General features: G+C 46.1%; 1 protein-coding gene across 1 annotated transcript; it reads left to right on the top strand.

The window, feature by feature from the left end:
• The first annotated feature begins 61162 nt into the window (after window positions 1-61162).
• On the top strand, window positions 61163-111702 carry LOC125547812 (indole-2-monooxygenase-like). Its single transcript, XM_048711576.1, has 4 exons — window positions 61163-61654; window positions 61938-62252; window positions 62322-62366; window positions 111079-111702. The coding sequence occupies exons 1-4, from the start codon at window positions 61163-61165 to the stop codon at window positions 111700-111702; spliced, it is 1476 nt and encodes a 491-aa protein (XP_048567533.1).
• The last annotated feature ends 32477 nt before the right edge of the window (window positions 111703-144179 follow it).

The following is a 144179-nucleotide window of genomic DNA, read 5'->3' as shown; positions in this document are numbered from 1 at the left end:
TGTTACTGTCTTGTGCATATTTGGTTTCCCTTATATATTAGTCAAGGTTATAGTAATGTAATTGATGAGTTATGCATGCGTGTGCAGTTTCCACTATATTCTCCTAGAGATTAAGCTTGAGCAGGGACTAGTAACCGTCTAAGACTCGAGACGAAAAGATCCCCAGGACTATGCGTACATGACTCAAATGCTCGAGAAGTAAGTTAAATCGATCATTATCAACCATATCAGCAACTTTGTTCATTTCCTAATATATCGAGTAATTGTTTTCTTTGTCTGGCAGGATTTGGAGAAAATTCAGCAAAAAAGCTCCGGGACTGCCGAAGAAGCTGCAATTTAGACACCCGAACATAAGTACTATAGTAGCATGCTCCGCGCATCTCCTAGTGATTCAAGCGCTAGTTTCATCAATACCATTTGGCATTCTTGCTTATCAGTTTGATTGACCTCTATTTCTTGTAAAGTGGTGGTGGCAGGAACAAGGGAATGATTTCTGTGGATACTACATTTGCGAGTCCATCCGCCACACGACCTGTGAGCGGGGCTACTCTGAAGAACAATATGAAGTGCGTAAATAACAACATTCACAATTTTATTTTATTACAATTATTTGTGTTGAGTTCAATTCATTCATATATATATGTATTGACCCCCTTCTTCAAATTAGATGTTTCGGAAGCGGGATGAACTCCTAGCACCAGCTCGCATGCGAGCAATTCAAGAGGAATTGGCGGCATTCTTTCTTCACCACGTGATCGCGGAAGACGGAGAATACTATGTGGACCATGCGTCTGTATGTTAGGAGATTATATTTGTAAGAGATAATTATTGTATATATGTAGCCGGTAGTGTCGGATAGATATACGAGAACTTGTTGTTCGACTATTCTCTCGGAGAAGGAGAGGTGGTCGATATCACTTCTCTCTGTATGCATATATGTTCATGACAATCTTCTGTTTCCTTCGTTTGCTTACTAGCTAGCTAGCGTGTCTAGTCCTCTCTATACGTATGTATAGTGCGTAGCGTTGACCAAGCACGGACATAAGAGAGGACACTTCTCTCTATTAATTATAGCTAGCTAACACAATATATGAAACACCTAAATTAACCCCCCAAAACCCCCAAACCCCCCCCCCCTTCAAAAAAAAACAAAAACCCCAGCCAAAGAAATGCTGACGCGTGGATGCCTATTGGTCCCGGTTGGTGCCACCAACCAGGACCAAAGGCCCTCCAGCTTGGGCTCCGCGCACAGGCCACGTGGAGGCCCATCTATCCCGGTTCTGGATTTAACCGGGACTAAAGGGACAGGGCATTAGTACCGACCCTTTAGTCCCGGTTCAGGAACCGGGACGAAAGGCCCTTACGAACCGGGACAATAGGCCCTTTTTCTACTAGTGCTCCCATCTAGGGAGGAGGTCAAGGAAGAAGAATAAGAAGGAGGGGGGCTCTCTCCCCCTCTCTTCCGGTGGCACCGGAGTGCCACCGGGGGCCATCATCATCACCGCGATCTACACCAACACCTCCGCCATCTTCACCAACATCTCCATCACCTTCCCCCCTCTATCTACAGCGGTCCACTCTCCCGCAACCCACTGTACACTCTACTTGAACAAGGTGCTTTATGCTTCATATTATTATCCAATGATGTGTTGCCATCCTATGATGTCTGAGTAGATTTTCATTGTCCTATCGGTGGTTGATGAATTGCTATGATTGATTTAATTTGCTTGTGGTTATGTTGCTGTCCTTTGGTGCCCATCATATGATTGCGCGCGTGGATCACACCCTAGGGTTAGTTGTATGTTGATAGGACTATGTATTGGAGGGCAAGAGTGATAGAAGCTTCAACCTAGCATAGAAATTGATGCAAACGGGATTGAAGGGGGACCAATATACCATAATGCTATGGTTGGGTTTTACCTTAATGAACATTAGTAGTTGCAAATGCTTGCTAATAGTTCCAATCATAAGTGCATAGAATTCCAAGTCAGGGATGACATACTAGCAGTGGCCTCTCCCACATAATACTTGCTATCAGTCTAGTAAAGTAGTCAATTGCTTAGGGGCAATTTCGCAACTCCTACCACCACTTTTCCACACTCGCTATATTTACTTTATTGCTTCTTTACTTACAACAGCCCCTACTTTTTATTTACTTGCTCTTTATTATCTTGCAAACCTATCCAACAACACCTACAAAGTACTTCTAGTTTCATACTTGTTCTAGGTAAAGCGAACGTCAAGCGTGCGTAGAGTTGTATTGGTGGTCGATAGCACTTGAGGGAATATTTGTTCTACCTTTAGCTCCTCGTTGGGTTCGACACTCTTACTTATCGAAAACTATTGCGATCCCCTATACTTGTGGGTTATCACCGCCTGCGGCATCTCCCCGGCCGCTATCCGCCTGGCCAGCCAGACGCCTTCACCGCCATCTTGCAATATTAAGATATCCATAATGAAGGTTTGTTGGGCAGCTCGGATCATGTGATTAAAAGGAAATTTCAAAACTAGCAATGCACAAGAAGATTAATGATTAGTCAATTACCATTCCCTTTTCTCCCACAGTCTTTGCTTAATGGGATGGCTCCATGTTTGCTTGCTCTACGCCACTCTCCATGTCGTGAAGTAGCTGACCAAGACCAACAGTACAAACAAAACCACACAAGAATGAATAGACTAAAGCGTGGTGCCATGTCTTATTGCGTAGACCAGCGACTCTGCCTGAAGCGTTCTGCTCCGGTGCTCTGCCCTGGGCTGAAAGCGAGTGGGAAAAACACAAGGACGGTCCAGATGCGTCGATGGCGGTTCGTAACGAGAGGCACGATGGTCATTTCATGTGGGTATAGAGCGCGCGTAGACCAGTCGTAGAGCACTGTATGAGCCCGCACCGCCCCGTGTATTATTGTACGCCGGGCGTGTACATGTATTATACGCTGGTGGTTGCATTTCCCCGCGGTCGTGCGCGTGCACGTGTGCGTGTATAGTTTCCAAAAAAGGCCCCTAGTATAAGAGGAGGGGAACGGGCACCGGCCGCATTGCCCACCCCATTTCCCCCAAATCGCCTCCCTCTCCCTCCTCTCTGCTCTACCTCATCGTCTCCCTCACCAGCCACCCCACCTGCTCGCTCACCACCGCCGCCTCCCTCTCTTCTCCTGCTTGCTTCTGGCTCGGATGTAGCAAGGCTGTGGCGAAGCCACCGTCGCGGACAGAGATCTGTAGAAGACGGGTGCGGAGACCGTGGCAGATGCCGTGCAGACCGTCGTCGGCGGCGCGGGTGAAGGAGGTGCTGCATCCCCACGCACTGGATCGGTCACTGCGGCGGCGGATCTGGATGAGAAGAAGGTGGCCGTGGCGGACTCAGCCGTGCCAGAGCTTGGCGTGACGGCGTCAAGCGGCCCGTCTGATGGACCCGCGGAGGCTGGTGGCGAGCACGTGGACCTGCAGGTAATCCTGGCCAGCAGTCCCCTCCATTGCTAGTTACCCCGTTAAGCAGTAGATTTAGGTGTTAGGGTTTTTTGTTGTTGCTAGTTGCTGCATCCCCTTCTGATAGTTAGGGTGTTTATATGTTTGATTGATTTATAGTGAAGGTTAAGTTTGGATTCTGTGATTGAATCATCCAATAGATCTAGATGTTAGGGTTTTTTTTAATGAGATATTAAGTTGGGGATTTTTTTATATTGGATTCAATTAAAGCCACTAATATATTGTCTCTGTGATTGAATCACATCCCGTAGATGTAGTATTAGGGTTTCTTAATTAGATGTTTAGTTAGGGTTTTTTGTATTAGATTCATTTATAGCCTCTGATATGTAGAATGTGTGATTAAATCACATCCAGTAGATGTAGTAGTTTGCGTTTTTTTAATTAGATGTTTAGTTGGGGATTTTTTGTATTGGATTCAATTAGAGCCACTGATAAGTAGAATTTGTGATTGAATCACATCCAGTAGATGTGGTAGTTATGGTTTTTTAATTAGTTAATTAGTTAAGGTTTGAATCATCCAGTAGATGTAGTAGTTAGGGTTTTTAGTTGGGGATTTTTTGTATTGGATTCATTTATAGACAGTTATATATAGAATCTGTGTTTGAATCATCCAGTAGATGTAGTAGTTAGGGTTTTTAATTAGATGTTTAGTTTGGGTTTTCTTGTATTGGATTCATTTATAGCCAGTTATATGTAGGATCTATGATGGAATCATCCAGTAGATGTAGTAGTTATGGTTTTTAAATTAGTTGATTAGTTAAGGTTTATTTGTATTATTCATTTATACAGTTATATAGAATCTGTGATTGAATGATGTAGTAGATGTACTAGTTAGTGTTTCTTAAGTAGATGTTTAGTTAGGTTTCTTTTGTATTGGATTCATTTATAGGCATAGATAAATGTAATTAAATGGTGTGACTGAATGATGCAGTAGAAGTAAGAGTTATGATATTTTAATTAGATGTATGAGTTAGTGTTATTTTTACTAGATTCATTTATGTCCAATGATATATGTAAGTAAACTTAGTGATTCAGTGTTCCAGTGGATCTAGGAGTTAGTGTTTTTTAATTAGATGCTGGAGTTAGGGTATTTTAATTAGATGTAGGAGTTAGGCTTCACCATTTCACTTATTCTGACATATGAGTGCTCATTGAGAACTGCTCTGAACTGAATATTTATTAATATTTACAAATGAAATGAAAACCTGACATGTTTGTGAAGTTATATATAAAGGTCCTATTTGCATTGTCTGTCAAAAACTGCTATTTCATTGGTTAGTAAGAGAGGAATGATATTCATTTATACCTTCATATGCATGTTCAAAAGCAAAATCTGAATTTGTATGTCCATATGAATGAACTTGTATGTTCATAACCCTATTGTTTAGTATCTATATTGCTTCATATATAGTCTATGAATTAGTTGTTGAAATGTACATACCATGTGTAACCTCTGCACCTTTTCAATATAGTTAGGAGCTTTCCATCATTATGCAAAATCAACTTGTTTGTAATGACATTATTTGAACTGCAATTCAATTCCTTGTAAATGACTAGCTTGGTTGACAATATAGCAGAAGGAGGATCTTGTTGGCAACAAGAGGAAGTGGGATGCAACTGGGTACGTTCGAACAGTGATGAAGATGAGCCGTACGAGGTAAGGCCTAGATGAAATGTTATTTGTGCATTGAGTTAATGTTGTATGTTTATAGTATTTGAATGCATAATGTATTAATGTCAGTCATTAATGTGTGCAGTATCAATCTGGAGATGATGTGGTCGAGGGGAACGTCGAGTCCTTTGAAGAGAAGGAGGTGTTGAAAATCAGGGCCCAAGGATCTGCTATGTACTACAACTGGAGGACGGACAAGTACCGCTGCCCCTACTACAGTAGGCCCAAGCCCAGGTCTGGGATGCCGGAGCATCTGATGGAACATTATCGGGCTAATTCCATCAGCAGTCATGAGTACAAGATCTGGGATCAGCATTCTGCCCTCCACAAGGTCCTGAGAAACCCTAACATGTAGTTGCCCTAGACCCAGGTTGTCGTATGATGGAGGAAGCCCCAGTTCTTTTGGTGAACTTTATGTAGTAGTCTAATGGTGGAAACTTTTAGTGGTAATGTAGTATGAACTTTATCTAAGTGTAGTACTATGATGTGTGGTCTAAACTTATCTAATATGCTAGTGGTCTGAACTTGGAGGTGTCTGCATCAGCAAGTGTGTTGTGTGGATGCTGCTATCTATGGTAGTAATATATATTGCTATCTATATTTGTGTCCCTTAAATTTGCCATTATGGTTCCTTAGATGTATGATTTGCTTCAATTTACCTGCTGCATTGATCAGAAATGCCGCATCAGTATTGCTTCACTGATCAGGCATGCTGCAAACACTTCCCATGTTGTGGCCATGTGGAACATGCTGTGGCAATGGTGCAATAAATTCCCAAGTTGTGGCCATGTGCAACATGCTCTGCCCATAAGCAAATCGGACCAAATGTAAAACTTTGCATTAAGTTAATTAATGTTGTTTAGTGAACTAAGTGGAAATTGTTCATCGACACATATGACATCTTTCCATAATTTGAGTAAGCCAGTTTTTGAACAAATGTGATTTTTCCTCTAGACTAACTTAAGCCAGTTTTTGAACAAATGTGATTTTTCCCACCACCTCCAAATCACCCAAACTTTCTTGCACATGGTGACCCACATGTGCCAATCATGCCTATGAAAGAAAATTTGGAAAAAGAATATTTTATAATGCCCCCCTGAGGTATAGACCGATGTTTTGACCAGTCAGTCTAGAGGGCATTATAAATTAAAAAAATTTCAAAAAATATAAAACCTTGGAAACCTAGCTGTGTTTGTGAAAGAGATCATGTGTGCCAAAGTTGAGGTCATTTGGAGGTGGTCTAAAAAATGACCGCATTCCGAAGGGGCCATTTGGTCTAACTTAAGACAGTTTTTGAACAAATGTGATTTTTCCCACCACCTCCAAATCACCCAAACTTTCTTGCACATGTGGTATAGACCGATGTTTTGACCAGTCAGTCTAGATGGCATTATAAATTAATAAAAAATTCCAAAAAATATGAAACTTGAAAACCTAGCTTTGTTTGTGCAAGAGATCATGTGTGCCAAATTTGAGTTGGTTTGGAGGTAGTCAAAAAAATCATTGCATTCCGGAGGGCCCATTTGGTCTAACTTACGCTAGTTTTAGAACAAATGTGATTTTTCCCACCACCTCAAAATCACCCAAATTTTCTTGCACATGGTGACCCACATGTGCCAAACATGCCTCTGAAAGAAAATTTGGAAAAAGAATATTTTTACAATGCCCCCCTGAGGTATAGACCGATGTTTTGACCAGTTAGTCTAGAGGGCATTATAAATTAATAAAAAAATTAAAAAAATATAAAACCTTGGAAACCTAGCTTTGTTTGTGCAAGAGATCATGTGTGCCAAAATTGAGGTGATTTGGAGGTGATCAAAAAAATGACCGCATCCGGAGGGGTCATTTGGTCTAACTTAAGCCAGTTTTTGAACAAATGTGATTTTTCCCACCACCTCCAAATCACCCAAACTTTCTTGCACATGGTGACCCACATGTGCCAATCATGCCTATGAAAGAAAATTTGGAAAAAGCATATTTTACAATGCCCCCCTGAGGTGTAGACCGATGTTTTGACCAGTCAGTCTAGAGGGCATTATAAATTAATAAAAAATTAAAAAAATATATAAAACCTTGGAAACCTAGCTTTGTTTGTGCAAGAGATCATGTGTGCCGAAGTTGAGGTCATTTGGAGGTGATCGAAAAAATGACCGCATTCCGGAGGGGCCATTTGGTCACTTAAGCCAGTTTTTGAACAAATGTGATTTCTCCCACCACCTCCAAATCACCCAAACTTTCTTGCACATGGTGACCCACATGTGCCAATCATGCCTATGAAAGAAAATTTGGAAATAGAATATTTTACAATGCCCCCCTGAGGTATAGACCGATGTTTTGACTAGTCAGTCTAGAGGGCATTATAAATTATTAAAAAAATTAAAAAATATAAAACCTTGGAAACCTAGCTTTGTTTATGCAAGAGATCATGTGTGCGAAAGTTGAGGTCATTTAGGAGGGGCTATTTAGTCTAACTTAAGCCAGTTTTTGAACAGTGCCCCGACGTGACGCAACGTGCGTCTTGTGTCCGAATTCGTGCACACCTTGCCTGGGGGCTACATTGGCCATGCTCACGTGCTCCCAAAAAGTTGGGGTCATCTCATGCATGCCTCCACATGAACCATTTACAAGCCGGACCATTCGGGTCTGCCGGAGGGCAAGTTTGAAACAGGTTTTCCTTGCCGGACCCACCAAATGATCCCAAACTTTTTGCATACCCTACCATGACCATGTCATGCATGTGGCAGGAGAATTCATACACCACGGCCTCATTTTTGTTGAAATCCCATTAATATCCATGTGTATTACATGTAAGTGAGCATGTGTAAAATTTATTAGATGACTTGAAGGTCAAAACATTAACTTGTAATATATGCAAACAAATGTGTATTGAATGCAAGTGAGCATGTGTATAATTTAGTGTGTGTTTTGAAGATCAATACACATGGCAATATGCAAAAAAATGTGCCCACCTACCAGAGCAGGATAATTCATACTCCGCAGCCTGCATACGACTAGGAACCCTGCCGTGCATGGGCCAGGATGCAAGCCCGTGGTGCAAAATATCTCTGCTGCTAGTAGGCCCCATGGGGCAGAGGGGGCGAGAGTTAGGCAATGTACTTCCTGCAATTGAAAGGAGCTTGGGAGGGGAGTCGCAGCCGGGTATATAAACCGGTGCGGCGCTCTCTCGCTTGGCGAGGTGGGACTAAACTCCCACCACCCAACGGTTGTGCGCTGCGATGTGCCCTGCGCGGCTCCGCCTTGGGCCCAATTCGGGCGGGCTGGCCCAGGGCAGCCTTACCCGCGCGCTGCTCTGTTTGATATTTTCTTTGTTTTCCACTTCTTAACTCCAAAATTTATTTTCTTGTTTATATTTCTGATATTTAAAATCAAATTTGTTTTTTTCTATATTATTTCTAACAGTGTTTACTAAAATTTAAAAAAGATGCCAAGTTCTGTTGTGTTTTATTTCATTTGTTTGTTCTCTTTTATATATTGATAATATTTATGAAATATAAACTAAAATGGTGTGTTTTGTTTCAATTATTCATTCTAATATTTCTTATCTTTATTATTATTGTAATATTTTTAGTTTCTAAGATAAAATGTTCTGTTTTATTTCACTTCTTCATTCTAATATTTGTTCTCTTCTTTATATTTGAAATATTTTGAAAATGTAAGATAATATGTTATCTTTTATTTCACTTCTTCATTCTAATAGATCTTATCTTTTTTATATTTGAATTATTTTTTAAATGTAAGATAATATGTTGTCTTTTATTGCACTTATTCATTCAAACTTTTCTTCTGTTTTCTATATTCTCCTCTTTTCTTTGTTCTGGCAGTTATAAATTTAAATAATGTATGATATAATGTTGTCTTTTATTTTACTTTTCATGTTTCTCTTTCCTAATTATAAATTTTCTTTTCTGTTTCATATTTGAAATATTATTAAATCAAATCTAGTTGGGACAATCGCATGCATGCCTCCACATGCACCATGTAATAGAAGCAGGTTTATCTTCTCAGTCTCACGAATTGAGACCAAACTGTATGCACACCCTAGGATGACCATGGCAAGCATGCATGGCAAGTATCGTTCATTTCCGTCACTCGATGCATTTTCTAAGCGTTTTCCGGCGACAAAACCCTACAACACTCCCCCCACGTGACGCAACGTGCGTTTTGTGTCCGAATTCGTGCACACCTTGCCTAGGGGACCACATTGGCCAAGTCCACATGGTCCCAAAAGTTGGGGTCATCTCATGCATGCTTCCACATGCACCATGTACAAGCAGGACCATTCGGGTCTGTCGGAGGGCAGGTCTGAAAGTGGTTTTCCTCGACGGCCCCACCAAATGATCCCAAACTTTATGCATACTGTAGGATGACCATGGCATGCGTGCATGACAAGTATCGTTCATTTCTGACACTTGATGCATTTTCTAGGGTTTCTCCGGTGACATAACCCTACAACACTGCCCCCACGTGACGTAACATGCGTTTTGTGTCCGAATTCGTGCACACCTTTCCTGGGGGACCACATTGGCCATGTCCACATGGTCCCAAAAGTTGGGGTCATATCATGCATGCCTCCACATGCACCATGTACAAGCAGGACCATTCGGGTCTTCCGGAGGGCAGGTCTGAAAGTGGTTTTCCTTGCCGGTCCCACCAATTAGGAAGTCATAAATAGGACAACATTTAATCATAGATATTAGAAATGAAATTGAAACCAATGAGAAGAAGTGATATGGAATTATGAAACATGAACAAAAAATATGAATAAGAAGGAGAAAACATAAAATAATAGGAAAACCAAATTAAAAGGGAAGGAGGAACAATACATTTGAATGTATAATATTGTAGAAATGGTAGACATACTATAAATATTGTTGAACATATACAAATATACAATAACTAATAGGTGTCACAACGAGTTTTTTTTAGGGAAGAACCAATGATATTTATTTTGAGGGAAGAAACAATGCAGGTAGGTGGGCCGGCCCAGACCACAAATAACTGTCGGATCCATATTGTTGGGGCCCAGAACGCTGTGCTTTCCATGCACGTCGATCACACGCACGCCCATCACGTGAGTAGTTGCCGTTCTATTACACAATTCTGGGATCGTGCTAATCCATATGTTCCTAATCCCTACAATTGAGGAGCACGTTCAGCCTCGCTTCAATGGAGGAAAATATAGATCGCGAGATTGGCCACAGGGAAGTTACGACGACCTAGGAGTCGACCTCGTATATAATCTCCTCCTCCTCGCACATGTCGTCGACTAGATCGCCTCCTGCCGGCAAGTCGTCGACAGCTCCGTCCGCCGCATCCCACATGCCACAAAAACCCCGAGAAGATCAAGGTCGTCCGCACGTGCAGGCCGACCTCGACGAACTACGTCGACGACGCATTGCCAACTTATTTCATCTTCGTCGACCGATCAAGTAAATTGTCCTCCTTACCCCGCACCTTCATAGCAAGCTACTTCCTCCGTCTCGTTGCTTTGATGGACTTAGGTTTAGCACATATTTTCAACTAGTGTCAACTCAACTAGATGCGTTCTGACCAGATGGCCTAGATGAAAACAATCTTTGGTTATTTCATAGCATGGTAGAATAAGATGTTGTTTCTCGAGAAGCATGATGCAAAAGATTTTTTGTCACATGATCCAATTTTATTTTTGTCACACGATCCAATTATATTGTTGTGCACACAGAACATTAAAGAGTTATTAGCATTAGATGTTGATGAACCTCAAATAGGTACCATTGCTATAGACTCTAGTTATTTACAGGTGATCAATTTGTCACCCTGTTAATAAGAACTTGATCAGATGCAAGTAAATTCAATTACCAATTGTATTTATTTTTTTATAGCCTCATGTCAGCACACACTTGCCTGCATGTTGCAGTAAACATGGTGCTAGTTTTGTATTTGCATTAATGTTATTTTTGCATTAGTGTTAGCTACCGCCAAAAAGTTTAAATTTTTGCATGTCTATTGTTATTTTTGCTTTAGTGTTCGCTAATATCACGAATTTATATATTTTCTTTCAACAGGATGGACGAACTGAATGGAGAAATAGTATGCGCCGTTGAGAAATGGTGCAAGCTTGTTGCAGCTCTATCGAGCGGTCAATGTGCTAGAGTGGCTGATACAACATTGCGCAGCATGCTGCAGATACCATCTATTAAGATGCGTACCCTACTGATTAGGTATATGATTGAGAATTTTCAGGCCAGCACGGCCATATTCATTATACAAGAGCAGGTTGGGGAGGTGACTCTCGGTGTGGTCGACGTCGAGTGCATCTTTAACCTCGAGAACCAAGGACTGTCCGCTTTGGACATTCTGACTGAACAAGGCGAGGACATCAAGGAGTGGGTGCCGCCACAATTTCTCAGTAAGACATCAGAAAACATAGTGATAGATAATATCATTGAGGACATAATTAAAAGTAAAGCCAGCGACGACGATTTCCTTCGGAAAGTAGTTCTTGTCCTGTTATGAACAATTATTGCTCCCATGTCGAGCAAGATTGTGCCAAAGCAGTACTATGCTTTGGTCGATGATGTGAAATGTATTTCAAATATTAACTGGATGCCTTCACCATGCGTGTTCTCCTTGATTGCCTTCGCATAGTGAGCAAAGGCAAACACCTCCGCCAATGGCCGAAAGGAAATTTGGCTCTCTCGTAGGTACACATATGAGACCTGTTGCATAATGTCAATTATCATATCATTGCAATTTTATGTGATGTATTGTACTAACTCTAAATCCTTATATATTTTTTTGTAGTACTTGTACTGGGAGAAGGTGCAACTGGTCGAAGGCGAATGCACCTATAATCCCAACTTGTCCATACAACCTCTTATGAGGAACTGGACCGAAGGTGAAGCCACTAGGAGAGATAGGTTCGACTATGACAATGGGTGCGGCCGTGGTAACGTCAGGGTATGTCATTGTGTTCATTTTTATTAAATGTTTTGTAACTTAACAATATTTATTTTTTATTCATCACATGTACTTCAATATCGCATGAAGATCGAAAATAATATCACCCAGGAGTATAGGGCTCAGGAGCCCAACATCCCAAATAATGTGCCTACCATGAAGCCAAAAACCAAGCCTGCAAATGGAAACACAAAGAAGTCGACGACAGGCCCAATGTCGGAAGATTTGATGGAGCTTCTAATGAAGCGGTGCATGGACTTCATACACTCCCAGATGAGGCAAATCCCTGATCAAGTTGCATAGGTGTCACACCCAAACTTTATAGTTTACAGTATGTTTGCTGTTTTAAACCATTCTAGCATTACTAAATTTATATTTCTATTGTAGAGGTTGTTGGAGAAGTTGAACAAATCAGGTGTCATGTATAAGCCGGCTGCTGCCGTGCCATCAGCGGACAATGATGTGGATGAAGAACTGGATTCGTTCGAGAACGGTCCATATGAAAAGAAGGAATTTGTGTACCAGGATGACATAGACTCATGCGGAGAGCCTGTCATTGACATGACGCAGCCTAATGAAGTGGTTCCCAATCATAAAACCGTACCTGAGGTACTATGTATATATATTTCCGTCTATAATTTTCTCCTTTAATTTATTTACGTGCTGAAATGTTCACATGATTTTGTTTGCCAAACAGAAAACCCCACCGAAGATGAATGGACACAAGGAAGCTTCACCTATTAGGCGTAATGATGAATATGGCGCTACACCCAAAAACCCTTGGGTCGTTGGTACTTCTACTCAAGCACCTTCATCGGGCATAGACATTTGTCCATCTTCGGTCAGCAAGTTCATGGCTAAGGCAAATGGAAAAAAGGGTGCATCAATCGATAAGGATGAGGAAGTTATGTCCGGTAAGCGCAAGAGGACCGTTCCTAAGAAATTTGAATCCCCCTACGCACTTGACAAGCCCAACAGGCGTCCCAACCGTGGTCAGAAACCCTCCGGTACTTCGACTGCTACTAGAGGTATCGTAAGTAACTTTCTTATTTTGTTATATGCTACGAATGCATATGATCTCCATTGTTGATGTTCATATTATTTCATGTAGCCCTGTTTTGTGAAAATCATGAGCTGGAGGTTGTGGCAGATGAGTTGACGTCGAAAATAATTGATGCAGCTGTTTCCTTTCTCAAGTTAGCTGCTAGCACCGAGAAGAATAAGGGGAAGAAAGTTTACTATAGGGAAGGGCGTGGCATATCTCTGATATTCTATGAAGGTAATTGATGCTTATATGGGACATTTGGAGCTGCGCGTTGGTCATGATCATTACCTCTGTCCAGCGTGGAGGTCCAAATTCCTTGTAGATCGTGCTATCGCACGAGACGATCCATTGCCGTCGAGCTGCAACATGGATAGTGCTCTGTCCAAAGCTGGAGCAGTTAATAGAGTCACGAAAGAGTATACTGTGCCTGATAAGGTATGTTATGTTTGTAATTCTTCACTACATGACATTTCATCAATTATTTCGTTTGATCCACAATGATTTTTTGCATTGTAGACGTATATCAGGTTGAATATCAACAATGCCCACTAGATGACCGTGGTCATGCACTTGATCAAGCAAGAATTCCAAGTTCTCAATTCGCTCTATCCTCTGGACCTGACAGAAAAGACCATGAAAGCACTGGTAATATAACCAACATTTGTACCATTGGTCTTACACGTTATTTATGGTTATTCTTTAACACTATCCTCTTTATAGTGAATGGCTATAGCACACGATATGCACCAAGCAAATCTTATTACACCAGGGAAATATCCGGATGTAAGTAAGTGGCCTATCAAGGAGTATGACATGCCCCAGCAAGAGGATGGGTGAGTTAATATGACATCATGCACATTCAAACAACAACACACATGTTTTTATTACCCACCGCTAATGTTTGCATATGTACCAGGAACTCTTGTGGCCTTTTTGTCACATAATGTCTAGAACATTGGGATGGGGACCGAATGACCCGCGATTTTTCACAGATATGCTGTTATTTACGTTTGTAGATCTACTACTATGGTCGTGTAGCAACTTCGGTTCATGTAACCTTTATGTCATTTTTTGCAGGCCACCGTTGACGCAAGGAGAAGACGTTTCGTCGCGGAGTTGATTATGTCACGTTTGAACACGATGGAGTGTGTGAAGAACAAAATTCACGAAATTGCAAGAAAAAGGCGCGCCTGAATAATTCATGCGGCATGCAAGATTGAATGTTTAGTGGTTTGGATTTACTCCGGTCGAAGGTTTCGTCGGCATTATTATCTTAGGGGTTCTACCATTTTTATGTAATAAAGAGGGCATCTCGAATATTGTGACACATACATGTGTATGCATTTGTTAGACAATTCGCTCGTATCAGATAATTCGGTCATACAATTCGCTCGGAGAAGACAATTTGGTCGTACCAATAAAGTTTTGGCTTCACTTATCAATTGTTCTTGCTTAATATTATTCTTGTGCTCCAATTTTTTATAATTGTATTTTTCACGGCTTCACTTATCAAGTGTTCTTGCTTAATATTTTTCTCGTTCTCCAATTTTTTATAATAGTCTATTTTTCTCTTCAACTGCTCTTGTAAGTTTCATATTAAAATTTTCACAATCTTTACTTTTTAGAAGTCTACCAAGCTTAGCCTTCTGCCTTAGCTATCTGCATGTCATCATCTTGTATAATCTCCTGGTAATTCCCCCTCATCACATGATTATGAAAAGTAGTCATGGTAGATAAGTAAATATATCGAGCCAAAATGTAATATTACACTGATCAAAATTAATCATGTCAGCTCGTTGGCTCTATCGCGTGTTATCAGGCATCATTTTTTTCTATTTTGTTTTACAAACCCGTAGTTTTTTATTATATGTATAATTAACTTTTTCTGAACTCACCATGATGCCAGACACGGCCCATCTAACCACATGAGGGGCCCCATAGGCGGGCTATCGTGCCGGCAGCGCTATACCAGCCCATTTTGCCAGGTTCACTTCTATCTTTCCCCTTTTCTCGTTTCCCTTTCCAAATCCCTAGCCCTCTCACTCCATTTGCGCCTCCAAATCTCGACTACGCAAGCATGACAACGAGCTAGGCGTCGGGCAGTGGCGGCTGTGGTGAGAAGAGCGGTGGCGACCGCAAGTTAGGTCGAACCCTGCGTCCTACAAGCAGGTGTGGCGGATTCAGTGCCACAGGAGGCAGCGGCGGCAGATCGAGTGGAATAGGGGACGGGGGTTTCGTGGGCGGCTGCGGGCTGGGAGAACCCACGGCCAGGGTTTCTTCAGTGCTACACTTTGGTGGCAAAAAGGTAAGTTCTTTACCGTTGTTCTTTACATCCCAGCATTATCGCCCACAATTCATCACCTGTGGCCATGACAAGTTCCAACTATGTGGTCATCAGGAAACTCCTGGTGGCCTTGTCTACATAAATGCAGACAATTTTGGCAGCGCACTCGGGGGATGTGTGTTTGAGGTTAGTCTACTAAGCATGATCTTCAAACTAGTACTGCTATTGTGGTCAAGCTGCAAAAATGTCTAGTGTTTAACAGTTGCAATGACAAGTTCATTTATAAAATGACTTGAATTGCTCATGATTTATTTAGGATGATATCACTTCTGAGTATGTTGAATGGGTTGATGGGGAGTGGGATAGCAAAGCAAAGGCAGTCATTAAGTATCTTGCCATGAAGAACAAGAAACTGGAGACTAAGATTACAGAATATGAAGCTGGAATTAAAAGGAATGAGAAAGAAAAGAGGGCAATGGTTAAGATGCACAAGGAAATATTGCTCTATAGGGACAGGATTTTAGGATTTGGATGTCTTCTGTATCTTGGCCTGCTTGCCATTATGATTGTTTTCATAGTTAGCAAGTAGATTGTTCATAAAGTTATTGACATCATTGTAATTGACATGATGAAATGCTGGTGAATTATTTGCTATTCAGTTTATGGGCAAAGTGTAACAGAGATTGCTGCATAAATAACATGGGGCCATCATGATTGGTAGACAATGCACTTTTGGCATGTTCTATATTTGGCAGACAATGCACTTTTGGCATGTTCTATATTTGGCAGACAATGCACTTTTGGCATGTTCTATATTTGGCAGACAATGCACTTTTGGCATGTTCTATATTTGGTAAGTGATGCACATGGGGACATCACCTAGCAACACTACTAATTTATGCAGCAGCCCAGTTCATTGTGTTGTTGCAACATGTAGCAGCACCTACACCTTTGATGCAACACTGAAGCAAAGCAACAATACATATTCAAAATTCTGTAATTAAACTAAACTTGAAACTTAGGGTGAGCAGTAGATATTCAGTTCTTCAGCCATAAAGAACCCGACCAAACCATACCGATTGCATAACTTATATGCTTACATATAAAAGCATACCTAACCAACATCAAACCCAAAATAATGTTAACTTATATGATGAAACATATAAGAACATAACTAACATAAGATAACCAGCAGCTTCCTCCACCTTCAGCAACTATGCCCATCTTCACTTCTTCAGAAATTTGAGGCGGGGTGAGTGGTGCACCACACACGGAGAAGCCTTCTTCTTGACCACCGTCCTGTTCGACAGCTGCGCCACCTGATCCTAAGCCACCTCCTCTTCTTCAACCTTCACTATGTCAGGGAGGAGGGGTAGGAGCTCGACATCGATGGGCATTGTCTTGCCACCCTCGACGCCGACCGGCGCTACCATCTGCACGGCGTCCTCCTCGCCCTCATCATGGTCATTAGGGATGATCAGTACCTCCTCCACGTCGTCAGAGCCCAACGGCAGGACTGGATTCGGCACGTGGCAGACCTGGTAGTCCGGGCTGATGGGCGCAGGGAGAGCGTGCTAGAACTGGCCGCAGCGTCATGGTGGTGGAGCGGTACATCCACAACCTTGCGTGCTGAACAGGGGAGTCGCTCAGCGTGGCCTCTCGCATTGCCCACACGAGGAGGAGAGCCGGTGGGACGCCACGGCCGTAGGGGAAGGCGCACTTCTTCTCGGCGTCGGTGAGGACTTTGACGAGGCCACGCGCGTGGTTGACCAACATCTCCGTGCTGGGGAACCAGCCACGCACCTCCGTCAACTGCGCGCGCCACCCCTCATCATCGCCGGCGAGCTCCACCATAGCTCTCTGCCAGCCGAGGCTTCTCTCCATGGAGGCGGCTGCAGCGGTCGCCGGCGAGGGTTTTCTCGATCTACTTTAGGTGGGGATAAGAGGGGAGTTCGAACCGACGCCCGTGGGAGGTGGTTGAGTGCATGGTGGGGAGGAGAGTGGTACAGTTACTTATATAATGGCATTTAGGACGTGGCGAGGGGAAATGTACAATATTCTTTCTACCTCCCGCCCCGGTCATAATACAGTAAAGAATCTTTTTGATTTTTGTTTTGAGGGAAACATCTTACTTTATTTAAACAAAGTCTGGGATCTCGTCTACTAATACACTAAGGATACAATCAGGGGGCGAAAGCCTCCAAACCAAAGAAACAGAATCCCCTACAGCTACCTTAGCATGAGCCGCCCAATTAACACAGTAAATAATTGAAGCAAGTGTTCTAGTCTTCTTCCTTCTCCACTTTTCTGCACATGATAAAAGACAAGGTAAGTTAATGAATGATAAAAAAATTAATATTCCACAATGCATACAAACACTTACTTCTGATTTAGTTTGCATTTCTTGCTACGTCTAGTCTGTCCTAGCAATTTGCAAGCGCCGCACCGGGTTTTCAACTCATCAAAAGAGAGCGGTCTACCATTTTTCGAGACAGGGCGGCTTTCATCTACCTTTGTTGCACCTTTGCTTGACACTTTCATAGGATCTTTAACCGCAATCATGTTTCCTTCACCATTGTCCACATATTCAACTGCACACTTACTGATGTCATTTGTTTGCTTGATCAAATTTTCCTATAGCAGATCATACTCATGACTCTTAGCTATCACACCCTTCAAACTCTCCTGTAACTGATCCCACAAAGAAGGGTGTTTGCATGCCGCATGCATAGCTTCTGACGCTAACACACTGACCTGGCTATATTTCATTCTTTCCCCGGCCCCAGTGCAACCAAATCCCAACAGATCGCTTGTGGGCCTTGCGGGCGGTCCCAACCTTGCTTCTTTCGTGAATCGAACAAGAACTAAACACTTCGGTATTTCAGATATGTTCAAGTGCTTCAGTACATGGAATATGTACTTGCAAGGTAGACCCTTTCGAATCATTCTTCTACAACTGGAACTTATAGTTTCTGCAGAATTTTCTGGTGTATACTACACCCAAAAACGGCGCTTCCGGTTATTCTTCTAGGACACGATGTACTGCTGTGATCCGTCTCCCAGCTTAATTTCTACAATATCCATGCCAGGACACATAGAAGTTTGCTGGAGTGAAGATGTGAGAAGCAGCTATCTCAAGTTCCCTTGAGCTAGTAACTGGAACCGGTAAACTCTGTGAGGCCGTGCAGTCATCTCGCGCCTCGTTTTCATGGATACGCACAACGGCCTTCTCATAGTGCAAAATCATATCCACCAGGGTCATTTCACCGTCTAGGTGGAGGTGAAGGCATGTGTTCATGCATTCACTCCGCTGGTTGCTTTTCATGCCAAGCCAAAACCCCTCTCTTAATAAGCCGCGGCCCACAGTATCCTCTTCTTATACATCCGTCTCAACCATGTTACAGTTTTTTCCAACTGGCATCTTTTGGAAAATGCGTGCCATCTCTCCTCAAACATGGTCGTGGACGTGTTGTAGTACAGAAGAGTTCGGAACTCCTTCAAGGACTTGTGACTGAGGTGAATCTTCATATTTTTCTCTATGTGACACATACATATACGGTGCCGCACGTCTGGCAAGACTACGTGAATTGCCTTGATCATCGCAATGTCGGCGTCTGTGATAACACTCTTAGGCATCTTTTGACACATGCACCTCAAAAAAGTCTGCAGAAGCCACACGTATGTCTCCTCGGTCTCGTCCGAAACTATGGCATAACCAAAAACAGTGGTCTTCTGGTGATTCTTAAGACCAACAAAAGGTATGAATGGCATACCATAGCGGTTCATCTTGTACGTGCTGTCAAATACAAGCACGTCGCCGAAGTCCTCATAGTCATGACGAGACTGGGAGTCGCACCAGAACATCCTATTCAAATGTCCTTCCTTATCTAGCTTGTACTCAAAAAAGAAGCTAGGATCCCTCTGTTTCGTACTGGCCATGATGCCTATGGTTGTGGCAGCATCACCTTTTGAAAGCAGCTTCCTCTTCTCCTTGGCGCAAAGGTTGTATATTTCACGCCTGGTAAAACCAACACCGTCGTACCATACATGTTTGCTGATGAAGCAATCCATCATGTCATGAATTCTAACCCCTGCAGCTCCCATGGACATTATCTCATGCTTCTAGTACTCTTTGATTTTTTCTGTGTGACCATGGAAAAGGTACCTCGTCCGGTCCTGCCAACATATGGCTATGCTTGTACTCAAAACTTTCAACATACCAAACCCCACGCTTTTGTTCAAGCTTGATGGTCAGGTGCGCTTTGAAAAAGCAGCGTGTCTCGGCTCTGAGCCTACGGCCGTGTCCTTCCTCGGTTCGCAACTTGCTGTCACATTTCCCTTGTGTGGAACAAACAAACCACCTATAACGCATATGACATGACTCTGTTTTGCTATACCTGACCTTATTCTTTCTAATGCTGAAACCATTATGTCTAGCATAGCTGTTGTAGAAATCATATGCAGCATCGTGAGACGTAAAGGTCATTTCTATTATCTGCATGAACATATCCCTCTTATCATCTGCACTGGCAGTATCTTGGACATTTTTTGCCCCATCATCTTGTGTCACCTACACAATCAAACCATAGCCATGAAAATAGTTTTCTTTGGTTTAACATTACTTACTTACATAGAGTATTGATTACACACATACCTCACTTATGATGACCAACGACTAGGACTCCCTAGAATCAGGTGCATCTAATGATTCGTCGTTAAGGCCTGTCTCCGCGTCGGATTCACCATAATAATCGTACACATTATGACATTCGGAAATGAATTGAAAAAACAACACAAATACAAAATTACTTATCATATAATATTCCAGAACAAATTCAATTTGCATGCCAATTTTTTTTTTCACTTACGTACCTGACTAATGTAATCTTCATTCGAGAGCTCCGAGTTGTTATCCTGATCATCATCAAGCTTATCGATCTATAAATTGTCAACACAAAGATTTAATGTTGTCGGATGCCACCAAAAAATTACAACAAGACAATGCGACTCACATTAAAATCGTCCCATTCATTCCCATTCTCTGGCCGATCTTCACGATCTGAATTTTCATCATCTGACCAATCTTCTATCCAGTCTTTCATCAGTTCTCCAAACTCCATGTCTACCATGATATCAGTTAACTCCTCGTCCGCCATTTCCTACAACCAATAATATGTATCATCACATGTGCAAACATTATCAATGATGAAATATATAACACATAGCACATGATCACGGATGTTATGTAAACAACCGCAACCGAGGTCGTTCGGATCAGCCAAACTTAGTAAGGAAGATGGCCACGGCACCCGTCGTGATCACTTTCAATCGCGAGGAACTGCACGATCTCGAAACCTAGCTTGATCTGTGATTACCTCTACCGTCGGATACCTAGGTTAGCCGCCACATCAAATAACGATACTGATGGTGCGCACAGCCGATGGCAACCGACGCTACGTGAACCCAGATCACGAGGAGCTGCACTACCGAAAAAAGATCCACGATCGCATGCGCCGCCGGGTAGCTCGGTTACCCGCCCCGCTAGGTTAACCACTACCACTGGCGGCGGCAGTTCGTTCGATGTTGCCGCAAGCGAGACTAGAGGGGGGACGCGGGATGCGGTACCTGTGCGAGCCCTGCTCCGGTGCTCGACGTTGTCGCGCCCACTGTCCGACGAGATAGCCGCCGCTGGAGATCTACTACGTGACTTATGGAGCTATGTCAATGCTCGCGAGATTGATGGAGTTGCATGAATGATTGGATTCGGCAGGTCTTACGTGGACGTGGGGTCGTGTGATGTTTTTTTCGGACCAGGGTACTGTACGTATACGGTCTGGGTTATACAGGGCTAGACAGGGCTTGGATCTGGGCTACGGCGGGCCAGGAAAAAATCAAACTCGCGGGGACAAAAATACCCCTCCGAAATTAGATTAGGGGGAAGCACCGGAGCAGGGCTCCTGCCTGAATCGGCCTAACTCTGCCTTCCGTGTGTGGGTGCAGCGCGGCCTGTGGTAGTGTAGTGCGTGGCGATCCACACCGCTAGCTACTTCAGTTATTGCCCACCCTGCTGCCTGGTGCATGGCATGCCGTCGGCAAAGGGTGTGTGAATCAAGGTCGTGATAAGGAAGCCACACATTTAGCAACTTGCACATCAACTATGAGAGTACAAATCTAGTTAGCTACAACCATAGTCCTTCAAGTGAAAATATGAAAATACACATCAAACCATTGCAATCCCAACTCCTGTCTCTGAGCATAAGGGCAAGAACTGTAAGAAGGGACCAATTTTCGGTCACTCATGTGAGGCCTTATCCCCATTAGAAGCTAAAGCATGCTCGAAAAAGGTAACCATGGTCAGATATAGGTAAGAAACAAAATTCATGCCAAGTTTTTATGATAAGCAGGATGTGGCCTTTTTTATTTTGTTCCTAGGGGGCTCCCAGTTCTGTGTCGCGGCACCCAGCAACCATGAATCATGTTTGCACGAAAAATTCCATCATGCTCACTTGTAAACAGAGTAACAAGAGCACAACTGAAGCAAAGAAGATCAAAAGATGTAACAATAGATCAGCATTATAAACAAAAAATAAGGATGAATGAATAAAAGAACTCTTTCCCCTAAATCTAACATAGCAGAGTATGTAGGTCTAGCTACTAAAATTACTACACATGTAATGTAGTTTGTTTAAGATCCAATAAGCTAATAACCATGTTTAACACAATTTCTTACAAACCCAACTAGGATTTATATTGTAATACTAAGAGAGAACGCCCAAAGAGCTACATACTGTATAGATTTACGTGAATGTCTTCCATAAATGATTAGGTTTAGTACAAAACCAACATAAGGCAAACTGCCATTGTTCTATCCTTACCAATTGTGGTGAATTAGTAAGAAAACTGAAATATATTTTGGCATCCCCAAAGAAGTTGTTTTTTTCAAAGAACGAATTATCTGGAACGAATTCTTTTGTCATCCACAAGGAGGATGCTCTGCTCACAAAAACAAACAAAAAGAAATGAAACACCGCAATAATTAACCAAACAAAGTAGAAAGAAAGTTAGAAAGTGGAGATGATTTTACCCAAACAGGGGATCAAAATATTCAGATACATCAACCTGGCAAGACATAGGAAACGGCATGATCCTGCATTTTTACTGGCATTAACAAGCAATAATTCATGGTAAACTAATAATGTTGTGAGGGCCAGGTCATCGTAGTCCTCCTCCCCACCCATCAAGCTGTCAGTTTCATACCTCGGCCGGGAAAATCAAGATGTTCAAGTAAATGCATTGAACATCATTCAGCAAGCATACAGTTCTTACTGTGTTGAATTCCATCTGAAAAGTAATTTAAATAGGATAGAGCTTGAACACTGAACTTAGTAATGCTAAAGTGACAACATGCTCGAATTTTTAAATCTTATCACTGTCGAAAAGAAGCCAACCAAGAAAACTAAATAAACATCAAGTGTTGAAGGAAAATGGTGGAGTAGCCAAGCAATCTAGAGTAGCAGGAATCCAATAACAAGACCTTACCTTCATAAAAAGAATAAGGGAAGAACACTTCCATCACAACCTTCCTACAAGTACAGAACATACTCAATTAGCATTGTTTCAGTCTCATTGTTTTGCAAATAAAGTGTAATAATTACCACCTCTTTCTTTTGCCACTAATAATTACCATATCTGACTGACCTCCGGTAGTAGATTCAGGAAAAATAAACTCATCACTTACAATATAATAGCTGCACGCTCCAAGTCAAAGTAGAACAGATCACAAGGATCCTATGACAACCAGCCATGGTCAGATCAGTTGGCTTTCAATTTCGTTCCATCTCATAATCCATTGCCCGCTCTCTCTCAATGGAATGAAACTTACAAATGTCACAAGTTTTCATTGTTGTTAACATTCAAAAAATTAAATCAAAGGAAATCTATAATCAATTCCAATGATTGCATTAAGCTGTAAGTACATGATCTGTAAATGCTGCAAATGCAGAAGTACCACACAGCTATGACACAGCCCTAAGAAATATTGTTGTGTTATCCTTCTTCAAACTCCTGAAGAATGTATATATACTATCCCCAATTTCACTCACGTGTATTCACGAGGTATGATAAGCACGAATAATAAAGTATGGCAGTAACAAAAAATGACAGCAAATACATAAACACTAGTAGAAAAAGGGTCAAACGTGAAGCACATTAGTGCCGGTTTGAATTTGAGCCGGCACTAATGTGTGCATTAGTGCCGGTTCCAACGGCTAGCTGGCCGCTCTCATTAGTACCGGTTCGTGGCGAACCTTTAGCACCAGTTCGTGCCACCAACCGGTACTAAAGTGAGTGGTGGCAGGATGTTGTCAGTCAGGGGCCCCTCCAGCACCTTTAGTACCGGGTCGTATCACGAACCAGTACTAAAGGTTGTCCTACATAGACCCTTCGTCCACCGGAGCTCGCTCTGTTCTTGCCCTTTCTCCTCTCCTCTTTGTTCTTTTCCCTCTTCCTCTCAAGCTCATCACACATTTTGCCCAAAATTTGTCAAGATTTGAAGGCCCCCATCCATTCAAATGATCACAAAGGTTAGCAACTTTGTCCTTTCATCTCTCATTGCTAGATTAGCTCATGCAATGCTTTATATAGTGATTGATTTTTGAGTTTAGTAATTTGGGAGGAATTATATATATGTGCTGGTATTTGATTTATATGCAATTTGAGGTCAAAAATAACACTTAGTTTGCATATGTAGGTGTGCTTTACTTATTACCTTCTAAATCTCTGTCGTAACCACCGTCGATCGCTCGCAACGTCCCGTCGCCGGCACCACCTTGTGGTGAGCCTCTTGTTCATGAAGTTTTATATAAAAAATTGATGTTTGTGTGATTAGGATATATAGTTACTCGTATAATTATCTTACCCATACGTTGTTTGTTATACATAGTGCCATGGTTTTGATATCCGTCCCCATGGGCCCTCGTCCGGGTTATGATTCGGATGTGGTATATTTTCTTTTAAAACTATTCATTGCATTTCGTGTTTATGACAAATTATGCCCATCAAGTTGACATAGATATTTGTATGTAGGAGGTAGTTGAACCGGAAATTCAAACCGACCCTATTGTCGAGAGGTTAAATTTAGTTGAAAGAGAAAATGAGGATTTGAAGGAAAAATTGAAAAGAATTGTGGGGGAGAAGATGGAATTGGAGTTGCATGTTGCCGATGTCGTCCATGATCACAAGATTAAGATGGAGAAAATGCGCTTGAATATTAGAAAGATTAGAAAATATGCCATTCATAGTGAGGCTTGGTATCATTATGCTATTGGATCAATTGTTACCTTAGTTGCGATCTTGATCGCATTTGTTGTTGCATTTAAATTCTTTATCTAGAGAGTTATTTGTTTGTTGCATTTAAGTGTTGTATGATCTTTATGTATGAACTTTATGTATTGTATTAATTTGGTGTTTTCGGTGCTGTGTATTGAAGATGAGCCGGAAATGGATGTACGATGACCGATTATGTCCCGAGTTCATTAATGGCGTGCGTACTTTTCTGCTTGCGGCTGAGGCAAACAAGCGGGCGGATGGTTTTATGCCTTGTCCATGTGCTGGTTGTAAGAATGGTCACAATTACTCTACGTCAAGAACCATTCACGTCCACCTGTTTGAGTCCGGTTTCATGCCCCACTATAATGTTTGGACCAAGCATGGAGAAAGAGGGGTTATGATGGAAGACAATGAAGAAGAAGAGGACAATGACAGCTATCCTGGCCATGGGTTCCCTGAATACGATGATACAACAATGAGGGAAGAAGCTGAGCCGGTAATGCGGGAAGAAGCTGAGCCGGCAATGCTGGAAGAAGTTGAAGAAGAGGCATCGGATGAGCCCGTTGATGATCTAGGTCGGGCCATTGCCGATGCAAAGAGAAACTACGCAAGTGATTTGGAGAAGAAGAAGTTGCAGCGCATGTTAGAGGATCACAAAAAATTGTTGTACCCGAATTGCGTAGGTGACAAGAAAGAGCTGGGCACCACACTGAATTGCTACAATGGAAGGCAGAGAATGATGTATCTGACAAGGGATTTGGAAAGTTGCTGGTAATGATAAAGAATATGCTTCCAAAGGAGAACGAATTGCTCGAGAGTACGTACGAAGGAAAGAAGGCTGTCTGCCCTCTAGGGTTAGAGGTGCAGAAGATACATGCATGCCCTAATGATTGCATCCTCTACCGTGGTGAGTACGAGGATTTGAACGCTTGCCCAGTATGCGGTGCATTGTGCTATAAGATCAGCCGCGATGACCCTGGTGATGTCAAGGGCGAGCGCCCCAGGAAGAAGATTCCTGCCAAGGTGATGTGGTATGCTCTTATAATACCACGATTGGAATGTTTGTTCCAAAACAAAGAGAAGGAAATCTTCTTTGAATGCCTGCTCAGTATTAAGGTACCGTCTGGCTTCTCGTCGAATATAAAGGGAATAATAAACATGGCAGAGAAGAAGTTCCAGAACCTAAAGTCTCATGACTGCCACGTGATTATGACGCAACTACTTCCGGTTGCATTGAGGGGGCTTCTACCAGAAAACGTTCGATTAGCTATTGTGAAGCTATGTGCATTCCTCAATGCAATCTCTCAGAAGGTAATCGATCCAGAAATCATACCAAGTTAGAGAATGATTTGGTGCAATGTCTTGTCAGTTTCGAGTTGGTGTTCCCACCATCCTTCTTCAACATCATGACGCACGTCCTAGTTCACCTATGTGAAGAGATTAACATTTTGGGTCATGTATTTCTACACAATATGTTCCCCTTTGAGAGGTTCATGGGAGTCTTCAAGAAATATGTTCATAACCGTGCTAGGCTAGAAGGAAGCATCTCCAAGGGCCATGAAAATGAGGAGGTCATTGAGTTTTGTATTGAATTTATTCCTGACCTTAAGCTGATTGGTGTTCCTGAATCGCGGCATAAGGGCAGACTGGATGGAAAAGGCACGCTAGGAGGGGAACAAATAATATGTATGGACGGACATTCTCTCACTGAAGCACACTACATAGTTCTACAGAATTCCGCCTTGGTGGCTCCGTATATGGATGAGCACAATAATTTGCTACGCTCGAAACACCCGTAGCGGTCTGATGACTGGATTACACGTGAACAAACCAGGAGTTTCGCCAGCTGGTTGCAGACATGTACCATGCATGACGCCTCTATTGAAGATGACCTGTACTTGCTGTCCCAGTTACCATCTTCGAATATAATGACTTTCAAAGGGTACGAGATAAATGGTAATACATTTTACACGATCACCCAAGATAAGAAGAGCACCAACCAAAACAGTGGTGTCCACTTTGATGCAGAAACCAAGACGGGAAAGGAAACATATTATGGTTATATACAGGACATATGGGAACTTGACTATCGACGTGGTTTGAAGGTCCCTTTGTTTCGGTGCAAATGGGTCAATCTGACACGAGGCGGGGTAACGGAAGACCCGTAGTACGGAATGACAACAGTGGATCTCAACAATCTTGCGTATGCAGACGAACCGTTCATCCTAGCCAATGATGTGGCACAGGTTTTCTATGTGAAGGACATGTCTACCAAGCCGAGAAAAAGAAAAGATAAGGAAGCGAATGCATCGTATGATGAGCCAAAGCGGCACATAGTTCTTTCTGGGAAGAGAAACATCATGGGAGTGGATGACAAGACAGACATGTCAGGAGATTATGAAAAGTTTGGTGAAATTGCTCCATTCACAGTGAATATTGACCTGAGCATCCAGTTAAATGATGAAGATTTTCCATGGCTACGGCGCAAAGGGACACACGCGAAGAAAAAGTTTCACACCCAAAGATCTGGGATGTGATCGGCTTCACTATCATCACTTTCTTCTGTGTTTCACACCCAGGAGGGAATCTCTGTAATAGTTAGGGTAGCTAGTTATGTGTTTTGGCATTTGAAACGCGAAGAAATTTTATGTGCAAGCAAATTCTTTCATGCATTTACTGATTTTTTCAGCTAAATGACCCTAAAATTGAAAAGCATTTCAAAATGAAATCAGAAAAGGTTGAAGGTTGGCATGGTATCATAATTTCACCCACATAGCATGTGCAAAAAGTAGAGAGGGTTACCGCAAAAACTGGATGCACTTCGTGTACAAAATAGACAATCTCTTTCGAAGTATCAGGGTTTCGGACGAAAACTCATCCGTTACATAGGCATTTCATTTTTTAAATAACCTAAGCATTACCAAATTGAATATAATGATAAAACACACTAATATTAAACATAATAAAAAAGAATCACTAAAAAATCTATTTTCAAAGTTAAGTTATTCACAAACTAGTGATTCACACAAATTACAAATAATTCAAAATTTAAACTATTCAAATTTGTAAACTACCGGTACTAACAGAAAGTTTGTCATTTTTTGTACCTAAAGCAAAAATATTCACAAACAAACTCTAAATACAGCAAAAAACAACTCTAAAATAAATAAAACAAAAATAAATAAAGCAAAAAAATAAGAAAAAAAAGCCCACCTACTGGGCCACAACGGCCTGCATACGACTAGAAACCCAAATTCTAATTGGGCCAGGATGCAGGCCCGCTAGCCCAGTAGGCCCAACAGGGCATCGCAGAAGAGGTCGGCCCAGAAGGCCTGCTTAAGAGAGGAGCTCGAGACAGCAGCGATGGCGGGGCTTATAAGCAGGTGCGAGTGCCCCTCGGCTAGCGAGGTGGGACTAAACTTTTGCGCCCCTTGCCTGGCAGCGCACACCCTTTAGTACCGGATCGTGGCTCCAACCGGTACTAAAGGGGGGGGGGTCTTTAGTACCGGTTGGAGCCACCACCCGGTACTAAAGGGGTACCGTTCCCACCGCTTGGCCTGGCCAAAACGGACCTTCTGGGCCTACCGTCGAGGTTGTTCTATATAAGAAAACACTTCAAAAAAAGTCAGTTTCTCATCTCTCCCTCCTTCTTTCTCCTCTGCCCCATCGCCGCCGCCCCTCGTCGCCGCCCCCGTCGCCGTTGCCGTCCCCGTCCCCGTCGCCGCGCCGCGCCCCGTCGCCACGCCCCGCCCCGTCCTCCCGTCGTCCCCGCCCGGCCCATCCTCCCGTACGTCGTCCCCGCCCGGCCTGTCCCCGTCCCCGTCGTCGCCGCCCCGTCCCCGTCGTCGCCGCCCCGTCTCCATCTCCGTCCCCGTCCCCGTCGCACCCACCGTCGTCGCGCCTTGCCGGTGAGCTATGCCCCGGCCGCCAACCACACACACACACATACACATTGTTATAGAATTGTTAGCAATCTTTCTGTTTTTTAGTTATAGAATTATTAGAAATGTTAGTTTTAGTTATAGAAATGTTAGTTATATAGAAATGTTAGTTATATAGAAATATTAGAAATGTTTTTTAGTTATAGAAATATTAGAAATGTTAGTTTTAGTTATAGAAATATTGGAAATGTTAGTTTTAGTTATAAAATTTAGAATTTGCATATATGAAATCACAATCCATCATTTAAAAAAAATGTTACTTTACTTTTGCGGCATATAGTATTAGTTGTCGACGATGCCGGGCCCGCATCCTCGCCGTCGACCCGTTCGCGACGACGTCCTGCTTCAGAGGACCCATGTTCGGGACTGGGCTCCGCCGGACTGGCACTGGGAGGTGCTACCTTCAGGGGCGCGATGCTTGGTGACGAACCCGGCCCCGGGTCCCATCGTCGACCCTCATCTCCTTTGGTGGCGTTCGCGTGGGCCACTTTTGGTGCGGAGGGAGCCGGCCCCGCCGGAGGTGGTACGTCGCCGTGTCAGGGAGGAGGACGAGCATGTCCATCGCTACATGGCTGCTATGGACGTCAAGTTCTCCAATACCTGGCAGGTTCTTTTGGGAGATCACCCGAGCTATGATCCAGTGATGGTTCCTTCTCTTTGGGTGTCCACCGCCCGCTCCTCAGGAACCGCGAGTGCCCTAGATTACTCTATAGTATTCGATCTTTATTAGCTTGCTAGCTAGCTAGCTAGTGATGTATTCAATATTATATCTATTATTCGAGACGATGTATTTGAGATTATATCTATTATTCGAGACGATGTATTCGAGATTATATTAGATGATGCTTATTATGTACTATGATTGATTCAGTTTTTCCTTATTAATTGATTGCATTCATGCATTGTAATTTGAATACATTTCTTTTGGATTAGTTAAACAAAACCTATGGCGGACAATACCAGCAGAGAGGGAGAAGAGGCCATGTTCAATATCATACGCAATCCTCGCGGGACAGATGATGATCTGAATGAAGAAGATTATGACGGCTCCGAATATCTAAACAACACCGGGGAGGGTGATATGATATTCGATCGCAACGACCGAATTGATGAAGTCATGAACTATGAACATGACGAAGAAAATGTTGATCTTGAAACAACAAAGACCGGTGAGGTATATATATTTATATAAGAAGGCATCTGGTGATCATCACATGTTTTAAATGACTTGAAGATATATTAACGAATCAATCTTTCTTCTTTCAGCCATCCGGATCGAGCAAATCTTCAGGCAACAGGAAACGTGGCCCGAACAAAAAGTTGAAGGAGGGCGTAAAGTACAATATCGAGGCCATCATACCTAATGTCGAATCATTAGCGACTAAGAAGATTGCGGACAAGTTCATTCGTCAGTGCAGAGTTCTTGTGAAGGACCAACTCCCGATCTCCCTTCAAAAATGGAGAGAGCCAGCAAAGCCATGTCCAGGAGTTACTTTTGTGGACGACAGACAAAAACTTCTGCTTTGGGAAAAGCTCATGGAACATTTCACCCTACTATATCATTTCACAGATGCAGATGTGGAGAAAGTCAAGGACGCTGCTCTTAGGAAGATGGCGGTTGCATTCAAGAACCACAAGATTCGTGAATGGGCCAAGTACGTCAACGGAGGAAGGAAGACTCCAGTATTCGAGGGAACACTAGAGAAGCAAAGTGCTCACTGGGACGATTTCATAAAATTCAAGGATTTGGAATTATCTAAGGAACGGTCGAGAATAAACAAGGCCTATGCCGCAAAAAAGGATAAGTTCCATAAGCTGGGGCCAGGTGGCTATTCGGTGGGAATGCCTAAGTGGGATAAGTCTGAGAAAGACATGCTGGATGCAGGTGTCACTCCAGAAACATTGAGCTCGCCCCCCAGGTGCAGAACTTGGTTCTATGCGCATGGGGGGGAGTTGGACCCGAAGACAGGCAAAGTTTCGAAGAAGGCATGTCTGGACGGAGCCGAAGATAAGGTACTTGTTGCAATAGAAGAGGCTCGATCGGGATTGTTCGAGCCCAACAGAGAGAACGACGAGCTTACGCGTGCCCTGGGATATCCTGGACACCCGGGAAGAACACGAGGCATGGGTGCTATTCCGTGGTATGAGGGGTTTTCGGACTGGAACGCCGACTACAGAACCCGTGCGAGAAAGAAGATTGCGGAGGAGAAGAAGACGAAGATGGAGGAGGAGCAGAGGAAGCTAGACTATGAACGCCTTCAAGGCCTAGAATCAGCGCACGCGGACTTGGCAGTCAAATTCCAGCGGCAGCAGGAGCAGATCGACTCACTTAGCCAGCAAAGGGGGTCTCAGCAGCTAGCGGATGATCCACCATTGGATAGCACCGTCCCATCCATGCCGAGAAGCAGCGTGGGTTCCGCCCCGGGCGACGCATTGCTGGATAGCTACCCAGTGGATGACATCATGGAGAACACTAACTGCGAGCTACACTTCAAAATGAAGAACATATCCATGAAGGTGGCGGACGCCCTTGCTTTTACAAATCCCCCCGAGGCAACCTTCCATTGCAACCCGATTCTAGCGGGCTATGCTCGTGTCTTGGTTGATGAGGTGGTGGACCAATATTCAGGGCTAGAGCTTGACATTCCTAGAGGTGACGATGAGCACACACTAGGAGAGGCCAACCATCGTATCATCCTATGGAGAAAGGATTGCATCATCTTTAGAAGGCCACTGACACCGCGTCATCCGACTCCTCGTCGCAGTCCGTCACCGAGTCAGCAGACTCCCGCTCCTCCAAGTCCACCAACGCGTCAGGCCACTCCTCCTCCAAGTCCGGCACAGCTTCAGGCCACTCCTCCTCCTCCAATTCCGGCAAAGCGTCAGGCCACTCCTCCTCCAAGTCCGGCACAGCTTCAGGCCACTCCTCCTCCTCCAACTCAGCCACGTCAGCCGTCTTCGCCGCCTCAGCAATCACGGAACAGAGCCGGCTCATCTATGGTGCGTAGCGGTACAAGTCGAGGTAGTACTGGAGGTACAGGCGGAGGCAAGGGATTTCAATATGGTCCAAGCCTCGCGCCTCTTCCGCAGAGGCCTTACAACAAGTCCGAGGAGGAAAACATAGCCATATCGAAGGCCGAGGTGGAAGCCCATTTTGCACCGAAACCGCCACTGCCGCCAAGGGAGAAAGTGCCTGTGGAAAAGATTGACCACTTCATTCGTATGGCTAGAGCACCAGCTACCAAGCCTGTTGACACAGACTATGAGCACCACATCAAGAAGTTAAATCGAGCACGTCTACAGAAAGAGGCGAGCTTGAGCTCGAGCAAATCAGCTGGCAAAAGGAGCGGTAAAACCGTTCCCTAGCTGGGAGAACAGGCGGCGCAATCAATCCCCCCGCTTGTTGTGCCAACAACACATGAGAGTAGGCGCGCCCAATGTTATTGTGGGCAAACCGTTAACGTTCCCGGGGTGGGCGATGTGGTAATAACCGAGGAGCATATTGCGTAGGCTGAATCGATCGGGATCACTGTTGGACAACTCCTCGATATCGAGCCCATGTCTCCGACTAGAGAGGAGGAAATAAAACGGAAATATGCCCGGGGCCAACCTTTGGTTGAGCCAGAGGAGGTCCATAAGCTCCCAACGAGAATGTATGAATTGCATCAATGGTACATGGACATTACCAAGATTTCCAATCGAGAGTCCCTCATGGTGAATGTCAACAAGGATCATTACTACCATGAGAAAGCTGTGACCGTTGAGTATTCAAAACTATTTCAGCTATACAATCAAGACGCACTCGACAAATCTATCGTCAGTTGCTATTGTCTGTAAGTGATTTCTTTCTGTAATTTAAGTCTCAAGCTAGTGTAGTGATCATTTTGATCAATCATTACCTGTAATTATCCTCACTATATTTTTTTCTGTGGTATTATGCAGGATGAAGATTTATGAAATGAAAAAAGGTGGACGCTATGGCATTGGGTTCATTGACCCAAATACCATTAATGAATACACATGGAAAATAGATCCATATCATGAAAAAAGTGTAGAGGAAAGCATGCTACAGTTCTTCAAGGAACTCAAATACAATGAAGATATACTACTTCTTAACAACTTCCAGTGAGTCACACTGTCTTGTACTACAAATTCTGTTTTCCCTACTAACTAGCTACATGTTTTTGCTTACATATGCCTACTTAATTAAGACATGCAAATGTGTGTGCATGCAGATTTCACTGGATCTTGTTAATCATTAAAGTTGATGAAGGAACTGTTGAAGTACTAGACTCACTACTTAAGAAAGCAAGTGACTACACCATCGTGAAGGGGATAGTCAACAGGTAATTTCAATCATTATTAACTATATCTCGGCCTATTTAATTAGTTCATCATTTCCTGATAACAACTATTTAATAACCCATTTATTCATTTTCTTTGTCGGCGGGCAGGGCTTGGGCAAAGTTCATCAGGGTCACTCCAGGCCCATGGAAACAAAGTCTGAAATGGTATCGACCCAAGGTAAGTAATTAAGTAGTACTAGCTAGCTGCCATATCTTTAATTATCATGCTTGATTAATTATTATCTGATCAAATTCCATTCTTGTAAAGGCCCTGAAGCAGGCGCCGGGGAATGATCTATGTGCATACTACGTTTGCGAGAACATTCGCATGATGGCATCCGAAAGGAGCAAATCTCAAAGACAGGAGTGGGTACGATATCGATTGTCAGAACACTATTCACAATTTTTACACCATTATCGATATCTAGTCACACAACTAATACACATGCATATTGATTTCCTTCTTAACAGTTCAAAGAGGTGTGGGACAAGCTCCTAGCACAGGACCGCATAGAAGCAATTCAAGAGGAAATAGCGGGATTTTTTCTCGACCAGGTCATAGATCCCAAAGGAGAATACTATTACCCGCTACCGCCCCTATGAACCACTTCCAATTGTTATCATGCTCTGAAGGCACCAATTAGCTAGGCTAATGCCACTGGCTCCGAAGGCACCAATTTGGAGAAATTGTATATATGTGTGAATTAATTAATGGTGGTTGTGAGACATTCGATGATATATATATATATATATATATATATATATATATATATATATATTATGATCGGTTCTACTAGAAATTCTATTTATATATATGCATAACGTGTACAATATGTAGTATCGTAAAATACCAGCAAACGAAAAATAATTAAATGGAAAACACAAAATTAAATGAAAAAGTAATCATAAACCCAAAACCCCCCAACCTTTTAATACCGGTTGGTGACACTAACCGGTACTAAAGGGCTCCCTGCCCCCGAAGCTGGCTCGTGCCACGTTGTTGCCCTTTAGCACCGGTTCGTGCTGAACCGGTACTAAAGGGGGGGCTTTAGTGCCTACATTTTAGCACCGGTTACCAAACCGGCACTAAAGGGCCTTACGAACCAGTGCTATTGCCCGGTTCTGCACTAGTGAAAGTTTCAGAGCCCCCAAACTGAAAGCGTATCATAAATTAGTGAAGAATCCAAATCACCGCCATGACTCCAGAACGGACTAATTAAAGTTTTGACATACCAGTCATAAAGTGTTTCTTTCTCTTATACAAAAATTAAAATATATCTACAAATGATGTCAGAATCTGAACAATGGAAACTTGTTAGGAAATCAGTGACTAGAACATATCTCATTAGTGGCATGATTTCATAATGAAATGATCAATTTCATATGCATTATCAATATTTTAGATCATGTTCTTCATATACATAACAGTAGACTTGGAACAAAATACAGTAACCTTTTAAAATACTTCGAGTATCAATCCTAAAATTCAATAGTACTACGTAATATCCTGAACTTGTATTCAGAAGTGATATAAAAGTGTAGGAAGTAGTACCTAATAAATTCGAAGTAGTATACAAATTCAGCCTCTGTGCTAAGATTTTTTTCACCACATCGCTCCCGTTCACTTTCAGTTACACTCCAATGCTTAGGCCACCATCAACCGGCAACACCCGCATCTGCAGAATTAAACAAGTTGGTAGTCATTTCCGGTGAACCTGAAAGAATCTTCAGGACATAGTCCCTAAACTACCATATAATTTGCATCCACTTCACCATATAATTAGTATGTAAATTTCCTATGGGCTGAGACAACTCTCAAATGTGTCCATAGTAAGCTAGCAAGCAGGAACCAGAAGACGATCTTACCAAATTTTTGCAGTTTCGATGGGCTTGAACCTGAGATTTCTGCGGGAGACACCGTGGCAAATGCGTTCCTGTGCAACCACCTATCGACTTTCACATTGTTCAAATTATCACTATCCACCCTGATAAAGCCAATCTGGTCCGTAGTTAGTGCAGAAAGATTAGTAGCAAATCAACCACAGGGCCGAGGAGATCGACAGGGTGGCTGCACGGTTGGCGGAGTCGAAGAAGAAGGGGCTCAAGCAGATTAACGCGGAGGTCCCGCCGTTGATGAGGGGCCTTCCGGGCATCCTCGCTACTTGACACTCCATGCCATGGCCTAGCACATACAGAACAACACAGGAATCTCCTCCAGCGCGTGCCACGAACTTCCCACCATCCTCGCCCTGCTATAACCGCAACGGAAATCATTGAGTGACATTATGTTAAGTTGCAGTTTTTGCTAGAACTTAGTGTCATTATCCAAATGTAGTAGGATAGGAAGAAGCGGGTCAGGCGAACCTGCAGAAAACTATCCATCTTGAGCGGGGCGAGGTTCTGGCACTTAAGTGACACGAGCAAGTTGACAAGGCCTGCAGCTTGCAATGCAACCCAGAGCTCCCTCGGTGGCAGCATGGTTTATCTATGCAGCTAGAGGTCATGAAAACAGAGCGAAATTTCAGTTCTAGTAATAATGACAAAATTTAAGAAAGAAAACTTTTCACCTAAATTCAGAACATGGGATCCATACCAGAACATGAAAACTTTTCATTTAGTACAAGTGCTAGTATGAACTTGTCTATAGAATCAAGAAACTGTAGTACCGAAGATTACATGTGCAAATTCCAGCAGTGAACAATAGATGCTAATAAAACAGAGTCAGTCAAACTGGAATCCCAAGATTCTTTGTTAGGAAGTTGGTGCGCAAATCTGAATTCAACTCCTGCATTTGGCGTGAGCAACACTAAAATCTACTTGTGTCCAAGTCACGATTGTTACTTGTTCATTACTGTGCATCTATACAGAACCAGAACCAGAATTATAAAAGCATTTGAGAAATCTCCCTAAGGGGGTCACGGGTGATTCAGGCCAATCAACCCAGTGTCCCATAATTCTTCAGATCAATTGTTTATCTCAGATAGACGAGGTGTAACCAAGATCCAATAAAGTACCAAAATAAATTAAGAAAACAACTCTTGGTCATGATCAGGAGTTAGATTTCAGATCGATTAGGACTGGTGGGTGCTGGTTAGGTAGATAGGTATGCAGGTGTGTCTGAGGGAAAGGCGGGTGGAACAACGATGGTAGGTAACTGATGGTCAGGGCGGCGACAGTGGCTACAGAGCTATCGAGGTCGGGCTAGCTAGGGATTGACAAAGGGAGTCCACCAGTTCTGTCGCAATGGTAAAACCAGCGGACGGGAGGTGGGAGAGGGGACGAAAAAACCCAGCAAAAAACGGATGAAAATGGTGGGACGAAAATAAACCGTACTGTTTAACCAACTCAGACATTAGAAGTAGAGATTAGCATTGTGGAGATCTTTCCGTGCCGTGGATGGTCAAAACATGCAGAGACGTACGTGGTGTGGAGGTTGGACGTCTACTTCTCCCGCATGATTCAATTCCATGATCGGTGGGACGAGAATGCTGTTATGGCCTATTCATCGGTAGCTGTACGACTGAGCCAGTGACAACGTTAGCACACGTATGCTAATTGAACACGAAGAGCTCATCCATCTAGAAGATTATGTTAGAGTTATATTAGTGACGCCTTTTGACCTTTTGCATTTAGTCTTTTGGCATACTCCTATAGCCTTTTGGCATCCTCATGTATGTGTATATATGTTGGCTTTGGCCTCCTAATAATACAAGTTGTTGTTCCTAACATGGTATTAGAGCACTAGGTTTTTTTCCAGCACGCGCAACTCGTGCGTCCTCCGATCCATCTCACGTCCGCCGGTACTCCTGGCCGTCGCAGTCTTCTTCCCTGCCGGCAGCCACTGCTCCTTTCCCGTGGCTGTCCGTTGCTGCTTCACCGCACCCGCCCGCTGGACCTCTGCTACCCACACGCCTCCAGCCGATCCGCTCGCTGGATCTCCTCTTGTTAGAGTTGTGTCGAATATAGTGTACAAGGTAGGTTAAAGTTGGACTCTGAGTAGTATTGTGTTTAGATAGGATATGGAGTCGTGTCCTAGTAGGGCACTTGTATCCTAGGCCTTTTATATATAGCGGGGCTAGACACACGATGTAACCTATACCAACATAATAGCACCGGAACGCAGGGGAAGCCGGCGGCATGTACCGGTGTCTAGGGCGACCGGGTGCGGTATTGTGACGGTGTCAATGCGGAGGAGCGCCCATAGTCAGGCCCCGGAGATGTAGCCATATCGGTGAACCTCGTTAACAAATCTTGGTGTCGTGCTTGTGTGATTGCTTGACCTTGGATGATCAACAGTATGCCTCAAATTTATTCTAACAAGTGGTATCAGAGCAAGGTTTGAGATCCAAGGCCGGTCATGTTGATCTAGAGGAAGGTTTGATGTGTTGATCGGCATCATTTACGCGATTGAGATCGATTGTACAATACGTCAGGCGAAGGCAATTCGACGATTTGTGAAGATCGGATTCTGAGTTCGCAGCAGATGCAGGCGGCAACCAGGCGGCGTGGGCGCGCGTGGCTCTGAAGTCGAGCGGTGTAAGCTGGCCTATGGGGCTAGCTGGTGCACCTGTTCTGTTCGCGGACCAGGCATCGCGGACCAGGCGTGGAAAGTGGCGGCTAGGTGCTGCGTGTAAGGCTGCGGTGCAGATCTGATTGATACTTCACGAGGGATTTGTTTTTGGACAAAAAGAAGAGTACCGAGTCCTTGTATGATGCGAATAGAGGCGGTAGATCACCGGTAGAAAAAGGGCCTTTAGTCCCGGTTCTGGAACGGGGACTAAAGGGTCGGTACTAAAGCCTTCCCCTTTAGTCCCGGTTCTTACTGGAACCGGGACTAAAGGCCCTCCACGTGGCCGCTGCCTGGAGGTCCACCTTTAGTCCCGGTTGGTAACTCCAACCGGTACTAAAGGAAATTTTATGATTTTTTTTTTGAATTTCAAATTTCTGAATTATTTTAACCTCTAATCTCTAATCACCCCTCATCACTGCTCAATTTAACCTTTAATCTCTAATCACCCTCATCATTCCAAATCATCTAACTTCTTGAACGGTCACCCATCCTCTCACTACTCCAGCCTGAGCACGCTTAACTTCCGGGTTCTATTCTCCCTCGTTTCCAAGTCCGCACTTGTTGTTTTCCTGACAATAGTAAGATGTCAATCCTATTGACCCTCAGGAATTTAACTTGAGCATGAAGTCACACATTTCACTGTTTGAGTTTGAAACTATTGTTCTAAAAATCAATAATTATTTAGTAACGCTAATATTTCTTGAATAAGTAGTTTGACCACAGTTTGACCCTAGTTTGACCACAGTTTGACCACAATTTGACCATAGTTTGACCAGATTTAACCAAAAATTCAAAAAACTGAAATAATTATTTAGTAACACTAATATTTCTTGAATAAGTAGTTTGACCATTGTTTGACCACAGTTTGACCATAGTTTACCAAAATTCAAAAAAACTGAAATAATTATTTAGTAACACTAATATTCTTGAATAATTATTTAGTAAACACTAATACTTCTTGAATAAGTAGTTTGACCAGATTTAACAAAAATTCAAAAAAAAACTAAAACTTGAGCATAACTTTTTTTCCTTTTAGAATTTGAGGATTCTAAAAATTCAAAAGTTATAGTCGTTTCACATTTTCCCTACATTTTTTGCAAAACATGTCCAAATTTAAGTTTTTAAATTTTCCTAACTAGTAGATGTAGTAATATAACAACCTCTCGAAGGATTTTATTTTTTGAAGTTTTTATCATTTTCTTTTGATTTTTTCGAAACAAAAAAGGCGATCCACGGGGGGGGGGGGGGGGGGGGTGTTATTTTTTTTTTTTTTTTTTTTTTTTTTTTAAAAAAAAAAAAGGGGGACCCGGGGGGGGGGGGGGGTAGAGTTTGAAAATGGGACCGCACAAACCGCGACTAAAGGGCATTGCACCCTTTAGTCCCGGTTTGTGTCTAAAACCGGAACTAAAGGTCTAATCTTTAGTCCCGGTTTGAGACACAAACCGGGACTAAAGGGCATTGCACCCTTTAGTCCCGGTTCGTGACTCAAACCGGGACTAAAGGGCTCAGGTGAACTGGGACTAATGGCTTAGCCGCACGAACCGGGACCAATGCTTACATTAATCCCGGTTCGTGACTGAACCGGGACTAATGGGCTGACCCGGCCTGGACCTTTGCCCCATTTTCTACTAGTGGATCGATTTGGCCGAAGGAAATAAACCCATTGATTGATGTGCGTCCATTGGAAGGCAGAGGCAGGACAAAGCAAAAACTACTAATTAGCACTAGTAAGCATGTACGTGCAACGGACGTCTCCACCAATACACAGAAAATTTATGTGATTATAAATTTTAAATTTGTATTGTGAAGATTCCAAAAATAAGGCATAACCATGAAAAAAATCGATGTATACATTAAATCAAACATAAGAGGCAGAAACTGAAGTGTTGCAATACAGCCGAAGGAAGACCAAATATATTTTTTGCCCAATATATTTAAGAAGTTCTCACACAAAATAGGTTGATTTTTTAAGATTGCTCTCTTTAAACTTTGATAAGTATATCGAATACCAGCATAAATGGAAAACAAAATCGCTAAGTTTCTAGAACTGAGGGTGTGTGTGTGTTTTTAACCAATTCTGAAAACATAGTCATGGGTAAATATATAGACAAAACATGTGTCTGTCCGGCGAGCACATCATTCATCGTATTCAAGTCCATACTCTTACACCAAGTCACCAACTTAGTGCTTACTTCATCTGCATGTTCTTGGCTTGTTTTGCGTGTTGTCTGGCTTGGTTGTCGAGTGGGCCATAGTCGTAGCTGGCTGCATCGAGTCTTCTCGTTTGACAGGCCAGGGTGTTGTAGGAATGGACAATGTAGGGGCAGTTGGTCTCCTTGCTGAACTGAACCTTGGCACTGCTGTTGCCTAATTGCTTGATCAAAAAGCAATTGTTCTGTTATTCTTCTTTAGATTACACCAGGAAATTAGTAGCGCTATTTCACAATTAATTTCCATCTAGTTTCTTGGTATTTAGTTTTGTAAATGATATGTATTTTCAAATTTTAGAAAAGATATTTATTATACCATATCAAAACATAACTATATCTACTTAGGAAAGAAAAAACAGGGTTTCACCCTACCATGATAAACTGCAAACACCATGGCTACTTAGTGTCAGGTTTTCATGGGCGAAATATTTCCTTCTACAAAATTCTCAGAAGGCATTGTAAGTGTAGTTCTGCTTGAGAGCTCAACTAATTGTGCCTATGATATAATGTGAAACATATACTGATACAAAGAGAAAATTGAGAAACATTATGTCCTTCTCTTTCTTTGCACACAACTCCATAGTTCTTGTTTAGATCATAACTCCATAGGATTTTTAGATCATAGCTCCATAGTTCTCATAAAATCAGAAATACAGTTCTCATGCATAGTAGGCAGTTGAGTATTAAGATAGTAAGACTACCACTCGGTTTACCGCCAAGTCTACAGAAGGAAGCTCGAGCTGAAATAAAAAAAATACTTGGGAGTGAGACATGGGTTAGCAAAGTAGTAAATGGTTTCTGGTTGCAACAATCAACATATCTTGACATACAAATGCATGTATATTCTTCAAATTTGCGCACTGAAAGACCGAAAATAGCTTCTGTAGAAAACCTCTTCCTTGGTATTAGAAATACATAAATGGATAAAAAAATTAACCGGCACTGAAAGACAGAAAATAGCTTTTGTGAAAAAAAGACATTTGCAAGATTGTGAATGATATGATAGATTACTCTTGATTTTTCAGAAGAAGAAACAACATGGAGCAAGAAACATTAACTAACACAACTACCATATGTCAGTAGCAAACATTGATATGAAATAGATGTCTAGCACCCAAGATTGGTATATTATCAATTGATCCAAGTTCTCCATTGGCACAACAGTTTTTTCGTCATTGCAGCAACAAAAACAGAAGAATTTTAGTAAGCGGACTGAAGATGTTTTGACTACCTAGACCTAGATAACAAAATATTGGACATAATTCATATCAACTGGTTGTGTACGAAATACGTGCTGCCTAGTTAATAAAGATTGGGTATACAACAATCAATGGGTGAAGAGAATAGTACAAGGATAAAACAGTACAAGTATTGTACTTATTACCCACACACAGAAAACTCGAACTCAGTTGTAGAAACTTGGGGCCAACCATCCGTTGTGCTAAGTCATTGCGTCTGTCACCTCCATGATTTCCTACTCTGCTCCCGCCGAACTGGAGAAGAAATCGAGATAACAAAATTTTGGAGGATTTCACATGAACTCATTGTACTACCAAATACATGGTGCCTAGCCCTAGATAATAAAGATTGAGGCATTTACTAACAAGGAATACACAACAAAAAATGGTTGAAAAAAAAACAGAACAAGCTAGGATAGAACAGTACACCGTCTGTACTTAGTAGACACAGGGGCAGACGCACCAGGTAAATTTCGTGCTTATACATAGTACAGATTTTTGGGCTGGGCACCCGTAATTAATGGATCTGGACACCGGCCAGCACACCGTGCATCCACGCCTGCCTAGCAGCTATTGGTTCGATCGATTAATCGATCCCTTTTCCATGTACGTGCGCCTGTTAAAAAAACGATCGATCCATTAATCGATCACCTGTGTGGATGTACCTGCGCCTGTCCGGTTGCTCGTCCGCTCGGTTTCTCCGCCTCATTCCCTCATCTCGTCACGGCGTCCCCCACCCTTTTCCGTTGCCCCGCCAGTTGCCGGTCCGCCCAATCGCCTTGTTGGGTATGGAGAAGGGAAGGAGAGGAAGAAGGATTCCGTGGGTCGCAGGATTCGACAGTTCCTACGCCGCCCTCCATGATCTACGCAAATCCCTAGCGCTGTTGCGCGTTTGGGGAAGAGAGAGAGAGACCAGAGGTGAAACCGGGAGGGAGAGAGAGGAATTCTCGGTGTGGCAGTGGCACAATTAGCGGAGATTCGGTGGAGGTGATCAAGGTTTGGCCATCGGGCAGGACATACGGGTAGTCTGCCGGCAGAACATTCAATTTGGCGCATTGGTTTATAAGGCAGACCTCTTGATGTAATTTGGATTGTTAGATGTGATTTAGGTGGGTTGATCGGACGTTCCTGGTAATCCCGTGTACATTTATTGGTGTGGCTATGGGGTAACTTAAGTTTGCTTTTTTAGTAGTAGTGGAGATTGGGAGTTGAGCCTTGGAGCTACACCACGTGAAGCCAAAACTGTTTGGTTAAATTTCTTTCCGCACCGGAAGGTGACAACGGTTTGCTTCATGTACTATTGCATCGTGAAAAGTTCAGTTGATACAACAAGGATGCTTGAAGGTATTGCAGGAAGTCATATCAGCTAAGATGAAATTATCATGTGATGAATAGAAATTGAAGGAAGATGATTTGGGAGCCTTGAAGCGTGTCGTTGCAGTCAAACAAGTTCGGCTGGGTCGGACTGGACAGTCTGACGGATCGACACAAGTCGGTTGGTACAGAAGACGGTGGTGAGATCGGCGAAGCCTCCATAGGAGCGTGATGGTGATGGTAACCGACTTCTGGGCGTGGAAACACGTGATGCAGGCCCCGAGGGTTTGTGTGGCTTCGACAAGACTATGGCGCTGGATTGATTTAAGGTGGTGTATACATGGAGCTTGAAGTCGATGAGGCGCAGGGGTGGACTGATCATCTACCATGGAGTCATGTTGAAGGTGGAGTTGAAGTCTGACGGAAGACTTCACTCTGTGTTGATTGAGGGGCTACGGCGTAAGTGCACGAGAGTCGAAGCCTATTCAGTGGCGGGAAAAGGGAGTGACACGTAGTTTGGACTAGAGCCCAGTGTTCTGATGGAAGCATGAAACTCGTCATCGGTCGGTGATGATCGGTGGTACTCTGCAGTGGGGGTTGAGTGGTGTGGGTTCGTGATCCTTGAGACTACTGGGACAACGGAGGCTTGACGCATTAATAGCGGTGAGGCGTGCGGTACGCACGAGGCAGGGAGACGGGACAGGGCTCTGGTGGTCATACATGTGGTGAGACAACTGCGAATTTTACTCGGGATGACTACAAGTAACGGTGAAATTCCTTCAAGTTTCAGACAGGCGGTCAGGAAAGGAGCGGTGATGTTGAGTTCAGGTAACTCTTACGTGTGACACCCAATATGTGAGTTATTCACTTTCGCGCGGGTCAGTGATCAGTTTGTGATGACGTTGGACTGATGCTCTGGAAGTTGGGAGCACAAACTAGAGTAATGAGGAACTTAATTTTGCTTGAGCGTTGACTGTGGTCAACAAAAGAAGGGACTACAAGTTGCAGGTGGAGTCATATGGAGTCTTTGGAGTAGCAGCGTTACTCACGATATAAGCTCAAGTCCAATGTACATGGAAGTTTGACACATGGACAAATTTAGGGTGGTGGAGAATATTCGACAAGGTGGAGTTTGTTAGAGTTGTGTCGAATATAGTGTACAACGTAGGTTACAGTTGGACTCTGAGTAGTATTGTGTTCAGATAAGATATGGAGTCGTGTCCTAGTAGGACACTTGTATCCTATGCCTCTTATATATATCAGGGGTGGACACACGATGTAACCTATGCCAACATAATAGCACCGGAGCGCAGGGGAAGCCGGCGGCATGTGCCGGTGTCCAGGGCGACCGGGTGCGGTATTGTGACGGTGTCAATGGGGAGGAGCGCCCATAGTCAGGCCTCGGAGATGTAGCCATATCGGTGAACCTCGTTAACAAATCTAGGTGTCATTCTTGTGTGATTGCTTGACCTTGGATGATCAACGGTATGCCTCGAATTTATTCTAACACCTCTGCCGCCTTCTAAGGAGCGGCTCGAGCCGCCGCCGTTCTCCTTCTCTAGATTGAGTCTGCCTTGGTCGCACGTCTGCCGGCCGCCGCCTCCTCCCAGCTCGCGGCCTCGGACTTCTCAGCCGGCCGCCGCCTCCTCGCGGCCGCGGCCCTGCGACTTCTCCACCCGCCGCCGCCATCGAACCTTTCCTCTGGATGGAGAGAAGACGAGGGGAACTGGACCCGGTCCGACGTCCAGTTCGGGACGCCCATCTCCCGATTCGGCGCTCTCGATCGGGGCGCTCTTCGTGCTCGTCCTCTAGATCGAGCGCCATTTCCGCCGCTGCTTCTTCTGGTTTCGGGCGCTGGTGCTTGCCTCGCGTGTGAGTGCCTTTTGGACTGATTGCACGCTGGGTGCACGTCTGCCTTTTGGGCTGATTCTGTTGGTTGTCCCATAGTGCAAAAAAAGAGAGAAAAACAAACAAACTGTTATGGCGTTTACGACACGCCTGCATTTCTGTCGCTGCCTACAGACTCCCGACGGTGTTCCATATATTGATCTTGTCTCGCACTTGCACCGTTGTTCGGTGCTTGGTGCTCGTCCGTGTGTGATGCTGTCCTCTATGGTATCTTCAGCAGGCTGTGATGGTCTTTACTCATCGACTCTTCTCGCTGATTTCGCCCACGAGGTTGGTGCCTGCTCTACACCGACTCCTCTCACGGTTTTCGCGCGCGGCGGTGATCACTCTATGCCGACTCCTCTCGTGGCTTCCGCGCACGCACTGCGACCGATCTACGTTGACTCCCCATGTGGCTTCCACATGTGGCTCTACGTTGACTCGCTACTCTCGGTTAACTCTACATCCGGCTTCCATGGGTGGTGGCGACTGCTCATCTTCGTCAGATGTTTGAAGTCCATCTCTTCTACCGAAGCTTCTGTCGTGTCCCTGTCTGCGCATGAGATTGCACAGTTGCGATGCCTGCTTGATGCTTGGGACTCTTCACCGACAGTTTCTGCAGGTTCTGTGACTAACTCTTCTGGCATTCAGGTATATCCCCATGGATTCTTGATACTGGAGCATCTTTTCATATGACGTATGATTCTTCCACTTTGACCTCTATTCGACCTGTCGAGTCTCCTGTTCGTGTTCTTACGGCTGATGGCACTCCCCTCCCTGTAGCTAGTCGAGGCACTCTTTGCACTTCTTCATTTCATGTTCCCTCTATCTCTCATGTTCCTCGACTTACCATGCAACTCATATCTGGTGGTCAGATTGTTGACTTTAGTTGTAGGGTCATTCTCGACTTTGATTCGTGTTCTGTTCAAGATCGCCGCACGGGTGCTCTTCTTGGTGCTGGCCCTCGACGCTCTGATGGTCTATGGGAGCTTGACTGGCTTCGTCTTCCTTCCGTTGCCAGTGCCGCCAGTCTCGCAGCCCTGTAGCTGCACCTACCAGCTCTTTTCAGCAATGGCATCATCGTCTTGGCCATTTATGTGGTTCTCGTCTCTCGTGTTTGGTTCATCGCGGTGTTCTGGGGTCTATCTCCGGTAATGCTTCGTTGGATTGTTTGGGTTGTAGACTTGGTAATCAGATTCAGCTGCCCTACCCTCATAGTGAGTTAGTGTCCGAGCGTCCTTTTGATATCATTCACTCTGATGTTTGGGGTCCGGCTCTCTTCTCTTCGAAAGGGGGTCATTGCTACTATATTATTGTGACACCCGGGTAATTAAGCTACAGTAAACCCTTGCTAATCATGCCAGGTCATCATAATTAAACTTTTGATCAACCTCACTTGTTTCAAACTGAGATCAAATTCATATTCAAATAACAAGTCAAATTATAATTTCATAAAACAATGAATTAAAAATGTTCAAAAGGTTGTAAGTATTCACTAACCAATTAACAAACATCAAGCAACATTATTGGGAATATTAATATGCCTCTACGATATTTAAAATAGGAGCAAACAACATTTAAATTAACCATTTAAAAATAAACAAATATTTATCCTTTTCAAAATGTTTTGAAACTTTGCGTGTAGCTCCATTATATGACCCAATATTTATGTGGCAAGTTTTGTATTCAAAAAAATTTATTTGATAGCTGGGACTAAATAGAAAACAGAAAGTTAAATAAATGAAAAAGAAAATACAAAACCGAAAACAAAGAAAAGTAAAAGGCAAACCCCCTCACTGGGCTTCGGCCCAGCAGGCCACCTGCCCAACTGGGCCATGACCCACCTGGCCGGCCCACCCGCAATCCTTAACCCCCACTCCCCTCCCAGTCAACCACCGACACCCCCCACTCCCACCAAAATATCTTCCCCCCTCTCCCCCGATTGGATCGGGATCGAGGGAGGAGACCGTCAACGCCGCCGCCCGGATCGCCCGTCGCCGTCCATCATCGCCGGACCTCCTCGCCGGCCTGCCTCCCCTACGCTCGGCGTCTCCGTCCTCCTCCACGACCCCCACTGCCCCGCCCCCACAACACCCCGTGAGCCCCCCTCCTTCTTTCCCCGTGTACACCGACGCGACACTCTTCGCCTTGCCTCGCTGCAACAGCTGCGGCTGCTGCCCATGGACACTGTCGAAGCCACTCGCCGTTGCTCCCATCGTGGCCACGGCCTCGCCCTACTGCTGCTCGCGCTGCCTCGCGCTCCCTTGCACGCCCCCGCACGCGCCCGTGCCGCGCCGTACGCCGTGCTTGCTGCCGCTCCTCTCCTACTCCGCTCTGCTGCTCTGCCGTGTTGCGCGCTGCCGTCACCACCGTCGCCTCGCCCGCTGCCTGCCCGCGCGCATCCGCTCCTGCTGCTGCCGTGGCCACCCCGAACCTACCCGTCCACGCCACTGGCCGCCATTGCTCCGACCAGTCAGCGCCTATTCCGGCCACGGCCAGCGCGCCGCCCAGTTCCCCATGTCGCCCGCTCGCGACCACCACCGCCCCGCGCCGTCCCGCTGCAGTTCGCTGGACCTGTCGCTTGCCTCTGCCTCGCTTCCAGTTGCCCGCTGCGGCTCCTCGCGCGCGCACGTCGCCCCGCTCACCGAATCTACTCGAGACCGCCCGCGGCGACCCCGCCGGCCACCGCGGCCATCTGCGCCGGCCTCCCGCTCCAGTTCCACACCTTCGCCGCTTCCCCTGGCCGGCGTCATGGGCGCCGACGGCCATGCCAATGGCCTCGCCCGAACCAACGCTTGGGCCTATGTCACGAGGCCCCCACGCCCCAGAATGTTTAAAAAAAAGGAGAATGTAAAAAAAAAAATTAATTAGTTAATTAAATAATTAATTAACTTAATTAATCAATTAAAGAATTAATTAAACTAATTAATCCTGATTAGATTAACCTAATCAATTAACTAAAGCCTAATTAACCTAACAGAGTATGACAGGTGGGTCCCATTGGACCCACGCGCCAGTTTGACCGAGTCAACCCTTGTTGACTGCTGACGTCAGCATGACATCATGCTGATGTCATAAATCCTATTTCGAATTAAATTAAATAATTAATTAAATTCCAGAAATTAATAAAAGCTTTAGAAAATCATATCTTTTAATCCGTAACTCGGATTAAATTATTTTCAACATGAAAGTTGCTCAGAACGACGAGACGAATCCGGATACGCAGACCATTCGTCCGCCATGCATCCCTAGCATAGCAAACACGCAACTTTCCCCCTCCGGTTTATTTATCCGAAAACGCAAAACACCGGGAATACTTTCCCGGATGTTTCCCCCCTTCACCGGTACCACCTCGTACCGCGTTAGGGCACACCTAGCATCACGCTTTGTCATGTCATGCATCGTCATGCTTTTGTTTGCATTATATTTATTGTTTCTTCCCCCTCTTCTCTCGCTAGACACCGAGACCGACGCCACTGCTACCCAGTACGACTACGGTGTTGACGACCCCTCTCTCTTGCCAGAGCAACCAGGCAAGCCCCCCCCCCTTGATCACCAGATATTGCCTACTCTTCTCTATACTGCTTGCATTAGAGTAGTGTAGCATGTTACTGCTTTCTGTTTATCCTATCCTGATGCATAGCCTGTCCTTGCTACTACTGTTGTTACCTTTACCTGCAATCCTAATGCTTAGTATAGGATGCTACTTTATCATTAGTGGCCCTACCTAGTTTTTCGTCTGCCATGCTATACTATCGGGTCCTGATCACTCGGGAGGTGATCACGGGTATATACTATATACTTTATACATGATACATGTGGTGACTAAAGTCGGGTCGGCTCGTGGAGCACCCGCGAGTGATTCACGGATTGGGGGCTGAAAGGACCTTTGTCCCAACGGCCCTCTGTGTGGATCTTTGTGGCGAAGCGACAGGGCAGGTTGAGACCACCTAGGAGAGAGGTGGGCCTGGCCCTGGTCGGCATTCGCGGTTATTTCAAGATAACAGGTTTAACGAGATCTTGGTATTTGATCTGAGTCTGGCCACTGGCCTATACGCACTAACCATCTACGCGGGGACAGTTATGGGCACTTGACGTCATGGTATCAGCTGAAGCCTTCCTGACGTCAGCCACTGAGCGGCGCGCGCCGGGTTGGACCGCGTAACGCAACTTCCTTTGTAATGGAGGTTGCTAGGTCTACTCTCCGGCCGCCCACGTAACATGCAGGTGTGCAATGGGCAATGGGCCCAGACCCCTGCGCGCATAGGATTTAGACCGGCATGCTGACCCCTCTGTTGTGCCTAGGTAGGGCTGCGACGTGTTGATCTTCCAAGGCCGGGCATAACCCAGAAAAGTGTGTCCGGACAAAGGGGATCGAGCGTGTTGGGAAATGTGGTGCACCGCTGGATGGAAGTTTATCTATTCAAATAGCCGTGATCTTCGGTAACAGGACGACTTGGAGTTGTACCTTGACCTTATGACAACCAAAACCGGATACTTAATAAAACAGACCCTTCCAAGTGCCAGATACAACCGGTGATCGCTCTCTCATAGGGCGACGAGGAGAGGATCATCAGTTAGGTTTATGCTATGCGATGCTACTCGGTGAACTTACCATCTACTCTCTTCTGCTACTGCAAGATGGAGGTTACCAGAAGCGTAGTCTTCAACAGGATTAGCTATCCCCCTCTTATTCCGGTTTTCTGCAGTTCAGTCCACATATGATACCCTTATTCCATTTGATACCAATGCATACTTTTGTAGGGTAGCTCCTTGCTTGCGAGTACTTTGGATGAGTACTCACTGTTGCTTTGCTCCCTCTTTTCCCCCTTTCTATACTCGATTGCTGCGACCAGACGTTGGAGCCCAGGAGCCAGACGCCACCGTCAACGACGACTACTACTACTCGGGAGGTGCCTACTACTACGTGCAGCCCGCTGACGATGACCAGGAGTAGTTTAGGAGGATCTCAGGCAGGAGGCCTGTGCCTCTTTCGATCTGTATCCCAGTTTGTGCTAGCCTTCTTAAGGCAAACTTGTTTAACTTATGTCTGTACTTAGATAATGTTGCTTCCGCTGACTTGTCTATGATCGAGCTATTGTATTCGAGCCCTCGAGGCCCTTGGCTTGTAATATGATGCTTGTATGACTTATTTTATTTGTAGAGTTGTGTTGTGCTATCTTCCCGTGAGTCCCTGATCTTGATCGTACACGTGTGCGGGTATGATTAGTGTACGATTGAATCGGGGGCGTCACAATTATCTTTATAGATGATTTTTCTCGGTACACTTGGATCTATTTCATGGATTCTCGTAGTGAGGTCTTATCTATATACAAAAAATTTGCTGCCATGGTTCACACCCTGTTTTCCACTCCTATTCGTATTTTTCGCACAGATTCAGCTGGTGAGTATATCTCTCATGCACTACGAGGATTTCTTGCTGAGCAGGGTACTCTTACTCAGTTCTCTTGCCCTGGTGCTCATGCTTAGAATGGTGTGGCTGAGCGCAAGCATCGTCACCTTCTTGAGACGGCGCGTGCGATGATGATCGCTGCCTCTTTTCCTCCTCACTTTTGGGCTGAGGCTGTTACCACTTCCACCTATCTGATCAACATTCAGCCTTCTACAGCTCTACAAGGTGGTATTCCTCTCGAGTGTCTTTCTGGTCATCCTCCTGATACGGCGTGTACGTTTGTTTGGTTGCGTTTGCTATGTTTTGCTTGCCCCTCATGAACGCACCAAACTGACCGCTCAGTCTGTTTAGTGTGCCTTTCTAGGATATAGTGATGAGCATAAGGGCTATCGGTGTAGGGATCCTGTCGGTCGCCGGATGCGTATTTTCCGAGATGTGACTTTTGATGAGTCTCGCCCCTTCTACCCATGTCCATCCTCCTCAAGTTTTTCAGCGGAGGACATCTCTTTTCTTATGTTTCCAGATACACCTCCCTCTGTGCCCAGTATTCCTATTCCTCGTCCTGCTATTGCAGATCAAACGCCGTCCTCTCCTACGGTGTCTTCTCCTCCCTCATCGCATGACTCTCCACCTTCATCACCGATACCTTCCCCTTCTCCATCTTAATCACCGATACCTTCCACTTCTCCACCTTCATCACCGACACATTCTCGGTCTCCACCTCTAGTGATTCCTGTTGGGGAACGTTGCAGAAAACAAAAATTTTCCTACTCGTTTCACCAAGATCCATCTAGGAGTTCATCTAGCAACGAGTCATCAGATGCATCTACATACCTTTGTAGATCGCGTGCGGAAGCGTTCAAAGAACGGTGATGATGTAGTCGAACACGACGTGATCCAAATCACCGATGACCAAGCGCCGAACGGACGGCACCTCCGCGTTCAACACACGTACGGGACGGGAGACGTCTCCTCCTTCTTGATCCAGCAAGGGGGATGGAGAGGTTGATGAAGATCCAGCAGCACGACGGCGTGGTGGTGGATGCAGGGTGTCACAGTAGCAGGGCTTCGCCTATACTACGAGAGAGAGACGTAACGGGAAGAGAGGGAGGCGCCAAGGCTCAGGTATGAAGTCCTCCCCTCTCCTCAACTATATATAGGGGTGCCAAGGGGGGTGGCCGGCCCTAGGAGATGGGATCTCCTAGGGGGGCGGCGGCCAAGGGGTGGGGGGCTTGCCCCCCAAGCAAGGGGGCGCCCCCCTTAGGGTTCCCCCCCAACCCTAGGCGCATGGGCCCTTGGGGGGTTGGCGCCCCAGCCCACTTTGGGCTGGGTTCCCTCCCACTTCAGCCCATGGGGCCCCACGGGATAGGTGGCCCCACCCGGTGGACCCCCGGGACCCTTCCGGTGGTCCCGGTACAATACCGGTGACCCCGAAACTTGTCCCGATGGCCGAAACAGCACTTCCTATACATAATTCTTTACCTCCGGACCATTCCGGAACTCCTCGTGACGTCCGGGATCTCATCCGGGACTCCGAACAATATTTGGGTTACTGCATATACATATCTTCACAACCCTAGCGTCACCGAACCTTAAGTGTGTAGACCCTACGGGTTCGGGAGACAAACAGACATGACCGAGACGACTCTCCGGTCAATAACCAACAGCGGGATCTGGATACCCATGTTGGCTCCCACATGCTCCACGATGATCTCATCGGATGAACCACGATGTCGAGGATTCAATCAACCCCGTATACAATTCCCTTTGTCAATCGATATGTTACTTGCCCGAGATTCGATCGTCGGTATCCCAATACCTCGTTCAATCTCGTTACCGGCAAGTCACTTTACTCGTACCGTAATGCATGATCCCGTGACCAGACACTTGGTCACTTTGAGCTCATTATGATGATGCATTACCGAGTGGGCCCAGTGATACCTCTCTGTCATACGGAGTGACAAATCCCAGTCTTGATCCATGTCAACCCAACAGACAGTTTCGGAGATACCCGTAGTATACCTTCACCCAGTTACTTGTGACGTTTGGTATACCCAAAGCACTCCTACGGTATCCGGGAGTTACACGATCTCATGGTCTAAGGAAAAGATACTTGACATTGGAAAACTCTAGCAAACGAACTATACGATCTTTGTGCTATGTTTAGGATTGGGTCTTGTCCATCACATCATTCTCCTAATGATGTGATCTCGTTATCAATGACATCCAATGTCCACAGTCAGGAAACCATGACTATCTGTTGATCAACGAGCTAGTCAACTAGAGGCTTACTAGGGACATGTTGGTGTCTGTTATTCACACATGTATTACGATTTCCGGATAACACAATTATAGCATGAATAAAGACAATTATCATGAACAAGGGAAATATAATAATAATGCTTTTATTAATTGCCTCTAGGGCATATTTAACAGTCTCCCACTTGCACTAGAGTCAATAATCTAGTTACATTGTGATGAATCGAACACCCATGGAATTCTGGTGTTGATCATGTTTTGCTCTAGGGAGAGGTTTAGTCAACGGATCTGCTACATTCAGGTCCGTATGTACTTTACAAATATCTATGTCTCCATCTTGAACATTTTCACGAATGGAGTTGAAGCGACGCTTGATGTGCCTTGTCTTCTTGTGAAACCTGGGCTCCTTGGCAAGTGCAATAGCTCTAGTCTTGTCACAGAAGAGTTTGATTGGCCCCGACGCATTGGGTATGACTCCTAGGTCGGTGATGAACTCCTTCACCCATATTGCTTCATGTGCTGCCTCCGAGGCTGCCATGTACTCCGCTTCACATGTAGATCCCGCCACGACGCTCTGCTTGCAACTGCACCAGCTTACTGCCCCACCATTCAAAATATACATGTATCCGGTTTGTGACTTAGAGTCATCCAGATCTGTGTCGAAGCTAGCGTCGACGTAACCCTTTACGACGAGCTCTTCGTCACCTCCATAAACGAGAAACATTTCCTTAGTCCTTTTCAGGTACTTCAGGATATTCTTGACCGCTGTCCAGTGTTCCTTGCCGGGATTACTTTGGTACCTTCCTACCAAACTTACGGCAAGGTTCACATCAGGTCTGGTACACAGCATGGCATACATAATAGAACCTATGGCTGATGCACAGGGGATGACGCTCATCTCTTCTATATCTTCTGCCGTGGTCGGACATTGAGCTGAGCTCAATTTCATACCTTGTAACACAGGCAAGAACCCCTTCTTAGATTGTTCCATATTGAACTTCTTCAATATCTTATCAAGGTATGTGCTTTGTGAAAGACCTATGAGGCGTCTCGATCTATCTCTATAGATTTTGATGCCTAATATATAAGCAGCTTCTCCAAGGTCCTTCATTGAAAAACTCTTATTCAAGTAGGCCTTGATGCTGTCCAAGAGTTCTATATCATTTCCCATCAATAGTATATCATCTACATATAATATGAGAAATGCTACAGAGCTCCCACTCACTTTCTTGTAAACGCAGGCTTCTCCATAAGTCTGCGTAAACCCAAACGCTTTGATCATCTCATCAAAGCGAATGGTCCAACTCCGAGATGCTTGCACCAGCCCATAAATCGAGCGTTGGAGCTTGCACACCTTGTCAGCATTCTTAGGATCGACAAAACCTTCCGGCTGCATCATATACAATTCTTCCTTAAGGAAACCATTAAGGAATGCCGTTTTGACGTCCATTTGCCATATTTCATAATCGTAGAACGCGGCAATTGCTAACATGATTCGGACGGACTTTAGCTTCGCTACCGGTGAGAAAGTCTCATCGTAGTCAACCCCTTGAACTTGTCGATAACCCTTAGCGACAAGTCGAGCTTTATAGATGGTTACATTACCATCCACGTCTGTCTTCTTCTTAAAGATCCATTTATTTTCTATGGCTCGCCGTTCAATGGGCAAGTCAGTCAAAGTCCATACTTCATTTTCATACATGGATCCTATCTCGGATTTCATGGCTTCTAGCCATTTGTCGGAATCCGGGCCCGCCATCGCTTCTTCATAGTTCGAAGGTTCACCGTTGTCTAACAACATGATTTCCAAGACAGGGTTGCCGTACCACTCTGGTGCGGAACGTGTCCTTGTGGACCTTCGAATTTCAGTAGGAGCTTGATCAGAAGTATCTTGATCATTATCATTAAGTTCCTCTCTAGTCGGTGCAGGCACCTCAGGAACATTTTCTTGAGTTGCGCCATTTTCCGGTTCAAGAGATAATACTTCATCAAGCTCTACTTTCCTCCCACTTACTTCTTTCGAGAGAAACTCTTTCTCTAGAAAGGACCCATTCTTGGCAACAAAGATCTTGCCTTCTGATCTGAGGTAGAAGGTGTACCCAATAGTTTCTTTTGGGTATCCTATGAAGATGCATTTTTCCGACTTGGGTTCGAGCTTTTCAGGTTGAAGTTTCTTGACATAAGCATCGCATCCCCAAACTTTTAGAAACGACAGCTTAGGTTTCTTCCCAAACCATAATTCATACGGTGTCGTCTCAACGGATTTCGACGGAGCCCTATTTAAAGTGAATGCGGCAGTCTCTAAAGCATAGCCCCAAAAAGATAGCGGTAAATCGGTAAGAGACATCATAGATCACACCATATCTAATAGAGTGCGATTACGACGTTCGGACACACCGTTACGCTGAGGTGTTCCAGGCGGCGTGAGTTGTGAAACTATTCCACATTTTCTTAAGTGTGTGCCAAATTCGTGACTCAAGTACTCTCCTCCACGATCTGATCGTAGAAACATGATTTTCCTGTCACGTTGATTTTCAACCTCACTCTGAAATTCCTTGAACTTTTCAAAGGTGTCAGACTTGTGTTTCATTAAGTAGATATACCCATATCTACTCAAGTCATCTGTGAGGGTGAGAACATAACGATAGCCACCGCGAGCCTCAACACTCATTGGACCGCATACATCAGTATGTATGATTTCCAATAAGTTGGTTGCTCGCTCCATTGTTCCTGAGAACGGAGTCTTGGTCATCTTACCCATGAGTCATGGTTCGCACGTGTCAAATGATTCATAATCAAGGGACTCTAAAAGTCCATCTGCATGGAGCTTCTTCATGCGTTTGACACCTATGTGACCAAGGCGGCAGTGCCACAAGTATGTGGGACTATCATTATCAACCTTACATCTTTTGGTACTCACATTATGAATATGTGTAGTATCACGTTCGAGATTCATAAAGAATAAACCATTCACCATAGGAGCATGACCATAAAACATATCTCTCATATAAATGGAACAACCATTATTCTCGGATTTAAATGAGTAGCCATCTCGAATTAAATGAGATCCCGATACAATGTTCATGCTCAAAGCTGGCACTAAATAACAATTATTAAGGTTTAAAACTAATCCCGAAGGTATATATAGAGGTAGCGTGCCGACGGTGATCACATTGACCTTGGAACCATTCCCGATGCGCATCGTCACCTCGTCCTTTGCCAGTTTCCGCTTATTCCGCAGCCCCTGCTTTGAGTTACAAATGTGAGCAACTGCACCGGTATCAAATACCCAGGAGCTACTACGGACAATAGTAAGGTACACATCAATTACATGTATATCACATATACCTTTTGTTTTGCCGGCCTTCTTGTCTGCTAAGTATTTAGGGCAGTTCCGCTTCCAGTGACCGCTTCCCTTGCAATAAAAGCACTCAGTCTCGGGCTTGGGTCCATTCTTTGGCTTCTTCCCGGCAGCTTGCTTGCCGGGCGCGGCAACCTCCTTGCCGTCCTTCTTGAAGTTCTTTTTACCCTTGCCTTTCTTGAACTTAGTGGTTTTATTGACCATCAACACTTGATGTTCCTTCTTGACTTCTACCTCCGCTGATTTCAGCATTGAGAACAACTCAGGAATGGTCTTTTGCATCCCCTGCATGTTGAAGTTCATCACAAAGATCTTGTAGCTTGGTGGAAGTGACTGGAGGATTCTGTCAATGACCGCATCATCCGGGAGATTAACTCCCAGCTAAGACAAGCGGTTATGCAACCCAGACATAGTGAGTATGTGCTCACTGACAGAACTATTTTCCTCCATCTTACATCTGAAGAACTTATCGGAGACTTCATATCTCTCGATCCGGGCATGAGCTTGGAAAACCATTTTCAGCTCTTCGAACATCTCATATGCTCCATGTCTCTCAAAACGTTTTTGGAGCCCCGGCTCTAAGCTGTAAAGCATGCCGCACTGAACGAGGGAGTAGTCGTCAACACGTGTTTGCCAAGCGTTCATAACGTCTTGGTTCTGTGGGACGGGAGCTTCACCTAGCGGTGCTTGTAGAACATAATCTTTCTTGGCAGCTATGAGGATGATCCTCAGGTTCCGGACCCAGTCCGTATAGTTGCTGCCATCGTCTTTCAGCTTGGTTTTCTCTAGGAACGCGTTGAAGTTGAGGACTACATGGGCCATTTGATCTACAAGACATATTGTAAAATATTTTAGACTAAGTTCATGATAATTAAGTTCATCTAATCAAATTATTAATGAACTCCCACTTAGATTAGACATCCCTCTAGTCATCTAAGTATTACATGATCCGAGTTAACTAGGCCATGTCCGATCATCACGTGAGACGGACTAGTCAACATCGGTGAACATCTTCATGTTGATCGTATCTTCTATACGACTCATGCTCGACCTTTCAGTCTTCTGTGTTCCGAGGCCATGTCTGTACATGCTAGGCTCGTCAAGTCAACCTAAGTGTTTGCATGTGTAAATCTGTCTTACACCCGTTGTATGTGAATGTCTGAATAAAACACCCGATCATCACGTGGTGTTTTGAAACAGCGAACTGTCGCAACGGTGCACAGTTAGGGGGAACACTTCTTGAAATTAGTATGAGGGATCATCTTATTTACTACCGTCGTTCTAAGTAAACAAGATGCAAAACATGATAAACATCACATGCAATCAAATAATAAACGTGACATGATATGGCCAATATCACATAGCTCCTTTGATCTCCATCTTGGGGCTCCATGATCATCTTGTCACCGGCTTGACACCATGATCTCCATCATCATGATCTCCATCATCGTGTCTCCATGAAGTTGCTCGCCAACTATTACTTCTACTACTATGGCTAACGCGTTTAGCAATAAAGTAAAGTAATTTACATGGTGTTTCTCAATGACACGCAGGTCATACAAAAAATAAAGACAACTCCTATGGCTCCTGCCGGTTGTCATACTCATCGACATGCAAGTCGTGATTCCTATTACAATAGCATGAACATCTCATACATCACATATAGATCATTCATCATTCATCACAACTTTGGCCATATCATATCACAAACCACTTGCTGCAAAAACAAGTTAGACGTCCTCTAATTGTTGTTGCAAGTTTTATGTGGCTGAAATAGGGTTCTAGCAAGAACTTCTTCTTACCTACGTTAAAGCCACAACGTGATTTGTCAACTTCTATTTACCCTTCATAAGGACCCTGTTCATCGAATCCGCTCCAACTAAAGTGGGAGAGACAGACACCCGCCAGCCACCTTATGCAACTAGTGCATGTTAGTCGGTGGAACCGGTCTCACGTAAGTGTACGTGTAAGGTTGGTCCGGGCCGCTTCATCCCATAATACCGCTGAAGCAAGAAAAGACTAGTAGCGGCAAGAAAGTTGACAAATCTACGCCCACAACAAATTGTGTTCTACTCGCGCAAGAAGAACTACGCATAAACCTGGCTCTGAAACCACTATTGGGGAACGTTGCAGAAAAAAAAAATTTCCTACTCGTTTCACCAAGATCCATCTAGGAGTTCATCTAGCAACGAGTCATCAGATGCATCTACATACCTTTGTAGATCGCATGCGGAAGCGTTCAAAGAACGGTGATGATGTAGTCGAACACGACGTGATCCAAATCACCGATGACCAAGCGCCGAACGGATGGCACCTCCGCGTTCAACACACGTACGGGACGGGAGACGTCTCCTCCTTCTTGATCCAGCAAGGGGGAAGGAGAGGTTGATGAAGATCCAGCAGCACGACGGCATGGTGGTGGATGCAGGGCGTCACAGTAGCAGGGCTTCGCCTATACTACGAGAGAGAGACGTAACGGGGAGAGAGGGAGGCACCAAGGCTCAGGTATGAAGTCCTCCCCTCTCCTCAACTATATATAGGGGTGCCAAGGGGGGTGGCCGGCCCTAGGATATGGGATCTCCTAGGGGGGCCGGCGGCCAAGGGGTGGGGGGCTTGCCCCCCAAGCAAGGGGGCGCCCCCCTTAGGGTTCCCCCCCAACCCTAGGCGCATGGGCCCTTGGGGGTTGGCTCCCCCGCCCACTTTGGGCTGGGTTCCCTCCCACTTCAGCCCATGGGGCCGCCTGGGATAGGTGGCCCCACCCGGTGGACCCCCGGGACCCTTCCGGTGGTCCCGGTACAATACCGGTGACCCCGAAACTTGTCCTGATGGCCGAAACAGCACTTCCTATATATAATTCTTTACCTCCGGACCATTCCGGAACTCCTCGTGACGTCCGGGATCTCATCCGGAACTCCAAACAATATTCGGGTTACTGCATATACATATCTTCACAACCCTAGCGTCACCGAACCTTAAGTGTGTAGACCCTACGGGTTCGGGAGACAAACAGACATGACCGAGACGACTCTCCGGTCAATAACCAACAGCGGGATCTGGATACCCATGTTGGCTCCCACATGCTCCACGATGATCTCATCGGATGAACCACGATGTCGAGGATTCGATCAACCCCGTATACAATTCCCTTTGTCAATCGATATGTTACTTGCCCGAGATTCGATCGTCGGTATCCCAATACCTCCTTCAATCTCGTTACCGGCAAGTCACTTTACTCGTACCGTAATGCATGATCCCGTGACCAGACACTTGGTCACTTTGAGCTCATTATGATGATGCATTACCGAGTGGGCCCAGTGATACCTCTCCGTCATACGGAGTGACAAATCCCAGTCTTGATCCATGTCAATCCAACAGACACTTTCGGAGATACCCGTAGTATACCTTTATAGTCACCCAGTTACGTTGTGACGTTTGGTACACCCAAAGCGCTCCTACGGTATCCGGGAGTTACACGATCTCATGGTCTAAGGAAAAGATACTTTGACATTGGAAAACTCTAGCAAACGAACTATACGATCTTGTGCTATGTTTAGGATTGGGTCTTGTCCATCACATCATTCTCCTAATGATGTGATCTCGTTATCAATGACATCCAATGTCCATAGTCAGGAAACCATGACTATCTGTTGATCAACGAGCTAGTCAACTAGAGGCTTACTAGGGACATGTTGGTGTCTGTTATTCACACATGTAATACGATTTCCGGATAACACAATTATAGCATGAATAAAGACAATTATCATGAATAAGGAAATATAATAATAATGCTTTTATTATTGCCTCTAGGGCATATTTCCAACAATTCCACCTCTTCCCTCCTTTCCTTTCCATTATACTCGTCGTCAACGTGTTGTGGATAAATCCACTAACGTGCCATCTACTTCTGGTGCGTCGTCCTCCTCATCCTAACTGACTTATGGTCTCCGAGCTCGGCCTCGCCCTCCCCCTGACCACTATTCTCCTAGTCGATATGGTCTTTCGGCTGTACTTGAGCCTACCTCTTGTTGCCATGCTATTGTTCATCCTGAATGGCAGTTTGCGATGGCAGAGGAGCTTGCTGCTCTTGAGTGCACCGGCATGTGGGATCTTGTTTCTCTTCCTTCCCGTGTTCGTCCCATCACTTGTAAGTGGGTCTACAAAGTTAAGACTCTCTCCGATGGTTCTCTTGAGCGTTACAAAGCTCGTCTTGTGGCTCGTGGCTTTCAGCAGGAGCATGGTCGTGATTACGATGAGACTTTTGCTCCCGTGGCCCATATGACCACTATCCGCACACTTCTTGTTGTGGCCTCTATTCGCCATTGTTCTGTTTCTCAGCTTGATGTTAAGGATGCCTTTCTTAATGGTGAGTTGCGTGAGGAGGTTTATATGCAGCCACCACCCGGGTATTTTGTCCCTGATGGCATGGTATGTCGTCTTCGTCGCTGCCTTTATGGCCTTAAGCAAGCCCCTCGCGCTTGGTTTGAGCGTTTTGCCTCTGTGGTGACCGCCGCTGGTTTTTCAGCGAGTGCTCATGATCCGGCGTTGTTTGTCCACCTTTCAGCTCATGGTCGGACTCTTCTTCTTCTATATGTTGATGACATGATCATCACTGGTGATGACCCTGAGTACATTGCCTTTGTCAAGGCCCGTCTCAGTGAGCAGTTTCTTATGTCTGATCTTGGTCCTCTTCGTTACTTTCTTGGGATTGAGGTTTCCTCCACCTCTGATGGCTTTTTTATTTCCCAAGAAAAGTATATCCAGGATCTTCTTACTCGTGCGGCTCTTAGTGATGAGCGCACTGTTGAGACACCTATGGAGCTCAATCTTCACCTCCGCGCTTCTGATGGATGAGCCCTTGTCTGATCCGACATGTTATTGTCATCTTGTTGGGAGTCTTGTCTATCTCGCCGTCACTCGTCCGGATATCTCCTATCCTGTCCACATCTTGAGTGAGTTTGTTTCTTCTCCCACTTCGGTACACTATAGTCACCTTCATCGTGTTCTACGATATCTTCGTGTCACGATCTCTCATCGTCTATTTTTTCCCCGCTCCATCTCGTTACAGCTCCAGGCTTATTCAGATGCTACGTGGGCTAGTGATCCTACGGATCTCCGTTCAATTTCTGCTTATTGTGTTTTTCTTGGTGGTTCTCTCATTACCTGGAAGACGAAGAAACAGACTGCAGTTTCCCGTTTGAGTGCAGAGGCTGAGTTGCGAGCTATGTCTCTTCTGACGGCAGAGGTGACTTGGTTACGATGGTTACTGGAGGATTTTGGTGTTTCTGTTACAACACATACCACCCTCTTGTCAGACAGTACAGGTGCTATCAGTATTGCACGGGATCCCGTGAAGCATGAGCTTACCAAGCATATTGGCGTTGATGCTTTTTATGTGCGCGCTGCTGTGCAGCATCATGTTGTTGCTCTTCAGTATGTGCCTTCTGAGTTACAGCTAGCAGACTTCTTCACAAAGGTCCAGACTAGAGCGCAACATGGATTTCACCTTTCCAGACTCAGTGTTGTGGATCCACCATGAGTTTGAGGGGGATGTTAGAGTTATATTAGTGATGCCTTTTGACCTTTTGCATTCAGTCTTTTGGCATACTCCTATAGCCTTTTCGCATCCTCGTGTATGTGTATATATGTTGGCTTTGGCCTCCTAATAATACAAGTTGCTGTTCCTAACAGACTAGACCTGATTTGGACACACAAGCACTAATATTGCTCAATTTCAGTGCATTGCAGATATGAGTCGATGTATGCATATGCTTTTTCACCTTTCTACCCGGCCTGAATGCTTATAAAGCAACAGAGCTTGTGATGAAAAACCTGATAGAGCAACTGAGCTCAGCATGGCAAACCTCGTGCAGGAGCTCATGCTAGAGTCGCCCCCGCCGGCATGGTTTCTGTTCCTGCTCCCCCTCCTCCTCTTGTCTCTGCATCACTGGTTCACCAGAAAGACAGGATCGACAGGGCAGCTCCTCCCTCCTTCGCCGCCGGCGCTTCCCATCATCGGGCACCTACACCTCGTCGGTGCCCTCCCACACGTCTCCCTCCGTGACCTCGCCAGGAAGCATGGTCCGGACGTGTTGCACCTCCGGCTGGGCGCACTGCCGACCCACGTAGTGTCGTCGCCACGCGCCGCCGAGGAAGTGCTGCGCACGAAGGTCCACATCCTGGCGTCGTGGCCCCCTTCCGTCGTCCCCGACATCATCATGTATGGCTCATCTGACATCGCCTTCGCGCCGTACGGCGAGTACTGGCGGCAGGCGAGGAAGCTCGTCACCACACACATGCTCAGCGTTAAGAAGATGCAGTATTTCCGCATCGCCGCCATAGAGGAGGTACTGATTTTTAATGATGTTGCAATTTTCTCCGCTCTGACAGACTTTTCTTTCAATGACGTTGCAATCATTATTGTCACACTCATTTGGAAGACACTAGTACATCAGACAAGAAACAAAGGAAAACAATGACTTCCATGTCTCTCGTCAAAAAGGGACTTCCATGTGTTCCATGCCTCTTGCAAAAGAAAAAAATGACTTCAATGTTTCCATCTGATAATTAACAATTACATATATGACTGTTAGCTTCTCGTAGTTTAAGACGCATGCTATCATCTCATAGGTCAGCATGGCAATGGCCAAGATCAACGAGGCAGCCACAGCTGGTAGTACAGTCGACATTAGCGAGCTGCTCAACTCATACTCGAATGACATGGCGTGCCGTATCGTGTCGGGCAAGTTCTTCCTAGAAGATGGGCGAAGCAAGTTGTTCCGGGAACTCGTCAAGGACTCCTCACGGCTTCTAGGTGGGTTCAACTTGGAGGAGTACTTCCCAGCATTGTGTAGGGTCGGAGTGCTTAAGAGGGCGGTTTGTGCCAAGGCGGAAAGAGTGAGGAACAGATGGGCCAATCTGCTGGACAAAGTGATCGATGATCGTGTGAGCAAGCGCAAATCAGCGTCTGATCACAAGAATGGTGATTTCGTAGATATTCTGTTGTCTGTTCAGCAGGAGTACAATCTCACAAGAGAGCACATGAAAGCTCTCCTCACAGTAAGTCCAGATGATACCTTTCAAATTATATACCCGTATGTCTTTCGGTATCCCATAACTGCTAGACCGTATATACGTAGCCTCTGTACATATATATTGTAACATTGTATTGTACCCCTTGGGTACATCTATATAATGATAGAGCCACACCCCGTTTAGGGTGTCATGCGGTTCCCAACATATTACGTTTTACATGGTATCAGTTTAGTTTAAGATGGCTTCCGCTGCCTCCACCGCTGCCGCCGCCGTCGTTGCGCCGACTTCTGTTGCCGCCCCTGCCGTCGCTGCGCCGGCCCTTGGGTCGCCGTTCCTGGCCTCGCCCCCCCCCCCCTTGCGATGGCCCATGGCGCCCCTCCATCTCCTGGCCCCTAGATCGGATGGGGCCCTCCTGGCGATCACATCGCCCCGCCCAACATCACGGCGGGCAATCTCCTCCCGTGCGGTGCTCCTGCAACGGCCCCTGGCAGGCCGCCACCGCCGTCGCCCTGGATGGAGCCGCCGTCCGGTGCGCCTCCAGCCCCGCACTACTACGGCGTCCAGTCGCCCCATCCCTACGACTCATGGTGCTGTCGCTGTGCAACCCTACTCGCGGCCCCCGACGGATATCTACCCAGCGCCGCCCCACACCTACCCGGCTCCGTCACCGCCGCCCCATGTGGCTGCGGCTGCCTTGTAGTACGGGCCACCAACTGCGGCGTCCTACGGTGCCCCGACGGCTGGCCCTATCGGAACCTATCCGTCCTACTCGGGTCCGGCTGCACATCCGTCGATCGGTTTTTATGCACCGCCGCATGCTCACGGTGATCAGGCCGCAGCGCCGTCGCCGTTTTACTTCTCACACCTGCTACCGATGAAACTCACGCCAGACAATTACTTGTCCCCGCATGCCCAGGTGTTGCCTCTTCTGCCGAGTCGCTACCTGGAGGGCTACGTCGACGGATCCATCCCGTGTCCGCCCCATCAGCACCCTGCGTATCATGCATGGGTGGCCCAGGATCAAGCCATCCTCTCCGCCATCCAGTCCTCGCTCGCCCTGAGCGTCTCGTCACTGGTCATCTTCACCGCTACGTCACGAGAGGCGTGGGCGGCCCTTCACACCAGCTTCGCCTCTCAGTCTCAGGCGCGTGCCCACTCTATCCGCACTGAGCTAGGTGAGACCAAGCTTGGTGACCTCACCATTACAGACTACTTCAACAAGATGAGGGGCCTCGCCGACACACTGGCTTCGATTGGCCAGTCTCTGCAGGACGAGGAGTTCACCACCTTCGTGCCTAATGGGCTTGATGATGATTATGACAATCTCGTTGAGAACGTTCATGGCCGTGATGATCCACTTCCACCTCCCGAGCTTTATGCCCGACTCCTTGGCCGCGAACGGTGCATCAAGGCGCGTCGTGTCTCACCAGGCTTCACCTCCGCCAATGCCGCCACTCGTGGCAAACCTCCACGGTCATCATCTTCAGGTGGCAAGCCTGCACCATCTCCACAACCGGCCTCGCGTGGCAGTGCGCCATCCATCACGGGTGGCAACCGTCCGGTTGCTTGCTACTCCTCCTGCGGTGCCCCGCATGCCTGCCAGTTGTGTGGCCTTGAGCGCCACATCGCCTCTCGCTATCATCGTCGCTACAAGCAAGTTTTTCTGGGCCTCGGCAACAATGGTAAAGGGAACGACAAGCAGGCCGCCGCCGCCGTGATGAGTCATGATCATGGTCGCACTTCATCCTACTCCATTGATCCGACATGGTATATGGACACCAGAGCTACTAACCACCTCACCGGTGAGATGGGCAAGCTCTGTACTCAGGAGCCATATCGTGGTCATGAACAGGTTCACACTGCCAGTGGAGCAGGTATGCGCATCTCTCATGTTGGTCAGGCTTCTCTCCTTGCACACAATTTTCGCAAACTTCATCTTTCCAATGTCCTTTGTGTTCCCTCTGCTACGCGTAGTTTGTTGTCTATTCCTCAACTTACACGTGATAATAATGTCCTTACTGAGTTTCACACTTTTCGTTTCTTTATCAAGGATCGAGACACGAGGGCCGTTCTGCTTAGCGGTCGTCTTCGCCATGGCTTGTACGCACTTGATGCGCCGCGCACACCCTCCATCCAGTCTTCTCCTCAGGCGTTCAGTGGTGTCCGTGTGTCGCCCACTCACTGGAATGTGCACCTTGGTCATCCTGCAGCTCCCATAGTTCGTCATGTGTTGCATCGTTATGAGATACTAGTTGTGTCCAATAAAACTGATGAAACTGTCTGTGATGCCTGTCAGCAGGGCAAGAGTCACCAACTTCCGTTTTGAGAGTCTAGTCGTGTTGTGAAACATCCTCTTGAGCTTGTGTTCTCTGATGTCTGTGGTCATGCCCAGACATCCGTTAGTGGTCACAATTATTATGTCAGTTTTATTGATGCTTATAGTCGGTTTACTTGGCTATGTCTTATTAAACGCAAGTCTGATGTGTTTGATGTTTTTCTTTAGTTTCAAGCACACGTTGAGCGTCTGCTTAAACAGAAAATCATCCATGTTCAATCCGACTGGGGTGGTGAATACCACAACCTCAACTAGTTTTTTTTAACAAACTTGGGATTTCGTGTCGCGTGTCATGTCCTCATACACATCAGCAGAATGGGACTGCCGAACGTAAGCATCATCACCTTGTTGAAACTGGCCTAACCTTAGTACCTCATGCATCCGTTCCGTTTTGGTTCTGGAGTGATGCTTTCTCCACAGCTTGTTTTCTTATTAATAGACTTCCCTCACGACTTCTGAAAATGCGAACCCCGCTTGAACTCTTGCTCAATGAAATCCCAGACTACACGTTCTTCAAAGTGTTTGGGTGTGCATGCTGGCCTCATCTCCGTCCATATAACAAGCGTAAGCTCGAGTTTCGGTCTAAGAAGTGTGTTTTTCTCGAGTATTGTTGGGGACGTAGCTATCAGTTATGACCCGCCCAGGAGGGGCCGGGTCAGCCCCAATGGCGGGTTACACAAGAAGCCCAGTAAACATTCCAGACGATAGTTTATCAAATCTTATAGAAGGCCCAAAGGCCTGGAGGCGGCTTAAGGCCTGGTATTTTGGACCACCGTATGTAAGGAAAGACTTGTAAAGAAAGGCATGTAAAGGAAGTCACCGAGCCGGACACGATTATGAGCCGGCCGGGACTCTATAGGCCACCAGGCGTCAACCCGTGTATATAAGGGGACGACCCGGTGGCGGCTTAGGGCAAGAAACAAGAGATCGATAACCAAGCTGGCAAATTAAGCCTCTTGGTGATCGAAACCCCAGCAATACCAACACAACTAGACGTAGGCTTTTACCTTCATCGTAAGGGGCCGAACTAGTATAAAACCTCTCGTGTCCCTTGTCCCGATTAACCCCTTTACGCTTCCTAGTTGCGATGGCCGTAGGACTAAGTCCTTTCACTAGGACATCTGCCAGGACAATTCCACGACAGTTGGCGCCCACCGTGGGGCCAGCGCACGGTGGATTTGAGTTCTTGAAGGGCAACTTCAAAGGGCTCAAGGGATACGCTGTGGGTCGGATGACCAAGAGTCGTCGCGGAAAGCTCTACATCGACGACGAAGGCTGGGGCCCCGAGGTCGGCTCAGTTGAGTACGGGTACTGGGTCCCCTTCGGCGGAATTCACGTCTTCATCGGCCGGATCGGCGAGTCAGGCCCTGAGCCGGACGTCCACACCAACCTCATCGAAACGGCTCGGCATGCGAGGACCACCCGCGTTCAATCTGTCGTGAAGCATGCCTTCGTAGGCTGCGTCCACGATGGTGAATACTCTGAAGGATCGGTGGAGGGCGGTGAGACGGCCGTCTATTCTGACACTGCATCATCAACGGGCGAGACAAACTCTTTATACCAGCTGCAGGATGGCATGCTCGGGGGCTGTTCCGATGATAGTAGTATTCCGGACCCCCTTGAGCCGCCGAATTGGACCGGAGTCTTCATGGCAGGGACACAACCCGGGCAGAACTCCACAGCAGCAGCGGCAACAGCTACCGGGTCGGCCGCGGCCTGGTCAGGAGACCCCGCGCGCCCCTCGGCTCAGAATCTAATGGACCTCATGGATAAACTGATGACTCTGTTGACTGCCGTGGTAGTGCCGGCGGATAAAGCCCAGCATGACGCAGAGGTGGCATGTGTACGTGAAGAGATGGTGCAAGCTAAGGAAAGTCTGACCGCAGAGGAAGTCAGGATGGCAGCAGAGCAGGCGGCTTTGGACGTTCGTGCTCAATAGCTTCAAGCAGAGACCTTCCGGCTCTCGGTGGATCTGAACGTGTCAAATGAGGTCATGAGAAGAAGGCATAAGAAAACTCAGTCACGTCTACCTCTGACGCTTGATCCTAGGAACCTATACCATACACCCGGAGCTAGGGGAAGCGACCCGCTAGAGGCACGCCGGATCACGACACCTGGCGCACCGGTTCAGCCGCGTGCCATGGAACCACCTCGTATAATTACCGCTCCACCTCATTACGTACCAACACTGCCGGGTCACTTCTCCAACCCCTTGGAAAACGTCATTGCAGCGTCGGCTCATTTGCCGGCTCTCCTGATGGAAGGTGACTCACCGGCGGAGGGTAAGAGAACTTCTTTAGATAGCTCTGGCACAACAGGATGCGTACTCCTACAGTCGAGATAGGATCCATTCAAGTCCTCGCCCAAGCCGGAGCCCGAGCTACAATAGGCACATGGAATCCGCAGACATGTCAAGCAATGCTCAACGATGCAACCGGCCACACAGGCATGAGCCGGTGGAGGCTGCAGCCTTTAACTTTGCGGATTAGGAGAGGATTCGACAAGAGGCGGAACGAGCAGTTCAAATGGCAGCAGATCAGGCGGGTCATCAAACTTTTCCGGCTTATCCAGCAACCTCGGCCGAGGCAGGAGTGGCCACAAGAACCGGAGGCATCCCTTGCTTGGTGCCGTCCATATGTAATGAGCGTTTGCCAAAGGACTTTAAGGGGCCTCGTAAGGTGCCTAATTACACGGCTGACTTACAGCCCAAGGCTTGGATTGAGAGTTATGAGATGTCTATGGAGTTGTTGGAGGACAGCGGCGTAGCAATGGCCAAGTATTTCACTATGACGTTAGATGGAACAGCTCGTACTTGGTTGAATGGGTTGCCACCCAATTCTATCGGCTCATGGGCGGAGTTGAAGGCCCGGTTCATCCTGAACTTTAGACACGTGTAAGGAGCCTATGTCGATTGTGGACCTAACTAATTGTAAGCAAGAGGACGGTGAGTCTACAATCCATTGGGTGCGCTGGGTCAAGGAGATAATACATTCGTCTGATAAGATGGATGCCGGCTCAGCAGTCTTGATGTTGGAGAAAAATTGCCGTTTTGAACCTCTGAAGCAGAAGTTGGGGCAGCTCAAGCGTGACCGTAATGACATGGGCCAGTTGATGGCGGCTCTCGTCAAGTATGTTGATTCTGATAGTACCAAAGACCCGGTGTTTTTCAAAGAAAAGACAGCCAAGGGAAAGAAGAATGGCAACGGCGAGGGTCACCAGCATAACCCGGCAAATCAAGGAGGTAATAAGCGTAAGGCTGATGAGATTGTCGCTCACACTAATGCACAGGGCGGAAACCAATGGCGCAAGGGCAGGCAACCCCCTCGGTCGGGCGGGTTAGGTCCCACCCTTGAGCAATTATTGAATGAACCTTGTCCAAAGCACGACACCCGAGAGATGCCAGCCACCCACCTATGGAAAGATTGTACAATCATGAAGGCGCTTAAAAATTCAAACGCGTTTGATGGAGGTCACGGCCTAGGTGGCAGTTCAGGTGGATGCGGTTTCCATGGCCCGGGCGCTGGCTTGGGTGGAGGAGGATTTCATGGTCCGGGCCATCCTGGTAACCAAGGAGGATATAATCCACAACCCGGCCAAGGTAATCAGCAGCAACAGTCCGGGTATCAGAGCACCCTGAAACAACTGAATAGTGGGCAATACCATGTGTTCACAACTAGTTTATGTAAGAGGGACCAGAAGCTTCACAAGAGGGTCGTTAATGTCGTTGGGCCGGTGATTCCACGTTATTTACGTTGGTCAGAGCAGCCTATTGTGTGGAGCAGAGAGGATCACCCACCCCGGGTTGATAATCCGGGTCACTTTGCCTTGGTAGTGGCGCCTCAGGTTGGTGGATAAAAATTCACTAAGGTACTCATGGATGGAGGCAGCAGCATCAACATCCTCTACTATGAGACGTTCCGCCGGATGAGGTTGACTGATAAGGGTCTTAAACAATCCAACACTATTTTTCACGGTGTGGTACCTGGCAAGTCGGCATACCCAGTTGGTAAGATTGAACTGGAAGTAGCCATTGGAGATGAGTATGACTCCAGAGCAGAAAAATTAACCTTTGAGGTGGTTAAGATCAAAATCCCATATCATGCTATGTTTGGACGGCCGGCTTATACCAAGTTCATGGCTCGGCCGTGCTATGTATATTTGCAGCTCAAGATGCCGGGTTATAAGGGCACCATTACAGTACATGGGAGCTGGAAAATAGCTTTAGAGTGTGAAGAAGGTGATGCTGCCTATGCTGAATCTGTTTGTGCAACAGAGGAGTTAAAGTTTACAAGGATCACGTTGACCCGGCAGACATGACGTCGTTAAAGAAACCAACAACAGAGCATGAGCCGGTGTTGAAGTTCAAATCAGCTGATGACACCAAGATGGTTGACTTTGTGCCTGGCGACTCATCCAAGCAGTTCATCATCAGTGCAAACTTGGATCCAAAATAGGAAAGCGTGCTCATCCAGTTCATTCGTGAGAACCGGGACATCTTTGCATGGAAACCTTCCGACATGCCGGGTGTCCCGAGGGAACTCGCTGAGCACACTCTCAATATTGATCCAAAGTTTAAACCTGTTAGACAGTTTCTTCGATGGTTCAGTGAAGAAAGGCACAAGGCCATTGGAGAAGAGGTGGCCTGGCTCTTGGTGGCCGGGTTCATTGTAGAAGTCTTTCACCCAGAGTGGTTAGCCAACCCGGTGCTTGTACTCAAAAAGAATGGCACCTGGCGTATGTGTGTGGATTACACTGATTTAAACAAGGCTTGTCCGACTGACCCTTTTGCCCTCCCCCGTATTGATCAGATCATCGATGCTACGGCCAGTTGCACATATTTGAGTTTCTTGGATACTTATTCAGGTTATCATCAGATCAAGATGGCAGTCAGAGATCAAGAGAAGACGGCTTTTATCACTCCTTTTGGAGCTTTCTGCTATGTCTCTATGCCTTTTGGGCTTAAGAGTGCCGAGGCGACTTACCAACGGTGTGTGCAAAATTGTCTTCACAATCAAATTGGGCGTAATGTTCATGCTTATGTGGATGATATAGTGGTAAAATCCAGGAAAGAGGAAACCTTGGTCGCAGATCTGAAAGAGACCTTCGATAATCTCCGGGTCTACAAAATGATGCTTAACCCGGCCAAGTGTGTTTTTGGAGTCCCAGCCGGCAAGCTCTTGGGTTTTTTGGTGTCCAACCGAGGTATTGAAGCTAACCCGGAGAAAATCAAGGCAATTACATCCCTGGCCAAGCCAATATGCATCAATGACGTTCAATGGCTAGCGGGTCGTGTTGCTGCTTTAAGCCGGTTCATAGGCCAGTTAGGGGAGAAGGCGATGCATTTATATCAGATGATGAAGAAAACAGATGATTTTGTTCAGAGCAAGGCTGCAAACTCTGCTTTTGAAGATTTGAAGACACAGCTTGCTGAGCCGCCGGTCCTTGCTGCTCCAGTCGAGAAAGAGCCGTTGTTGTTATACGTAGCCGCCAACTCACGAGCTGTTAGTGTGGCGATTGTGGTGGAGCGCAAGGAGGTTGGCAAGGAGCATCTGGTTCAATGGCCGGTTTACTATGTCAGTGAGGTGTTAATTGAATCCAAACAGCGGTACCCACATTGGCAGAAGCTCGTATATGGGGTGTTCATGGCAAGCCGGAAGCTTAAACATTATTTTCAGGGTCACCCAATCACTATGGTTAGCTCTGCTCCTTTGGGAGACATCATTCAAAACAGAGGAGCCACTGGACGAGTCGCCAAGTGGGCCATTGAGCTTGGGTCTCATGGGTTGAAGTATGTACCACGTACTATGATCAAATCTCAAGCACTGGTTGAACTCATTAATGATTGGACAGAGATGCAGATGCAAGAAGAGAAACCAGACAACACATAGTGGACTATTCATTTTGATGGGTCGAGACAGTTGGAAGGCTCGGGGGCTGGAGTTGTTTTAACCTCCCCTCGAGGTGAAAATTTTTATTATGTGTTATGGCTGATGTTTCCTTGCACTAACAACGCAGCAGAGTATGAAGCCTTGCTCCATGGTCTTCGAGTGGCCAAAGAGATGAGTCTAAGCCGGGTCAGATGTCTTGGCGACTCAGATTTAGTGGCTCAACAAGTCTCAGATAAGTGGGATTCCACAGATCCTCACATGGCGGCTTATCGCCAGGAAGTTGATGTTGTTGCAGGGCATTTTAAAGGTTATCAGGTGGAGCACATTGACCGTAGGAAGAACGAAGCGGCTGATGCATTAAGCCGGTTGGGGTCTCGGTGTAAGCCGGTGCCACCTAATACCTTTTTGGATGTTTTGCATAACCCGTCTGTCAAGTTACCCACGGAAGAAGATCTAGCCATTCTTGACCCAGAGGCACAGTTGGTGGCGGCTCTTCATGTCATCCCAGATTGGACAGTGCCGTTCTTGGCTTACATGACCCGGGGAGAATTGCCAGTGGATGAGACCCTGGCTCGACAGATAACCCGGCGGTCTAAGTCAATGACGATTTTTGATGGAGAACTATACCATCGCAGCGTCTCTGGAGCGTTTCAATGGTGTGTTTCCCCTGAAGAAGGCCAAGAAATACTTCGTGAGATCCATGAAGGTGATTGTGGTCATCACGCCAGGTCAAAATCTCTGGTGGCCAAAGCTTTTCATCACGGTTTTTACTGGTTGACGGCTCATGCTGATGCAGAGGATCTGGACAGCAGATGTGATGGATGTCAAAAGTTCGCACGACGAGCACATGTTCCGGCTCAAGAGCTCCGGATGATTCCAATCACTTGGCCATTTGTGGTCTGGGGGCTTGACATGGTGGGGCCTTTCAAAAGTTCTAAGGATAAAAAGACACATCTTTTAGTGGCAGTTGAGAAATTCACAAAGTGGGTTGAGGCAGAGCCAGTGAGTAAGTGTGATGCGGCCACAGCGGTTCAGTTCATGAAAAAGGTGATCTTCCATTTTGGTTTTCCACACAACATTATCACTGACAATGGCACTAATATATCTCAAGGGGCTATGGAGGAGTTTTGTTAGCGTGACCATATCCGGCTTGATGTTTCTTCTGTAGCTCATCGTCAATCCAATGGTCAAGCTGAGAGAGAAAATCAGGAAATTTTAAAAGGCCTCAAACCCCGGCTTATGGTTCCCTTGCAGCGAACGCCGAGTTGTTGGGTAGAGGAATTACCCTCGGTGCTCTGGAGTATCAATACCACACATAACAGGTCTACAGGTTATACACCTTTCTTCATGGTGTATGGAGCAGAAGCAGTGTTGCCTAGTGACATCCGTCATGACTCGCCCCGTGTGGCAGCTTATGTTGAAGCTAATAATGAACAAGCCAGACAGGATGCAGTCGACTTGTTAGATGAAGAAAGAGACTTAGCAGCGGCTCGATCAGCAATTTATCAACAGGACCTGCGCCGTTATCACAGCCGCCGGGTTAAGTCCAGGACTTTTCAGGAAGGCGACCTGGTGCTCCGGCTCATCCAGGATCTGTCAGATGCACACAAGTTATCCCCACCTTGGAAAGGACCCTTTGTGGTCAGCAAGAACTTAAACAACGGGTCTTATTACCTCATTGATGTTTGAGAGCACAAAGACTCACGTAAGTTGGAGGAGGAGACCCGCCGGCCGTGGAACATTGCTCAACTTCGGCCATACTACACCTGAGCCACCGACTCTCATAATGTACATACTTTAACATTGTATATACCATGATAAGTAATAAAGCAGGACCATCGGTCTCTTTTCTTTTCAAAGATTACGCATCTTTGTTATTTCTTATTTTCAAAAGACTATTAAGGAGCTGATCATATTTGAATCAAGTCTAACCTTTTTTGGTCCGGCTTATGATCGTAATCGAATCTAGCTGCAATTATTATGGTCACATGGGGGCTTCCTGTCCAAACATAGGTCGTATTCGAACCAAAGAGAACATTGCTGTCGTAACCCTCTTGATCGGCTCAAGGCCAAACTCACTAGGGGGCTTCTTGATCGTATCCGAATCATAGCTTCACCCCTTTTGGGTCCGACTTGGATTGTATTCGAATCAGGGACGTTAAAAACCTCTCAAGGTCGTTTGGGGGCTTACTGTTCAAACATAGGTCGTATTCAGACCAAAGAGAACATAGCTGTCGGTACCCTCTTGATCGGCGCAACGCCAAAGCCACTGGGGGCTATATGGTCGTATTCGAACCTTAGCTTAACCCCTTTGGTCCGGTTTACTGATCATATTTGAATCAGAAGCCACCAACCTTTAAATATAAGGTTAAATCATACTTGTTACCTGTTATTTGTCTTCTAGTTTTTTGTTGTCTCAATTTCACAAATAATTAGCATGATCTTCTTCGCCGGCTGGACTATTTGACAACAAGGCCACCAAGGTATGATGATCATTAAGTACTCAGAAGCAATGACTTCTTAGAAAGATTGATTTATCAACTTCAATACCCGGGTTACTCAAGCCTGTGGTCTATGGATCAAAGGTACAAATATGGCTATTATTTATATGCAATTGCCTGCTGCATTAACCAAACGGTTAGTTTCAGCCTTGTCCTTTATTTATATCTGTTTCTGTTTTCTATTATGGTAAACATATTGGCTATAAGCCGGGTGTTTTAACCCGTTCGGTTCTAAGCCACCAAGCCAGTCTTTTCTCTTGTATCTACAGGAACAGAGCTAAAGTGTTGCAGAAACAATCATCAAATTTGATGCATATATTGCCATCAGGAAATACGGAGTCACACATAGTGTTTTATACATGATGGCATAGGCAAGGAATTCAGTGTTTTCACAGCTAAACTATTACAAGGCTTTTATAAGCCCATGAAGATGGTTATTGCTCCTCCCTCGCCGGTTCACCACCCCCTGTTGACTGGAAGCTAGGTTTTGACTAGTCAAAACCATTCACAGCGACAAATTCTTCTTCCTCGTCAATCAGGACGGCCGGATCAACTTCCGGGGCAAATGTGTTTTCACGAACAGGAGGGATTAAATCTGTCACTTTGTACGAGGGAGTTGCCATCTTCTTATTTTCAATATCAAAACCCGGCTGATACTTGTCGATGATGGTTTCATCTCCAAGGATAGTCGCCTGAGGTCGGACTCCGCGCACGCAAGCCATGAAGTCATCCTGCTCAAAAGGAGATCTGTCTTCCTTCACGGTGGGATATCCTCTGGCCACGTCTGACGGGTCTAGATCTGGCACCCAAGCCTTGGAGCGGCTCAGGGCAGTCAAAGCTCCGGCTCTCGCACAGGAGCGCTTCACTTCTTGAAACCTGGCGGGTAGGATTGACAGTTTCTTCAAGACGTCGCTGAGCCGGTTGGGTGCTTGATTGGTAGGTGAGATGGACGCAAGTGCCCGTTGTGTGCCAATATACAGTTGCTCCACTAAGGTCTACTCGGCCTTCAGTTTAATCACATGATCTTGGCTCAGATTCTTGCTTCGTGGGCCTTCATATATTTTATAAACGAAGTCCGCTGGCGGCTTATATTCTGGATCAGCAAAAAGTATACAAGGTCAAAGACAGACGACTTACCAAAGATGGCGGCCACCTTTCGAGACACCCGGCCCTTTAAACCATTCAGCTCTGTTGAAACCTCTTCAAGGGCTGCTTCGGCTTTCTCGGCGCGTTGTGTTAGAAGCGTTTTTTCCCTCTGCCCAGGTTTTCTTCTTGATAGTGAGGCCGGTCTTTAAATTTTCCGTCTCGGAGAGACTTATTTGCAATTTGGAGTTAGCAGACTTAATTTCTGCCTCCTGACTCGCTAACCGGGTCTTCGCATCAGTCAATTGCGAGCTCAGTTCAGATAAGGCATGCTGCAAAAATGTACCCAGAGGAGTTCAGATTTCGCTTAAGGTCCAAAAAACAAGATTCAAGTCTCAAGTACTTTACGAAAACTACTTGACACTTGGGGGCTAATGTATGCCAAAACAATTTCTATGATTCTGAAGACATACTTTAAGTCGCAAGTACTTTACAAAGTAACGGCACTTGGCACTTGGGGGTTAATGTATGCTATTCAGCAAGTTTCTTAAGGTTAAGCCGGATTATGATGTTTTTTTGAATACGGTACAAGACAATTTAAAGTACCGGCTCATTTTTAAAAATGAACCGGCCCTTGGGGACTACAGGTGAAGCTTTGCTCTATTTTATTGAACTTAAGAAAAGTTTCAAAAGTAAAAAGTCTTGGCCTAATTATAAAGTCTATAGATCATTCCAGTTCTCTCATAATCTGAAGACTTGGGGGCTGGCGGGATATAGATAAACTGGAAGAACATACCTCATATTTCAGCTGGAACTGTTTGACCATTTCGATTTCTGAGTCGCGACTGGAGTGCACATGGCTGAGATAGATGGAGAAAATATCATTGGCATTTAGATGATCATAATGTGCAACATCAAAATGCACTTTCTGCCTCTCCAATGCTTCTTGTTTGGCCGTGTGGCGAGCCAGCACGGTTGGATTCCCTAGTTCAACAAATCGGCTCCCGGTGATCAAAACATCTTGTGCAGACGGTGATGGCGGGTAGGCCGAGCTTAATGGACTAGTTGTGGAAGGGTTGACGGTGGTATCATCAACTGACGGCTCAGGCGGATTTGCTTCCGCATTGACAGGCGGGTCTTCTGGAGTTTCAATTGCTGGAGGAGAAGGTGGCCTCGCTGGTTCAGGTGCAAGGATTAGCGGGTATTCCACCGGCTTAATCACCTTGGCCTTCTTAGACTTAGCTTGGCCACTAAGTGAAATATTATTGACTGTCAGTATAAAGAGACAATTTGAGAAACACGGAAGACAAAGGATTTTCCTTACCCAGGGGCAGTCTTGAAGGCAGGAAATTGGGTCTGAGACGAGTCGCCAGACGAGCGAGACACCTCCTGCAAAGATAAAACAAAGTAAGTAATGCAAGGAAGGGGATCCATTAACAGAAATCAAAGAAAAAGAAATAAACCTCATTCTGGCATTTCTGAGGAGTTTGTTGAAGAACAACAGCCGGTTCGTCTTCGGTCCAAGCTTGACGGCGGCTCTCATGTTTCTTCTTTTTTAAAAGAAAGTGAGGGTCCAGATAAGCCAAAGGGTGTGAAAACCATACTTTCTGGGTTACGACTCGAAGTTTCTGTCTTGGCAAATGGGCTGAGTCAGAGGAAATAGAAACCTCTTCTTCCACGGCCTGACTGGCCCCAGTGTCATCCTGGTAATGATCAGTGTTAATAATAAGATTATAAAAAAATTGGCCAAGGGAGAGTCAAGGGCTACCTCCAACTCAGAAGAATCGTCAAGCTTCATCCAATCTTCGGCAGTGTTCTTCTTCTTCTTTTTTGACCTCCGGGTCGTTTTCTTGGCGTTTATGGCTGCGGCTCTTGCTTTCTTTGCAGCCTCGTGGTCATATTTAACTTTCCAAAAGTCAGAGTTGGCCTGTAGATAGGTAAAAACAAGATGAAAATTCAGGCAAGTATTAAACAATACGGCTTGGTAAAATACAAAGGAGAGAGATCAATATATCCTTACTTCTGGCACCGTGTTAAGCTTGCAGAAGGGGTTTCACCCGACAATACTGCAATCTTTGTATTTCCCGTTCACCAAAAGGGTTGACATTGAAACAATATCTTCTTCTGTTAATTGAACGGGGTTGTGACGAAGAGAGTCATCCGGGCCTCCACCATACTCATACATCAGCTTTGACCAACGGCTTAGAGGGATGACCCGCCATGAGATCCAGCAGCGGGTCAGATCAACTCCAGTTAACCCATTCCCTAACAGACACTACAAAAAAATACACTTCCGTGATGATACGTGTTTGTCACAGTAGGTCGCGTTTTTTGTCATGCATGTTCATCCATGACAAATTTATGACAGAATCAAGATAGTCATACATGTGCTCTCGTAGAAGTGTTCCATGACATTACCAAAATTATCATCACGGAAGTGTCCACTTCCATGACGATAAATCGCGCGTCACAGAAGTGATTTCATCAAGGGTGACCGACACGTGGCATCCACCGTAATGGAACGCCGTTAAGCTATAGGGTCGGGTTTTGGATCTAATAACCCGTTAACAGCCCCGACCAATGGGAAATTTCCACGTGTAAAATTCTTATTGGCGGACGAAACACGTGTCAGCTTGTCAGTGGGTCAGATAGGCGCCTATGATACGTTGACACGTGGCACGGCCCAAAATAGGCCCATTCCTTTGAAAGGGTCGGCCCGTTTGACTTGGTCAAAAGGTGGCGGGCCGGCCCATGTAAAGCCTGTTAATGACCTGTTCGCATATAGCCCATTTACAGCCCGCTAATCCAAGGCCCGTTACGCCCTATCCGAATTAGGCCCAGTAGCGTCATCTGGGCCATCCAATATGATTCCAGCCCGTTTTCACTTCTGGCCCATGTATGGCCCATGATGTCTTTCGGCCCATATGAGGCCCTATGTAACTCTTGGCCTATTAACGGCCCGTGGCGAAACTGGCCCGTAATGAACAGTGTATCACTTTACACCCATTAACGGCCCGTGGTGAAACTGGCCCGTAATGAATAGTGTATCACTTTATACCCATTAACGGCTTGTTATTCCGTTGGGCCGATTCCAGCCCATGTTATCTTTCGGCCTTCTCAGAGCCCATTTATTATTGGTCTCATTTCCAGCATTCGTTTACTTACGGCCTGTTACTGTCATTTTCTGCTTGTGGGCCGAATTCAGCCCGTGGTTACAGTCGGCCCGTTTGTGGTCCGTTAATACGTTGGGCCGTTTTCATAGCGTCAAAAAATACGGCCTATTAACGATGGCCCGTTACGGTCGGCCCGTGAATGGACGATTCCAACTCTAGCCCGTTTATGGCCATAATGCGGCCTGTTATTGACCCATGTTTGGCCAATCGATCATACAGCCCGTATAAGGCCTATTGATGATACGACCCATAGAAGGCCTACTGTTTCTACGGCCCGTAGAAGGCCCACTGTTTATACGGCCCGTAGGAGGCCCAGTGTCACTACAGTAAATATTAGCCCATGGTTATTGTGGCCTAGTTTTAAAAAATAGGTTATTGCAGCCACTAGTTAACCCCGGAAAAAGAACTGCAATGACTACAAGCAAACAAATAAACAAGACAACAAGGAAATAAATAAGCAAGCAACTAACGCTAGCCTATCACGCCTATTACACATATTACATCCACTGGGCATCAAAGTACGCCACTAGTGCAAATATAGGGAACAAAGCAGCATATCATAGACACTGGCCGTCAAAATTGGCCACCAGTGCAAATAAACGTGGCAGCAAAACAAGAGCATAACTGAAACAACTTTAGAAGAGCTCAAGAAACGTTATCCTGGGTATCCACCATGCGGCAATAAGCTTAGCAAGCTGATTAGCTTTGTCCTGTTTGGCGCTAAAATCCTCCAACGCTTGCTGTTGCACCAGAAAGTATGCATCTGAATGCTCCAGGGACTTCCGCAGTCCTTCCGCTTCTTGTCGCAGCACAGTTGATCGATGTCTTTCAGCTTGTAGTTGAGACTCAAGAAACCGAACTTATTCAGACAGTGAGTTTGAATAGCTTGTGCAGGCGGTAGTGGCCAGTAACTCCAACACTAAACCATGACAGGATGTGTCACTATCCTAAACCGTATCTTCATTACTTACTTTACCGTTTCTTAATAAGGCACTCTTCCCCAATATTCTGTCAGCATTCTAAAAGAAGAAACAAGTAGACACATAACAAGTTTAGCATGTACTAGTATATGAAACTCATTTCGGTGAACCAGTTCATTAGTAAGGTGGACAGGATTAAACTACCAAGTCTTCTATTGCCAAGTACTAGTACATAATAAAAGCATCAAACAAACATATATCTATGTCCTATGGTAGCAATGGAATCTTAAATTAGAACAGTTGTTCTTCAGGTTTAGGCACTTGTTCTAGATGAACAGAGTATAGTAAGACACAAGAATATACTCCCTCCGTTCCTTTATATAAGGTGTATTACTTTTGACACGATGACCAAGCCACAAAATTATAGACATGTTAGGACAAAATTACCCTTGGCAAATTTATTTGTTCGTGGCAAGTAAATCATTTAGTCGAGGAAAGTATGAGCTATATGTAATCGACAGAGAGATAGTTTCCTTTTTTGGCTACAAGGAGAGATATAAACAATCATGAGAGAGATACTTTCCCTTTTTCTGAAGGGCTAACATGGGAATTATGAGGAATTAGAAGAAATGCACCTTACATTCTAAAATTTTATCAAAAAACAAATACACCTTATATAAAGGAATGGAGGGAGTAATACTTAAAAATAGAAAATGAGCTCATAGACCTTACCACATTCTTGGTTCGGGACCAGTACAGAACAAGGCGTTCCCAGTCATCGTCCAGTAAATGTGTCTTAGGAGAACGTAAGGTAATTTGATGAGTTTCTTTGCCGGTGAAGTACGTTTTCTTCAGGTAATTCCGATACTGCCACCAAGCATTCTTGAAGATAGCAGAGGTATTAGCACAGGTTACCTCATCCTGAGTTTCCAAGTCGGTCCTTCTCTATAGGCAAAAATGGGAAAATTTCCTGTATTATAACCATCATGGAGGTAGGATGTATGGGACGAAGCAAAGTAATTGCCATGAATAACATTACTTACACATAACTCCTGGACAAACACCTGCAACTGGTATTTTCCTTCATCTTTAGTATAATATTTCCAAGATGGGAAGATACGCACATACGATTTAACAACATCAAATGCGATAGATGCTAAACTACGACTAGCTGGTTGTGCTTCCTCCACAGGATTAGGCGTACTAACTGCTGGAGTTGGGGTTCACCGTGATAGTACTGGCCCTTTGGGCACTGGAACTGCCTTACTAACTGCTCTTGTTTGGGAGCTCTATGGTGGAGATGGTGATGTGTCAACAGGAACTGGGTTACTATCGGCTGGGGTTGGGTTAGATTGGGTGAAGCTGGTCCTCTGTCCATCGTAGTAGCGGTACAATCTGTGAGAGTTTGGGTTATGTGTGGTAGGGCTAGTTCTTGTGCATGTACAACCGGGGTGTTATCTCCACCAAGAGGTAGCACTGTTTTATTTGAAGACCGTGTTTTTAGTCTGCTAGATATTGGCATCACCCGCTCCAATTCAAATGGCTGACAAATAGGAAACATAGTTGAATGTACAACCATTGTATGAGAGACAGATGCAATAGATAGTGTGGAAAAAGGAGGGCATGAAATAGTTGACATGTATATTGTTTAACTAAAACGGATATCATGACATAATTTCACATATATGATGTCTATCTAAACTTGATAGCATAGCATAACATAATTCAAAGATATGATGAATAACTAAACAGGATCGCATGACATAATTCACCTACATGTTATCTAAGTAATCAGGATCGCATCATTTAATTCACATATGTGATTTATATGCTAAACAGAGGGCATTTGATATGATGTATGAACTAAGAACATGGTGTTGAATATTGTGTATATGATGACTAAACTATGCAATGCAAGACACCATATGCATGATATGAGCAGTATAATCGTGCCAAGTTAGAGTATACACCTCAGTGGGGGAATATGACTGGTCATCTGTCTCTGAACCCATCTCTGAGGAGCTATCAGGACCCAACAAGAGATCTGCTTCGACAGGTAGCACTGTCTACTCTGAAGGCCTTGTTTTCACTCCAGATTTTTCTATCTCCCAGCCAAATGGCTGATTCACAGGAAGAGTAGTTTAATGTACAAACATTGTCGACAAATGGAAATGAAATGATGAAAAGGATGGGCAAGATATCATTCAAATATATGATGCCTGGTTAAACAGGATGGCATTGCACATTTCACATATATTATGGCTGGCTAAAAGACATGAGACTGCATAATTCCCATATATGATATAGAAACTAAACATGTTGCATTACAGAACATGTCTAAACTAAGCAGATGACATATATGATGTCAAAAGTAGGCACTACAAGGCAACATATGCATGATATGACTAACATCATCATGCCAAGGTAGATCAAACACCTTGGGGGGTAAATAGGAGTGGTCAGCGGCGTCCGAATCCGCCTCAGAACAGATATCTTCCTCTGGATTACAATCTGGAGCGGGGTGGGGAGGGTTTGCCATTGAACCCACCATGGAGCGATGTCTGCATGACATTGTATTGCCGCGCAAAACTCTTCTCTTTTTCTCTACATGTTCAGCATGACTGTGTACAATATCTGACATGTATAAAAAAATATGGTGAGATTATGTAAGGAGAGCATGCAGAAATTTAGAGTGATGGTAACAACCAGTGGATCGATGTTTTTCCGTTGAACCAAAATAGCCCTAATGGATCGACGTGAATGTATAGTAATAAGTATTGCAACAAGTGTACACCCTCTTTGCCGTAGCCGTGTCGACCTCAGCATCATTGGGTTGGTCGCTGAAGCAGTTGAGGCAAAGGTGGCTGTCGGAGGTGTGGAGGAAGATCTGAGGAATCTTTAGATGGCGTCCAGGGCACTGCTCTGTTGTGATGGATCGTTCTGTCATTGGAGCAGCTCCGGTGAGCCGTAAGACGTCAAGGCTGAAGCAGCACAAGACAAGCATCGTCAATCTCAAGTGGGATTCTAATAGCATCTCCAATAGATGATGTAAAATGGATGTAAAATTAACAACACCAAAAACCACCGGACTACAACAGATGAGGTAAAAAATGTTGACTCTGAACTTAACAATCGAAACTGAAATTTACTGTGGAATCTGAATGATACTGTCGAAACTGAACGCAATGGTAGCAGAGAGGCACTTGACATGTAGTTTAGGGAGGGCCTGCAGTTCATCTTCAACCTACACCCCCCTGAGCCGCCAGCCACCACCGGCCGAACCGCCAGACCCAGCGCTGCCTCGCCGCCCCAAAACAACTCGCCACCGCTGCCCCGGCTAGCCCTCTAGGCCCCCCGCCCCCCTACCCTGAACCCTAAGATAGATAGTGGGGTACCTCTCCAGCGATCCCTCATCCCTGCTGCGCGTGGTTCTTCCTTAACTCCAGCGAGCCCCCCAACCCCTGAAAATCGACTGACCCAAAAGTCGATTCAGTCGACTGAAGTGTGGCGTAATCGGAGCAGAGCAGCAGCACGAGCAAGGGGGAGAGCAGCAGCAGCAGATGGGCGAGCGAGCGATCGAGCGAGAGCCGGAGCAGCAGCAGCAGATCCGGCTGGTATGGACGCCACCGCCGAAGGGGCCTCGCACTGGGGGAGAGCCGTCGTGGAGATGTCGCCCGCGGCGCCGGCTTCAAGGTAGCCGCTCCATGGGGGTGCGGGATGGAGCACCGTCGGCGCCGGGAGGTCGAGTTAAGGAGAAGGTGTGATGCGATGAGTGTAGAACCTCTTTGGTGGCGCCGAGTAGGCCTCGGCTTCGTCCAAGGAGTCGGTGAGGATGATGCGGTTCCGGTGGAGCAGGTTAAGGCGGCGCTGTGGGGATGGAGCAGACGTGATAGACGAGGCGATCGTCGGAGCAGCTCCTTGGAGGTGGAGGACGGGGCGGCTGAACCGGCGGGACGGCGAGATGGACAACGGATCCTCATCCGGGGAGGTGGACGAGGGACGTTGAGCTGTTGTGGTGGACGACGTCGTCGGGGAAGAGGCTCCGGCTGGGCAGCGGTGACGTGGCGGACGGAGGAGGGTGGGGTTTCGCGGCTGGAGCAGACAGGTTATGGCGGCCTGGGATTTCGAATGGCGAAAAGGGGGCGATGGGAGGGGTGAAGCATGACTTAGGAACGCGCTTGTCCAAAATGTAGGGTGTGTTACAAAAGTACCCCCCACCGATTTGAACTAGCGACCCTTTCGGCTCAGGGTTAGAAGGGGGATTTCGCGTGTCAGGATTTGGCAGCTGGAGGGAGTTTTCGCGCGCGTTGTAATTTCGGGATAGCAAGACGCGGGTTGTGAAGGCGCCAGTTTTGGGACCACGATATCTGAATTTTCGGGATATAACAAGACGCGGGTTGAATTTTAGGGACAAGCCTAACGTGTAGTAATATTGTACTTGTACGTACCAAATCAATTCACACTTCCCTCAACCAAAAAGAAAATGAAAAAAATAAAACTATTCACACCACACAAAGAGAGAGTCTTGCCCCGTTTTACTATACAAATGCTATTCAAAGCTACTCCCTCCTTCCATCTATATAGGGCCTAATGCGTTTTTCGATGCTAACTTTGACCAAATATTAGAGCAATGATATATGACATGCAACATATACAAAGCACACTGTTAAATTCATCTGTGAAAGGTTCTTTCAATGATATAATTTTCACGTTGTGCATGTCATGTACTATTAATCTTGTCAATAGTCAAAGGCCGTCTTAAAAATCTCATTACGCCCTATATAGATGGAAGGAGGGAGTATGAATCCATGTTATGTCCGATTAAAATTTTTTGCTTGCTATATAATGCATGTAACCTACTCATACCAACATTTTAGTGCATTCCAAATGTCTATACTACCGCTGCAATTCGAACTAAATTTGAATTCGTTTCTCTATTTTAATAAGAATCTACAATCATGATTGTTGCCAACTTCAACCATCATAGTTTCCTTGCTATCCGCCAGATATAAATTAGACGGCCTATAATGCAGGATGGCAGGCACACCATCATCAGCAACTCCGTTTTTTATAAGAGTAGAGATAAAATATATTAAATGTAGTATACCATGTTCATAACCACACCATGTGTATCACCGTTATATATATTCACACATACGTCGGTTTGAAACACTATGATAAATTCTTCAAATATCCGAATTCACTTTTTATAATGAAGTATATATGATCTCCATCGAGGAACTACTCTATTCGTCTTTTACACCCACACAACCCTCTTATCTTTGTAGCTAGAGCTAACTTTCTCTTGTGCATGCACACGCCCGCATCGCTCTCTCACCCTCCCTCAGCATTCTCTAGCTCCATCGCGCAAATTCGTCTTTTCACTTTAGGTCGTTCACCCACGGTGTGTGTAGGCCCGCAGCTCCTTCTTTACTGCACACATTGATCGATATGCTTCTCTAGCCAAGTGTGCCTAGCACAAACACAAGCTTCCCCTCTTCTCTTGTCACCGTCCATGCCTCACTCCCACCACTCTTTTCATCATTCTCGTACTCGCACACTCCTGCCCCTCGATATACTATGCCTCTCGTACTACCTCCTACATGCATCCCTCTCTCTCTATCCTTCTCCTCGTGCCTCATCTGCTTCTAACACACTCATGCATGTATACCGATCGATCTCCCAACATATACCTAGATCGACTTTAACTACTCCCCCATCGATCGACGTACCTCACAAGTTATGTCTCTCCTTTCTCTTACAAAGGGCGATTGATCTTCCTATGTAGTTACGTCTGCTTACCACAGCCACATCATCCCCCCTCATCATTCGTGCATGCCTCCTGACCCGTCTCTCACACGCATGTGCACAGACAACAAGCATCCATCTCCTCTCTTGTTGATATTCCGGGCGTGCCCTCCGTTTGTCTAGCAAGCCTATCCCACCATTTGTTAGAAGCAACTCCACTACCACCCCCTCCAACACTCTAGCTCTGTCTTACTCCCAACCTTATTCATCTCCTGCACATATGCATGGATGCCGATCGATCTCCCGAATACATGAGGTAGATCGATCTCCTTAATACATGAGGTAGGCCTCTCTCCTCCTCCACACATATACCAGCCATTGTACCTCTATAGTTAATTGGGCCTCCCTCTTCCCCCACCACACACCGATAGACGAGCGTTGCAGGTAGGTATCCATGCCACAGAGACAAACTGCACATGTCCCATCTCACGTTCCAGTAGGCCAGCCACTCTATATCTTTGACGTGGGCACACACAAATTCGATGGCACTCTTTATCGATCGCGCGCGCACACGCACACACACACATCATCCCTCTCTTCGATTCTATGGACACCTCAAGCCGATGATACCTCCACTCTCTGCTCGTGGATCGCCCCCTCTATATATATGTTATATCCAGGACTCTATTTCACACACATTGCAAATGTTAAATTTTTTGATTGACCCCCCCCCCCACACACACACAAAAAAAACTCTAAAGAACCCACACACTATATCTCTCTAGGTTTTGTTGGGGAACGTAGTAATTTCAAAAAAAATCCTACGCACACGCAAGATCATGTGACGCATAGCAACGAGCGGGGGGGAGTGTGATCTACATACCTAGTAGATCGACAACGGAAGCGTTTGGTTGATGTAGTCGTATGTCTTCACGATCCGACCGATCAAGCACCGAAACTACGGCACCTCCGAGTTCTAGCACACGTTCAGCTCGATGATGATCCCCGGACTCCGATCCAGCAAAGTGTCGGGGAAGAGATCCGTCAGCACGACGGCGTGGTGACGATCTTGATGTACTATTGCAGCAGGGCTTCGCCTAAACTCCGCTACAATATTATTGAGGACTATGGTGGCTGGGGCGCCGCACACGGCTAAGGAAAAGATCACGTGGATCAACTTGTGTCTCTCTAGGGTGCCCCTGCCTCCGTATATAAAGGACTAGAGGGGGGGAGGCGGCCGGCCAAGGAGGGCGCGCCAGGAGAGTCCTACTCCCTCTGGGAGTAGGATTCCCCCCCAATCCTAGTTGGAATAGGATTCGCGGAGGGGGGAAAAGAGAGAGAGGGGCCGGCCCCCTCTCCTTGTCCTATTCGGACCAAGGGAGGGGAGGGGCGCGCGGCCCATGTAGGGCTGCCTATTCTCTTTTCCACTAAGGCCCATCATGGCCCATTTAGCTCCCGGGGGGTTCCGGTAACCTCCCGGTACTCCGGTAAAATCCCGATTTCACCCAGAACACTTCCGGTATCCAAACATATCAATCTTTATGTCTCGACCATTTCGAGACTCCTCTTCATGTCCGTGATCACATCCGGGACTCCGAACAAACTTCAGTACATCAAAATGCATAAACTCATAATATAACTGTCATCGTAACCTTAAGCGTGCGGACCCTACGGGTTCGAGAACAATGTAGACATGACCGAGACATGTCTCCGGTCAATAACCAATAGCGGGACCTGGATGCCCATATTGGCTCCTACATATTCTACGAAGATCTTTATCGGTCAGACCGCATAACAACATACGTCGTTCCCTTTGTCATCGGTATGTTACTTGCCCGAGATTTGATCGTCGGTATTCCAATACCTAGTTCAATCTCGTTGACGGTAAGTTTCTTTACTCGTTCTGTAATACATCATCCCGCAACTAACTCATTTAGTTGCAATGCTTGCAAGGCTTAAGTGATGTGCATTACCGAGAGGGCCCAGAGATACCTCTCCGACAATCGGAGTGACAAAACCTAATCTCGAAATACACCAACCCAACATGTACCTTTGGAGACACCTGTAGTACTCCTTTATAATCACCCAGTTACGTTGTGACATTTGGTAGTACCCAAAGTGTTCCTCCGGTAAATGGGAGTTGCATAATCTCATAGTTATAGGAACATGTATAAGTCATGAAGAAAGCAATAGCAACATACTAAACGATCGGGTGCTAAGCTAATGGAATGGGTCATGTCAATCAGATCATTCTCTTAATGATGTGATCCCATTAATCAAATAACAACTAATTGTTCATGGTTAGGAAACATAACCATCTTTGATTAACGAGCTAGTCAAGTAGAGGCATACTAGTGACACTTTGTTTGTCTATGTATTCACACGTGTATTATGTTTCCGGTTAATACAATTCTAGCATGAATAATAAACATTTATCATGATTATAAGGAAATAAATAATAACTTTATTATTGCCTCTAGGGCATATTTCCTTCAGTCTCCCACTTGCACTAGAGTCAATAATCTAGATTATACAGTAATGATTCTAACACCCATGGAGCCTTGGTGCTGATCATGTTTTGCTCGTGAAAGAGGTTTAGTCAATGGGTCTGCAATATTCAGATCCGTATGTATCTTGCAAATCTCTATGTCTCCCACCTGGACTAGATCCCGGATGGAATTGAAGTGTCTCTTGATGTGCTTGGTTCTCTTGTGAAATCTGGATTCCTTTGCCAAGGCAATTGCACCAGTATTGTCACAAAAGATTTTCATTGGACCCGATGCACTAGGTATGACACCTAGATCGGATATGAACTCCTTCATCCAGACTCCTTCATTTGCTGCTTCCGAAGCAGCTATGTACTCCGCTTCACATGTAGATCCCGCTACAACGCTTTGTTTAGAACTGCACCAACTTACAGCCCCACCGTTTAATGTAAACACGTATCCGGTTTGCGATTTAGAATCGTCCGGATCAGTGTCAAAGCTTGTATCAACCTAACCTTTTACGATGAGCTCTTTGTCACCTCCATATACGAGAAGCATATCCTTAGTCCTTTTCAGGTATTTCAGGATGTTCTTAACCGCTGTCCAGTGATCCACTCCTAGATTACTTTGGTACCTCCCTGCTAGACTTATAGCAAGGCACACATCAGGTCTGGTATACATGATAGATCCTATGGCTGATGCATAGGGAACATCTTTCATATTCTCTCTATCTTCTGCAGTGGTCGGGCATTGAGTCTTACTCAACTTCACACCTTGTAACACAGGCAAGAACCCTTTCTTTGCTTGATCCATTTTGAACTTTTTCAAAACTTTGTCAAGGTATGTGGTTTGTGAAAGTCCAATTAAGCGTCTTGATCTATCTCTATAGATCTTAATGCCTAATATGTAAGCAGCTTCACCAAGGTCTTTCATTGAAAAAATCTTATTCAAGTATCCCTTTATGCTATCTAGAAATTCTACATCATTTCCAATTAGTAATATGTCATCCACACATAATTTCAGAAATGCTACAGAGCTCCCACTCACTTTCTTGTAAATACAGGCTTCTCCAAAAGTCTGCATAAAACCAAATGCTTTGATCACACTATCAAAACGTTTATTCCAACTCCGAGAGGCTTGCACCAGTCTATAAATGGATCGCTGGAGCTTGCACACTTTGTTAGCTCCCTTTGTATCGACAAAACCTTCTGGTTGCATCATATACAACTCTTCTTCCAGAAATCCATTCAGGAATGCAGTTTTGACATCCATCTGCCAAATTTCATAATCATAAAATGCGGCAATTGCTAACATGATTCGGACAGACTTAAGCATCGCTACGGGTGAGAAGGTCTCATCGTAGTCAATCCCTTGAACTTGCCGAAAACCTTTTGCGACAAGTGGAGCTTTGTAGACAGTAATATTACCGTCAGCGTGAGTCTTCTTCTTGAAGATCCATTTATTCTCAATTGCTTGCCGATCATCGGGCAAGTCAACCAAAGTCCATACTTTGTTCTCATACATGGATCCCATCTCAGATTTCATAGCTTCAAGCCACTTTGCGGAATCTGGGCTCATCATCGCTTCTTCATAGTTCATAGGTTCATCATGATCTAGTAGCATGACTTCCAGAACAGGATTACCGTACCACTCTGGCGCGGATCTTACTCTGGTTGATCAACGAGGTTCAGTAGTATCTTGTTCGGAAGTTTCATGATCATTATCATTAACTTCCTCACTAATTGGAGTAGGTGTCGCAGAAACAGTTTTCTGTGGTGTACTACTTTCCAATAAGGGAGCAGGTACAGTTACCTCGTCAAGTTCTACTTTCCTCCCACTCACTTCTTTCGAGAGAAACTCCTTCTCTAGAAAGTTTCCGAATTTAGCAACAAAAGTCTTGCCTTCAGATCTGTGATAGAAGGTGTATCCAATAGTCTCCTTTGGATATCCTATGAAGACACATTTCTCCGATTTGGGTTCGAGCTTATCAGGTTGAAGGTTTTTCACATAAGCATCGCAGCCCCAAACTTTTAGAAACGACAACTTTGGTTTCTTGCCAAACCACAGTTCATAAGGCGTCGTCTCAACGGATTTTGATGGTGCCCTATTTAACGTGAATGCGGCCGTCTCTAGAGCGTATCCCCAAAACGATAGCGGTAAATCAGTAAGAGACATCATAGATCGCACCATATCTAGTAAAGTACGATTACAACGTTCGGACACACCATTACGTTGTGGTGTTCCGGGTGGCGTGAGTTGCGAAACTATTCCACAATTTTTCAAATGTACACCAAACTCGTAACTCAAATATTCTCCTCCACGATCAGATCGTAGAAACTTTATTTTCTTGTTACGATGATTTTCATCTTCACTCTGAAATTCTTTGAACTTTTCAAATGTTTCAGACTTATGTTTCATTAAGTAGATATACCCATATCTGCTCAAATCATCTGTGAAGGTGAGAAAATAACGATATCCGCCACGAGCCTCAATATTCATCGGACCACATACATCTATATGTATGATTTCCAACAAATCTGTTGCTCTCTCCATAGTACCGGAGAACGGCGTTTTTGTCAGCTTGCCCATGAGGCACGGTTCGCAAGTACCAAGTGATTCATAATCAAGTGGTTCTAAAAGTCCATCAGTATGGAGTTTCTTCATGCGCTTTACACCGATATGACCTAAACGGCAGTGCCACAAATAAGTTGCACTATCATTATCAACTCTGCATCTTTTGGCTTCAACATTATGAATATGTGTGTTACTACTATCGAGATTCAACAAGAATAGACCACTCTTCAAGGGTGCATGACCATAAAAGATATTACTCATATAAATAGAACAACCATTATTCTCTGATTTAAATGAATAATTGTCTCGCATCAAACAAGATCCAGATATAATGTTCATGCTTAACGCTGGCACCAAATAACAATTATTTAGGTCTAATATTAATCCCGAAGGTAGATGTAGAGGTAGCGTGCCGACCGCGATCACATCGACTTTGGAACCGTTTCCCACGCGCATCGTCACCTCATCCTTAGCCAATCTTCGCTTAATCCGTAGCCCCTGTTTCGAGTTGCAAATATTAGCAACAGAACCAGTATCAAATACCCAGGTGCTACTGCGAGTATTAGTAAGGTACACATCAATAACATGTATATCACATATACCTTTGTTCACTTTGCCATCCTTCTTATCCGCCAAATACTTGGGGCAGTTCCGCTTCCAGTGACCAGTCTGCTTGCAGTAGAAGCACTCAGTTTCAGGCTTAGGTCCAGACTTGGGTTTCTTCTCTTGAGCAGCAACTGGCTTGCTGTTCTTCTTGAAGTTCCCCTTCTTCTTTCCTTTGCCCTTTTTCTTGAAACTAGTGGTCTTGTTGACCATCAACACTTGATGCTCCTTCTTGATTTCTACCTCCGCAGCTTTCAGCATTGCGAAGAGCTCGGGAATAGTCTTATTCATCCCTTGCATATTATAGTTCATCACGAAGCTCTTGTAGCTTGGTGGCAGTGATTGGAGAATTCTGTCAATGACGCAATCATCTGGAAAATTAACTCCCAATTGAATCAAGTGATTATTATACCCAGACATTTTAAGTATATGCTCACTGACAGAACTGTTCTCCTCCATCTTGCAACTATAGAACTTATTAGAGACTTCATATCTCTCAATCCGGGCATTTGCTTGAAATATTAACTTCAACTCCTGGAACATCTCATATGCTCCATGACGTTCAAAACGTCGTTGAAGTCCCGATTCTAAGCCGTAAAGCATGGCACACTGAACTATCGAGTAGTCATTAGCTTTTCTCTGCCAGACGTTCATAACATCCGGCGTTGCTCCTGCAGCAGGCCTGGCACCCAGCGGTGCTTCCAGGACGTAATTCTTCTGTGCAGCAATGAGGATAATCCTCAAGTTACGGACCCAGTCCGTGTAATTGCTACCTTCATCTTTCAACTTTGCTTTCTCAAGGAACGCATTAAAATTCAACGGAACAACAACACGAGCCATCTATCTACAAACAAGCATAAACAAGCAAGATACTAATCAGGTACTAAGTTTCATGATAAATTTAAGTTCAGTTAATCTACTTAAAGAACTCCCACTTAGATAGACATCCCTCTTAATCCTCTAAGTGATTACGTTATCCAAATCAACTAAACCATGTCCGATCATCACGTGAGATGGAGTAGTTTCATTGGTGAACATCATTATGTTGATCATATCTACTATATGATTCACGCTCGACCTTTCAGTCTCCGTGTTCCGAGGCCATATCTGTATATGCTTGGCTCGTCAAGTATAACCTGAGTATTCCGCGTGTACAACTGTTTTGCACCCGTTGTATTTGAACGTAGAACCTATCACACCCGATCATCACGTGGTGTTTCAGCACGAAGAACTTTCGCAACGGTGCATACTCAGGGAGAACACTTCTTGATAATTAGTGAGAGATCATCTTATAATGCTACCGTCAATCAAAGCAAGATAAGATGCATAAAAGATAAACATCACGTGCAATCAATATAAGTGATATGATATGGCCATCATCATATTGTGCTTGTGATCTCCATCTTCGAAGCACCGTCGTGATCACCATCGTCACTGGCGTGCCACCTTGATCTCCATCGTAGCATCGTTGTCGCCTCGCCAAGCTTGTGCTTCCACGACTATCGCTACCATTTAGTGATAAAGTAAAGCATTACATCACGATTTCATTGCATACAATAAAGCGACAACCATATGGCTCCTGCCAGTTGCCGATAACTCGATTACAAAACATGATCGTCTCATACAATAAAATTCAGCATCATGTCTTGACCATATCACATCACAACATGCCCTGCAAAAACAAGTTAGACGTCCTCTACTTTGTTGTTGCAAGTTTTACGTGGCTGCTACGGGCTTAAGCAAGAACCAATCGTACCTACGCATCAAAACCACAACGATAGTTTGTCAAGTTGGTGCTGTTTTAACCTTCGCAAGGACCGGGCGTAGCCACACTCAGTTCAACTAAAGTTGGAGAAACTGTCACCCACAAGCCACCTCTGTGCAAAGCACGTCGGGAGAACCGTTCTCGCGTAAGCGTACGCCTAATGTCGATCTGGGCCGCTTCATCCAACAATACCGTCGAACCAAAGTATGACATGCTGGTAAGCAGTATGACTTATATCGCCCACAACTCACTTGTGTTCTACTCGTGCATAAAACATCAACATTTAAAACCTAGGCTCGGATGCCACTGTTGGGGAACGTAGTAATTTCAAAAAATTTCCTACACACACGCCAGATCACGTGACGCATAGCAACGAGCGAGGGGGAGTGTGATCTACATACCTAGTAGATCGACAATGGAAGCGTTTGGTTGATGTAGTCGTACGTCTTCACGATCCGACCGATCAAGCACCGAAACTATGGCACCTCCAAGTTCTAGCACACGTTCAGCTCGATGACGATCCCCGGACTCCGATCCAGCAAAGTGTCAGGGAAGAGTTCCGTCAGCACGACAGCGTGATGACGATCTTGATGTACTATTGCAGCAGGGCTTCGCCTAAACTCCGCTACAATATTATCGAGGACTATGGTGGCTGGGGCGCCGCACACGGCTAAGGAAAAGATCACGTGGATCAACTTGTGTCTCTCTGGGGTGCCCCTGCCTTCGTATATAAAGGACTAGAGGGGGGGAGGCGGCCGGCCAAGGAGGGCGCGCCAGGAGAGTCCTACTCCCTCTGGGAGTAGGATTCCCCCCCAATCCTAGTTGGAATAGGATTCGCGGAGGGGGGAAAAGAGAGAGAGGGGCCGGCCCCCTCTCCTTGTCCTATTCGGACCAAGGGAGGGGAGGGGCGCGCGGCCCATGTAGGGCTGCCTCTTCTCTTTTCCACTAAGGCCCATCATGGCCCATTTAGGTCCCGGGGGGTTCCGGTAACCTCCCGGTACTCCGGTAAAATCCCGATTTCACCCGGAACACTTCCAGTATCCAAACATAGGCTTCCAAAATATCAATCTTTATGTCTCGACCATTTCGATACTCCTCGTCATGTCCGTGATCACATCCGGGACTCCGAACAAACTTCGGTACATCAAAATGCATAAACTCATAATATAACTGTCATCGTAACCTTAAGCGTGCGGACCCTACGGGTTCGAGAACAATGTAGACATGACAGAGACATGTCTCCGGTCAATAACCAATAGTGGGACCTGGATTCCCATATTGGCTCCTACATATTCTGCGAAGATCTTTATCGGTCAGACCGCATAACAACATACGTCGTTCCCTTTGTCATCGGTATGTTACTTGCCCGAGATTTGATCGTCGGTATTCCAATACCTAGTTCAATCTCGTTGCCGGTAAGTCTCTTTACTCGTTCTGTAATACATCATCCCGCAACTAACTCATTTAGTTGCAATGCTTGCAAGGCTTAAGTGATGTGCATTACCGAGAGGGCCCAGAGATACCTCTCCGACAATCGGAGTGACAAAACCTAATCTCGAAATACGCCAACCCAACATGTACCTTTGGAGACACCTGTAGTACTCCTTTATAATCACCCAGTTACGTTGTGACGTTTGGTAGTACCCAAAGTGTTCCTCCGGTAAATGGGAGTTGCATAATCTCATAGTTATAGGAACATGTATAATCATGAAGAAAGCAATAGCAACATACTAAACGATCGGGTGCTAAGCTAATGGAATGGGTCATGTCAATCAGATCATTCTCTTAATGATGCGATCCCGTTAATCAAATAACAACTCATTGTTCATGGTTAGGAAACTTAACCATCTTTGATTAACGAGCTAGCCAAGTAGAGGCATACTAGTGACACTTTGTTTGTCTATGTATTCACACGTGTATTATGTTTCCGGTTAATACAATTCTAGCATGAATAATAAACATTTATCATGATTATAAGGAAATAAATAATAACTTTATTATTGCCTCTAGGGCATATTTCCTTCAGGTTTGTATCTCTCTCACACAACCCCACGTAGGTGGTGTACGTATACAAGAAGAGAATAGGTGCACCGTGCATGTAGTCACGCTTCGTGCCCAGCCACACCCGCGCGGGTACACGGTGGAGCTCATTTCTCCGCAGAAGCTGAATTTGTTTTTGAAACATCAAGTGGCCAGAGACTCGAAAACGTATTTGCCCATTAGTGACTTGTCAGGGCGGTGGATTTTAGTTTGTACGATAATGCTGCATCCACCTAAAGTAACGAAAGTTCTTACGTAAACTTCCTAGTAATTCCGTCTTCGTAGGTGCAGCATTACTCCTAACATTTGTAATATTAGTTTGAAACTTGTAATATTGCCGTGTCCTATTCATGCGTTTTCAAAATCCTATGAATCAAACAGGTCCTGAGTTGGTGATGATGTTGTGCCTCCCATCTTTCACCAGTAGCCATCGGATCTAGATCTGACGCATACAAACCAAGCTACTCCATTTTTGCAAAAAGATGCCCGCACTTGTTCCCTATTTACAAACAACTCCTTGTCTGTAACAATCAGCCTGATCTCCTCTCCACCACATCTAGGACTAGAAGGCCGTGGAAAAATATGGCGCGATGGCCGCTGCCGGAGCCGTCCACCCCCAATCTTGGTGTTCCGTGCAATGCACGGGCATCTACACACGGGAAATTATGTCGAACAGGGCTAGTTGTAAGCAGGCTAGCTCTACAGCCATGATGACAGTGACTCCAGACGGTGAGGCTGACTATGGTATGCCGAACAAGGCGCCTATACTCAGGTATCATCTCCGGCGCAGGGTCTTGTCACTTCACTGTGAGGAGCAGCACGTAATAATTTGACCAACGGATAGTACAGTGCTAGTACTCCTCTTACTACTCCTACATTGGTAGTACTACTACTAGTACTAGTAGCACCACTGTCTGGATTTAGGAGTACTACCACGTCCATCTGGATTTTAGTATTTAACTAGCAATATCTAGTAATGCATGTCACCAAAAATGTACTACTCCCTCTGTAAATAAATACATGGTGTTTTATTCCTATCGACGAGAGAACTTAATGTTTTTTTGCTACTCCTAACTAGAGTACTAATAGGATAACATGCAATGAACTAAACACTGCATGTCATGTTTGGTAGTCTCAAGTCATTGAAAGCATGCAGGGCCCACATCTCTCATTGGTTGATATGTCATGAAATATGAAACAAGGAGGGATTTACTGCACCGTGCCTAAGTATTCTGGGATTATTTGGTTTTCATAAGCTGACTTACACAACATTTTTGTTAACATGCATTAGCATTTTATTAGTTAAATCAAAGGTCAAAACTTGGCGCAAAATGCAAAGGGGACCAATAAACCAGTAAACATCAAACTTCTCTCATTTGGCCCCAACTAGAGGTCCGGTGAGATGACTATACTGCACCGGCACGGAGGGGCACGTAGCTTCATTGAATTACGGCAACTGCCTTTGGGTGAATGACACGTGGCCCTAGGGGGTGGCTTGCCGACCTATCATACAGCCAAAGGCAGGTGCAGTAGAGGGCCGAGGAGTAGTACGAATTCCTACGCACGTACGCACGCTAACCAAGGGCTGAGTGATCACTTGAATTGCAAGATCAGTTGACTAGAAGCTACGCTAGACCCATGGAGGCGATGAGCGCGAGCATCAGCCGGCTGTGCCAGAAAGTCCACGACACCGGCCTGCGGCCCGGAACCGGGGAACGTCTCTAGGTAGTATTGCTTGAGGGCGCCAGGGCGAGGGGCCGCTTGGACGACAGCTTCGTCTCCTTCTTCGACGAGGTCCTCGTCGGTTTCCTCGACAAGTTCACCGTCGTCAAGAAGCTTGCGGACGACTTTGACATAAGCCTCCAGCCGACGCGCCCAGGCTCTGTGATGCCCGTCACCCTCAACGGCCACTATGGTAACAACTTCTTCGACGCACTGGTGGCCCTGCGACTGCCCGCCGTCGCGCCAGAGAATGTCCACCTCGAGGTCGCGCTCACCGCACAGCGCCTGGCGCAGCAAGACACCATCGACATAATCACCCACGTCTACGCGCAAATCGTCCACAAGGACTACTACATGCAAGAGGAGGACGATAGGACGCTGGCCTTCTTGGAGCGCAGGGCAACCTTGGACGGCACTGTTCAGAAGCACGTTGAGCTTGCCGCCAACGCCGCTGCTCCTCACACGTCGGTTGATGACCCGGTGCACTAGGGCGTGAGGATGTCATTGAACGTTGATGGATCCGTATGTATTTTTACCTTTCGCATCAACTTCATAATTTTCGTACGTACTCCATGCATGAACGGTGCCAGAACCAAACTTCTCATTACTCTAGGCAAAATCGTTATTTTCTATCTATCGGTCGCGCCATGGAGCATAACCAAATTTTACAAATTACGAGTTCAAAAGTAAAAGCCTGCCGTTTTTGCATCGCACCCCCACACGGTTGGTCCGGCACGCCGCTCAAGCAGGAATGCGTGCGGTATTGCATTTTCACTTACAGGTGGGACCGCAGTTGAGCAAACCGACTATCGGCAAACCCCCACCCTGCCCAACGCGCGATGGCTGAGAAAACAGGAGGGAGAAGAGATGGTTGTAGCACGGACTCCAAGAAAATCGGTGTCGGATGGGACTCGTGTGGGTGGCGTGTGCCGTACTGCTAGACGTGAATGCTAGTTATGGCCCATGCCACCCCACTATATCGAGGTACGTAGAACAAATTTCCTGTAGTCCGTGCTCAGCCCTCCTCTATCTCTCTTCTTAGCCAGCCAGCGGACGCGCGGAGCCCATTGTCTGTTTGATCACATGCGGCCCCACATGTCAGTGAAAACGCAAGAGGACCCACTGAACCTGCACATCTTTCACCTCGACGTGCTGGTGATGAAAAACAAATCCAATAAAGATCTTCGGTGGCCGCTTTTGGAGTTACTCAAGAGTAGTAAGATTCTATTTACAGTTTAACCCAAGATGCACATCTCGTGGCTTCAACTACCACTCTATTTTCTTTCATGACACAACCTGGATGCTGGATGTCCCACGTGTCGGCAAAAGGAGGAAGAACCCGACCAAATCTTCGGTTCTGCTCTCGCATGAGAGCAGTGCACTTGTTGATACTCCTACTAGAATAGAGGCTAGACTTGAGACTAGATGCGAGGAAGCAATGTCTACTTCTTTACACTCGAAGAAGAAAGAAGCACGCAAGATCGAGCCTCCGCAGATCAACAATGAATGCATCGAGAAGGCACTAATCCAACTTACAGGAGAAGTAAAATGTATTCTTGTGGTTCTTGTTTTCTTTGGTCTTGCTTTTCTAGTCAAAACTATCGTTGGAGTTCGTGCAAAACGGAGGTCCGTTTGGGGTCGTGCGTTGGAGTTGCCTTACAAGTGGGACCACAGTTAAGGAAACCGACTATCGGCAAACCCCCACCTCGCCCGCCGCTGGATGGCTGAAGTTAGAGAAATGACGAGGTTGAAGAGATTCCTCTAGCATGGACTCCAACAGATAATATGGTGTCAGATGGATGTCGTGGTGGTGGCGTGTGCCATACTCCTGGACGTGAATGCTTGTTCTGGCCCATGCCACCCTACTACTCCTACTACTTACTCCTACTATATAGTACTAGTATCGAGGATTCGAGGTGCTGGTTAAGTATATCGAACACATTAACATATGGCTACAGTAAAATCACCCGCCCGACACGCGAAGCATGTGAAGCTAGTACAAATAGTGTACTACTATAGTTGATTGGCCTCATCCGATAACCTGTTGCAATGCACGTACAATTATGTATTTGGAAATTATTTTTTTGCCTCGTCGCACCACTCACTCAGATAAGCGACTCGAAAGCCATTCATAAATTTAGTAAGTTTATCACAGGCATATCATTTTATTACATACAACAGGTCATCAACCCACATCGACAACGAGGATACATTATAAATACTAAAGTTTTCACCACACAACTAATAACAAGCCATGAAATGAACTTCAACTCAACCATTCCGCGGCGTTGGAAACGCTTGCTTTGAACCACAAGTGATTCTCTGGGACGGGCCATCCGTTGTCGATCTGGAGACCAACGCAGGACTGATCATCCAGGCTGAAGCGGCCTACTATATCAGTACCAGGATAGGGAACCACCCAAATGTCCGAGGTATAGACACAGTTGCTTCTCATAAATGTGTCAACAGCAGTTGGATCGCCTTTCACCATCATCGGATAGTTTTGTCCGAGGAAGAGCGAGTTTTCTCCAAGACTATCAATTCTGTGCCACGGAGAAGGAGTTGGCGCTAGCACACTAGTATCCATCCCGAGTACCATGCAACGGGTGTTGGAATATGTCCGGAGAGTGCGACCATGGGAGACAACTGCTTCCTTAGCAGTAACATCATCAGTGGGCTGTATACACACAAGAAGAGGTGATCCATCGGAATTAGTTGCCTGGTGCCACAGAGTATATGGGCGCTGCTCGTGATAATCACCATCGGCATCTCCCCCTTGGTTATAAATTTTTTCAAGTATAGGTGCTGGGATGTTCACAGGACCTTGGAAACACAAGAAGAAGGTTAATTAGTAAAGGCAAACTTGCTAACCCGCATGCATGTCGATGAAACAATTATAATTACGGTGGAAGACAAACGTACGGAAACTACGAGGATACCATGCAAAAAGAGTGCCATGAGTGGTGGCAGCAAACACAAGGCCCTCGTATTGAATTGCATCTCGGTACTCATTCGTGCACAGAAACTGATTTTTGAGCAATGTCCATCGAGTCAAACCACTAAGGATGGCAACAAGCTTGTCGAAGATAGCAACAACTTCATAGTTGTTGTAATTCCAAGAGTGGTTGTGGACTCGACAAATTGCTATCTTCTATAGAAGATAGTCACTATGATCGCATTTGAACGCGCGTACATTACCGGTGTGCTCAACCTCTGGGCAGTGTGCTGAGATTTTTGGAAGTGGAACCCGGTCACGAGTGTACACATTCACAAGTTCCCACTCGCAGTTGGACCCAATGTAAAAAACCCAATCTCCATTTGCGCCCGCCCAAGCCTTGCCCTCAAGCGATGGCATCTTAACATCATATGTATCATTATCAAGCGGCATCAACTTGCACAGGGCAAGGCCTCCGTCGTGCCGGCGCCAGTCATCAGGGTCACGGCGAAGAAGATAGGGGAGATCAAACCGCTCCTTGACTCTTGGGTTCTTTGTAATGATGTTATTAGTTGTGTCGAGAATGGGCTTGAACGAACCTGCCATGCTAGCCGAGGTAATGACGTCGCATGGATCAATGAGTTCCTCCACCACGTCATCTTTCAGATCGGGGCAAGAATAATAGGGTCGTTTCCGGCCTGTTCCCTCCATGGAGAAGATGATCGAACAATGGCAGAAGAAAGGGTGAAGGGCTGAAGGAAAGTGGAGGAGGGAGAGGAAGAGCGTGCGACAACAGTTCCAAATCGAGAGGGAAAGGCAAAGAGTCGGTGGACGGTTGCGAGTTTGCCACGGTTCACGAAGAGGCACCCCGGCCTACACGTCCGTTCGGAAATACTCCTACTACTCGCCGTCGTCTCACTGATATGTTGGAACGGGACCACATGTCAACGAAACATGGTGTGTAATTTCTCGTGCAAAATGCGATCTGGCCGCCTTGGCCCGAGGTGCCGCATTAGTTATCGACCTTTATTTTTTTAATGGCGTGCCGATCAGTTTTGAAGCACGACTAACTGGTACTATACGTGGAGAGGATGATAGCAGGGTCCCGCCAAGGTCATGGCAGTATGCAAGCAAGTGCCTCCTTATTTCAAGCCAATAAAAAATGGCTCCTCCTAGTGGATTTCTGACATCTGGGTGCCATGCCATTGTCAACGTAGTCAATAAACGAGAGAATTGCACAACGAGCGGCTGACACTAGGGACCCAGCAGCTCGCCCAGTTATTTTTGTTTTGGGTTAATTTGATAAATGCCACTCCAAATCTGGTGTATCCGAGAAATGCCACTGTAATTTCCAAACTTTGAAAAACGCCATTTCTAGTGGCATTTTTCGAAGTCTGGAGTGGCGTTTTTCAAAGTTTGCAAACTGCAGTGGCGTTTTTCAAAGTTTGCAAAAATTGCAGTGGCATTTTTCAAAGTTTGGAAATTGCAGTGGCATTTTTATGAATAGCCATAGTTGGAGTGGCATTTATCTAATTTGTTTTTGAGACGGAAGCAGGGTGTCAACTAGGCTGTGCGGGACACTCTAGCCTGTCTAGACAGCCTTTTCTTTTATGTTTACCACAGACCAGCACAGTAGTTTTTTTTTTCTTTATGAAAATGGCTAGCACATTTCTTTTATGATTTGTCATGTAAGTCGCTTTATCAGGCCTGTTGGACTGCAAATCTTTCAAGAAGAGGAGAGCTTCATTCCGCTGGCCGAGAAAATGACCTATCAGTAATGAGAAATGGCTTGTACATTTTTAATACACATCAATTATTTTCAAATATCTTTTTTTTCATTTTGAGATTTTAAATTGCATTGATTTTTATGCGTGGACAATTTATTGGATTTTATATTGATATACATTTATTTTTAAAATCAGTCTAAATGTGACTCGAAATTTCGGGATTAAAAACAGTTCAGACCGCACCGACATATGCAAAATTTCGTATAATTTTTTAACCGTGGCCACAATATGGGCTGTAATGCTAACATAAAGAATATGGGCTCCAAAAAAACCCGTAAGAATTAGCAAATGGGCTGTAAATTATTTGAAATAATGGCAGATGGGATGTATGCTGTTTTCCACAGATTTGAGGCTTTCCACAGATGGCATGTATACTGTTGGATGTCCATCCAATGACCGTTGTGCTTCTTCAATCTCTGCTCTTCCTGCTCCAGCCGCTCAAACAAGCACCGGCGGGACTGCCTGCTCCCGGCTCCCCGCGGCCGGCTGTGCTGCCGCGCAGGCCTCACCACCCCACCGTACTCCCATCGCAGGCCTAGCCATCCCTCTACTCACCCACACCTACTGTTATTCTCCGGCGACGGTAGACGAACCAGTAAACCCTCGTACAGTCGTACTCCCCTTCGCGTGGGAAACAAAAACAATGGCCGAGTCTTCCCTGCCACCGTGTCGTTCCCTTCCTAGGCCTCGCCGTCGTTCACCTCCCTGGTGCTCTCGGCGTGGCGTGGTCAGCGTGGTCAACGACCGACATGCATTTCAAGTGGACTGTACGTGGAGAGGCTGACAGCTGGGTCCACGGCCGCACGCAAGGAAATTCCTCCTTATTACGCACAAAATAATGATTTCCTCCACCTGACATCTGGGACCCACCGAAGCGGCCCCTGTATTTCGCGAAAAAAACGTTACCGCCGCTCACAGCTCGGACCCACCAGCTATATCTTCGCACGCAAGGAAGTGCCTCCTTATTATGCACAAAAAAATGAATACTCCCCCTGCTAGCTGGGACCCAGTATAGTGGGCCTATTAAGTTGACGGGGATGAAGGGCTTTGTCAACTTAGTCAATATGCACGATTCTAGCTCGACTGACCGTACGATGTCCATCCAACGGCCGTAGTGCTTCTTCAACCTCTGGTCTTCTTGCTCCAGCCGCCCAAAGCAGCGCCAGTGGTGCCGCCTGCTCCTGCCTCCCGTGGCTGGCTGTGCTGCCGCGGAGGCCTCACCGCCCCCACACTACTCCCACCGTTGGCCAGGCCATCCCTCCACTCCACTCACCCACACCCCCTGTTATTCGGCGGCGACGGCAGCACAGCCGAACCAGTGAACCCTCGTACTCCTCTCCACGTGGGCATCCACTGCCACATCTTCCCCGGCTCCGCGTCGTCCCCTTCCTAGGCCTCGCCGTCGTCCACCGCCGTGGTGATGTCGGCGCGCCATGGTCAATGTGGTCAACGACCGAATTCTATCAGAAGAATACTGTACGTGGAGAGGCTGACAGCTGGGTCCACGACAGCCGCAAGGAAGTGCCTCCTTATTACGCGGAAAATAATTATTCCTCCACCTCACAGCAAGGACCCACCGGACGCCCACCAGTATATCACGAAAAAACGTTTGCCCCTGACTGCTGGGACCCACCCGACGGACCATCGTATTTCGCGAAAAAACGTTCCCCCTGCTGTCAGCTCGGACCCACCTGAAGTGCCTCCTTATTATGCACAAAAAAATGAATACCCCCTGCTAGCTGGGACCCACCTTAGTGGCAGGTTGACTTCAGGGCCTACTAAGTTGACGGGGACGGAGGGCTTTGACAACTTAGTCAATATGCACGATTCTAGCTCCAATGACCATACGATGTCCATCCAACGGCCGTAGTGCTTCTTCAACCTCTGGTCTTCTTGCTCCAGCCGCCCAAACCAGCGCCGGTCGTGCCTCGTGCTCCTGCCTCCCATGGACGGCTGCGATGCGGCGGAGGCCTCACCGCCCCTACTACTCCCACCGCTGGCCACGCCATCCCTCTACTCACCCACACCCCCTGTTATTCTGTGGCGACGGCAGCCTCACACCGCAGCGAACCAGTGAACCCTCGTACTCCTCTACGCGTGGGCATCCACTGCCGCGTCTTCCCCGGCTCCACGTCCTCCCCTTCCTAGGCCTCGCCGTCGTCCACCACCCTGGTGTTCTCGACGCAGCGTGGTCAACGTGGTCAAGGAACAGCTTCCATCGGACGTGGACTGTACATGGAGAGGCTGACAGCTGGGTCCACGGCCGCAGCAAGGAAGTGCCTCCTTATTACGTGCAAAATAATTATTCCTCCACCTAACAACGAGGACCCACTAGACGGGCCACCAATATTTTGCGAAAAAAATCGTTTCCCCCTGACTGCTGGGACCCACTGGATGGGCCACCGTATTTCGCGAAAAAAACGTCCCCCCCGCAGTCAGCTCGGACCCACCGGAAGTGCCTCCTTATTACGCACAAAAAAATGAATACTCCCCCGGCTAGCTGGGACCCACCTTGCTGGGAGGCTGACTTGTGGGCCTACTAAGTTGACAGGGACGAAGGGCTTTGTCAACTTAGTCAATATGAACGATTCTAGCTCCAGTGACCGTACAATGTCCATCCAACGGCCGTAGTGCTTCTTCAACCTCTGGTCTTCTTGCTCCAGCCGCCCAAAGCAGCGCCAGTCGTGCCGCATGCTCCTGCCTCCCGTGGCTGGCCGTGCTGCCGCAGACACCTCACCGCCCCCTACTATTCCCACCGCTGGCCAGGCCCTGCGGCGACGGCAGCCTCACACTGCAGCCGAACCAGTGAACCTTCATAGTCCTCTCCGCGCGGGCTTCCACTGCCGCGTCATCCCCTTCCTAGGCCTCGCCGTCGTCCACCGCCGTGGTTCTCTCCGCGTGGCGTGGTCAACGTGGTCAAGGAACGACTTCAATCGGAAGAGTACTGTACGTGGAGAGGCTGACAGCTGGGTCCATGGCCACATCCCAGTTTTTTTGTGATTTGCCAAGTAAGTCGCTTTGTCAGGCCTGTTGGGCTGCAAATCTTTCAAGACGAGGAGAGCTTTCATTTGGTTGACCGAGAAAATGGCCCATCAGTAATGAAAAATGGGTTCTACATTTTAAAAACACATCAAACCGGCAATTAGTTTCAAATATCTTTTTTTAATTTCAAGATTTTAAATTACATTAATTTTTATGCGTGGAGAATTTGTTGGATTTTATATTGATATACATTTATTTTTTAAATTAGTTTGAATGTTAGTCGAAATTTTGGGATTAAAAATAGTTCGGACCACACCGAAATATGCAAAATTTGATATAATTTTTTAACCGTTGCGACAATATGGGCTGTAATGCTAACAAAAAGAATATGGGCTTCAAAAAAAACCTTAAGAATTAGCAAATGGGTTGTAAATTATTAAAAATAATGGCAGATGGGCTGTATGCTGTTTTCCATAGATTTGAGGCTTTCGTAAAAAGAGGTTGACGCACAAGCACTGACTGTTCAATGTCCATCCAACGGCCGTCGTGCTTCTTCAATCTCTGCTCTTCCTGCTCTAGCCGCTAAAACAAGCGCCGGCGGGACTGCCTGCTCCCTCCTCCTCGTGGCCGGCTGTGGTGCCGCGCAGGCCTCACCGCCCGACCGTACACCCATCGCTGGCCTAACCATCCCTCTACTCACCCACACCTGCTGTTATTCTCCGGCGACGGCAGACGAACCAGTAAACCCTCGTACAATTGTACTCCCCTCCACGTGGGAAACAACTGTCGAGTCTTCCCTGCCTCCGTGTCGTCCCCTCCCTAGGCCTCGCCGTCGTCCACCGCCCTGGTGCTGCCGGCGCGGCGTGGTCAACGTGGTCAAGGAACGACTTCCATCGGACGTGGACTGTACGTGGAGAGGCTGACAGCTGGGTCCATGGCGGCAGCAAGGAAGTGCCTCCTTATTACGCGGAAAATAATGATTCCTCCACCTGACAGCTGGGACCCACCGGACAGGCCACTGTATTTCGCAAAAAAACGTTTCCCCCTGACTGCTGGGACCCACCAGCTACATCTTCGCACGCAAGGAAGTGCATCCGGGCAAAAAAAACGATTCGCCCCCTGACTGCTGGGACCCACCAGCTACATCTTCGCAGGCAAGGAAGTGCCTGACAGTCGGGACCCACCTGGTCGAAGCGTACGTAGCATTGTCATTCTGGTCACGAACGTGTACGTACATACTGGTCGATGTAGAGGCGCGCACGTGTCGTAGTAGAGGCGTGCACGTGTCATAGTAGAGGCGCACACGTAGCATGTACATGTACGTACAGCGGCCATGGTGCAAGAAAGAAAATACGGCCACGTATGTGTACATACGGGCGGGGTCTCGAACGCCTACTCGCGCATACGTACGGCCAGGGCTCGTGTACATGGCTGGGTTGGAACGAAGAAACAGCGTCGTCGTCGTGTTCATGGGGAGGCAAGGGAATGCGTCGTGTTCATGTGGAGGCAACGGAATGCGTCGTGTTCATGGGGAGGCAACGAAATGCGTTGTGTTCATTGGGAGGCAACGGAACGCGTGGGAGCCAACCGGCTAGGTCGGAATGGAAATCGTGGTCGTGTTCATCGGAAGGGCTTGGACGGAACATGCGATGGAAACAAGGCCTGGCGTACCGCACAACGGAGGAAACGGACCTCCTACGTTCGGAACGGGGTCCTTTTGATCGGGAGGGGTCTGGCGTACCGCAAAATGGAGGAAACGGACCTCCTACGATCAAAACGGGGGTCCTATTCATCGGGAGGGGTGTGGTGTACCGCAAAACGGAGGAAACGGACTTGTGTTGGAGCGCTACGGTTGAAACGGGGGTCCTGTTCATCGGGAGGGGTGTGGCGTACCACAGAACGGGACTCCACGAGATACTGTTCATCTCCACCGTCGACCCCCTCCAGCCTCCATGAGCTACTGTTCATCCACCGTCGACCTCCTCCATCCTCAACCTGCGACTGTTCATCCATGGGCTCCTGTTCATCCAGCCTCCACCGCGCGCTACTCCACCGACTACTGTTCAACCAACACTCTCCACCTGCGACTGTTCATCCACGGGCTCCTGTTCATCCAGCCTCCACCACGCGCTACTCCACCGACTACTGTTCAACCAGCCCTCTCCACGGGCTCCTGTTCAACCACCCCTCCACGGGCTACTGTTCATCCTGCCCTCCACCGTCTACTGTTCATCCTGCCCTCCACAGGGTGGTCCTATTCGTCCAGCCCTCCACGGGGTCCTGTTCATCCAGCCCCAACCGGCTCGATCGATCGGGGTCCTGTTCATCCAGAGGCAACACCATGGGGTCCTGTCCCGCTCGATCGGGTTCAGTTAACAGCCATCGATCGATCGCTCGGGTTCAGTAACGCGTAGCCTGCAGTGCAATCGCTCGGGTTCAGTTAGAGCCAACGCCTCGCACACATGCGCGTACGTGTACGAGAGAAGCGCGCATCGCTCGGCCCCGACCTCCCACCGTAACCGGGAACGCCCCGAAATTATCCTCGCCCTCGCTTCTACCATGGTTTTTTCCGTCATGGACGGCCGAAAGAATGTCATGCAGCTGCGTCTCCGGCCCGCCCAGGACGAAAAGCCCATTTTTTGTCATGATTTTTTGTCATAGAAGTAGGAGCCCACCACATCTATGATGATACCGGGTTTTGTAACAATTATCGTCATAGAAGTGTCATATGTATGATAGAAAAAAATTTGTTCGGCCCAAAATGTCACGGATGTGTATTTTTTTGTAGTGAGAGCATTAATCCTTTTGATGGATGGTATTAGCTTCTTGCGTTCAGCGGCAGTGAGTTTGCCAGGGAGCACGAACTTGGAGTCAGGACGTTCGGGGCGATAACCCGGCAGTGGCCTCTCGTTTGCCGGTGAAATGTCTTGGCAGTAGAACCAAGTCCGATTCCAGTCTTTGTGATGACTCGGCAAGACTATGAGGGGGAAGACAGCGCCCTGCCGGCGCTGAATTGAGATGCCTCCAAGTTCTAAGCTTTGGTGCACTCGTTCTGCCGGTTCAGATAAAAGTATTCTCTAAACAGCTCCACGGTCGGCTCTTGTTGAAGATATACCTCACAGAGCACTTGGAAGTTACAGATGTTAGATATGGAATTGGACCCAATATCTTGAGGGTGGAGTTTGAAAAAGTGGAGGACCTCTCTGAAGAACTTTGAGCCGGGCGGTGAGAAGCCATGGTTCATATGGTCAGTAAAAACAATCACTTCACCAGCCCTTGGATTGGGCCGTTCTTCGTCCGGGTTAGGGGCACGGTAAGACATGACGTCTTTTCGTGGCAGAAATCCTATGGTGAAGAATTCCTTCAAACGTTCCTCGGTTACGGTTGAGGGAACCCAGTTACAGATGGTTTGTGCTTTGGACGGCATGATGTTCAAAGATGAACTGAAAAGAAAGGCAACATGTCGGTTCAATTCAATGGTGAAGCTAACAGTTAAATGATCATAATACAGGGAAGTAATGGCGGCTTAGTTAAGGGCTAATGTCATATAAGGAAAAGTAAGCCGGCACAGTAAGCCGCCATGACTACAGATATTTGAAGAAAGTAAATTCAGCTAAGTGTTGAGACAAACAAGTTTCCTAATTGCTTGGTATTATTCCCGATCAAATGGCTATTCAAAATCTAAAAAAATTCTAGACCTAAAAAAGATTGGCGCAGAGGAGTCTGTAAGTTCTAATGAGGTCTTTGAACCAGATAAAGGGATCTATGGGTATCAAGAGTAGGCACAAAACCACTACCGCACAAGCATACATATTTTTTTGGATAAAGAAGAACTGCGGTGGAAGAACTACGAAGAACTCCGATGAACCATGAAGAACACACAGGAGCCTGGAAACCCTAATGCAGATCCGTGAAACGAAAGGAAGAACACTTACAGTCGCAGGTCTTCTGCGGAGGTCGCCGCCATTTCTCTGGACCAATTCGGGTTGATACAGTGGCCAAGGTCGACGGAGACAAAGGAGAAGCGTGACGGCTGTGAGGTTTGAGTGGCAGGAGGGTTGCGAGAGGAAGAAGACGGAGAGAGAGAGAAGAATGAGGAAGGCCGAAGCGTGCCTATTGCTACCTCTTTTAGCACTGTGTTGGTTTCCCCAAAGAGGAAGGGATGATGCAGCCATGTAGCGTAAGTATTTCTCTCAGTTTTTGAGAACCAAGGTATCAATGCAGTAGGAGGCTACGCGCGAGTCCTTCATACCTGCACAAAACAAATAAATCCCCGCAACCAACGCAAATAGGGGTTGTCAATCCCTATAAGGCCACTTACGAGAGTGAGATCTGATAGATATGATAAGGTAATATTTTTGGTATTTTTATGATAAAGATGCAAAGTAAAATAAAGGCAACGTAAATAGCAAAGTAAACAACTATGTAGTAGGAGATTAATATGATAAAGATAGAACCGGGGGCCATAGGTTTCACTAGTGGCTTCTCTTGAGAGCATAAGTATTCTACGGTGGGTGAACAAATTATTGTTGAGCAATTGACAGAATTGAGCATAGTTATGAGAATATCTAGGTATGATCATGTATATAGGCATCACGTCCGAGACAAGTAGACCGACTCCTGCCTGCATCTACTACTATTACTCCACTCATCGACCGCTATCCAGCATGCGTCTAGAGTATTAAGTTAAAAAACAGAGTAACGCCTTAAGCAAGATGACATGATGTAGAGGGATAGACTCATGCAATATGAAGAAAACCCCATCTTGTTATCCTCTATGGTAACAATACAATACGTGCCTTGCTGCCCTTACTGTCACCGGGAAACGACACCGCAATATTTAACCCAAAGCTAAGCACTTCTCCCATTGCAAGAAAGATCAATCTAGTAGGCCAAACCAAACTGATAATTCGAAGAGACATGCAAAGATAACCAATCATACATAAAAGAATTCAGAGAAGATTCAAATATTATTCATAGATAGACTTGATCATAAACCCACAATTCATCGGTCTCAACAAACACACCGCATAAAGAAGATTACATCGAGTAGATCTCCACAAGAGAGGGGGAGAACATTGTATTGAGATCCAAAAAGAGAGAAGAAGCCATCTAGCTACTAACTATGGACCCGTAGGTCTGAAGTAAACTACTCACACTTCATCGGAGAGGCTATGGTGTTGATGTAGAAGCCCTCTGTGATCGATGCCCCCTCCGGCGGAGCTCCGGAACAGGCCCCAAGATAGGATCTCATGGATACCGAAAGTTACGGCGGTGGAATTAGGGTTTTGGCCTCCTGTTCTGGTCGTTTGGGGGTACGTGGATATATATTGGAGGAAGAAGTACGTCGGTGGAGCAACAGGGGGCCCACGAGGGTGGAGGGCGCGCCTGGGGGGGGGGGGCAGGCACGCCCCCCTACCTCGTGGCCCCCTCTTAGTTGGCTTGACGTAGGGTCCAAGTCTCCTGAGTTTTATTCGGTGAGAAAATCACGTTACCGAAGGTTTCATTCCGTTTGGACTTCGTTTGATATTCCTTTTCTTCGAAACCCTAAAACAGGCAAAAAACAGCAATTCTGGGCTGGGCCTCCGGTTAATAGGTTAGTCCCAATAATAATATAACAGTGGATAATAAAGCCCAATAATGTCCAAAACATTAGATAATATACCATGGAGCAATCAAAAATTATATTTACGTTGGAGACGTATCACCTATTTATAAGGAAAATGTGAACAGACGGGCGCAAAAATCGAGGGATAGCCGAATAATGGTTATCCAACTACACAGATGCCTCGATTCTCGGGAGACATTAAAGATGAAGATCCGTTGGGAGATGACGTCATAAAAGTTTTTTGCATTTTCAAAAGATGACGTCACGGCGGGTTACAAAAACTTCTGTGAGGATAAGAAGATGGATTTTTGTCTAAGTATTGAAGATTCACAAAGAACGAAGTTCAATGTCAACCTGGGGCCTAATGTTGGGGATGTAGCTTTCAGTTATGACCCGCCCAGGAGGGGCCGGGTCAGCCCCAATGGCGGGTTACACAAGAAGCCCAGTAAACATTTCAGATGATAGTTTATTAGATCTTATAGAAGGCCCAAAGGCCTGGAGGCGGCTTAAGGCCCGGTATTGTGAACCGTCGTATGTAAGGAAAGACTTGTAAAGAAAGGCATGTAAAGGAGGTCACCGAACCGGACCCGACTATGAGCTGGCCGGGACTCTGTAGGCCACTAGGCGTCAACCCGTGTATATAAGGGGACAACCCGGTGGCGGCTTAGGGAAAGAAACAAGAGATCAATAACCAAGCCGGCGAGTTAAGCCTCTTGGTGATCGAAACCCCAGCAATACCAACACAACTAGACGTAGCCTTTTACCTTCATCGTAAGGGGCCGAACTAGTATAAAACCTCTCGTGGCCCTTGTCCCGATTAACCCCTTTAAGCTTCCTAGTTGCGATGGCCCTATGACTAAGTCCTTTCGGTAGGACATCTGCCATGACAATTCCACGACAGTTGGCGCCCACCGTGGGGCCAGCGCATGGTGGATTTGAGTTTTTGAAGGGCAACTTCGAAGGGCTCAAGGGATACGCTGTGGGCCGGATGACCAAGAGTCGTCGCGGTAAGCTCTACATCGACGACAAAGGCTGGGGCCCCGTGGCCGACTCAGTTGAGTACGGGTATCAAGTCCCCTTCGGCGGAATTCACGTCTTCGTTGGCCGGATCGGCGAGTCAGGCCCTGAGCCGGACGTCCACACCAACCTCATCGAAACGGCTCGGCGCGCGAGGACCACCCGTGTTCAATCTGTCGTGAAGCATGCCTTCGTAGGCTGCGTCCACGGCAGTGAATACTCTGAAGGATCGGTGGAGAGCTGTGAGATGACCGTCTGTTCTGACACTGCATAATCAACGGGCGAGACGGACTCTTTGTACCAGCTGCAGGATGGCATGCTCGGGGGCTATTCCGATGACAGCAGTATTCCGGACCCCCTTGAGTCGCCAAATTGAACCGGAGTCTTCATGGCAGGGACACAACCCGGGCAGAACTCCACAGCAGCAGCGGCAACAGCTACCGGGTCGGCCGCGGCCGGGTCAGGAGACCCCGCGCGCCCCCCGGCTCAGATTCTAATGGACCTCATGGATAAACTGACGACTCTGTTGACTGTCGTGGTAGAGCCGGCGGATAAAGCCCAGCATGACGCAGAGGTAGCACACGTACGTGAAGAGATGGTGCAAGCTAAGGAAAGTCTGGCCGCAGAGGAAGTCAGGATGGCAGCAGAGCGGGCGGCTTTTGACGTTCGTGCTCAACAGCTTCAAGCAGAGACCTTCCGGCTCTCGGTGGATCTGAACGCGTCAAAAGAGGTCATGAGAAGAAGGCATAAGAAAACTCATTCACGTCTACCTCTGACACTTGATCCTAGGAACCTATTCCATACACACGGAGCTGGGGGAAGCAACCCGCCAGAGGCACGCCGGATCACGACACCCGGCGCACCGGTTCAGCCGCGTGCCATAGAACCACCTCGTATAATTACCGCTCCGCCTCATTACGTACCAACACCGCCGGGTCACTTCTCCAACCCCTTGGAAAACCTCATCACAGCATCGGCTCGTTTGGCGGCTCTCCCGATGGAAAGTGACTCACCGGCGGCGGTCGAAACGCGGAGGGTATGAGAACTTCTTCAGACAGCTTTGGCACAGTAGGATGCGGACTCCTACAGTCGAGACATGATCCATTCAACTCCTCGCCCAAGCCGGAGCCCGAGCTATAGTAGGCACATGGAATCCGCGGACATGTCAAGCAATGCTCAATGCCGCAACCGGCCACACAGGCATGAGCCGGTGCAGGCTGGAGCCCTTAACTTGGCGGATCAGGAGAGGATTCGACAAGAGGCGGAACGAGCAGTTCAAATGGCAGCAGATCAAGCAGCTCATCAAACTTTTCCGGCTTATCCAGCAACCTCGATCGAGGTAGGAGTGGCCACAAGAACCGGAGGCGTCCGATGATCGTGTGAGCAAGCGCAAATCAGCGTCTGATCACAAGGATGGTGATTTCGTAGATATTCTGTTGTCTGTTCAGCAGGAGTATAATCTCACAAGAGAGCACATGAAAGCTCTCCTCACAGTAAGTACAAATAATACCTTTCAAATTATATACCTCGTATGTCTTTCGGTATCCCATAACTAATTGTTATCTACAGGATGTATTTCTCGGTGCAACAAACACGTCAGCTAATGTCCTCGAATTCACCTTGGCTGAGCTCATGAGGAGGCCACACTTCATGGGAAAGCTACAAGATGAAGTGAGGAGTATCGTACCCCGGGGACAAGAAATTGTGAGTGCAACTGAATTGAACAACATGGTGTACCTGAGAGCAGTAATAAAAGAGTCTCTCAGGTTGTATCCTATTGCACCTCTCCTTGCTCCGCACCTTGCCATGGCTGACTGTACCATCGACGGATACATGGTTCCCGCAGGGACGCGTGTCGTCGTCAATGCATGGGCCATTGGGAGGGATTCAAGCTCCTGGGAGGATGCTGAAGAGTTCATACCTGAAAGATTTACAGATGAAGGCAATGCTAGGAATGTCAACTTTAAGGGAAATGATTTTCATTTCTTGCCATTCGGGGCAGGACGAAGGATATGCCCTGGTATAAACCTCGGAATCACCAATGTTGAGCTTATGTTGGCAAACATCGTGAACCATTTTGACTGGGAACTTCCGATTGGGGTTGAGAGAAAAGATATCGATATGACAGAGGTGTTTGGGATAAGCATTCGTAGGAAGGAGAAACTATTGTTGATTCCAAAGTCACGCATGTAAAATCGAGCTAAGCTAAATACTTTGTGTTTATCAGTATAACTGTTTTCTTGGGAAGGTGTTACAAGGGAAAATGGTGCCAATAAATAATGGCCAATTCTTGCTTGTATAGATACAAATATTGTTGTTTAGAACGTTGACAATCGTCAATGCACATGTTTGACCACTACTTTTATCATTACATAAATATGAAATAAAAGAGAAAAGACATAATGTCGAAGTACTTTTAAAGTAAACTAGCATGGTTGCCAGCACAAATGCACGTGCAACATGCTAGTCGTCTATTACTTTTGTGATTCACATTTCTTATTGTTATCTTATATACAGCATAACATCCATTGGGACAATACAAAATGAAAACTCACATGCTTCGTAGACCGTAAAAATCACATGCTTAGTAGAACTCTAAATCATACAGATACCAAGGACAATGAATCTCTACACTTGCAAACAGCTCTGGAAAACAAACCAGCACATATATCGTACACGCATCTACCATGACACGTATTTTCAGATTTAAAGTTGATTCACAGCTCGGGAAACAAAGACTAATGATCATGGTTTTGGGTACCGCCCGGAAAATTCGGATACCGGGCGGTATCCGCGTTTCTCGCCGCCCCACGAGAATTACCAATCCCGGGCAAAAAATTCCATCTTTTTTGAATATTTTGGATTTCAATGGTCAAACATGGGTAAATTACGGTAGCATCCTTATTCTAACAAAATTCAATTATAAATTTCGTCCGAAATATGTTCGGAATTTCTCGGTAACCGTGGTAACCGTGAATATCGCCTCCCCACGAGAAAATTTGTCCATTCGGAATCCAAAACCTTGCTAATGATATACAATTATACAAATAAGTAGAACAAGCATCTACGATGGCACAAATTTACAGATCTAAATTTGATCCGCAGGACCCTATGGAACAAGTTTAGATCTAAATTTGATCATCTTTATCCTCAACTTCGAGTACGTTCTCTACTTCCTCAATATCACAATGCCTAGAGACTCCGAAACCTAGAAGAAGATTGCCGAGGATGCAGTTACCGCCGTCGCGGCTTTGGCTTGGCCAACTGGTGGGTATTACGGACTTATGGTTCGCCTGCGCCTGTACTGGGCTGCCTGTTAGTTGGGCCTCTGTCACCGAAGAGGTATGTTGCCAGGTCCGACTCCATCTCCAATACTCCATCGCTATTATTCCTATTCCTATAAAAAAATAAATCTCCATCGCTATTTGCTGATCTCCTTCCTTGCTACTCCATATCACGATCACGCTGCGCTGTCGGGACAGTCCCGATCTCTTTCCTATTTGATCAAGTCCTTCCTCTTTTGATCCAGAAACATCGTCTTTCGTCCAATCCTTCCTGCTCCCATCGCCTTCTCCCACACGAAGTATCGTGGAGCACGCACAACCATGACGAGATCGGCAGGGACTCCTTTGGCCTTCCACAGGTCGATGCATAGGCACATAAAAAGGCTTCTTGACTCCCTAGATCGAAGCACCAAGTCAATTCAGCGATGTGGGGTGCGCCCCGCGTCATCGTCTTTGGTGGTGTTTTACCGTGGCGGGCATGAAACCCTAAAGCTGCCAACAGCTTTGACGAAGACGGGAGCAACATCGGCGCCGTGTTGATCGAAGTTGAAGCAATGGCGGCGACGGGAACAAGCTGCACGGCTGCGGCGGCAGCAGCCACATCAGCGACATGAACAATCTAACGGGAGCAGGCTACCTTCACATGTGGGGTGCGGGCGTGCGGCACTGCGTCGTCGTCGTTGGTCGTGTTCTAACTGTGGCGGGCGCCGTATCATTCTTCTTGCCGCCAGTGTTGCGACGAGTCTCCTTGGTGCATGTGTTGCAGGCCGCCGTCGTGGACTTGAATAACTGGAGCTTTTGCGGAAGGAGTGGGACGTTGGCCGCTCGAGGCGGCCGTGATCAGGGTTGACCGCTCGAGGCCGTGATCGGGGAAGACAACGAGGAGGAGGTTGCGGAGGATAGGGCGGAGGGAAAGACACCGAGAGGCCGTGATCCGTCGCAGAGATTGTGCGGCACGTCGGGTAGGCACCGTTCCTGGTGCAGCTGGAGGTTGTTACTTTGCGGCGGCGTGACCACGCGAGCCCGCGTCTAACTCTCTTCCGCGTCTAATAGTGCTAGTGGTCGTCGTCAATACCATACTTGAGGAATAACGAGAGGAAAGGCGATCAGGTCGGTTGCAATGTCATGCTACGATTAACTTTACATTGGTGATTATGGTCGTGACTTGCTCGATTACTAACATGGTGTCCAAGTTCCTCCAAAGATTCCATTACCTAGGAGGCTAGGACGGCCAAAGCGCTAGACAGATGCGGCCCAAATCATGAGCCTTAATAAACTCCTAATGCTTCTCCTAGGGCATGCAGGCAGTGTTGTATGTACTTCTGATTTATCTGGATGATGTCCTCCTACATACAACTAGAGATCAGATATGTTATTTCCTAGCATGGCCTGAAGGGCGCTGCTTGCAGCAGTGGTGCCAAAAATTTCTGCCCATATGTACTCATGAGTCTTCCTGGTGCGTACTTAGTCTCACCATGTTTTATTTGATATATGTTGGTAATTTTCTCAGTTGATTTCGAAATAGTAGAGAGCGTACAGATTAGGATCATTGTCAGGCCACCTCAAGGTTGCCGGCACCAGCTACCAGTGTCCAAAAAAAAACTCTAGGTATCCTCGTGTGCCGCTTATTAGTGTTAACAATTAATGTTTTCCAACTGAGTATTTGTGTTCTAAATTATTATTCTTACTCATGATAGACTGACATGAAGTTCCACTTTCAGGACATGCATGCGGCCGGGTGTGCCTTAATGCATAGTTAAAACAAGATATATATATATATATATATATATATATATATATATATATATATTCCCTTTTTTTTGAGCATCAGTATAGACAAAAGCGCTCATATACACGCGCATACACTCACCCCTATGAACGCATACATGCACACCCTACCCCTATGAGCACCTCCGAGAGACTGAGCCGGCATATCATCTTGAGATTTACGAAGTCACCGTTCTTTTTATAGAGTATTGATAGACCCTTCTTTACATTAAGTTGTCATTTGGTTTCACAAGTTTTTTTTACACTAATTCAGTTTCATTGTTTATGTTTTCCAAAAACATGTTGTCCTGCTCCTCCCATCCATAAGTATAACTCAAGGGTATCATGTTCGTTTTTCTAATTATCAAATTAATATTGTCTAGACTCTCTCAAAGCTATATTTTTCTGTCGCAGGGTTGTTTCCGTTGGTATTTGTTCCAATGATTTTTTTTTGCTTGGGAGTCTGTTGTAATTGTCAGTCGATCAATATTGCAAGTGATTACAGTTTCTTAATCGTATTTTTCAATTTTCATGATTATTTACGTTCTTGGTATGCTTATGATTTCCTTCATGCATGCATCAAGATTAACATGGTTCCAAGTGGTAGTTGATTGAAAGGTTTCTAATACACAATATTCACTAGGAAGTTCATCGATGGAATGTCCACCTAAGCTATATAGCAAGGGGGTTGAGTAATTCATGCCATATTTGCATTCCTACTCTCCCTCTCTCGACCTTAACCCAATCTGAATCACAAGTTCTCGTGCACGACATTGCTCCACCCAAAGCATCTAATATCGTCGTTTCGACTTCGCCAGAACTTTGTCTGTCTATGCTCCACCCAATGTATGATGTTTATGTGCCTTCAAGTGTTGAATGACATAACCCATTCATTCATTACGTTGGCTTGGTTTATTTCTTTCTTTCTTAATTGCACTATCACTCTTTATGCATTCATTTTTGTGTGGTGTGTGTGCGGGATTGGGGGGGGGGGGGGGGGGCGACACATGCAAATTCCGAGAGTGTGCATGGAGGGCCCGTCACCAGCGAGGAGGAGCACCAAGACAAATGAGATTACAAGTCAATGCAGGGTAGGGTTGATCACATTCATCGTGACCATGGGTGATGTGGTGAAGAGAAGTGGCAAGAAAGGATGAGTTTCTTGAGGCGTGCGAGGATCTGTTTCTCCCGTTGCAACGCACGGGCATATGTGCTAGTATGAATTAAATCGTCGGAAAATTGCTAATCTATCCAACAACCACCACCGCTGCCTCTCTGTGTCTGCATGCAAGATCTTGGACACCGTTGACAATAGGCGAGGGTATCCTCGCGCTAAGATATAGTGGATGGGTGGGGAGAAGGAAGGCTGCAATGAGCCCCAACGGCCGTACGAGCAGAAGGAGGTACGCTCGTCAGGATCGCCATCAGAAGTCGCCTCTCTAGACTCCTGTTTATTCTCTCTTATCTGTCCCATTATGGGTGGATGGTGTATCCCTGTTATCCATTTACGGTAGAAAAATGATGTAGCGCATGAGTTAGCTACCTTTTCTTTGCGCAACTCATGAGTTAGCTACCTTGGATGATGATAGAATATCTCCTCCTAATACATGGCTAGATTCGGCCCGGTGGCTGTAATTCCTATGCTTATAAAGGATTAAGGATGCAACCATTCTGATAAATGAATAAAGAAGGTTTGAAGTGTCAAAAAAATATAAACCGACGATGAATATGTGTGTGGACGGTGTATCTCTGTATATCCATGTGCGGTAGAAAAATCACTCTCGGACAAAAATCGAGCCTATCAAAACACACCGTGCTCCACTTGTCTTTCTCATCACATGCACGGTCCTTTTCTACGGTGGGTAAATTTCCGGTGCCGTGGATGGTCAAAACTTGAGTGCCGTGGTGCGCTTGGGCTTCTACTTCTCCCGCGTGATTGATTGAATTCCACAACCTCCCGGCCGGAGAAGCTTTGCTATGGCCTGTAAATGCCTACGGAGTAGGCGCTGGCTGGACGTACGAACGACTGACAGCTTATACTGATTGAGACCGATTGTACGACGTGTTAGTCCATGTTCATCTGGAAGACTATAAAACGTGGACACTACATCAATCTGGATATTGCTCCAAGTTCAGTGCACCACAGATATGTATCTAAGCAACTGAGCTTGTGGTGCTCAGTCCTCTCCTCACCGAAGCTGTCCTGCTTTTCCCGCGTGACTGAATTCCACAACCGGCACAAAGGACGACCCGCTGGCTAGACGAGTGAGTGGCAGCGTACGTTAACAAACGTATGCTGATTGAGTACAAAGCTAGAGCTTATCCATCTGGAATACTAGACTTGCCTCGGAGTCTTGACACACCACCACCAATATATCGCTACAAATTCATTGCACCAAAGATATTAGTACTAACTAGTAACTACTCCCTCCGTCCCATGCATAATGTAGGACGTTTCTTTACGCTAGTGTCAAAAAATATCCTATATACACTGGTAGAAAAAGAGCCTGTTGTCCCGGTTCGTAAGGGCCTTTTGTCCCGGTTCTGGAAGGGTCGGTACTAATGCCCTGTCCCTTTAGTCCCAGTTCAATCCAGAACCGGGACAGATGGGCCTCCACGTGGCCTGTGCGCGGAGCCCAGGCAGGAGACCCTTTGATCCCGGTTGGTGGCACCAACCGGGATCAATAGGCATCCACGCGTCAGCATTTCTATGGTTGGGGTTTTTGTTTTTTTTAAAGGGGGGTTGGGGGTTTTGGGGGGTTAATTTAGGTGTTTCATATATTGTGTTAGCTAGCTATAATTAATAGAGAGAAGTGTCCTCTCTTATGTCCGTGCTTGGTCAACGCTACGTACTATACATACGTATAGAGAGGACTAGACACGCTAGCTAGCTAGTAAGCAAACGAAGGAAACAGAAGATCGTCATGAACATATATGCATACAGAGAGAAGTGATATCGACCACCTCTCCTTCTCCGAGAGATTGGTCGAACAACAAGTTCTCGTATATCTATCCGACACTACCGGCTACATATATACAATAATTATCTCTTACAAATATAATCATACCGACTCAGGGTCCACATAGTATTCTCCGTCTTCAGGGATCACGTGGTCAAGAAAGAATGCCGCCAATTCCTCTTGAATTGCTCGCATGCGAGCTGGTGCTAGGAGTTCATCCCGCTTCCGAAACATCTAATTTAAAGAAAGGGGTCAATACATATATATATATGAATGAATGAAACTCAACACAAATGATGGTAATAAAATAAAATTGTGAATGTTGTTATTTATGTACTTCATATTGTTCATCAGTGTAGCCCCGCTCACAGGTCGTGTGGCGGATGGACTCGCAAACTTAGTATCCACAGAAATCATTCCCTTATTCTTGCCACAACCACTTTACAAGAAATAGATGTCAATCAAACTGATAAGCAAGAATGTCAAATGGTATTGATGAAACTAGCGCTTGAATGACTAGTAGATGCGCGGAACATGCTACTATAGTACTTACTTTCGGGTGTCTCAATTGCAGCTCCTTCGGCAGTCCCTGAGCTTTTCTGGTGAATTTTTTCCAAACTCTGCCGGACAAAGAAAACAATTACTTGATATATCAGGAAATGAACAAAGTTGTTGATATGGTGGATAATGATCGATTTAACTTACTTCTCGAGTACTTGAGTCATGCCGCCTAACAGATTGACCTATTTGCACTTAAACAAAGGGACCTTAAAATCAGGTCCGTAGTCAAGTTCCCATATGTCCACTATGTAACCATAATATGTGTCCTTTCCGCTCTCGGTTGCTGCATCAAAGCGGACACCGCTGTTTTGGTTGGTGCTCTTTTGATCTTGGGCGATCGTGTAAAATGTATTCTCATTTATCTCGTATCCTTTGTAAGTCAATACAGTCAAAGATGGTCCCCTGGACAACAAGTACAACTCATCACAAACAGTGTTGTCACCTCTGAGACGTGTTTTCAACCAACTGCTGAAAGTCCTGATGTGTTCACATGTAATCCAGTCGTCGCACTGCTCCGGGTGTTTGGAGCGCAGACTGTTCTTGTGTTCATCGACATACGGGGTCACCAAGGTAGAGTTCTGTAGAACTGTGTAGTTTGCTTGAGACCAAGAATATCCGTCCCTGCATATTATTGAGTCTCTTCCAAGAGTGCCTTTTCCAGTCAGTCTCCCCTCATACCGCGATTTAGGGAGACCTATCTTCTTAAGGCCAGGAATGAAGTCAACACAAAACCCGATAACATCCTCTGTTTGATGGCCCATGGAGATGCTTCCTTCTGGCCTAGCGCGGTTACGGACATATTTCTTTAGGATTTCCATGAACCTCTCAAAGGGGAACATATTGTGTAGAAATACGGGCCCCAGGATGACAATCTCGTCGACTAGATGAACTAGGACGTGCGTCATGATATTGAAGAAGGATGGTGGGAACACCAGCTCGAAACTGACAAGACATTGCGCCAAATCACTCCTTAGCCTTGGTATGATTTCTGGATCGATCACCTTCTGAGAGATTGCATTGAGGAATGCACATAGCTTCACAATGGCTAATCGGACGTTTTCCGGTAGAAGCCCCCTCAATGCAACCGGAAGCAGTTGCGTCATAATCACGTGACAGTCATGAGACTTTAGGTTCTGAAACTTTTTCTTTGGCATATTTATTATTCCCTTTATATTCGACGAGAAGCCAGTCGTGACCTTCATACTGAGCAGGCATTCCAAGAAGCAGTGGCGAATGCAGAAATAATTTTCAGGTGTGGCCGAGCTTATGAAGGAGAAAAGCATGTAAAATGCAACTGACCAAAAACTGCCTAGAATATTAGATATATAAATACTTTGTGTTTCGCAAATACAACTAAAATCCAAATTTAAGTACCATATTCTATTATCCTGCGTGTACTCGTGCTCTGTTCGGCGGAGTTTTACATCATCCCCACCAGCTACGTACTTGTAGTACCAGGTCCATGTCCAGCACGTAGGTGTACTGGTACCTTTGGTTGAAATTTAGGTGTGGCAGCTGCCAGGCCTTGCCAGATAGCTGGCTCCGCCACTGCAAAGAAGATTTCTTTCTCTTCTTTCGTAAGAGCATAGCTGGTAGGACCTTTATACTGCTTCGGAGGCATGCCGTCTTTTTCGTGCAAACATTGCAGGTCCTCCCGTGCCTCAGGTGTATCTTTTGTCTTCCCATACACGCCCAAGAAGCCTACCAGGCTCACGCAAAGGTTCTTCGTCACGTGCATCACGTCGATTGAGGAGCGGACCTCTAGGTCTTTCCAGTAGGGTAGGTCCCAAAATATAGATTTCTTCTTCCACATGGGTGCGTGTCCCTCAGCGTCATTCAGAATAGCTAGTCCACCGGGACCCTTTCCAAAGATTACGTAGTGTAAATCATAGACCATAGCAAGCACGTGATCACCGGTGCGCATGGCGGGCTTTTTCCGGTGATCTGCCTCGCCTTTGAAATGCTTGCCTTTCTTTCGACATTGATGGTTGGTCGGAAGAAATCGACGATGGCCCAGGTACACATTCTTCCTACATTTGTCCAGGTATATACTTTCAGTGTCATCTAAACAGTGTGTGCATGCATGGTATCCTTTGTTTGTCTGTCCTGAAAGGTTACTGAGAGCGGGCCAATCGTTGATGGTCACGAACAGCAACGCCTTAAGGTTAAATTCCTCCTATCTGTGCTCATCCCATGTACGTACACCGTTTCCATTCCACAGCTATAAAAGTTCTTCAACTAATGGCCTTAGGTACACATCAATTTCGTTGCCGGGTTGCTTAGGGCCTTTGATGAGAACTGGCATCATAATGAACTTCCGCTTCATGCACATCCAAGGAGGAAGGTTATACATACATAGAGTCACAGGCCAGGTGCTGTGATTGCTGCTCTGCTCCCCGAAAGGATTAATGCCATCCGCGCTTAAAGCAAACCATACATTCCTTGGGTCCTTTGCAAACTCATCCCAGTACTTTCCCTCGATTTTTCCCCACTGCAACCTGTCAGCGGGTGCTCTCAACTTCCCATCTTTCTTTCGGTTCTCACTGTGCCATCGCATCAACTTAGCATGCTCTTCGTTTCTGAACAGACATTTCAACCGTCGTATTATAGGAGCATACCACATCACCTTCGCAGGAACCCTCTTCCAGGGGGGCTCGCCGTCAACATCACCAGGGTCATCTCGTCTGATCTTATACCGCAATGCACCGCATACCGGGCATGCGTTCAGATCATTGTATGCACCGCGGTAGAGGATGCAGTCATTAGGGCATGCATGTATCTTCTCCACCTCCAATCCTAGAGGGCATACGACCTTCTTTGCTGCGTATGTACTATCGGGCAATTCATTATCCTTTGGAAGCTTCTTCTTCAATATTTTCAGTAGCTTCTCAAATGCTTTGTCAGCCACAGCATTCTCTGCCTTCCACTGCAACAATTCCAGTACGGTACCGAGCTTTGTGTTGCCATCTTCGAAATTGGGGTATAACCCTTTTTTGTGATCCTCTAACATGCGATCGAACTTCAGCTTCTCCTTTTGACTTTCGCATTCCATCCTTGCATCGACAATGACCCGGCGGAGATCATCATCATCGGGCACATCGTCTGGTTCCTCTTGATCTTCAGCAGCTTCACCCGTTGCAGCATCATTGGGCACATCGTCTGGTTCCTCTTGATCTTCACCAGCTCCCCCCATTGCAGCATCACCGTATTCAGGGGGCACATAGTTGTCATCGTACTCTTCTTCTTCGCCGTATTCCATCATAACCCCTATTTCTCCGTGCCTCGTCCAAACATTATAGTGTGGCATGAAACCCTTGTAAAGCAGGTGGGAGTGAAGGATTCTCCGGTTAGAGTAAAACCTCGTATTCCCACATTCAGTGCATGGACAACACATAAAACCATTCTGCTTGTTTGCCTCAGCCACATCGAGAAACTCACGCACGCCCTTAATGTACTCGCGGGTGTGTCTGTCACCGTACATCCATTGCCGGTTCATCTGCGTGCATTATATATAATTAAGTGTCCAAATTAATAGAAGTTCATCATCACATTAAAACCAAAGTGCATAAATAGTTCTCATCTAACAACATATAGCTCTCCAGAGCATCTAATTAATTAAACCATACATTGAAACTATGTAAAACATTTCAATGCAAAAACAAATGCGATCATAATCGCAACCAAGGTAACAATTGATCCAACGGCATAATGATACCAAGCCTCGGTATGAATGGCATATTTTCTAATCTTTCTAATCTTCAAGCGCATTGCATCCATCTTGATCTTGTGATCATCGACAACATCCGCAACATGCAACTCCAATATCATCTTCTCCTCCTCAATTTTTTTTATTTTTTCCTTCAACAAATTGTTTTCTTCTTCAACTAAATTTAACCTCTCGACAATAGGATCGGTTGGCATTTCCGATTCACATACATCCTACATAAATAAAATCTATGTCACGTTGGTCGGCATAATTTTCATAAACAATAAATGAACCAATAGTTATAAAGATAATATATATACCACATCCGAATCATAGACAGGACGAGGGCCGACGGGGGCGGATACCAAAACCATCGCACTATATAAGATGCAATAATAAAAGTAAGAAAATAATACAAGTATCTATGTAAACATACAAGTAAGAATATTTTTCCCTTCAGAAAGAAGATAAGAACAAGAGGCTCACCACTGTGGTGCCGGCAATGAGCTCGGCGTGGGTGATCGACGGCGGTGAAGACGGGGACGGGGCGTGACGGACCGCTAAACCTAGACAAATATTATGGAAAATGGAGCTTGGAGGTCGAGCTTGGAGATGGGAAAGCTTAAGTAGTGTAGCTCGGGCATTCCATCGAACACCTTGTGTGCATAGGAGGTGAGCTAGAGCACCACCAAGCCCTCTCCCCCTCGGCCAGAAAAAAACAGAGCACTGGGGTGCTCTGCTCGCGAGCGAGGGGTTTATATAGGCACCTCATTGGTCCCGGTTGGTGACATGAGCCGGGACTAAAGGGGAGCCTTTGGTCCCGGTTCAAGCCACCAACCGGGACTAATGGTGGTGGGCCAGGAGTGAGGCCCATTGGTCCCGGTTCATCCCACCAACCAGGACCAAAAGGTCCATATGAACCGGGACCAATGGCCCACGTGGCCCGGCCGGCCCCCTGGGCTCACGAACCGGGACCAATGCCCACATTGGTCCCGATTCTGGACAGAACCGGGACTAATGGGCTGACCCGGTCTGGTACGAGAACTTGTTGTTCGACCAATCTCTCGGAGAAGGAGAGGTGGTCGATATCACTTCTCTCTGTATGCATATATGTTCATGACGATCTTCTGTTTCCTTCGTTTGCTTACTAGCTAGCTAGCGTGTCTAGTCCTCTCTATACGTATGTATAGTACGTAGCGTTGACCAAGCACGGACATAAGAGAGGACACTTCTCTCTATTAATTATAGCTAGCTAACACAATATATGAAACACCTAAATTAACCCCCCAAAACCCCCAACCCCCCTTTAAAAAAAACAAAAACCCCAACCATAGAAATGCTGACGCGTGGATGCCTATTGATCCCGGTTGGTGCCACCAACCGGGATCAAAGGGTCTCCTGCCTGGGCTCCGCGCACAGGCCACGTGGAGGCCCATCTGTCCCGGTTCTGGATTGAACTGGGACTAAAGGGACAGGGCATTAGTACCGACCCTTTAGTACCGACCCTTTAGTACTAAGGGACACGCACCCATGTGGAAGAAAAAATCTATATTTTGTGACCTACCCTACAGGAAAGACCTAGAGGTCCGCTCCTCAATCGACGTGATGCACATGACGAAGAACCTTTGCGTGAACCTGCTAGGCTTCTTGGGCGTGTATGGGAAGACAAAAGATACACCTGAGGCACGGGAGGACCTGCAACGTTTGCACGAAAAAGACGGCATGCCACCGAAGCAGTATAAAGGTCCTGCCAGCTACGCTATTACGAAAGAAGAGAAAGAAATCTTCTTTGAATGCCTGCTCAGTATGAAGGTCACGACTAGCTTCTCGTCGATAATAAAGGGAATAATAAATATGCCAGAGAAAAAGTTTCAGAACCTAAAGTCTCATGACTGCCACGTGATTATGACGCAACTACTTCCGGTTGCATTGAGGGGGCTTCTACTGAAAAACGTTCGATTAGCCATTGTGAAGCTATGTGCATTCCTCAATGCAATCTCTCATAAGGTGATCGATCCAGAAATCGTACCAAGGCTAAGTAGTGATGTGCCGCAATGTCTTGTCAGTTTCGAGCTGGTGTTCCCACCATCCTTCTTCAATATCATGACGCACGTCCTAGTTCATCTAGTTGACGAGATTGTCATCCTGGGGCCCGTATTTCTACACAATATGTTCCCCTTTGAGAGGTTCATGGGAGTCCTAAAGAAATATGTCCGTAACCGCGCTAGGCCAGAAGGAAGCATCTCCATGGGCCATCAAACAGAGGATGTTATCGGGTTTTGTGTTGACTTCATTCCTGGCCTTAAGAAGATAGGTCTCCCTAACTCGCGGTATGAGGGGAGACTGACTAGAAAAGGCACTCTTGGAAGAGACTCAATAATATACAGGGACGGATATTCTTGGTCTCAAGCAAACTACATAGTTCTACAGAACTCTACCTTGGTGACCCCGTATCTCGATGAACACAAGAACAGTCTGCGCTCCAAACACCCGGAGCAGTTCGACGACTGGATTACATGTGAACACATCAGGACTTTCAGCAGTTGGTTGGAAACACGTCTCAGAGGTGACAACACTGTTTGTGATGAGTTGTACTTGTTGTCCAGGGGACCATCTTTGACTATATTGACTTACAAAGGATACGAGATAAATGGGAATACATTTTACACGATCGCCCAGGATCAAAAGAGCACCAACCAAAACAGCGGTGTCCGCTTTGATGCAGCAACCGAGAGCGGAAAGGACACATATTATGGTTACATAGTGGACATATTGGAACTTGACTACGGACCTGATTTTAAGGTCCCTTTGTTTAAGTGCAAATGGGTCAATCTGTTAGGCGGCGGGGTACAGGTAGACCCACAGTACGGAATGACAACAATGGATCTGAAAAATCTTGGGTACACTGATGAACCGTTCGTCCTAGCCAATGATGTGGCACAGGTTATCTATGTGAAGGACATGTCTACCAACCCTAGAAAAAGATAAGATAAGGAAGCGAATACATCATACGATGAGCCAAAGCGCCACATAGTTCTTTCAGGAAAAAGGGACATCCTGGGAGTGGACAGCAAGACAGATATGTCTGAAGATTATGAAAAGTTTCATGAAATTCCTCCCTTCAATGTCAAGGCTGACCCAAGCATCCTGATAAACAATGAAGATTATCCATGGTTACGGCGCAATAATCAAATGACACAAGCGAAGAAAAAGTGAAGACTTTCTCCCGCAACTATTATGATGATACCATGCAAACTTTGTAACACACGAACATGCTATGTGGGTGAAATTATGATACCAACCCAACTTTCAACTTTTTCAGAGTTCATTTGAAATGCTTTCATGTCTTATGATTCGGCCCTCGTAATACTATGACCATTAGTCCCTGGCCCATGCCAACTTTCAACTTTTAACTTTCTAAAACTAATGGCACTAACAGAAAGTTTATAATTTTGCTCCTCGCCCCTGGCCCATGACCATTAGTCCCGGTTTGTGCCACAAACCGGGACTAAAGGGTTGGTCCTCGTTGATGGCAGAGTTTAGTCCCACCTCACCAACCGAAGGGGGCTCACACCGGTTTATAAGCCCTTCCCTCTTTGCCTTGTTGAGATCCTCTCAAAGTGAAAATAGATGCCCTAATAGAGAAAAGTTTAACCTAAATTCATAGTGAATTTCTCTGAAATTCATAGAAATTTACTAGGAATTTAGGTTGAATTTTCTCTATAAGCGCATCTATTCTCAGTTTTTTAGTAAGTTAATCACAAACTTGTGATTCAAACAATTTTCAAAGAATTCAAATTTTAACTATTCAAATTTGAAAACTAATGGCACTAACAGAAAGTTTGTAATTTTTTCTAAAACTAATGGCACTAACAGAAAGTTTATAATTTTGCTAACCTAAAAGCAAACAGAATTAAAAATTAAAGCAAAAAACAAAAGAAAATAAATAATGCAAAAAACAAATAAAAAAACAGGAAAAAAACTATTTTTATAGTAAAGTTAATCACAAAATAAAATAAATAAAGCAACAAAGAAAACAAAAAAACTAAAAAAGTGTTTTCAAATTTGAAAACTAATGGCACTAACAGAAAGTTTATAATTTTTCTAAAACTAAAAGCAAAAAGAATAAAAAAATAAAGCAAAAAACAAAAGAAAATAAATAATGCAGAAAACAAAACAAAAAAACTGGAAAAAAATAGCAACACTAAGTATTTTGTTGTAAGTAGAAACAAAATAAAATAAATAAAGCAACAGAAAGTTTATAATTTTGCTGACGTAAAAGCAAAAAGGATTAAAAAATAAAGAAAAAAACAAAAGAAAATAAATAATACATAAAACAAAACAAAAAAAATGAAAATAAAAATAAAAATAGCAACAATAAGTATTTTGTTGTAAGTAGAAACAAAATAAAATAAATAAAGCAACAAAGAAAAAAAAACAAAAAAACAAAAAAAGTGCCACCTACTGGGCACCCACGGGCTGAATAACGACTAGAAACCCTACCATGGGCCAGGATTCAGGCCCGCGGGAGGCCCAGTAGGCCCACAGGCACACATTGCACGGTTAGGCCCGAAAGCCTACTTTAGAGAGGAGCCCGAGAGGGAAGGCGCACCGCACCTTATAAACAGGTGTGGCTCCCTAACCGTGACCAATGCCCCCCTTTAGTCCCGGTTGGTGCCACCAACCGGGACCAAAGGCCGCCGCTTCCCGCCCTTTGGGCTGCTGAAAGGCCTTTGGTCCCGGTTGGTGCACCAACCGGGACTAAAGGGGTAGCTATATAAGCAACACTTAGTAAATTTTCACCATTTCCCTCGCCAGTTGCCCCGACGACGCCGAGCTCATCGACGTCGCTAGGCTGCCCCGACGCCGTCCGCCGCCCCTGCCGTCGCCCGTTCCTCGCCGTTGCGTCTCTGTCACCGTCGCCGAGCCCGCGCGCCCCTGCCCTCGCCCCCGAGCGGGCCTCCGCCGTCCCAGAGCCTAGCTTCTTCCTCATCGCCGACGCTACCTCGCGGTCAGCGCCGCCCCATTCCCCTGCTCCTCCCCCTGTACTGGTTGTCGTCGCCGCCGCGCGCTGCCATCGCGCCGCCGCCCCTGCCCTTCGCTGCCGCCGCGTGCCGTCCTGCCTTGCGCGGCTGCCGCGCACCGCCCCTGCCCTTCGCTGCCGCTGCACGCCGCCCCTGCCTTGCGCGGCCGCCGCGCGCCGCCCCTGCCCTGCCGTGCCGCCGCCCCTGCCCTTCATTTTTTGAAGTTTAATTTTTTTGTTCATATATATATATAATGTATATGTGTATGTACGTATGTGGCTATGTGTATGTATATGTTCATAGAAAATTTTGTATAATGTATATGTGTATGTATAATGTATATTTCTTCTCCACTATTCCTTTCTTCTTCTCCTCTTTTTTTTCTTCTTTTTTTCTTCGATCTTCTCCTCTAGCTATTCCTTTCTTCTTCTCCTCTTTTTTCTTCTTCTTCTTAATTTTTATCGGGAACGAGGGTGTCGAGGATCGCCGAGGGGTCGAGGGTCGGGAACTAGGGTAGAGGGTCGAGGGTCGTTAAGGGGTCAAGGGTCGAGGGTTTCAGGGTCGAGGGTTCGAGGGTTCTATAGGGTCGAGGGATCGAGGGTCGAGGGTTCCAGGGTCATCTAGGGGTCGAGGGTTCCAGGGTCGTCGAGGGTTCGAGGGGTCGAGGATCGCCGAGGGGTCGAGAGAGGTTTCCTAGTGTCAAAGTACTGAAGAAATCCATGAATTCATCATTAGCCGGAAGTAACCAGAGCATGACAAAGTCCTCCAAAGTTATTTTGGAATGGTGTCCCGGATAGGATAATTTGCCTTTTTGTATGAATTTCAGCAAAGGCCTTCCAAATAACGATATTTGGAAGGTTCTTGCTAAACTTTGTACCAAAAAGTGAATTATCCTATCTAGGACTCCGTTCCAAAATAACTTTGGAGAGCTTCGTACCATCATGCACCTGTTACTTTCGCCTAATGATGAAGACATGGTTTTGTTGAATCCTTTGTCACTAGGCAACCTCCCGACCCCTCGGCGATCCTCTCGAACATGAGAGGAAGAAGAGGATCGCCGAGGGGTCGAGGGTTCCAGGGTCGTCGAGGGTTCGAGGGGTCGAGGATCGCCGAGGGGTCGAGAGAGGTTTCCTAGTGTCAAAGTATTGAAGAAATCCATGGCTTCATCATTAGCCGGAAGTAACCAGGGCATGACGAAGTCCTCCAAAGTTATTTTGGAATGGTGTCCCGGATAGGATAATTTACCTTTTTCTATGAATTTCAGCAAAGGCCTTCCAAATAACGATATTTGGAAGGTTCTTGCTGAACTTTGTACCAAAAAGCGAATTATCCTATCTAGGACTCCGTTCCAAAATAACTTTGGAGAGCTTGGTACCATCATGCACTTGTTACTTTCGCCTAATGATGAAGACATGGTTTTGTTGAATCCTTTGACACTAGGCAACCTCCCGACCCCTTGGCGATCCTCTCAAACATGAGAGGAAGAAGAGGATAAAAAAAGAAGAGGAAGAAGAAAAAAAGAGGAGAAGAAAGAATAGAGGATTCTTCTCCTCTATTCTTTCTTCTCCTCTTTTTTTCTTCTTCTTCCTCTTTTTTTTATCGGGAACGAGGGTCGTCGAGGGACATAGATGTAGTGTCGTCGTTGTCGATATACCCCCTCCCGATAGCTTCAACACGTGGGGGGGGGTCGATATTACCCCCTCCTTGAAGCGTTCTCGAGGCCACCCCAAACCCTTGAAGCGTTGTCGAGGCCACCCCAAACCCTAGAGAAGCAGTGTCGAGGCCACTAATTAATATATATGATTCCTTACTATGATTAGGTAGCTAGTTCTACGTTTGCCACTAATATATCCATCTGTCATGTTTGAATAATAATTTCCATGTTGTAAATATTTGTAGAAACTATGGACACCGCCCGAGACGAAGCAAAAGAAGCGTTGTTGAGGGACATAATCGCAGAAGGAAGTGATGCCGTCTCGTTGTTTCTCAATGACACTGATGGTCTGGAAGGAGAGGGTGAAGAAGCTGGCTACGGTGACCTAATGCCGGTGCAAGAAGAAGGACATGAGGACGGCTCCGGTGACCCAATGCCGGTGAAAGAAGGAGACCGTGATGACGGCTCCGGTGACCGAACCGAGTCCGGCCAGGTATATATATTAGTTAAGCCTGTGCTGACTAGCTAATCGATGCATTCATTGTTTTGGTATGTACACATATTAATTAAGTCATTGTTCTTTTTTCTAGCCCTCCGGATCGAGCACAACTTCGGTAAAGAGACGAGGTCGAAGAAAAAGTTGAGCTCGGATGAAAGGTTTGAGATCATAGCAATTGCGCCCGACGGCCAACCGATTGAACCCATCCGAACAAAGAACACATTTGTTGCTCAGTGCGGGGTTCTGGTTAGGGACAAGATTCCGATCAGCATCCAGCAATGGTTTAAGCCAGCTACAGAAGACCCTGAGGTGTCTTATGTCAATGATATGCAGAAAAATGATCTTTGGACTGAGCTGAAGTCAAATTTCACCCTACCGCGAGAGGATAATCCAGAGAACCCAGTTAAAGAGCAATTAATCAAGTCTTTTGCTCTTAAGAGGATGGCAGAACTATTCAGGAGGTGGAAGAAAGAGCTGAATAAGTTTGTCGAAAATAATGAGACACCAGAATTCAAGGGCAGATATGAGAAGATCGGAGATCACTGGCCCGCATTTGTGGCCCACAAGACATCGGAAAAGAGTAAGAAAATGTCGGCGACAAACAAGCAAAATGCTGCGAAGAAGAAGAATCACCATCGCACGGGGTCAGGTGGCTACCTCGTAGCCCAGCCTAAGTGGGCCAAGACTGAGAATGATCTGGTTGATAAAGGGATCGAACCAGAGACAATTAACTGGCCAGACCGTTGCCAGACTTGGTTCTTCGGGGCTGGCGGAACCTTGGACCCTGTAACAGGGAAGTGCACTTGGACGAACGATCAAGTGGACATACCAGTCATGAAGCTTCAGCAGTATATCGAAGTAGCGCAGCAAGGGACGTTCTTTCCAGACAGAGAGAACGATGAGTTCACAATAGCCCTCGGGAATCCTGAGCACCCTGGACAGACACAAGGCACGCCAGGCTCCGTTCCGTGGAAGGTTGGGTTTCCGAACGCAGGCAGTTACAAATCCCATGAGAGGAGGAAAAAAGTGCAGCAGACCCAAATGCAGGCGCTGCAAGCAAGGGTACAAGCGATAGAGGAACAAGAAGCAAATCACAGCAAACGTACTGCCGAAGCTTCCCCCGAAGCTACCCCGCCACCTCAGCGGAGAAGCAGCGTGGCTTCCACCGAGCTGCTTCAGCCGGAGCATGGCTTGACGGCTCCTGCCAGCTATCCCGTGGATGCTATCATGGAGTCTCCAAATTGCCACCTTATGACGCAATGGATGAATTTGAGGGTCAAGGCGGCTGTTGGCTCTGTTTATCCTACTGAACCCGGCGCAACTTTTCACTGCCGGCCGATTCCAGAAGGATATGCTAGGGTGATGGTGGATGAAATAACAGAGGGATTTGAGGACCTCCAGCTTGACCACCCTACTGGTGAAGGGGAGACTAGGCTTGGGTCTGCTCTGAAGACTCCATGCCTATGGCGGAAGGATCTCATCAACCTTCCGAACTGGACGCCTCCGCCTCCTCCTCCTCCTCCGGCAAGTCAGGGCACTCCGCCTCCTCCACCGCCTCCTCCTCCGGCGAGTCAGGGCACTCCGCCTCCTCCGCCGCCTCCTCCTCCGGCGAGTGACGATCAGGGCACTCGACCGGCTCCTTCTCCAGCGCGTGGCGGCACTCCGCCTCCTTCTCCGCCTGCGCCGACGCGCCCGAGCAGCTAGCCTCCTCCTTCTCCACCTCATCAGCAAGGGCGGAAGAGACCTGCCGCCGCTCCGGCTGCTCCGGCGCATCGTAGTCCTTCTCCTCCGCCTCGTAAGCAAGTAAAGAAGACAACCGCTCCGTCTACTCAGCCAGCGTCTAGCAGTACAGCCAGAGGCGGGAGGAAATACAGATTTGGTCCTTCTCTGAAGACTCCCCAGAAGTTACCATACGAGAGGACCCCGGAGGAGAACGCCGAGATCGCACGAGAAGAAGTGAGGAACTTCTTTGAAACGGTCGCCTGCTACTGTCTGTAAGTAGTACTATTTCTGTCATTAAGTCTCTCTATATGGCTCAGCTCTTTCATTGCATGTATTTATAATCATCCTCGCTATATAATGTAGATCGAAGATCGCCGAATTGAAGAAAAGACAAGTCGGTGATATTGGGTTCATTAACACATATCTCATAGATGCAACTCAGGTTAAATTTCATGCCGCAGCTACCGAGGCCAACTTGCTACGATCGTTGGTAATAAATGAAAACAAAGATATAATACTCTTTCCTTACAACTTCAAGTGAGTGTTACTGCCTTGTGCGTATTCGGTTTCCCTTATATATTAGTCAAGGTTATAGTAATGTAATTGATGAGTTATGCATGCGTGTGCATTTTCCACTATATTCTCCTAGAGATTAAGCTTGAGCAGGGACTAGTACCGTCTTAGACTCAAGACGAAAAGATCCCCAGGACTATGCAGACATGACTCAAATACTCGAGAAGTAAGTTAAATCGATCATTATCCACCATATCAGCAACTTTTTTCATTTCCTGATATATCAAGTAATTGTTTTCTTTGTCCGGCAGGGTTTGGAGAAAATTCACCAGAAAAGCTCTGGGACTGCCGAAAGGAGCTGCAATTTAGACACCCGAAAGTAAGTACTATAGTAGCATGTTCCGCGCATCTACTAGTGATTCAAGCACTAGTTTCATCAATACCATTTGGCATTCTTGCTTATTAGTTTGATTGACCTCTATTTCTTGTAAAGTGGTTGTGGCAGGAACAAGGGAATGATTTCTGTGGATACTACGTTTGCGAGTCCATCCGCCACACGACCTGTGAGCGGGGCTACACTGACGAACAATATGAAGTACGTAAATAACAACATTCATAATTTTATTTTATTACCATCATTTGTGTTGAGTTTCATTCATTCATATATATATATGTATTGACCCCTTCTTTAAATTAGATGTTTTGGAAGAGGGATGAACTCCTAGCACCAGCTCGCATGAGAGCAATTCAAGAGGAATTGGCGGCATTCTTTCTTGACCACATGATCGCTGAAGACGGAGAATACTATGTGGACCATGAGTCCGTATGATTATATTTGTAAGAGATAATTATTGTATATATGTAGCCGATAGTGTCGGATAGATATACGACTATTGTTGTTCGACCCATCTCTCGGAGAAGGAGAGGTGGTCGATATCACTTCTCTCTGTATGCATATATGTTCATGACGATCTTCTGTTTCCTTCGTTTGCTTACTAGCTAGCTAGCGTGTCTAGTCCTCTCTATACGTATGTATAGTACGTAGCGTCGACCAAGCACGGACATAAGAGAGGACACTTCTCTCTATTAATTATAGCTAGCTAACACAATATATGAAACACCTAAATTAACCCCCCAAACCCCCCCCCCTTCAAAAAAAAAAAAAAACCCAAACACAAAAAAACTGACGCATGGATGCCTAATGGTCCCGGTTGGTGCCACCAACCGGGACCAAAGGATCTCCTGCCGGGGCTCCGCGCACAGGCCACGTGGAGGCCCATCTGTCCCGGTTCTGGATTGAACCGGGACTAAAGGGACAGGGCATTAGTACTGACCCTTTAGTCCCGGTTCCAGAACCGGGACAAAAGGCCCTTACGAACTGGGACAACAGGCCCTTTTTCTACCAGTGTACAAGGTACTCCTCCCCCCAGACTCTCTGCACATTTTCAAGTACCAATCATGCAATCTTCGCATCATCGTTGATAGAGATCTTTCATCTTTGACGAGAGGCTTCCCGTACTCGTATCTTTCTATCCGCACCTCCATGAAATCATAATGTACATCGTCGGCCAGGTAATCTCCAAGATTGCTATAACCGGGCACCATCCTTGGATCATTAGCGACGATGTCGCTAGGCACCTTGAGCGGGGGGAACGATTGCTTCGCTTGTTCGCCGAGCTTGTTTCCCAGCTCGTCGTTTTTTCAGCCTTTGATCACTGACAGTACTTCCCGACTGCTCCGCTTCGGTAAATTCCTTTCCAATAATGCGCTCATAGTTGCCTTTCGGCGGAGACTTGGGTGGTTTTGTCAGGGCAGCCAGAGTGCGCTTCGCTTTCACTGGATCTACCTTCTCCTCCGGAGGTGGATGTTTCTTTGCTTTCACCCATTAAAAGAAGTTCCTCACTTCTTCTCGAGCGATCTCGGCGTTCTCCTCCGAGGTCCTCTCGTATGGTAACTTCTCTGGAGTCTTCAGAGAAGGACCGAATCTGTATGTCCTCCCGCCTCTGGTTGTACGGCTAGACACCGGCAGAGCAGACAGAGCGGCTGTCTTCTTTACTTGCTTACGAGGCGGAGGAGAAGGACTACGACGCGCCGGAGCAGCCGGAACGGCGATAGGTCTCTTCCTTCCTTGCTGACGAGGCGGAGAAGGAGGAGGCTAGCTGCTCGGGCACGCCGGCACGGGCGTAGAAGGAGGCGGAGTGCCGCCACGCGCCGGAGAAGGAGTCGGCCGAGTGCCCTGATCGTCACTAGCCGGAGGAGGAGGCGGTGGAGGAGGCGGAGTGCCCTGACTCGCCGGAGGAGGAGGAGGAGACGGAGGCGCCCAGTTCGGAAGGTTGATGAGCTCCTTCCGCCATAGGCATGGAGTCTTCATAGCAGAACCCAGCCGAGTCTCCCCTTCACCTGTAGGGTGGTCAAGCTGGAGGTCCTCAAATCCCTCCGTTATTTCATCCACTATCACCCTAGCATATCCTTCTATAATCGGCCGGCAGTGAAAAGTTGCGCCGGGTTCAGTAGGAAAAACAGAGCCAACAGCCGCCTTGACCTTCATATTAATCCATTGCATCATAAGGTGGCAATTTCAAGACTCCGTGATAGCATCCACGGGATAGCTGGCAGGAGCCGTCAAGACATGCTCCGGCTGAAGCAGCTCAGTGGAAGCCACACTGCTTCTCCGCTGAGATGGTGGGGTAGCTTCGGGGGAAGCTTCGCCAGTTCGTTTGCTATGATTTGCTTCTCGTTCCTCTATCGCTTGTACCCTAGCGTGATGCGCCTGCAGTTGGGTCTGCTCCACTTTCTTCCTCCTATCATGGCATTTGTAACCGCTTGCGTCCGGAAACCCAGCCTTCCACAGAATGGAGCTTGGCGTGCCTCGTGTCCGTCCAGGGTGCTCAGGATTCCCGAGGGCCATTGTGAGCTCGTCGTTCTCTCTGTCTGGAACGAACGTCCCTTGCTGCGCTGCTTCGATATAGTGCTTAAGCCTCTTGACTGGTATTTCCATTTGCTCGTCCGTCCAAATGCACTTCCCTGATACACGGTCCAAGTTTCCGCCAGCCCCGAAGAACCAAGTCCGGCAACGGTCTGGCCAGTTAATTGTCTCTGGTTCGATCCCTTTATCAACCAGATCATTCTCAGTCTTGGCCCACTTAGGCCGGGCTACGAGGTAGCCACCTAACCCCGTGCGATGGTGATGCTTCTTCTTCGCAAAATTTTTCTTGTTTGTCGCCGACATTTTCTTACTCTTTTCCGATGTCTTGTGGGCCACAAATGCGGGCCAGTGATCTCTGATCTTCTCATATCTGCCCTTGAATTCTGGTGTCTCTTTGTTCTCGACAAACGTATTCAGCTCTTTCTTCCACCTCCTGAATAGTTCTGCCATCCTCTTAAGAGCAAAAGACTTGATTAATTGCTCTTTAACTGGCTTCTCCGGATCATCCTCTGCCGGTAGGGTGAAATTTGACTTTAGCTCAGTCCAAAGATCATTTTTCTGCATATCATTGACATAAGGCACCTCAAGGTCTTCTGTAGCCGGCTTTAACCATTGCTGGATGCTGATCGGGATCTTGTCCCTAACCAGAGCCCCGCACTGAGCAACAAATGCGCTCTTTGTCCAGAGGGGTTCAATCGGTTAGCCGTCGGGCGCGATTGCTATGATTTCAAACCTTTCATCCGAGCTCAACTTTCTCTTCGGGCCTCGTCTCTTTACCGAAGTTGTGCTCTATCCAGAGGGCTAGAAAAAAGAACAAAGACTTAATTAATATGTGTACATACCAAAACAATGAATGCATCAATTAGCTAGTCAGCACAAGCTTAACTAATATATATACCTGGCCGGACTCGGTTCGGTCACCGGAGACGTCATCACGGTCTCCTTCTTGCACCGGCATTGGGTCACCGAAGCCGTCCTCACGGTCTCCTTCTTGCACCGGCATTAGGTCACCAGAGCCATCATAACCATAGCCAGCTGCTTCCAGACCATTGGTGTCGTTGAGAAACAACGAGCAGACGGCATCACTTCCTTCTGCGATTATGTCCCTCAACAACGCTTCTTGTCCTTCGTCTCGGGCGGTGTCCATAGTTTCTACAAATATTTACAACATGGCAATTATTGTTCAAACATGACAGATGGATATATTAGTGGCAAACGTAGAACTAATATTAATTAGTGGCCTCGATGCTGCTTCTCTAGGGTTTGGGGTGGCCTCGACAACGCTTCAATGATAAAAAAGAAGAGGAAGAAGAAGAAAAAAAGAGGAGAAGACTCCTCTATTCTTTCTTCTCCTCTTTTTTTCTTCTTCTTCCTCTTTTTTTATCGGGAATGAGGGTCGTCGAGGGTCGCCGAGCGGTAGAGGAAACCCTAAATAGCAAGTATCGTGGGTGTGAGATACATGTGGCCGTCGGTGTCGGACACTACATCCATGTCCCACAAGTGACACTACCCCCACATGTATCTCACACCAACGATACTTGCTATTTAGGGTATATCGACCCCCCCTCGTGTTGAAGTTATCGGAAGGTGGCATATATATCGACCCCCCCTCTCGTGTTGAAGTTATCGGGAGGGGGTATATCGACCCCCCCCCCTCGTGTTGAAGTTATCGGGAGGGGGTATATCGACCCCCCCCCCTCGTGTTGAAGTTATCGGCAGGGGTATATCGACGACGACAGACCCGATAAAACATAAGAATACGAAGAAGAAATAAAAAGGGGAGAAGAAGAAAGGAATAGAGGAGAAGATCGAAGAAAAAAAGAAGAAGAAAAGAGGAGAAGAAGAAAGGAATTGAGGAGAGGAAGAAAAAATAGAAATTTTTCTATTTTTTCTTCCTCTCCTCAATTCCTTTCTTCTTCTCCTCTTCCTTTTCTTCCTCTCCTCTTCTTCTCCTCTTCCTTTTCTCCCTCTCCTTTTTCCTCTTCTTATTTTCCCTTTTCCTCTCCTAAATATATAAAACTTTTCTAGAAATGAAACTAACCTAAAATGTACTAAATCAGAGAACATATATAGATAATCCTTTTCTAAATATTTAAATCTAACTTTTGCATATATGAACATATATACACAGAGAACATACAAACATATATACATTTTTATAAAAAAGCAAAATACAAAATACAAACATATATATGAAAAAAATCTGAAAAGAAGCAATATACACAATATATATACTGACATATATACATAATATACATAAAGAAGCAATATACACAATATACACAAGCATATAATATATGAAAAAAAACAAGGGAGGGGCGCCGGCCGGACCAATGGAGGGGCAGGGCGACGGCGACGGGCGGGCCGGGGCGACGGCGACGGGCGGGGCGGTTCGACGGCAACGGGCGGGGCAGGGGCGCCGGCGACGGGCGGGGCAGGGCGACGACGACGGGCGGGCCGGGGCGCGCGACGCGCGTCGGGGCAGGGCGGCGAGCGGCGACGGTGTCGGGCGAGGGCACGGACGGTGTCGGGCGAGGGCATGCCCGAGCCACACTAGTTAAGCTTTCTCCTCTCGAAGCTCGACCTCAAAGCTCCATTTTGCTCGAGATTTGTCTAGGTTTAGCGGCCCGTCACGTCCCACTCCCGTCTTCACCGCCGTGGATCGCCCGCACCGATCTCGTCGCCGGCACCACCGTGGTGAGCCTCTTATTCTTATCTCTTTTTGAAAGAAAAAATTCTTACTTTAGCTAGATAGATACTTGTCTAATTTTCTTACTTTTATTATTGCTTGTTATTATATAGTGCGATGGTTTTGGTATCCGCCCCCGTCGGCCCTCGTCTTGGCTATGATTCGGATGTGGTATATATTATCTTTTTATAAATATTTGGTTCATTTATTGTTTATGACAATTATGCCGACCAACGTGACATAGATTTTATTTATCTAGGAGGTAGTTGAACCGGAAATTCCAACCGACCCTATTGTTGAGAGGTTAAATTTAGTTGAAGAAGAAAACAATTACTTGAAGGAAAAAATAAAGAAATTGAGGAGGAGAAGATGATATTGGAGTTGCATGTTGTGGATGTCGTCGATGATCACAAGATCAAGATCGATGCAATGCGGTTGAAGATGAGAAAGATTAGAAAATATGCCATTCATACCGAGGCTTGGTATCATTATGCCGTTGGATCAATTGTTACCTTGGTTGCGATTATGATCGCATTTGCTTTCGCATTGAAATGTTTTACCTAGTTTCAATGTATGGTTTAATTAATTAGATGCTCTGGAGAGCTATATGTTGTTAGATGAGAACTACGTATGTACTTTGGTTTTAATGTGATGATGAACTTCTATTAATTTGGTAACTTAATTATCTATTCATGATGTTCTGTAATTGTTTTTGACACACTTAATTATATATAATGCACGTAGATGAACCGACAATGGATGTACGGTGGCAGACACACCTCCGAGTACATTAAGGCCGTGCATGATTTTCTCGAAGTGGCTGAGGCAAACAAGCAGAATGGTTTTATGTGTTGTCCATGCCCTAAATGTGGGGATATGAAGTCTTACTCTGACCGAAAAATCCTTCACACCCACCTACTTTACAATGGTTTTATGCCACACTATAATGTTTGGACGAGGAACGGAGAAATAGGGGTTATGATGGAAGACGGTGAAGAAGAAGAGGACGATGACAACTATGTGCCCCCTGAATACGGTGATGCTGCAACAGGGGAAGCTGCTGAAGATTAAGAGGAACCAGACGATGTGCCCAATGATGCTGCAACGGGGGAAGCTGCTGAAGATCATGAGGAACCAGACGATATGCCCGATGATGATGATCTCCGCCGGGTCATTGTCGATGCAAGGATGCAATGCGAAAGTAAAAAGGAGAAGCTGAAGTTCGATCGCATGTTAGAGGATCACAAAAAAGGGTTGTACCCCAATTACGAAGATGGCAACACAAAGCTCGATACCGTACTGGAATTGCTGCAGTGGAAGGCAGAGAATGTTGTGCCTGACAAAGGATTTGTAAAGGTACTGAAAATATTGAAGAAGAAGCTTCCAAAGGATAACGAATTGCCCGACAGTACATACGCAGCAAAGAAGGTCGTATGCCCTCTAGGATTGGAGGTGCAGAAGATACATGCATGCCCTAATGACTGCATTCTCTACCGCGGTGCGTACAAGCACTACTAGGAAAAAGGCTACTAGCAGCGCGGGTACCCGCGCTACTAGTATCGTGCTACAGCTAATATTTAGTAGTAGCGCGGGGTAAACCCGTGCTACTAGTAACGAAATAGTAGTAGCGCGTCTATAGTACCACACGCTACTAGTATCCTGAATACTAGTAGCGCTCCATTTCACCCCCACGCTACTACTAACTAATTAGGAATTAAAAAAATAAAATCCATCAATTCCATTTTACGCATACAATTATAACAACTAAAACAAGCCCAGATTTGTAATAAACCAGCAGCATTACACATCATTCCAAATTGAAGATTTATAGTAAACCTGGAGCATTAGAGCATATCCATACATCTACACTTATTGCCTATTCACTTATTCCCAGCTAGTGCAAACACAGTTGAAAGCAAAAAAATGCATAAAAACACTAAACAGTGGCATTCTATCCCTCCAAATGATTTGCTCCCTCTCCATCCTTGCAATCATCTTCTTCTCCCTTATGTGCTTGGCCCATTTATGAATCCAAGATTTCTGTAAAGAGCAAACAACAAATAAAATTAAATTTCAACAAACATATATTTCCTTGCATGTTGTGATGTACAGTAGCTACGGGAATAAATATACGAAAACAAAAAAGTGAGTGATTTCTATTAACAAGAGATCACCTATGTAATAGCTACAAACAAATGAAATTAATGTCTAGATAATATATATTGCCAACCAAGCCTAGATGAATTATATATTGCCAGGTAATAGGACATATCTAATTTTCACATTAATTGCCTTTAGTTTTATTCAAAACTAAATATACTTAAACTTAGATCATTTCATATAGATGTTCAAAGGATAATACGGCTAAAAGAATCCAATTTCTTTGGTTTTTTGAAGTAGTTTAAAAGGAAAGCATTAACACATAATAGAAATGATTATCTGCCATAGGGTGATGCTGGACAGCTAAAAAGCTCACAACCCATCAGATCAATTGCTCGATAGGATAGCACAAATCTTATAGGATGATTTTCCAAAACGAAAGCAGACCAACAAGGACAAACAACGGCTCATCAGACCACTTGCTGTGAACTATAAGACCAAAGTGCATGGCTTCAGGGATACAAGACTAATCGGGTACATAGAGAGATGTTATAAACTTGTTCAGATTGACTAGGATAATTAAGGAATAATAAGAAGTGGATCTCGCCTGAATGGATGCGAATGAGGGTTAGCCGTTGCATTAAAGCGATGCATCCATAAATCCAATCTAAGAATGTTACAACTTGCATCATCATCATCATGGCCAAATGATAGAGAAGTGAGATGGATCCATACTCTTGGTCTGGGGAGTCCCACTGACCACCCATGTGTTTGCGGTGATGGACGCCTGCACTGCATCGACAGAAAACAGGACACAAACAAGTCAGTAATCCCTATCTGCACCTCCACATGGTAAGCAGAAGCAAGCAGCAGAGTATGCAGAGACACCATGAAGGAAATAAATAACAGACCTTTGGGGTTGAGGAACTAGATGACCAGGCCATACAGCACCAACTTGTCGAGAAGTCTCCGGTGATCTGAAAAGGCTTCATCAAAGGAAGGAATGTCTCCGTTTCTTTTAGGGACATGCTGCATTAGCAAAATGAGTAAGCAACATAATCTAAGACATAACACCGATCTTCAAGGGAACACATGCAAGTGAACGAAAATCGCGAAAGAATGAGCTTGTTGATCATCGACATAGAGTTAGAGGTGCAGGTTCTGAACTTCTATTTTCTAGATTAATGCGCAACAAACTCATTATTAGTGTGAAAGGTGGCCCGCCTTGAGAGGGAACATAGTAAAGTGCAAGAACTATCACACAGAATAGTAAAAATGGAATGTAGCTCAGCACTTGCATTGATAGGAACCGACACATGATCGAACCATGGGCATCCACTAAGGAAGATCGATAATTCTGCATTTAACATATTATCCCGGAAATAGTGTCCGGCGTCCTTGAGTAATAACCCAAGCATTCTTATGATTACCTAGCAAGAACTAGCAATCACAACCCCTCTAAACTTCAGAGCATGCTTGTTATTTCATAATTAGATAATACAAAAAAGGTGGAACTCTGAAGCCCTTGTAACTGTAGAAACCCAAAACTGTTGTACTTAACCCCTTCAGGTAGTAAAAATATAACGTAGAGCAGTAAAAGTGGAACATGGCTCAGCATTTGCATTGATCAGAACATATATACAATCTACATTCTAGCAATTATAGGAAGAGAGCAGTGCTACTTACAGGGACAGAAACCATGTCATTCGGTCTTTTGCTGACTTCACCGTCGAGAGACGAGACATCATCCACGAGCTCAATCGAGCACCCTTGGCCGTCGTCGGCGGCTAGGCCAGGCTTGCCTCATCTGGCCTCCTCCCCTGCAAGCACGACGACTACCACATAATGCGAAGCGAAGGTCATGTAGTTATCTTCTGTTCTCCTTTAGTTTTTGCTTTGTACTAGGCAGTGTGTGTGAAGCACGTCATTTACTTGCTTAGTGTAGCCTGTGATCTAGCACTTGCTTGATTGTTGTGGCTGAAGGTCTCGCTTGTTGTTAGTACCACCTCGACTTGCAGCTTTCCACGCTTCAACCGGCAGCGAAGAGTTGCTGTGGATTACTCAAGCATTAACTGAAGGTGTTGGCAATTTAACTGAAGAAATCGACAGTTCGTTGGGTACAGATAGCATCCTGACAAACGCTCCTAGGGACACAATACCAATATGAATCGCCTGGTTGTTGAGATACTGGACCTAGGCCTGTCCGAGGGAGAAGTCGTCTCTAAGACGATGTGTGCCTGCTATATCTCACTGTGCACTACATGCTTGACGAAATGCCCGATTTGGTTAAAATAGCATATCAGTTGTTAGTCTATTTGTGTGGTGACACTTGCATGAGCTAAATTCTTTTTTAGCTTTTCTTTGCTGAACCTAAAGTTTGGACGTGAGCACAAGGTGCAGCCAAGCAGCACTCTTATTTTTCTTTCGTACACTTATTGCTGCAAGGACAGCGTGGACCATAACAGGGTGGATAGGTAAGCTATTGATCCTGATGATTTTGACTTTAAATTGCTTTTTAAATCGGTACACACATGGGTTCCTATCTCTTGCATTACTCTTTATTCTAAGTTGTGACTCAGAAGTGGAGGATTCCAGCACATGTGAGTTGAATTTTAATCGGGAATGTATTGCTTATGAATTCGTCGACTTCCATTTGCACTTAATTGGATAATTATGGCGGTTTCAGTTTTTGACTCAAACATGTGGAAGGAATTCCAGAATGTTTTTTCAGATAAGTAGATATATTTTGGAAAAGCATTAGGTTTTTGACCTTCTAAGAGCAATGTATTAGGAGGTAGATATGAAGAAATATTTTTATTTAAATAGATATGTGCAGTGTACATGATGATGTTGTATAGAGCCAAATAAAGTATTTTGTTGAGTTAATTCTTGATAGCCAAATAAAGTACATGATGATGTTGTATCACTCATATAACATTTCTTCTTCCCGTTGCAACGCATGGGCATTGGCCTAGTTTTACTAAAAAAAGATGATAGCTATAAAAAGATTGTAAAATTGTCATGTCAGTTGGCGATAATTTGCTCTGTTTTTACACAACTGAAAAAGTAGCATCAATCCAATAGTGAATCAAATCCAAAATCCCAAATCAATTACTATCCCAGGACTACTATCACGGACCAGCATTAATTGACACTAAAATGAGAGGCAGAAGTAGTGGTGAATCGTCATGGTTTTAATGTCTGTACGCTACAAATGCTATCATCAGAAACTAGTGACAATACCTGGCCGCACACGCATCAGCAGAAGTAGTGGCTACCATGACACGAGACTTCGCCAACGCATGGGCTGGGCATTCCGTGCAGCAAGCTCCGCACCAGCGAGAAAACAAACCAGAGCGCAGCACGTCGGCGTCCCCCACCACCACGCGCAGCCCGCACCATCCCCTGCGTCGGCATCCGCGACCACCACCCGCGGCATCGGAGGCCCGCTGACCTCAGATCTGCCGCGAGAAAATCCGTAACTGCCACCGGCGGGAGGCCACTGCCGCCGTGCAGGGGAGAGCAGCGCCGCGCCTCATGTTAGAGCCCCCGACTCCTCGACGCACGCCGCCGCTGGGGGTGAAGGCCGTGGATGCCGTGCCACCTCGCTCCGCCCATCAGGCCGTCATGGAAGGACGGATGCCTCGCCGCGTGTGCCGGAATCCTCCACCGCCGCCGAAATAGAGGAGGCCCGTCGTCGGAGATTTGCTCGAGTGATGTCGAGAGAGAGAAAGAGAGATGCGGGGCGGGGGATGGGGTGGCGGCGGCGGTGGCGAGGAGATCGTGGGGAGAGGAGCCGGCATGAGAGAGTTTTTTAGGGATGAGAGAGAGAGTGATGGGGTGGAAGTGGATCGGGCCGGGGTGTATGGTGCAAAAGTGGAGGCCACTTAGTAGCAGTGCGGGTTTATATCCCTCGCTAGTATTATCAACTTAGTAGTAGCGCGGGTTTTATACCCCTCGCTAGTACTATAGTTTTTCTCGGGGGGCATGGTGCAGACCACTTAGTAGTAGCGCGGGTTTGTTACCCTCGCTACTACTATCAACTTAGTAATAGCGTGGGTTTTATACCCCTCGCTACTACTAATTAGTAGTAGCGCCTCATTTTAAACCGCACTGCTGATAAACTTCTGTGTATAAGGTTTTCCCTAATAGTGAAGGATCTGAACGCATGCCCGGTATGCGGTGCATTGCGGTATAAGATCAGACGAGATGACCCTGGTGATGTTGACAGCGAGCCCCCCAGGAAGAGGGTTCCTGCGAAGGTGATGTGGTATGCTCCTATAATACCACGGTTGAAACATCTGTTCAGAAACGAACAGCATGCCAAGTTGATGCGATGGCACAGTGAGGACCGTAAGAAAGACGGGAAGTTGAGAGCACCCGCTGACGGGTCGTAGTGGAGAAAAATCGAGAGAAAGCACTGGCATGAGTTTGCAAGTGACCGGAGGAACGTATGGTTTGGTTTAAGCGCAGACGGCATTAATCCTTTCGGGGAGCAGAGCAGCAATCACAGCACCTGGCCCATGACTCTATCTATGTATAACCTTCCTCCTTGGATGTGCATGAAGCGGAAGTTAATTATGATGCCAATTCTCATCCAAGGCCCTAAGCAACCCGGCAACGACATTGATGTGTTCCTAAAGCCATTAGTTTAAGAACTTTTATAGCTGTGGAATGGAAACGGTGTACGTACGTGGGATGAGCACAAACAGGAGGAATTTAACCTGCACGCGTTGCTGTTTGTAACCATCAATGATTGGCCCGTTCTCAATAACCTTTCAAGACAGACAAACAAGGGATACCACGCATGCACGCAGTGTTTAGAAGAAACTGAAAGTATATACCTGGAAAATGCAGGAAGAATGTGTACCTAGGCCATCGTCGATTTCTTCCGACCAACCATCAATGTCGAAAGAAAGGAAAGCATTTCAAAGGCGAGGCAGATCACCGGAAGAAGCCCGCCATGCGTACCGGTGATCACGTACTTGATATGGTCAATGATTTACACATAATCTTTGGAAAGGGTCCCGGCTGACTAGCTGTTCCGAATGACGCTGAGGGACACGCACCCATGTGGAAGAAGAAATCTATATTTTGGGACCTACCCTACTGGAAAGACCTAGAGGTCCGCTCTTCAATCGACGTGATGCACGTGACGAAGAACCTTTGCCTGAACCTTTTAGGGTTCTTGGGCGTGTATAGGAAGACAAAAGATACAAATTTCAAACAATTCAAATTTTAACTATTCAAATAATTCAAATTTTA

This window comes from Triticum urartu, chromosome 3 (assembly GCF_003073215.2).
Source record: "Triticum urartu cultivar G1812 chromosome 3, Tu2.1, whole genome shotgun sequence".
In the NCBI taxonomy this organism is placed as follows: domain Eukaryota; kingdom Viridiplantae; phylum Streptophyta; class Magnoliopsida; order Poales; family Poaceae; genus Triticum; species Triticum urartu.
The sequence above is the reverse complement of the archived record's forward strand: the minus strand, read 5'-3'. Positions and strand labels throughout refer to the sequence as shown.

Excerpts from the sequence above, each read along its gene's own strand:
- LOC125547812 (XM_048711576.1), top strand. The coding sequence starts at position 61,163 with ATGGCAAACCTCGTGCAGGAGCTCATGCTAGAGTCGCCCCCGCCGGCA. Across the intron at positions 61,655-61,937 it reads GCATCGCCGCCATAGAGGAG|GTCAGCATGGCAATGGCCAA; the intron begins GTACTGATTTTT and ends ATCATCTCATAG. Across the intron at positions 62,253-62,321 it reads ACAAAGTGATCGATGATCGT|CAGGAGTACAATCTCACAAG; the intron begins GTGAGCAAGCGC and ends TTGTCTGTTCAG.